The sequence below is a fragment of the Mercenaria mercenaria genome, chromosome 16 (assembly GCF_021730395.1).
Source record: "Mercenaria mercenaria strain notata chromosome 16, MADL_Memer_1, whole genome shotgun sequence".
Taxonomy (NCBI): Eukaryota; Metazoa; Mollusca; class Bivalvia; order Venerida; family Veneridae; genus Mercenaria; species Mercenaria mercenaria.
The window spans coordinates 67,179,219-67,323,397 of NC_069376.1; positions in this window are offsets into that span (position 1 = coordinate 67,179,219).

Genomic DNA, 144,179 nt, shown 5'->3' on the forward strand with positions numbered 1-144,179 from the left:
TTTATTTTCTAACCTATCTATTGCAGGGAAAGATATATTGCTGAATTTAGGACAAGGGAACCTTTTACACCAATAATTTGACATAAGATAATAGGCACATTTATGATATTCGTTCATACTTTATAGCTAACTTGAGAAAAGGAAAGCGATTTAGACATCTACGTCAAATCGAAAAGATTATTTTTGAATTAGATATTTTTTCGTTTGAATATCTGGATAAATATTTGGATAAACTGTAAATATGTTATCTACTGCGGTACTGACCTATTTAACAATAATGTCACAGTGGAGTTTGTAATAGAATTTGAAATAAAATCATTTTCTTGCATACCGGGCTGGGGTTTCTGGTAGTTTTACCGGTGCTGGATAACTTCATCTTACACCCAAGGGAATTAGAAGACTCTCATGTTTAGAATGACGTACAAAGAACTACATCTATATAGAAAATTAATGCAATAATTTATGTTTTACTACATATCTACCTTTTCTATGTATTTCTAAAAGCCCATTCTCATTTCAGGAAACCTTTTCGAAGTGATTCATCCAATAAAAAGGATGTTCCTGGCGGTATTTTAACCATAAAAAACAATACAAGGACAAAATGCATCAGGAAAAGCTGCAGGCAACGAGCGCGTCTACCCATACAATGCTTGTCAATGTTTAAACAAGCATATCGACTGATCACATATATAACTCGGTACCACATCGGAAAGACCAGTGGCAAAACCATCACTGGGGACTTTACCGGTGCCAAACCCGTGTTTCTATATAATTACAATAAAATCTGTTATGATCTTTTTGTAGCAAAGAACGCAGTAAAGCAACATAATAGCAGACTCGGTTTGATTGAGACTGAGCATGAGAGGTAATGAAATTTGCAACACAAATCGCGACCCTAGCACCTGTTTAAACAGAATTCTATTTTTCTTTTTGCAAAAATGAATGTATTCCAAGATCCCAAAGGACCAGAAAATATAACAACACAGAGTCCAAGTACCGAGAGACATTGTATATACAATAACTCCGTACCGGGCGAATCCGGTAAACCTGTAACAATAATCAAAAGAACACAGCGTAAACACAAATATGTGCAAGTATTGATATAAAAATTTTGTACTTAAAAAACGTCTTGAGACCGCTGACAATCGCGGTCATAAAGTACAAACCAAAATAGTACTGGATTGTGCTAATGGTATGCGTTTCTACATTTCTGTCATTATTTTTGAAATACATAAAAGTCTAGACAATATCTGCTCAGTCTTTACTGCCTTAGCAAAATGTAAAGATGTGATGTAAAATGTACTTATTATCATACCTATAAATAGAATCTGTGAAAAGATCCTCTGCAAGCACAGAACGCAAACAAGCAACTAGCAGACTCGGTGTGACAGGGGCTGTTTATGAATGGTATAAAATGTACAAAATCACCTCAAGCCCAATTGCACAATTTTATTTCATTTTTGTAAAAATGAGAATACTCTATGATCTAACAGGAAAAAAATACAACGCTGAGTCCAAGTATGGGGAGACTATTAATAACTATTTATGAATCTGTATTGTCGTTTCTGCCTTTTCGAACATGTTAAATATTGTTAAGTGGAAGCTTCTATTGATTCCTAACTTGAAACAGATGTTTGTCATCCATATCTATATTTCAGATTTTATAAAGTGATGTTAGGCTAGTCCATCTGTGAATACCTTTATTGCGTTTTTGTAAACAATTGGCTTGCGACACAATATAAAATAGATAATTAAACTGAATAATTATATAAATAAGATTCTAAAGAAATTATGGACTAGTGATCTAACTTTTGGTACTATGAAACCTTGGCAATGACAATATTTACAACTTGCAGAATAAATTTGTATTTTTTATATTTTATATAGTATTTAAAGACGATCTTCTGCAGATTCACTTTTATGTAAACGTTTTGAAATTTCGCACATGTTCACCATGAACCATTAATGCTTAATTTCGGAATAATACCGCTTTTTTAACTCGGGTAGTTTAAGTTTATAAGTGGTCACTAGCAGTAAGCATGGTCACGAAAACCAAATAGCTGTAATGCACAAATGTTAATTATTCACAAGTGTAGCTATACTGAAAAAGTAGACTGGAAATAAATACTATATGAAACCGTATGTACTCTTTGTTTTCTTTGGCCTGAACACTACAACGTGTGGCTGTCAATCGCATTATCTTGACTTTTATAACATTTTCCTGGGTTCAAATGGAGAACAAATATTTAAACTTGAAGAAACTCTTATATAAACGTCCAATGCAATAAAAAAATCATACATTATCATACATAAACCATGACCGAGGTATAAATCTTGCGGTCAAATACCTTAACCAGGTATAATGTCAGATTTTTGCAAGCTAAAAGCGCAAGAGGTCTACATGAAAGAAAATTATTCACATCCCAAGCATGGCTTCCGTTCTTCTTTATCATTTCTAGAGGTAAATTTTAGATATACAAGTAAGTATGTATTAAATTGTTTGATATTCATTAAAATAAAGTTAAACGTAAAATTTCTTTTACATACATGAATATGTTAGAAACTAGCTTTATTTCAGATAACCTCTTACATACCAATTTACAAAACATTTCGATATACTGTGATACATGTAGAAACGATATGTATATTGTTAGATTCAAGCAAATAATTGTATAAAAAAAATAGCTTTGTGCGGCACTTAAACTTAATTTGAAATAAGATATCTAGAGTGTCAATTTGATAACAATTTGTTTGAATGTTTAAGACATTTTTTTATACCAACCTTGAAATTGTATGTGACAACTCCATCTCTCAGATCGATAATGAGACAATCTTCTGAGAATATTTTGAATATCTTGTTTAACAATCAATGCCACTGACGAGAATAATTTGTAAATTGGGCAGCTGGTTATTTTGTGTTACAAAAATGAATTCTAAAAGGCAAAATTTTACAAGTATTGCAATTGGCTGTCTAGCATGAGAAAAGGGGAAATGTTTTCTGAAAACTTATTTTCTTAGCAATTATATAATGCTACTATAATATCCGTTCTTGCTGCTGAACAGAAGTAGCATTAACATACACGAAACAGTGAAAAATAATTAACACAGTGAATGAGTGTGATGCTAAAAGCTAAAACGTTTTGAAGCAAATCAAACATTAAATCAACGTCTTTCTTATTAAACCTATAAATACACAAATTTATATTTTAGTTCAGCTTTCAACGATTTCAAAAATAAGAAAAAATCCTACACACAGTCCCGAAATACATGTAATCATTGCAATAGAATGATACTCATTTGCATGTATTTCACCTTATTTTTTCATTTTTCTAACAGTACTGTAGTTTCATTTCCAAATGGTTTATTGTAATTTCTCTTTTTTTGATGTGAAAAGATTAAACAGGAACGAATATAATGACAAAAATACCCTGAGAAATATGTCATCATTTTCTGTCTATATTTTCTTTATAAAGGCTTGTCAAATGAAATGTAATTCCCGATTTTACGTTCAACGGAAATGTGTGTTTCATTTCCTGGCCGTTTTGTTTAAATAAAAATGAGTATTTGTTATTTGTTTCCTATTCAGACGTAATGCCTAATATGCTCATGAAAGGAAATGCATATATAAAATGGTAAAGAGTAGACATTTTGGCAGAATGGCGCACAACATTCAAAGCCAGAGCCAAACATTTAGAGGTACCATCCACTAAAAGAAATTGTAGTGGAAATATACAACAGACGAGTATCTTTAAATATCTATCAGCAAGTATAATTTATTTATATGAATTATGATAAAAAAAAGGGGAAGAAGAAAAAAAGGGACAGTAAGTAAAAATGGGGAATATGCATAAAAATTGAAGAAGGGTTAAAACAGAGGAAGGGAGACGGAGAGTGCGCAAACTCTTTATAACAGGAAACGAAAACACTCCTCATACCCTCGTTCATCATTTTAATCATTTTTAAAAAAAATAGTCTAACATTGGACCACAAGTTTGGAAATGAAAAGGAATGGTAAACCAAAGGGTCTTCAGATATTTTTTTTTAAATATGAAAGAATTACTATGTAACATTAAAGAATTTGCTTTTAAAAAGAGGTGAATACCAAAGCAAATGTCATTTACACAGTTTGATTGCAGTGCATCTGGGAGTATGAAAAATTACCGCCGCGGTATTTGCTAATAGGGTCATCTATTTCAGTCCCAAGTTACGAAAAGAATCCATTGATAAAGTCATAATTAGGACAGGTACGTACAATTCTAACCTTTTCTATTTACGACTGATAATGAATGTTTATATGATAACTTCACTCAGCTTAAAGTTTATACAATTATTATAACATTTCAGGAACGACAAAGTCTTTGAAAAGAGTTGTAAGTTGTATCCTCATTGTTTTTTTTTTTTTTGTTGTGGTTATGGTCAATGTGATTTAAGGTTCTAAAGACAGTCACTTTAAGAATTTCTTTAGGACACTAAAAGATACACCGTCGTTAATGATCAGTAGATATACAATGAACCGTGGATACAATATGGCGCAAGTAAATTTACACCTGACGGAATATATAAAATATTTTGAAAAATATTAAAAACATTGTTTTATACTATATCAAATAACAAATATCAGAGATATACTTTTGCACTGTTGTTTGCCTAAATCCATGGCACACTTTCTCACAATCAGACTGACGTTTTTTCCCTCCACATTGTGCAGGTTAATAAGTTAAACGAATGCAATTCTGAAAAGATTTGATTGATGCCCACATTATAGGTGTGTTACGTTACAATAACAATTAATCATATCAAGTAATACGTCTGAACAGCTCCATTTATTGTTGATTCACATAACAGCCACCTCAGACTATTGCCCTGCTGTCGGCATAATAGAGTTGTCAATCAGTTAAACACTACATGTCAGTAAATATGCTTTATCGTAAAAATATATGTCACTTTAAATGTTCAAAAAGCTAAACCTAGTGATTATCCTTGACGATATACACTGTACATAAAAGTATGACGCAAAATGAAGTGTAACTGTTCCAAAATTTAGTTTACATAATATACCTTCTATATACCTAGCTAGAAAACCTTCGATGCTTAATGCTCTAACTTCACTAACACTTCAAAGGACTTCGGACACTATCATATGCTTCTAGCCTACATTTTAAATGCAAATTTCTCATTAAGCATTTGAACAATACCCAAATCGTTTTGAGTCAATGATAAACCAATGTATTAGTTAATTTATTACAGCAGAAACTGATTTGTATCTGTTCCTATCAAGATGTTTTTCTTATTTTATCTAGGCCAGGGTATATTTTCTTGAAAAAATAAAATGTTTAATTTCCGTAAAAATATAATGTCATCACTTTACGGAAGTTTTAAATATATGAATTCCAGTCGAAAAAAGTGATAAAATCTGTTTATTTAAGGTAAAAATAACATTTTAAGATTAAAATCCTATAAATAAATGAAAAGAGAACGATATTTTTGCAAACAACCTGTACTTGATTTATCTATACACTGTTCTAATGTAAAGTTATTGATGCATTACATGTGTGAATAGGTATACATGTATAAGTGACCGGTCATTTTTATTACAGTGGTTCAGGTAGTTATTTAAGTACATGTACATGTCTGTATAGCTCTGTTATAAGTGATGGCAGATATTTGTGTGCTGTATAACATTAATACTAAGAAAAGGCAGTAATCTTATCAAGGCCGTAGGGTGGGTTCTTGCTTGGGATAAGTACCAGTGGCACAGATAATATTTGAGCCGCGCCATGAGAAAACCAACATAGTGCAATTGCGACCAGCATGGATCCAGATCAGCCTGCGCATCTGCGCAGTCTAGTCAGGATCCATGCTGTTCACTAACAGTTTGCCTAATTTTTAATAGGCTTTGAAAACGAACAGCATGGATCCTCACCAGACTGCGCAGATGCTCAGGCTGGTCTGGATCCATGCTGGTCGCAAAGCCACTATGTTGTTTTTCTCATGGCACGGCTCATTTCGCTTAAACATGTAATAAAAATGTATCCGAAATGACAGTTCTTTCTGAGGCTTGCCTCAGGAAGCTGGATCGGAAAAAGTTAAATTGGGATAAGTCTGACAACAACCCATCTATAGATAATGTTGTCTATTCAGGGCTGAAGTTGTGGGCAAAACATATTCGAAATGTGTCATCTGTAGGACTAAAGTAGAAGCAGGTCTCTGCATAAAAATTCCACCTGAAACTCGGCTGGACCGTTTAGTTCGTTTTTTCGTCTAGCCGTATTTGTATATGCCATCTGCATGGAAAGCGACTTGACACATCACTTTCGTGGCATCACACTGTGTGTGAAACCGTCACCGATATGACCTGCCAAGAAGCTAATGTTCTTGACCTATGCATGACAGGCATATCAATGCCAAGCGTTATTTCTGTTGGATAGACTATAGTCAGGATCAGATTAACTGCTGTGCACATATTGCCTCTTTTTTTTTGTGTTTAGGCCTAGCCCGCCGCAAAGAACAATCTTCAATTCAGTTTTCACAGTAGGAAGAACATGAAGTAATGAATGCGTGTGACATTTAGTATGTGTAAAAGAAATAAATATAAATGCACAGAAGAAGATGAAGAAATAAAGAAATGAAAAATATAATAAAAATACAAAAAAAAAATAATAAAAGCAAAATGGAAAACAAATTACATCTTCATCGCTAGTGGCGTGCGTGTTGCGAGGAGGGCATGCAGAAGATTACCTGGTGTGTTGCTAGTATTTTACAGCACACATTTGCCGATCTACTGCAACAAACAACCAGGATAAGCCAATGAAAATTTAACCCAACGAATAATAATGAATTCACAGTATTTGCTTCTCTCACTACTATACATGTATAACATGCCTATATGTGCCCTTTCAAACATTTGTATAGTATTTGAGTTACAAACAGATGTAAAAATATGTGACTATCAAATTATTAAAAATGAATATAAAAAGTATTGGTTACTTTACATTTGGGAACACCCTGTAGTTATATTTTTTGTTTAAAAGTACTGCTCCACCCCTTGCATCAACACAATAGTCACAGATAATGTGTATAATTAATATCTACATATGCTGGCCAAATATGGTTTTGATGCACGGGGGGGGGGGGGGGGGGGGGAACAATGTTGTTTAAAGCAAAATAGCTTTTATATGTATATAACAGGGTACGTAATTCTATTTAGAGCAAAAATTACCATTTTATGAAACAAATATTGAAAAATTTGATTTTAAGAAATAATCTCAAATATGTATTTTGATGGTATATGTAATTAAATACTTATTTCTCAGTGGTTTATTTTTCACTCTTGGAGTAGGCAAATTCATATAGAAAGTGTCCGAAGTCCTTTATAATTATTATGATTCCTACTGTTATTAATGTCATAGTACCAATATCAGTGATATGAACACAAAGTATCAGACAACGTTATGAAAAGCATGTTGATTAGGGAAATTTTGAAGAAATAGCATTTAATGTTAAGTTTATAATATTTCTTTCGAAACGGCATAGTGGCATTTGAATGTATCCGCAAGACTCCGTGTTTTTATTATATACTTCTATAACAATAATTGCACAATCCGTTCAGCAGAGGTTAGTTTAAAGAAACGCCCTGAATGCGACTTTACCATAATATTGCAACGGCGAATTCATGTATATTCAGTTTCAAGACGAAATGCAGTTCGACTATTTGTTAACATATTTATATACTGCACAATTTACAATCAATAATTCAGAAAAATAGCTTTTAGAGACATACTGGAAATTTACATAGGATGGGAGATTTACTCTCAATTTTTGTTGCTTAATCTTTCTTTTTCGAACCTCCTGAAAACTAAATTTATTATTCATATATTCTCTATTACAATGACAGGTTTATTTTCGTTGTGCTAAAAACAAGACACGGATCATTGGGATTTCCGATTTAAAAACTGGCAAGAGATTTGTTGGATTAAACATGATCACTTCCCTTAATTTCACTGATTTGCTTCATCTGGTTAATGATGTTGTTGTTTTCTGAATGTCGTCTAGGGGAGTCTCCTCAAGTACATTGAAATAGTGTTGTTTGCTAGATGCATGTTCATATGCAGCCGGATATTGTTATCATTTGTCCTGCTATAGCGTTGTTATTTTATGGTATAAACGCATGAAATCTCATTAAAGCATTTGCAAATTGGTTTCAGTGATACGCATCCAATTCTTGCTGTAGTATAAATCACGCTGCTAGATTCCAGACTGATACATAAAAATGTTTGATAAATAGCATGTTACGACATGATGCGAATTTTTGAATAGTCACCACTGTAAACGATAAAAGGTAGGAAAGGGTAGCTTTTCCAGAAACATGGTTCCCCAAACACAGCCATAGAGCCATGCATCGCAAAGTAGGCCCACAACAAAAAGATTCTGTAACGGAGAAATATTGTACACTGGTTACTTCAAAAATCCAACAAGTACATTTTAATTATATGCAAAATACGGATAAAAAGAGGCGTGAAAGGGTAAGGGGAATATAAAAGGGACGGATGTTGAGGGAAAGTGGAGCAACGGGAAATATTCAAAAGGGAAAGTCACATTCCTTAACCGCAGTAACCCTACAACGTAAACCACAGCAGTACAGATATTTACGTACGAAAGACAAACACAAACACACAACTAACATACATACAAGTACGAAAAACCACCACTGTGGGGTACCGCCCAAGACACACACACACGCCTGCACGCACGCACGCACGAACAAATAATATCAGAAAAAAACAACAGTCGGGCAGTGCCTACGGACGGCCGGAGGCCAAAATTATGATGGACACGATAACTTACTTCTAGTAAAATATTAAACCCGATATGATGAAACTTAGCGTATATAATGATGTTATACTAATTCGTAATGTGAACAGTATAGTAAAATGTTTTGTTTCAAGATGTGTTTGACATATATGGTAGACCTCCTTAAATTCAATTTTGAAATCAATAGTGTGTGAACAGTAGACAATATGCATGTAGCAAGAAATCAACGTTTTCGATCTGCGATGAGTTAGTGGCGAAACATGAGATGATGAAATTCAGATATATACTTTGCAAATGTTGTCAATGTGCTGATCTGCTTAATGTATCAGAAGAAAATCATTAGTTTCAAAAATGTCCTGCCGTTCTGAAACTTGTATTCAGATTATTGATAACATATGACGAATATCCTCACTCAATTTGACGTTTCTTCATTATGCTCTTGTATACAACTAAAATTAATCTAATGTCCTAAATCCAGAAACAGAAATGCTTCCAACTGGAATTAGTCAGATATGTAAATGTACGTTTTGAAAACGGTCCAGTGTACAAAAGTTTGTAATGATGCTTTTATTTCAATGGTGTATTTTGTTATAATTTTTAAACATTCCCGGAAAAAGTAAGAAACTGAATTATAAAACATATTAAACACAACCGTGTATGTAGCGACACTTGCCATTAAAATTGTATCAAAGTAACGCCAAAACCAAAATTTTGCAAATTATTGCCTTCGACAAAATACGACAACACAATAAGTAAATACCCTGCATATCCAGCCTGTGGACAGAATATTACAGTGTCTGTTCCAGTCAAATGGCTTTGCCTTCCATAAACCGGTTAAAGCTTCGAAGTGGCGGTTGTTCCAAGGCGGTGTCCCTTTATTTGTTGGAGTTGTCCTCGTGTGTTTGCTCTATTTGTACGCGTGTATGTCTGTGTATGTTGGTCATGTTCTAATTCGCGTGTTGTAGGTTTCTCTTTGGGGAAGCTGCGTTGTAAGAACGTGGTTTTGTGCACATTTTATAATGACTTGTTAAACCTTGTATACACTAAACTAAATTCTAATTGTTAACTTCCAGATATTCATTTTAGATAATACAATTGTCAATTTGTATATAACATTGGTGCTGCGACTTTTTATTGAGCAATTTATCAAATGTGCCTGCTATTTTTCGTATGTTCTTCATTTTGTTTTAGTTGCATTAGACCAGTTAGCAAATTTGCGCAGTGAAATGATTTGTGTGGAACTATAAACAAAAGTATACTCGAGAAGAACAAACATGAATTAACACTTTATACGAAGAGTATATAATTATCATGATCATACAATTCTAAAAGATATAACAATACACAATTTGAAACATTATATACATATTATCTTTTTAAATCACGAAAGTTTACACAAATTATTAGCAAATTTTAACAGAAGGACAAAACACTGGCGAAAAATGAAATTTATTTGTCTGACGCAGTACATATTTAAAGAAAGAAACATGGTATTAACTTGTCCAAAGATATGTTATTCTAACTATTCAATGAAACATCGAAAGTAAAAGGTATTAAACTTGATCCTAAAATTATTGGCTTAACGTTTTATGTAATTTTATATCACAAGGGCTATACAGCAATGCATGCCACGTATTCTGTTCCCAGATATTAAAATATTATTAAGAGGTTTTAAATTGATAATCGTTGGATCATGAAAAGAAAATATATATTAGTGAGTGTGTGATGTGTTTGCTGAATTAACATCCAGTCGAAACCTTTAGATTTGATATAGTTACAGGTTTTAGCCATTAGAAAATATTACATCATTCTGGTTCCTGGCTCTTGAATTTGAACGCACGCTCTTGCTTTTTTCTTCGTAGTGTCTGTATGGCTTGTTAAACCTTACAGTGCGAACATACATATTAATGAACGTAAATAAGCTCTACGTCTTGGCACGGAATAACATCCGTATTTTGACACATTTTAAATTAGGTTACAGGCATTCTGGCAGAAAATAAGATATCCATCAAATACTCGTGCATGCCTGCTTTTAAAAGAAAATCATACTGCTTGGATGTTTACGAAATGTAATTCTGGAAAAAGGACGACTTCATGAATACTTTAAGGGTCTTTTCAGATGTTTTTTTCCAAATCTGTGGTTGTGCATTTATTTACAAAGATGATGCTAGTCTAAAGAATCCAATCATATTCCGCCTCCTTCATACGCAATGAATTACTCATCTCTTGTCATACTAGTTTTGGATTTACTCGAATAAAACGGATTTATTACACTCACGTATCACATTTGATTGAACCTATTGATTAATTGCTGTGAAGTACAATCCCAGTAAAATGTCATTTTTTATCAAATCTGTAGAAATTTCTACTATTTGAGCCGCGTCATGAGAAAACCAACATAGTGCGTTTGCGACCAGCATTGATCCAGACCAGCCTGCATCCGCGCAGTCTGATCAGGGTCCATGCTGTTCGCTAACGCTTTCTCTAATTGCAACAGGCTTTGAAAGCGAACAGCATGGATCCGCGCAGACTGGTCTGGATCCATGCTGGGCGCAAACGCACTATGTTGGGCTTCTCATGGCGCGGCTCATTTAATTATTATAAGTTTTTACTGTTATAAACTGCTTTTAGCTATGCTAAAGTTGCACAGTCCCAATAGTTTCGGCATTACTGTCTATGTAGTTTAAGGTTATCTTAGGTGCTAAACACTAATGTTAATAATACTGAATTATATTAAACCTATTTACTTATGAAGTACAGCAGTATAATAGCTATAAATCTAGTTTCTTGACATGGTTTTATTGCAACTGTAAATATCTTAACAAGGGTGATTAAAGTTTTTTTTTCCTTCTCTTTTGTAATTACTTAAATCTGTAATTGTATTGATGTTTAACTTATTAGACTTTTACGATATTTTAAGTATTGCCTCGTGTATAAAAATGAGATACTATTGAAATTTATGAGTCAAATTCAATGGCTTAGCTAGATGAATCTCGTTGAACAATACAAAAGCATCTTCAAGGCACTGAGCTCCAGATTTTGGCTTAAAATGATATTTTTAAAATTGAAGTTTGGTCATATTTTGAATATTGTAATTTGAGTTTGTATTACTAAACTGTCTTAAAATGCCAGGTCAAGACAAAAGATGCAAGAAGTCGTGAATCGAACCCGGGCCGCCACGGCAATAAAACTTTCTCGCGATCTTGACCAATACATTGCGGAGGAAGACATATTTAAACATTGTTAAATATACATATTTATTTTTAAGGCAATAAAACCAACTATTCATAACATATAGTCTGTCAGTAATTAGGTTTTAAAGCTTTCTTTATAGAAATGGCATTAATTTCCTGATACCTAAAAATGTTCTCTTTTCTTTGTTGCACGATCTGGAGCCCAGAGCCTTTAAGCTTTTCCTTGCCCGGCTCTGATACACGTGAGGAATTGCTAGTTATTTGCAGAGAAGAAGTCAGTGTCAGTATAAAAACAAAATAAAACAAGTTTTATGCATATAAAACAATTTTTATGCACCATGACTCAAGGTTTGTCGCGTCCTTTTAAGTAATAGTCATTTGTTTGTCAGTTTAAATTCATAACGATTAATATTTCTTATGTATATTTTTATGAAAACACAACACTATTTATGTCACTACGATATATTTTTTGATCCCGTGCTGGTGCAGAAAGAAAGAATCATAATTGTTTAATATAAAACTTTATATAAAATACATTTCAGAATTGAACTGATATAACAGAACGATGTCACACTTGTCCATGTTTAAAAAAAAAGAAAAAAAAGGAGAAAAACACCACGAATTGGTCACATCTTGTATACAATAATACACTGGGAAATACCCGGGTGAAAACATACCACGGGACAGGGGTATATCCTGTTATGTATACTAAAACATGATTCTACTATACTCCTATACTATTAAAAACATGAACACATAGTCAAAGTAACATTGTCTTTAGAATAATGTAACGATGGTAATTGCGGAATAATCCTTGCCTTCAATTTCTTCTTTCTTGAAATATGTCATTAAACAACGAAAAGTGAAACACGCTTTAGAAACTTTAGTGCATAATATAAGTGACTGGTGTATAAATTTCTCTTTTGTTTTTAAAGTATTGAAGTAGGAAGAGATTTACCCACAGTCTAACATACATTATCCATACTCATTTTCCAACCTCTATTTGTTCTATATGTCTTTTTTTCAAATGGAAATAATTTCCATAGTGTTGACAGAAGAACAAAATGGTGTTTGTTAAAGTGTTTTTATTTCTTAACTTCTCTGTCGTTTGGCTATGATCAAAATGAATGTAATACTATTTTTAAAAAGTAATGCACTTTATTTAGAAAATGTTTTCAAACCATCATTAAACATACATATGTACTGATACATCAATAAAAAACGGAATAGAATAATATGATTGTGTATGTCAATATATATTCTTCTATTGCTGTTTTTCGTATGTTCTTCATTTTGTTTAAGTTGTATTAGACCAATTAGCAAATCTTCGCAGTGAAATGATTTATGTGGAACAATAATCAAAAATGTACTCGAGAAGAACAAACATGAATTAACACTTTATACGAAGAGTATATAATTATCATTATTGTACTAGTTATTAAACTTAGTCCTAAAACTATTGGCTTTACGTTTTATGTAATTTTATATCACAAGAGTTATACAACAATGCATGCGGCGTATTCTGTTTCCAGATATTAAAATATTATCAAGAGGTTTTAAATTGATAGACGTAGGATCATGAAAAGAAAATATATATTAACAAGTGGGTGATTTGTATGCCGAATTAACATCCAGTCGAATACTTTAGATTTGATATAGTTACAGGTTTTAGCCATTCAAAAATATTACAACATTCTGGTTCCTGGTTCGGGAAATTGAACGGCCACTTGTTTTTTTTCTTCATAGTGTCTTTATGGCTTATTAAACCTTGCAGTGCGAACATACATATTAATGAACGTATATAAGCTCTACGTTTTGGCACGGAATAACATCCGTATTTTGACACATTTTGACATATTTTAGTTTAGGTTACAGGCATTCTGGCAGAAAATAAGGTATCCATCAAATACTCGGGCATGCCTGCATTTAAAAGAAAATTATACTGCTTGGATGTTTACGAAACGAATTCCGGAAAAAGGACGACTTCATGAATACTCTAAGGGTATTTTCAGACTTTTATTTCCAAATTGTGGTTGTGCATTTATTTACAAAGATGATGCTAGTCTAAAGAATCCAATCATATTCCGCCTCCTTCATACGCAATGAATTACTCATCTCGTGTCATGCTAGTTTTGACTTTACTCGAATAAAACGGATTTATTACACTTACGTATCACATTTGATTGAACCTGTTGATTAATTGCTGTGAAGTACAATCCCAGCAAAACGTCATTTTCTATCATATCAGTAGAAATTTCTGCTATTTATTTATTTTAAGTTTTACTTTTATAAAATGTTTTTAGTTATTATTCTGAAGTTGCACAGTCCAAATAGTTTCAGTTTTCTGTCTATGTAGTTTAAGGTTATCTTAGGTGCTAAACACTAATGTTAATTATAATGAATTATATTTAACCTATTTCGTAAGTAGTACAACAGTATAATAGCTATAAATCCAGTTTCTTGAAATTGTTTTATTGCAACTGTGCAAATTTGTACAAGTGTGATTAAGTTTTCTTTTCTACTCTTTTGTAATTACTTAAATCTGTAATTGTATTGATGTTTAACTTAATAGACTTTTACGATATTTTAATTATTGCCTTGTGTACATTAATGAGATACTGTTAAAATCTATGAGTCAAATCCAGTGCCTTAGCTTGTTGAACAATACAAATGCATCTCCAATGCACTGTGCTCCAGACTTTGGCTAAAAAATTATCTTTGTTTTAAAACTGAAGTTTGGTCATTAAATGTGAACATTGGAATACTTAGATTTTGTTACTAAACTGTCTTAAAAATGCCAAATCAAGAACAAGTTGCAAGAAGTGGTGAATCGAACCCGGGCCGCCGCGGCAATAAAAAAAATCTTGACCAATAGTACATCACGGAAAAATACATATTTAACGATTTTTAAATATAAATATTTCAAAGTTTGTCTCGTCCTTTTCTGTAATAGTCGTTTGTTCGTCAGTTTAAACCCATAACCATTTATATTTCTTATATGAATAAACCAAGTATAGTTTTATGACAACACAGCATTACTCGTGTCACTACGATATATTATTCAATGCCATACATATGCAGAAAGACAGAACCATCATTATTTGATATAAATCTTTATAAAAAATACATTTCAGAATCGAATTGATATAACAGAATGATGTCACACTTGTCCATGTTTAAAAGAAATGAATTGGTTTCATCCTGTATACAATAATACACTCGGACAACGCCCGAGTGAAATTATACCACAGGGGTATATCCTCTTCCTTGCATACTAAAACTTGATTCTGCTATATACTATTAAAAACATGAAAATATAGTCAAAACAACATTGTCTTTAGAACAATGTAACGATGGTAACTGCGGAATAATCCTTGCCATAAATTTCCTCTTTCTTGAAATATGTCATTAAACAAGGAAAAGTGAAACACGCTTTAGAAACTTTAGTGCATAATATAAGTGATATCATATGTATAAATTTGTGTGTATAAATTTCTCTTTTGTTTTCAAAGTAGAGACAGATTTACCCACAGTCTAACATACAATACTCATATAATAAAATAATTTCCATAGGGTTGCCGGAATAGCAAATGTTTTTTTTTTATTATTTAAAACGTTATTTTTCTTAACTTCTCATTCGTTTGGCTAAGCTCCAAATGATATTTTAAAACTGGTAAAACACTTTATTTAGAAAATGTTTTCAAACCATCATTAAACATACATATGTACTGATACATCAATAAAATACGGAATAGAATAATATGATTGCGTTAAATTAAAAAATATAAGACGGCAAAGTTTTATCTACTTGGCGCAGAAACAAATTATGCATTTTGACCGATTCACATTAATAAAAAAGAAATCATGTGCACATCAGCACCGGAAGTTATGGTTTAACCCCCATCATCGCGATACATTAATAAATTCGACACACAAGTGGGAGTTTCGACGAAGAGTTATAAAAGGCAAATTCAGTCGTTTGAACTTGTATGTATTTACACAATAGTCTGCACAATGTGTGAATTTCTCTGCCTTTCAGTCTTCCAGTACCAGGAAAATAGCGAGGAAACACTCACAAAATTCATAACGTTACAGCCTTTTCTAAACATCTAGATACATTTATGATTAATTTGAACATGTACTTGCATCTTCCTATAAAATTAAACAGGGCATTGAATTTTAAACCAATATAAATAATATGAAAATCAATAAGGCTTGCTGTTTTGTTCACTTCAGTAGGAAAGAAGTTTGGAAACATGAATCTGCAAATCTTAACATTTGCGCACGAGTTCTTTATGCAAATCAATGACATTCTATTTTCATTTGATATACCAATAATCTTTGCATGATCCTTTTGATATACGTTACAAAATCAATAACTTGTAGGAGGAATGCATGAATAGCAATGTTGATAACAATATGTACTGTTATTTCTTCACATGTCAATGTTGCTAGGGAGCATTGAACCCGTGTGTTTGCATTAAAGCTTGTCATTCACATATGCCAATACGATTTGCTATTAACATTTGTTTCTCTGTCGTGAATATTGTGCTTATAGGTGTACTCCTCCTATTTACAATTCTATGCCTACTATTCCACATTAGTAAAGAAACAAGATAATCTTGATATTATTTCAAGTAAGACATAAGTTCGGTAAGACACAAATAAACTTTAAATGCTTATAAACATGAGCACTTCAATTATCTGTGATAGCTCCTACCTCTTCTCATGTATATATGCTGTGTAATTTGAGGTATGTTGCTCTCTTAGGTTACAAAGATATCTTATTAGCAAACCTACTAGTAAACCTTCAGAATGAGACATTTTTCACAGGCGGGTTTCATATGTGCTCATGGAAGGAACTACTGCTACACAACTGAAACATAACTAATGTGTTTAAGAACTACTTCTTGTTTGTGTGTAATTTAAAGTTATTTTGAAGTATAGCGTTCGTTGTGTTAATTTGCTGACTATTTAACTGAAAACATACTTAACGCACTCCTTTTTGTTTCAACATTTGACAATCCTATCCATCAGATCGCTAAAGAGAGAATCTTCTCAGAATGTTTATAACATTTAGTTTCATTAATCAATAAAGTTGAGAACAATGTTGTGAAAACAGTAAGAGGGAAAGTTGAAAGATTAATACAAAAACTTTTAACAGAATAACCGATATTAGCTCTGTAGCATGATCAAGTTAGAGTTGTGTTGCAAAAGCGTTTGAACAGGAACATATCTTTTATACTTTTATAAAGAGAAGGTTCATGAACACGGAATACTAAATGTTTCAAGTCATATTTCTCAGTATTTTCGAGAATGTCATATAAATGCAGCGATTACCCATAAAGTGTTTATAGAACTGACACGCTGCAATATTCATCTACCACTTCCATCAGTACAGCTTCATATATCCAGAAGAAAGAAGTCAAGCCCGAATGCACATCGTGTGTCGGATTTGTGTCATTAGAAGGAAGGGAATAACATTAATAAGCTTAGTGAAATTACGTCATTAAAATGATGATACCTTTGGCGTACTATTTAAACTTAGGCTGTTTGTTTATCGTTTATCATATAACATAAAAAGAACAAATATCAAATATTTATCACATGTTTGACGTCGCGGGAGTGTAATAAAGCCATCAAATAAAAACGATAATACACTAGTGTAATAAAGCTTTGACGTCGACGTCAATTTTAGCATAGGAAACGTTGGTCAAATTGTCTTGTTTATATAGAAAAAGAAAGTAGATTTTTTGGTGTTTCAAGAGCAAAGGCTGACATATGATGAAAAGAATATTACATTTGTGACTTTCAACATTGAATTTATTAAACGAATTGAATAAAATTGATAAAATGCTCGGCAGAGCCTCGCATTTTATTATTTTATTCAACTCGTTTAATAAATTCAGTATAAAAAGACACTCATGTAATATCCTCTATATACATCATTTATCGATTGTTTATATACAAATTTATAATGTATGGGTGTGCAATATGTTGTGATTATCGTCTAGATCAATGTAATATTTTTGTCGTCCACATCGTATTATACCGTTTTTAAAACCGTCCATATTATAAAACAATTATTATTTTCATCGTTTAAGTCATTAAAACTCTAAATGATGATACACTGATATTTATATGATGATATTTGCATACAAACTTCATGATATTAGTACTATTTACAACCTACAACTTAGAATTCTCTAGACATACATAGAACTGTTAAAATATATGCGCCAATTATTTTGATATTGGAAACGGAATTGGTGCAGAAATATATGCTTCATTAATAAACGGCTGTTTTCAGAGTTCAAAACTTAGGGCCTATAAATAGTGATGGTCGTAGTTATAGCCAATTTCTTCACCTGGATTCAATTCATTTGTCACTAAAATGTCTATCTAATTAATCGTATTTGCTTGTTGGAATGAAATGCATGAAAAGTTTTCGTAATGAAGACCAGCCTGGTTTGCTGAATCTTAGGAATACCTTGCCATCAGGAAAGATTTGAATTTATTGAGTCGTAGTACTTCATAGTACTTTGCGTTTGCGAAATGATGAAAAGTCGTGTCTATTTGTTTCTGTCGATTCAAGTTAAATTTTTATCCTGGTTTAAAGTACATGGCCCTTTATATATCTTTTACTATATTTCGGTTTTTGTGTTATCCGTAAAAGGCTGCTCAGTTAAAACTTTATTATTGTAAGTATCATCTTTTCTATGTAAGTTAAAAAAAGTGTCAATGAGTACGCCTTTTTTCAAAGATTTTAGTAAGCGTGGCAACATTTATGTTTAAAATATCTCTCATTTCATGTTATAATTTCTTAAAATATTAATCAATAAAGTTATTCGTCTTTTTCATATAGCTTGAAAGAGTGAGTTGCATATTTATTTTGTTTTCATTTATTTAAACAAACATCAAAGACTTAATACTTACAACAGTACTTCTCGTCTAACTTTAGCACGAAAAAGTCGTATATGCTTGTATTTATCTGTCCCTGCACATTAAAAACAGAAAACAGTAACAAGCTGAAACTTTATGTCTCAAATAGGTCAGTGTAAAACCTATATCTTTTTTAATAAGATAATTTTATAAATCGCTTGGCGTGGTTAGTTTCAATTGTAATATTAATGTAGTTCAGGAAGGTACTACATTAAATGAGATATAGGTATAGATTTGTATAAAAATACTAAAATATCAATGGAATGAAACAACAACAGGATTTATGAATAAAACTTCCCACGTTGAAAATAGAGAAAATAGCCGTTAATACTTACATTGCACCCGCTATACTTTCTATAAAATCACAGAAGATTCATGAAAAACGTTAGCTCAAATAGAAAGGATTCACTTTTCCTTGACAATATAAGCTATTAATTTTGCAACGTAACTGACACGTAATGTAATTTTGTCTGTGATGTAATTTTAACGCAAAATAGTGTTTTGCAGCGTTCAAGCGATAATTCATTCATTAGAGATACAGAAGGTATAAATATGTTTAGTGTGTCATAGACAGCGGTAAATTCTCAAAAAATAATGTGGTAATAAATGACCATTTTACGTTTAACCATCAGAGTTGAATGGTGGTATAATCTGACGGTTTCATTGTGCCTCTTGTTACCATGGCAACGGATCAAAATGGTCAATGTTTTAAAAGAAACTGTTATTATTTATTTACGGTTTTCAATATTTCATCATGAATACTTACTTCGATAAAAAGAAAGATATATCAATGTGTACAGTTCTCGAACTCATAAGTATCGGTGTTCCTATAACTATACACAAACATTCATTTAATCATTGTATAACTTCAACTTCAATTTTGCAAACATTGCAAATGCGGTATTATTCACTCATAGGATTTTCTTTTAATGCTTTTTCTAGACAAAAAGACCACAACTAGAAACAACTGAATTGAGTTTTGGAGTTGTAAATAATAATGGCAATAATGACAACATGATAATAATGCATTTACTGGGAAAAATGTCTGAAATTTAAACACGATAATATTGCATTGTTATGTCTACTTTTGTACAGAGTATTTGGAATGTTTGATGATATGTGTATTGAAATATTTTGGGCTGTACCTCTTTAACATTACTTCTCAATACAAATAGTGGATAGCAATGTCTAAAAAGCCCTTTACGATTTTGCAAAAATTAAAAATAACAATGTCTAGAAAGCCCTTTATGATTTTGCAAGAATTAAAAATAACAATGTCTAGAAAGCCCTTTACAATTTTGCAAGAAATAAAAATATATCTAAACAAGTTATGTCTATAACGTCCATTCCGATCCCAAACGTCCGCTTGTATAGTCTATCCTCAATTTTTAACAGCCCAAGTTTATGAAAATCTGAACAAGCAAGATATGTCCAAAAAGGTACATTCAGTATGAATCTGACTGCTTTGTTCTGAGTAACCTGGAGCTTGGACATCAAAGTTTTGCCCAAACTATTATACCAGGCAGAAAAAGTGTAGTCAAACAAACACTGAACAAGAGAATTACAAAGTGTCTTCCGGGTATTAAAATCATGGACATTACTATACCTATACATAAATTTTAGCCTGGTATTTACCTTTTTAAATCTATGGCACATATACTACCTGAAAAAGTTGATGATATCAGAAACTCAGTGAATGCCAATTAACACCAATTAGCGCAAATTAAGTGGAATTTTTAATGCATAGATATTTGGTATGATTTCTTATGAAAAAAGGCTTCACAGAGTGTTGCATATTCCATTACTGCTCATGAACAGACTCAATAAAACCGAGTCTGCAATTTTCGCTGTTTGCTTTGTTCTCGGTGCTTCCGAGGGATCTACTTTCCAGATTTTATTCACAGGCTAGCAGTGAACTGACGACGAATCATTTCGTTTATACGTTTTTTCTAGGACTACCTTTTCCTAACTTTCTATCGATATTTGGTCGCCAGCATCTCGTTAAATCTGTTTAACATTCTGTGACATTCCTTCACTGATCGACTGCTTTCCTCCATCATCAAAGTTCTTTCTATGCGTCCATAACCTAATCAAATGAACACGCATGGTTCCACTCACAAAAATGAGAAATTCTACCGAGCATATAATTCTGTCAGAGGAAATAAGCCTAGAGGTTATCCAAAATAAAGAGCAAAACATTTATATGAAAACTGTTTTAAACTTCATCGTATTGTTTTAGAATGACAGGTACTTTTTGAAATGAGCATTTGCAGCAATTTAAGTATAATATATATGGGTGCGTTTTCTGAATATCAGAAAAACATTGATCAAAACTATGAAAAGAAAATAACCAGGCTTTGTCCATTGAAGGCTGGCGCTGACATCTCATTCAATACATATTATTTTAAGCGTAATAATTAGCTATTTAGCTATGGTTTCTAAGGACGAATAACGCAGATGTAAGAACAGATTTACACGTGGCATGTGACATTGACGTTATATTAGAAATGACACAGTTACTGTATTTAGTATCAAGTTTCCAGTTCAGGAAGTAGGGAAATATCCAGTCGTTAGCTTCTCAAATGGAAACTTTCCCTTACTTGTAACAGTAACACGAAATTCAAATCAAATCAGTTCTTCACAAAGTCTACTATACACAACTTTGGTGACAAACAGTCAAACCTAAATGTATTTATATACTGAAAATAATCTTTTCGATTAACACAGTGATAAATAATTTGTAAATGTTACACTGACAATGAACCTATGATCAAAACAGGTAAGGCTCTGGTTAAAAGCGCAAATAGTTCTTTCAAGATTGATTACAAAAGGCACATTCTAATCATACATAAATTGATCTTGAATTTTAACCTATACAATTCCAATATTGGCTTTTCTACATGCAAAAGTTAGGTCAAGTTTAATTTCAGTACATCAGTTCGAACTAAAGTTATTTGACGGAAAGTGTTGTTTTCTATTTTTAGTATTAGTGATCTTGACCTTGAATCCACTGATTCTAAATGCAATCTCAACTTTGGTTGCAATGAAATACTGCCATGTCATTTTTATGTTTCTTTTCATGTGCTAATTTGTATGGTTTTGTCTATACTAAATCTCCCGGATTGTGCAATGTTATTACAATGTTCTGTCTTTGTGCTAGATGTAATTTTTAGGTTAATTTGCAACAATAATAATTTTAATGTTCATATGTTTTTTAACCATGTCCTTCTTTTACAGCTTGTTTTACTTTTGTTCCTTATTAATTTGTTAACATATAGTCGGTTCAAAAGCACCTAGAGTGCTTATGTTGTATTGTTATTTGTCTTGCCGACTCAAAATAAATTTATCTTATCTTATCTTATCTTAACGAAACTAATATAGTCCTTAAAGCAACCTGTTCACATTTGGGCAGATGAATTTCAAATATTCTCTTTCACACTAATGACTTCCTGAAAGTGGAAAATACATGAAAAAATGCAATACTCTAACCTATAACAACGACCAACTGTAGTTTTGGACGACCCATTGATTCAGCCTGTAAGATTACCTTTCTCACCTTCAAATTGCTAACCTTCAACTATATTAAATTTGTGAGTTGTATAATATATAAAAACAAACAAACAAACTATATATCTGTAATCTACGGGTTAGTAATAAATAACTTCCTGTCATACAACAATTTGTATGATCACAGGTAATTATCTATTGCCTTTACTTATATTAAGCAAAATTGTTTAGTGTTTGCAAACGTACTCTAGGACACCTTAGCACAGAATATACACATGACTGTTAATGATATGTAGCTTGTTATGACGGATTAAATTAAGTTAATTAAGCTCTAAAGGCGAATCTTATTGTTTCTGTGCCAACCACATTACAAAAGTTCAGATAGGTTCTTTGACTTGACATTTAGGTATTGTTAACTTTCCTTAAAATAAAAAAGTGGAAAATCATCAGGTCACTCAACACGACGAAAACGAAAATGATGCAGGCTCGGTTTGATTGAGCCTGTACATGGGCGTTAGTGGAAATGGATGCTAACATTCACGCCCTCTAGCCCAAGGTTGAGCAGAACTCAACATTATCGATATCGTATGCTACAAGTACAAAAAATAAACATTTTAGAGACATTCACAGATGTGTTCATACAGCGATGCACATGGAATCGTTAATGATATACTGGCGTGTAATTACATGAAAATCGGCGTATGGACCCCAGTTAAAATAATGGGTTTGCTCTAAACAAGAAAACAAGGGGCAAAACTAAACAAACTGGAATTCAGAAAGGGGATAACGGCTTTCTTTAGGTTAGACAGTGTAAACGAATATAATTCTCAAAAGATAAAACTGATGACTATGTTTTATCAGAGTTATTTTCCCATTAAAACCGCTCTTGTAAAGTAAAACTGTACCTCCTGAACGGCATCTTGAATTGTTGTTTTACATACAAGCCACCTCAAGTGTATTGCTCTGCTGTCAATATGAGTTCATATTTGGATGGTTAGCTTGGCTTGTTTGATCATTGTTTTACATATATTATTAAGATAACTATTAATAAAGAAAAAGAGGAAAACCACACTACATTTACAAGCCAACCCGAGTGTCTTTTGTTTGAAATACATGCTGTACTAACAAAGTACGGCGTAAAATGATATCTAACAAATAATTTTCTGGTAAGGTTCATCAGTAATTTCCAGTTCTAATGTTTTTGTTTTCAATGTCGGCGCATATATAGTTATATAACATGTGTTATACTTATTAATGAATCCACGAAGAAGGGTTACCGTGCCAATATGGAAAAAATATGAACATGCTTATTGAATCATTAAATTCGAAAATGCACAGAAATCAGAGTTGGTTGAGTTTATCGTTATTTTCGTCAGACAGTCCATTGTTTTACATTATATTGTAACGTCTAAGGGTAACAATTGATTGTCACTTAAAATACTTTAGATAACAGAAAAACAAACCAGCAACTATTGATAATAACACAGTTTATTATGAAATCGAACCATTTAAATACATTAAAAATCATAAAGAGCAGCAAGATTCGATATAATATGCAAGAATAGTCCAGATCCCGTCCTGATCAAATTTAAATCCAATTGGTATAAATTCAAGTTGAAATTTGCACGCAGACAGCTTCCTATATAAAGAATCATTGAAGATTCCAGCCTTTTCATGTATCACCAAGAATAAAAAGACGAATCTGGAAAAGCCAAGAGTAACGAAGAAGAACACCCTGCTTTTCAGAGCTTGTGATGGTACCTTCTGGAAAAACATAGAATATAAATAACTTATTGGCATACATAACTCTGAAAACTAGGAAATACTTTACAGTAAACAATGAGTTATCAATTCAAAAATACAGAGAAGCATTCTCGGGAATACCATGTACCTAACACCTCCCCATCTGAAGGGGAAAAATATTTGTGTAAGAAAACTCTTTAAATGTCACTGCATAATATTAACGAAACACACATATTATATGACAAAGAGATTAAATGCTTCAATATTTTATATTTGAAATAATAATACATGTAATATGCAGTTTTATAAAGTGCTGAATATTTGGTTCAAATCCTGGATAGAGCATCCGGTATAACATCATTGCACTAGACATGTTGAATATCAAAGTTATACCCTTGCAATGAAAACACCTTTGCAATAATCTCTGATTTTTATACTTCAGTTTGTTAATGAAAGTGAGAGGATGATGGTCACAGAAGACAACAATAGGGAACATTGTGGTACTATAATAATTTATACTTCAAAGTTCTGAATTACCAAAATAAGAGCTGGAAACCCTTTTTCAACAGTAGAGCAACTTCTCTGTTGAGAAATAACAGATATGATGATTAATTCTAGAGTTATCTTCTTGTACCAATCCTCATCCAGCACCAATATCACTAGCATCTACTGCTAACTTAAATGGTTTTTCAAAATTTTGTGCTAAAAGTACTGGTTCAGGCTTAAGTATGATCTTCCATTTCTCAAACTTTTTTTGACATCTATCATTCCAGATGAAAAATGGAGTTTTAGTAAACTTGTTAAGGGTTCAGCAATTCGAAAAAGATTTTGACAACATTTTCTGTAATATCCAGTCATAACAGTAAAACGCATACAAATTTGTCTTGTACTGGTTAATACTTGATTAAACTCTGTAAAACGATACTTCGGGAGCAAAGAATACATCCAAGCAGAATAATAGCAAACTTGGTTTGAGTGAGTCTGTTCATGAGAGGAAATGGAAAGTTCAACACCCCTCACACACAGAAATTCCAGAATAGAATAAGCTTTAGCACAAAGTTTCACTGACACTGTCCCTCAACATGACCTATGGAACTAACTCAACTTTTTGATTATTGTCAACATTATCTCACTGACTCTTTTGAAGAAATCCTTTATCCTATATTTGTACATAGCCTACACAGTTTGTCATGTTTTGGGACAAGAAAACATGAAGAACTCCAGTTACTGTTGCTAGACTCAATTAAATTATTGCCCAACAAATATTTTATTTCCACTTTTAAATTAATTGTCTGCTTTGTTGTGTTTTGTATGGATGTTGTTTAACATGAGTAGAATCTGTAAGTTCAATGGCATGAACGATTTTACCAGTTGTAATAGGTACGTCTGGAAACAAATGTTCATATTCAAGTTATTTCAGCTCATCTCATTGTCGAGGTTCAAAATGAGGAAGTTTTTTTTTTTATCAAGGTGTTGTAGACTTTCTGAATTCTGAAGATTTATTTGACAATGGACCATGCTATCATGTTCAGTGTCACATTCACTTGAATTTTCCTTTTACTCAATACCAGGTAGAAAAGGTAGAAAACATTTACAGGTTTACGGAAAGAACAATGTCAATGTACTTTTAACATATTTATATGCCATAAATGTGAGTCATCGTCCACAAGCCCTGACCAGATTTTACCAGACTAGATAATTCTAGAGTTATCAAGAAAGCCAAGAAAGAGTATATAAAAGTGATGATTTAAAAAAATAAAACCGATTATCTAGATATTTATAACATATATAGAACTGTCAAATTTCAACAAGCTATTTAGTTCCTGTTAATATTTCATGAAACAGCCTGCAGTAAGCGTTTATGTTGAAGCATTTCGCACATGCGTAAAACATATACTATGTCCAGTGCCATTCACCACAATCAAGCTTTGGCATTTTAATTGTAGGTGGCGGAAATGTAAACTTTTGAGACTGAATTGGAAACGAAAAACACCAGAACTTACAAAATAAATTACATCTAGTACGCATGTTATCTGTGCACAGCTTCATTTCATAAACAAAGTAACAGAAAAAAAAAATGACTGAATCATGCTAAAGTTTAGATGCATAATCAAAGCCTGCATTTCTCACACACATGATAAAAATGCTTAATATATTGTAAAATGTTAGTTTGTTTTGGAATCGTTTGTAGTTTTGTAACACCACATCCCATGATACGTACAACAAAACAGTTTGCATCAGACAATTAATGCATATAACTACTATCAATGGGCCTTATTTACATAATGTGTCTGGCCAGTTGCGTTTATAGTTAGTTAGTGTGCTTTGTTATCGTATTGTTGAATACTCGGCAAGAAGACCATGTATAACGTTAAGAGTCAATAGTATAAAAGAACATGTAGTACTCGCGATTTAGGTCTGTATCATGTATTGCTTTCCGGATTGAAAATCTTTACTATAAATATTCAGTTATTTCTAGGATGAAATTTACTTTGAACATTTACCTCACTGCAACATTCAAAGCAAAGAAAAACTCACTCCAAGTTTGAATGTTTACTTGGGATTACTTACTTTCAGTTTGCAATATAACAAACGTCAGCATGTTAAACTCATTTGCAAATTTACACTAAATAATTCAATCATTAACATGTACTTGAAATGCGTACACAATGCATACAAATAAAAGCTATACTCGGTAAGGTAAGAGTAGGGAAAAGGTCAGGTCAGTGGGGTTATTGAATTGAAATTTGATTTTTTTTTCAGGCTGACATCCATTATAGTCACATCAATTAAATTCAAATAGCTTTGTTTCCTAAATTTCTTTCGACATTCAGTTTAATTTTTATCAAATATTTCCCCGTAAGCTATTGCGATTCGGTGACAGAGATGCAAGGGGTATTTTTTCAGACTGACTTTAGTGGTGTGCTTGAAGGGTTTGTTGTAGACTGAATCACGTTGCGTTAGATATTTTGCGATCTTTAGAAAATTCTACTACCAATGTTTAAGGGATGGTGAACACCGCTAGCAACGGAAAAGTGTTGTGATGCTATTACTGAAAGAAGACATTCGAAAGAATCAAGCTTACACGTACCACGGTGAATGATCAAACCTATACTCGCTGCTTTAACTCACATTTACAACTAAGCAACTGCTTATAGCTACATTTTGTTAATAAATAAATTTATTAAATCAGATGTAAAGCGACCTCATTTATCATGCATTCATTCATTTATTTAAGAAATAATTCATAGCAAAAGAGTGTTTTAACACTATTTATGCACGATTGGCGGTTATAAGTCGGGCGTAATAAATTCGAGTGTATAAATAGTGTTAAAACACGGTTGTGCAATAAATTATTTCGATTCTAATACGCCCTTAATCTAAAACAGTAAATAAAATATAGAAGCGCTATTTCTTGGTCGCAACAAAACTTTTGACGTCATCGCACGTTAACGTGACGTCATTCTAGCGTAAGAGTATTTTAACAGAGACATTATTATAGAATTATATTTTCAACTTAAATGATCTTTCCAACCATCCTAAAGATGTTTAAATGTAACAGGTGATTTATTTGCCTTAGTGTGTTATTCAAAGAAGCAATAAAGGCGTTTCTGTTTCATGTTATCTCCAAATATGATGACATGTGAGTTAAAATGTTCTGTATATACATAGTCCCGTTCATTTTGAATTTCTTCTGATGTATTTGTCTTCTGATGTATTTGTAACAGAATAACCAACGTCCCACGCCTAGACACATTGAAAAAAAAACAACAAAGAAACTGCTTGCAAAAATAACATCTTCTTCTAAGTGATAGGCCTACATACTAAAGATGAGTGATTGAGTCAGTATTTGTGTTTAATCAGGGTCTATTCAGCCCTCCGGCCAGAGTAAAGCATTCCGCTATGTAGAGTACGGACACATGGCATGTCACCAGACATAGCGTTAAAGAGCGTTTTAGAAGAATATTAACCTCTCTGCAATTTTCATAGAGTATAAGCCAAACCATTAAATAACATTGAATCTGAATGTGGGACACTGTTCACGGCTAATGCGACATAAACGGCAGTGCCCCGAGAGACATGGTTGCTGACAATACAAAAAAAAAGGCAAGCAAGGTCACCCTTACAAGGGCGGTTGGAGCCGCAACGTGCAGGCTGTTGCGGGTCGCATGTGGTCCATCATCGTTGTACAGGTTATGTGCCCCTCCACTCCCGCACCCCACATTGAACGTAGGGATTATAAGGCTCGGGGGCTTTTCTTTAGGCCATTTTAACTCCATGCCACCTGACCGTCACCGAGAAGATAACTTCTTTCAACAAATGGTCCCTTTTCAGAGACATTGAGAACAAGGACAGAAAAGGCCAATATAATTATGACCCAGTTCCGTCAATGCCCTGTGCCTTCTCAAGACGTGCACTCACCAGCGGGTCGGAGAGGACATACCAACAATGTATATAAATCATAACTATATATCAAATAATTCATGAAGAAGTTATGTAGTTTAGAAATGTCTAGAAAACTATAATTGGTGAATGCTTTCAATTGTTAATGTTTGTTTTATAAAGATTTAATGTGATTTTATTTTTAAATTGGCAAAACATAAAGATAATGAAATATTATATCATAATGAAGGGAAGTAATTATTACACAAATGAAATGCATTTCATTTTTATGGTATTTATGAAACTTGTTTTTTAAAATACACACCGGCAAAAAAGTTAATACCAGTGTTAGGCAAAGCACAGTACTACATATCAACCTATTGTATTGCAATCATAATGAGGCTGTATTTACCTACACATACCATAATGTTTTAACTTTTGTCTAGGTTTGCATTCTGGAAATCTACAATTGTTAATTGCTTTTTATATTTATTAATACCCTGAACATAGTGTCACAAATTGACATACGGGCCTTATTTTATCTGTAGTGTAAATGCAGGTATTGCATCATCTTTTTGTAAATTTTTGAGTTATTGAGGTAAATGTCAGATTTCACGCATAAAATACCTCTCATGTTTTTCTGTATTTCATAACTTAAATTTCCATGTAAATTTCAGTAAATTCGGTTCAGTAATAAGAAAGTTGATATTTTATAAACTTCAGTAATTTATGTTTTTATCCCCAAAACCACTATAATGGGCCTCAAATTGTCAATTTCAATCCGCGCCAAAGTAGTTAGATTCCCCGGCTATATCGTGAATCCCGTGAAAATAGAAATAGTAAGAGTTCACGCATAGGCCGTGAATCCCATGAAATTTAGTATTTGGCGGGACATTACCCTTCAAATAGACTGGACTAGATATGCCTTGCGCACACCACCTTCCGACATTATAGACGAATCTATGTCTGAATTATTTTCTTGCTAGAAATTTATGCTCGATCGAGGTAAGAAATTTATTTGTTAGATTTTTGGATGATTTTTGCATTACGATTTTTATTTGGTAAATTTTTGTTCATTCTACAGAATTCTGTAACATTTACTTTTCGGCATATGATTTTCGGCTAGTTTCGGTATGTCAGGATGATTTATTAAATTTTTCAGACTTTTGTAAATTATTTAGAAAGAGGAATCTAAAAATGTTTCGTTTATATAAGATGTTAGATTTATACTGAAATTTGTATCGTGATAATTGTAAAGCACTGTTTCAAAAACTTATGTCAAACATTTTGTTAATTATGGAACGCCATTACTGCATTGTATTGTTATGTATAAATCTATATGGCAAGTCTAGTACCATGTATGTAATATATTATTGTAATATGAAATTGTGTGCCAGTCTATTGCATATACACACAGTCCGTTTGTTGTATGACATTAGACAATATATTGATACAAATAATTGTATAACGTTTGATTTACATTGAATTTTTTTAATTTGTAGTTGTAAATAATAGCTGCAGTTTATCATGTCCGTATCTATAATGTTTCATCATATACTTTTCATATCTTTTTCATACTTTAACTTTAGTCTTTTAAGTATGTAATCTTTGTAATAATGGAAGTAATAAGTGACGTATTTTAATCATGTGACGTCTGAACTTAGTAGCACATATGTTTTGTATAAGTAGCACGTATTATTTATGGGAGCCTACGGAGGTATAGTGTACCCAAAGGAGCAGTTTTATGCCCTGACTTATTTGTTTCGCTATGGTGCTTACCATATGTTATATATTTTAGCTTCTTCCGCCAGACGATTTTCCTGGTGATGTCATAACCCGGAAGTACAATGCCCGAGGTTCACTTGTCTTCAATCGCCTGGATGTGATATTCCCAACGCAGAGCTTACGTCCCCTTGTTGTGCCGTAAACCGCAAAGACGCTCATTTTTGTTATCCTCTGAAGTCAGCTCAGGGATGCAATCACCTACCACCATAGGGAGCCAACACGGAATCAACGTATTCACGGTTTAAAGGGACTGGATGAGAAGATATGTTGTCATCTATTGTTTGTGGTACTTAAAGTTCGCAATTAAATTAAAGAACTGTACCACGTCACATTAGAATGGAACTATACGAACTTTGTATCTGGTGATACTGAACTTTTATTTTTTTTTCTTATAATCAGTTTTTTTCTTCATATCATCTATTCATTGTAAATAATCATCTTATGTAAATAAATTTGTAAATATTGTAAAGGGTGTTGATTTGTTCTGATGGTTACTGTCGCCGGTACGGCCTTTCCTGTCACACATAGTTTATTATATTCAAAGTAGTGGGGAAACTGATGTTAAAACACATCTATTGTACTTTACCATCTACACGGCCAGTCATTTCATGTACAAACAAAAACAAAAGAAAAATTACTCGGGAGCCTGTAACCGTGACCTTTGCATATAATATGATTTCTTGTAATGGTGAAAAATTTTGCTAAGTTATTTAAATATGCTCCCATGCATCAGAAAGTTACAGTTCTGAAAAAAAATACCAACAATGTTTTTCATCTCAAAAGTTCACCTTGACCCTGGGTTTGAGGTCCGACTTTCACCTGCAACAAATAAATTTGTTATGGTGACTGCATGTGTTAAGTAACCTGACTATCCATCCACGCAAAGTAAAGTTATTGACCAGAGCAAATATACCTATTGTCATTGAATAATATGTGTGACCTTGACCTATGACACATCGTCTTATTATGGGAAACATTTGTGCCAAGTGATTTTGAAATCTCTTGATGAGTGATGGACCGGACACGAAACAGACCCTGTTAACCTTTGACCTTTAAATGTAACCTTGACCTTGGAGATAGGGTATGGGTCTTACGCAAGACACGTTAACTTATTACGTAAAAGGCATAAATATGTATCAACTACGGGAGGGTATCTACAGGGGTGGTATTTCTGCAGTATTTATAATAGAGAGTCATTTTATACAGGTATTTATTTAGATATTGTATGTTTATTTTACCTACCGTAGCTTGCCTTAATGTCGGAAAACAGCGTTTTATGTTGAGTTCGCTATTCATTATATCTTGTAACAAAGTAGAGTTAGCATTTCCCCAGGAAGTTCAGTTTGTTCCATGCTAGTAACAGTAAATTCAACTTAGTGTCTGGAGTGAGTTTTATGCCTTTTTTCTTGTTGTTCCATAAATACACTGTTTTCATTTAAAACATTTATGTACTTATCCAAAAGAGATTGCTTGGACATTGCAAGTTAAATCCGATTGATATTGATTTGATCAGGTTGGTATAAAAATTACAATGCAATATGTTTCATCGTTTATTTTTACTTTTTAACTCATTTCAAATCATAATAGTTTGTTCAGAAACTTTAAATCAGTAACGAACACATCTTAATTGATGATCTCCCGTAAAGGCTCCTCGGAGGAAAGTCCGTGAATAGTTCGCTGAAAAGAGAACAGTCCACGTCTTGAAAAGTCTTTAGATTAAAATCTTAAATCTTATTTAGACAGTAATTTGTTATTGTAGTTTCAGAAGTTATCAAATATCACTAATGTCTGGACCTGAGAAATCTTACTCCAACTTTATGTAAATATACAAGTAATAATAATGATAATAATATTATAATAATAAGTCTTGCAGATAGAAGTGTTGCATCTTAAAGTGCTGACAACACTTTTTTAGCAGTCATAGCTTTTCAAAAAGGAGACAAATTCTCAAGATAACATTCATTAATACCTTTCATATATTATCAAAAACGATTTTCAACAATGCAATGTAAGATGTTGATCCTGAAAAGGAACGGATAAAAGACAGCCAATAACATGTATGGCTTTAAAAAGGGATCTATCACAACAGCAATCTTTAAGTACCTTGTTGCGGCCGTTAAAAGTATCCACGTACTTGGATTCAGTGCTGTTATATTTTCTGGACCTTGGGGATCATGGAGTCCATTCAATATCTTTGTAATAGAATTCCGCTTAAGCCGGTTCTAGGAGGCGTGAGTGGTGGTGCACTTATCATTGAATTTACCTGGCATGAATATGTCGTAGGGTCAGATATTTACCATCCATTGTATTAATAAAACAATTATAAAACATGATATTTATTCAGCCTGTTGTTTTCTTTTGTATTCATCCCTTTTCCCTAAACCTTACTATTAAGGGGAAATAACTTAAATATTACTACATGTCCAGCGTATTACTAAGTACAATCAAACTCCTGGCCCTATCTCCTATATTTTGATCGCTTATGTCCTATACATTATCCCGTTATACGTTCACTAACATAATACTAACCCGTCACCCGTAACATTACAACAATGTTTTATAAAATAAAGCGATGGATCATTGCACTCGCCATCGCTACAACAAGTAGTAAACATTTATACATTGTTGTTCTGACAATTAAATGTATATAAAAATTATCTACGATATATCTATTGTCTTTGCAGGTTAGTTTAATATTTTAGTTATTGTTTGTACTCTAAACGTATAATATGCTTTAATTGTCTACATTGTAATTTAAATCATAACTGTTGTAAAAGGAAACGTTCTCATTTCATTATGAATGTGTATTGTACTGTTTTATATGATATGCTCTTTCCGTTTATATGTGATGTAATACTTTGATCATTGCACTCGCCATCGCTACAACAAGTAGTAAACATTTATACATTGTTGTTCTGACAATTAAATATATATATCTACGATATATCTATTGTCTTTGCAGTCCTCTTGCCAGTAGAGTCTGGAAGGTAGAACCCTCTACCCATACAACAAATAAGTTGCCACGTATAGACAAAGGTCGGCACAAATAGCAGCATATATAGCTCTACCGAAGCAACCCGTGACAAACAGACTCAAACAAACTTAGTCTGCTATTTTATTTGCTTGGTTGTATGCTGTGCTTCCAAAGGATCTTTTAAATATTCTATAAATTAACGAGTCTAACTTACTATTAACACTAGTCGTTAGGCATTAGGTCTTCTGTAAAAAAACAAAGACAAATATCAAACAGGGAATGCCACGTACCAAAACCGCAGCCTCCCCAAAACGAAACCTACAGCACGCAGACGTGCATACCACAAACACACACACACATACACGCGCACACACACAAAGCCAACACACGAGGACAAAAAAGAAAAAAAAAAGGAACACACACATACACGCGCACACACACAAAGCCTACACAAGAGGACAAAACGAACAAACAAAGGAACACAGTGGGGCACACCCTTGGAACGGTCAGTGGCAAAAACACCACTTGGGAGCTTAAACCGGTTTATGGTGCGCACCCAACCTCACTCTTACCCCCACCATGTTCCAAAGACACGGGACAGTGTAAATAAAAGTAATCCCCTCCAGGTGAATCTCTAACATACGTAATGGAAACAAAAAGGCATGGCATGTAAAACACAAAAATGCTCGTGTATAAAAATATAAAAAGCAAACCTTTAGAACCTAAAACGTATGTACTCAGTGCCTTTTCAGAAGACAGAGCAACAAGAGAAACACCCTTAAGGGCCCGACGAAACAGGCCAGAAGACAGATATCAAAACAGTTCAGTCCTGGTAGGATTTAAAAACTGCTTATCATGGAGTCCTCCCCCTCTTCCGTCAGACACAATCAAAGAAGGAAGCGTAGTGTCCAACTGTAAACGGGTTGAACACTAAACATGCGGTATGTCTCAAAACAGTTGGGTCGTAACCTCTTTAAATAAAACGTTTTATGATTTTACCAAATTCATTTGGAAAATTACCATGACCCAAGATCTTACGAAGTTTGTAAACCACATCCCCATAAAAAACGGGTTTAGAAATACCTTCTCGCAGAGGTGTCTTTAAATTACTATTGAATTTTAAAACTAAATCTAACTAATAACGATAGTAAAATTTAGCAAAATATTTACGCAATTTGTAATAACGGTAGCCTTGCTAAAGAAGTTTACTTGTAATATATAGATTACGTTCAAATATATACCCCATAAGATGTAGCCTGAGGTACATCCCCCATCCAAATTGGGAAAATTTACAATACTAAAGTTAAAATCATCCCTCTTGTCATAAATTTTGGTATGTATAATATTGTCATAAATAGAGAGATGTAAATCTAAAAACGAAGCATCAATATCCGAATTGTTTGTTTTAATTAACTGAAGCTCCCTAGGATAAATAGTACCCACCAATTGACCAAAAAACGGATTATCCATATTAAGAATATCATCCAGATAAACCTCGCAACTGAATATGTACAGTTGTCAAGCTGACAGTCTCTGTTGTCAATTACGGAACTTTAGATTCTATATATGCAAACAGTTTGAGTATCCGAATAAAAAAGTATAATGCGTTTCAAAAAGAAAAGACATATATGACAAACTCAGAAAAAATCTGTCTGAGGTAATGTTGCTTTTAAATTGATAAAATACTACAAAAGAATATCATCGAAGATTAATCTAAACATCACAGCCGTTTTAGGTAAAGTAGTGAAATAATTCCGCATATTTATGCAGCCAAAGAGACATTAAATACGAAAATAGCATTTTTCATTTTTTATCTTTTTTCTTAGTAGACAACCAGTCATGAGCTTCTGTTCTGAGACATATCGGAAGCCGTTACCAATTAATTAAAAACTACTGAAACATGACATTGTTCAATTTAAAAATAGTTTAAGGTTCTGGGTCTAGTCTTACCTTAACTCGAAGTGCGATAACTTTTATTCGCTGTGTCAATATGCTAACGGTATGACTGTAAGTTTAAGACTTTCTTTCGTATGAATCTTTAAATTAAATGTGACAACACCATACATCAGAACGCTAAAGAAAGAATCTTCTGGGATGCTTTGAATATTGTGGTTTACAATCGATAAAGACGGAGAGAATACTTTATGAAATCAGCAACAGATTGCAGGAAAGTGTGTTACTACAGGAACATCAAAACAAATAATAATACCGTTAATTACAAAAGAAAGAACGCATTGCACTCTCTGTGAGGTATAGTCAGAAATCTATTGTACAAAACTCCCTTACAAAGGCTGCATTAGTAGAAAAAGCACAATGCATGCACTGCACCGTTAAAATGATAAAGCTAAGTCAACCAGGTAGTGACATACCTATCTTTATATCGTATTAAAACAAACCCTTGCCTCTACTAACCACACCTGACGGCACATCCACAGCATCTCCAGCATCCACTATTAACTACTCAGGTAATCGAGGTACTTCCGTTTTCCAGACTTGAATGAAGTGATACCTTTTTGAAGTATGTCTGAGCAGCCAATTTTCTTTTGTTTATGATTATTTATAACACATGGTATTTCATGATTTGAAAGTCATCCAGAGGATTGTGGATTTATAATTACGTCGCCGTTAGTACATGGCAAATTATCACGCAACTTTTTATATATTTTATTCAGTGTCATGTACCCATTCCGGACAGCATTTTTTGTGCAATATGACTTGAATTCGTATGAGGTACCATGCATAATTTGAAAACACTCTTTTTTTTCAAGGGAGGTGGGTTGGGCGGGGCTCCTTGACCGAGTTGTTAAGGTCGCTGACTTCAAATCACTTGCCCCTCACCGATGAAGGCTCGAGCCTTACTCGGGAAATAAAATTCTCCATGTGAGGAAGCCATCACGCTGGCTTACGGAAGGTCGGTTGTTCTACTCAGGTGACCGCCCGTGATGGAATAGTGCACGAAGGGGCACCTGAGCGTTTCCCTCCAGCATAAAAGCTGGAAAGTCGCCATATGACCTATAATTGTGTCGGTGCCAAAACAATCAAACAAAAATTTTTCCAAGAAATCTGTCTCTCAATCCATTAGCTTGTTCTGTTATGAACGACCAGAATAACTCATGCTGACAAATCTAGCACATCAGTACACCCATGGTACGAGTCGTATGTACACGCGTATACCTTAATTGTTGTATTTCTACAGAATTTATGCAGAACAGACAAAATAAATTATCTCTTCACAAGATAAATATCTTATTTTCTGGACACTGACATGTCTTTTTTTTACTTTTCTTATATTCTTTTACTTTGTAATAGCTTTTTGGCTGTGAACCACTAATGATAACTGAACATTAAATCTTACAGGATTGAAAAAACAGCGTGATTTCATATCATCAGTATACGCAGTATCATCTGTATAGTTAAGTACTTGCGCTTTAACATATGATATGATATTAAACGGTATTCATTTATATTGCCGGGCCTGTCTTAATGTACAGATATTGCGCAGTTCCTTAAAATAGCTGATGGGAAACACTGTCGTAAAGAAAATATTTGACACTTATACATTTTTTTTGCAGTAAATGTCGCGCGGTGCCGAACTCAAGCTTTCAAAATTGTTACTAAATAAAACAGCGAAGACAAACATCAATCCATAATATTTTTCGCAATGACAAACCATTCGGTATGCTCTATTGATTTTGTCGTACTCATTTTTTCATCCTTTCAAAATTACTATAAACATTCAATGAATCTAAAATAGGAAAACAAATATGTAAAATATTATGTTATAATACGTTATGGAAGAGCAAAGAAATTATCAGTTCTGATTGAAATAATTAACACATGATAGGGATGGTTTGTTTTGTGAGCAACCATTGAACACGTTTTTCTTCGTGGATCTTGAACGGGAGTGCCTGTTGCTGAAATACTTTATAACTAATAAGCAAAATCTTATACATTGTAAAGAAGGAGGAGCAAACTGATCCATGTCTGGTGAAATAAACCTGGCTGGCACAAGTCAGTTAGTAACCTATGAGATTTGTGAATATAAAGAATAAGTGTTTTTTTTTTCTGCTGACTTAATTCTGTTACACATACTTCAAATCTGTGTGTGGTAACCACATCTTGAAATTCAATGCTGTTTATCTTTGATGGTTTGTTTAACACTATCTTGTGTACATACATATTGATGAAAACTTTCTGGCTTTACGTGCTTCTGTATTGTGACACATATTGGATTTTGTCATAGGAATGCGGATTGAAAAAGACGTATAAATGTAGAGATGAAAGGCATATACGTCTTTGTTACATTGAAAATTATAAACTTTGTTTATTTACAAAATGCAAATCAGAAATACGTCCAAATGGATGACGCCATTACATTTTCAAGTATTTTTACACACATTATTTGTGCTTAACAAATATAATAAATGAGCTAAGAGAATCCAATCAGGTTAACTATCCCATTTCAGACTCGTAAATACAAATTTTATTGCTCGTCTCGTGTCAAGACAATTTCTGGTTTTTCTCTGATAAAGCGGTTTATTACACTTCAGGGATTTCTTTTCATATCACATTTGTTTGAACTTGAAATGATTTCATTATACGAGATCCTCAGTCAGATGATACTACTCTTAACAGAAAAAACAAAACAGCTTTTCCAACAAATTAGCTGTGGTAGACTCGTATATGTTTATAAAGATATTGCAAAGTCGGCACTCTCGCGACATGATTTTCAAAGCTGGCCAAAAGACAAAAGAGGAGTAAATATGACTTGTGGAAGGCATTATTTAAAAATTGTAAATTATTTTCACAGTTCATAATCACTGTCGTTTTGCTGAACAGGTGTATGCTCATATTACTTTCTTTGAAATCTTGAACATGGCTATCCGCATTTGCTAGTCTTATTCATTGGGAAATATATAAACATTTTAATATAAATGAATTACGATACTAAGTATATATACCCATCTAGAAAGTGTCCGCCCGCTTAGCTCAGTAGGGAGAGCGCCGATCTACAGATCGCGGGGTCGCGAGTTCGATCCCTGGGTGGGCCGTACGTTCTCCGTGATAATTTGATAATAGACATGGTGTCTGAAATCATTCGTCGTCCACCTCTGAATCATGTGCGAAGGTTACTTGCGGAAGACAGGTTTGTACTGGACACTGGTTAGATTAACTGTTGAAAATCGGTGTTAAACCCAAAATAAACAAACCATCTATTACACATTTAAATCAATTCTGTTTCCTTAAATTTGTGTACGCGTATTTATCATAAATTTAAAAAAAAATAATGGTGTGTGTATCGCAAGTTGTGTTTGACTACGATATTATATCGATTACCAAGACAATTATTCTAATAACGTGAAACATTGCTAGAACATCTGCAAAATCTTAATAAACCTGCAATAATTGAAGTATTCCTGTTTGCCCGTTTTTTTCTTTATTATTCTCTTTTTTCCAGACATGTACAGCGAATTAATACTGTAACAGATACATAAATTGATTACCTACACAGTTAAAGTACATTCAAAGATTATTTGCCACCATTACCTCTGGAGTAAATAAATCAAGACGATCTGACTTACCAAGTAGAGTCCCTTAACGTCTGTTAGTAATTGATTCCAGACAGATTCTTTGAAACTGCGGTCTTCACGTATAAAAAGAACATTTTGGGGACGGCTTAATGATATCCGAACAATAATGAAAATATTTTTGTTTTGATAAAAGAATTCTAGTTCGGTTTTATGTCCCAAGACCCAATATCTACTCTCTTTGAATAACTAGGAAAGTCAGATAGCGATAGAGCATACGACCAACAAACGACGTACACGCAGCAAAAAGACAAACCAAATCATACAGAAAACGAAGCCAATAAATATAGGGACTATGGAACAGCCATTGGCAAAAACACCAATGTGGGCTTTAATAATTTAAGGGTGCGCACCGACCATCAGTTACGGCTGTAAAAGTTTTATTGATATTTTATTGTAAAAGGGATTTGACTGGGTGTGGGTAAAATATGAACACTGTCTTGTTCGAAAATGTTGGGAGATTTGGAGTAAGGTTTGGTTTCAACAAGCAGGTTTAACTCAGGAGCGCTGTTATTTTTCCGACCGTTTCATGATTGTGCTCTGCTGTGTTCCTTCAGTCTTCATGCATGTGTGTATTTTACCTAAATGTTACACTTCCTGTAACTTGAAATAATACGTGGATAGAGTGAGGATGTTTGCGCAAGTGAAAGGTTTAAGCTTTCCAATGGGGGTTTGGCCACTGGGTCTCTTTGTTTTGTTTTACTTTGTCTGTGTTTCTATTCGTATAGGTCCGTCGTTTATGCATCGTTACACAAGCCGCTGTGAGATTGTATTGTGGGACGTTGTGTTCTGAAAACTAAACTATCTCAAACGGATTCCCGCCCTATGTGTTTTACTTGTCCTTTTATGAATCGATTCGCCGTTAAACCCAACTCATTCATTCATTCATTCATTTTTATGAATACTTCTGAGTGCATATTCTGAAGATGAAATAACGTATTCGGTAGTAACATAAATTATAAATTTGAACTGTAACTCGAGTTTTATTTGTGTTGTTTAGTAAACTGTTTTGTGTTTTATTAATCACATGATAAAAGAATATTTCTGAACAGTTCGAAACTTTATCTGAAAATGAATACTGGAAACATGACGTAAAGTTTAGATATTTTTTGTTTGTTTTAGGTTTAACGTCACAAGGACACAGTTATTTGAAGATTTGTACATCTGCAATTTTCTTATTTAAATGATGTGATCTATTTTAAGGCAAAATTTTATGTAACACGATACACACTGTTCGTTTCGTTTCAATGAATAAATGAAATGCAGTTAATTGTTTTTAAACAACGATCATTAATGACCAGATAAAAACATATTTGCACGCTGTTTATGAAGCAGTTGCATGCGTTTGTGCAAACGTGTAGTATTTAGATATTTTCGTGTGAGCATTTTTGTTCCTTTCGGTTCTGTTGCAAGACGTTGTATCTTAGATGTATGTACAAAAACAAAGAAAAATATCAAACAGGGAGTGCCACGCACCAAAAGCGCAGCCTCCTCAAAAAAACGAACCCCCCCCCCCCCCCAGCAATGCAAGTAATGCTTTGGGTTTTAGAAAAGTTTACTTATTGACACCTTCGTAAGTGCAAACAGAAATCTTAGTACAATTGCTTGGACGGTCCATATAATTTGCACCCCCCAGCAATACAAGTAATGCTTTGGGTTTTAGAAAAGTTTACTTATTGACACCTTCGTAAGTGCAAACAGAAATCTTAGTACAACTGCTTGGACGGTCCATATAATTTGATCGAATGGTTGTATCTATTTTTTGACATGCCAGCCATCTCGTATTCATACTTTTGCTGTCGGCATATTACAGCTGAAGACCCGAGATTATATTAGATTCATGGATCCAGATACAGTCCATGCCAAATAGTTCAAATAAATCTTGTAATCTAACAATTTGTTATGCTATTGTACCTTAACATAAGAAACCATGATGCATCGTATCGTCGAGAAATATTGATTAAATGTGTGTTTTGCAAAGAATACTTACAACTGATATTTCAAACGAAATATTTTTTAAAATATTTTCTGAACAAAGCATCGGAGTATAGAGGGAAATCAAATATGACAAGTAATTATCCGGCAACATTGATGGGAGTACTTACTTTCAGTTCGCACAATAAACACCAATAGGAATCTTAATAACATCTGTAAGTTTTCAGTCCGCTTGTCAAAGTGTATTATTCAGTCATCAAAAGAAGCTAAATTTCAAACAAGATGCAGCTCGTTGCTCTCAGTAAGTACAATGTTTTACGCGTAATTGTAGAAATAAAACCTAGATCAATGAACTATTCCATTTGACAGGAGATATAATGGCTACCACATCATTACATTACTTGATGAGAAGTTTCTTTCTTGCTGAGTTGTTCCTCCTCTGGTCAATGACGTTACTGTATTAGTGTCATCAAGGGGAGTCTCCACAAGAATAATAAAACCTTGTTTACCATGTTTGGATTTTCAGTCGGCTAGTGTTAATATATGTTCTGTATTTTGTTTCTGTGGCATAGATGCAAGACTTGATTTCTATCATTTTCGAATTTCTGTCAGTAATATATGCGCTTTTCTCAAAATTCATAGGCCTTTAATGGGCAAATCGTATCAGCACGTAACCTTTGAAATTACAAAAATGAAACGCGATTTAAACATAAAAAGACGTTCAATCATATGATTACCTTCATGCTGAACATCAGCTGTAACTTTATCACGTGCCGAAAACTGTGATTAGTTGTCGTATATCTCCGAAGTTGAACAGTTTGATTTCAAAGTGTGCTTAATCAGGTACTCTATTACATAAAACAAATTTAATATTTATCCCATCTAATCAGGTTTGTAACACCTGGTGTTGAAGTACACGAATTGATGGTCTTATCAAAAAAAAATTTAAAGTTGATTACTAAGAACTGCCAAAAACGCTTTACATAAGTCAACGGTTAACTCTGAAAACTTATATATAAATTAACTGTTCTTTGTAACATGAAAGCAAACAATTCGAGTTAACGGAATGTGCTGTGACTTCTTACAAAATGTTCAAGTACGTAGTGTTAGGAGTACTGTCTACAATTATCAGTTCACAAATTTTAGAATAATAATAGTCTATCAGAAAATCCTTTGAAAGCATAGACTCTAACCAAGCAAAATAATAACACACTCAGTTTGACTTAGTCTGTTTTTGAGAGATGATGAAATGTGCAACATCCCTCGCGTCCTTCGACTCCGGATCAAGCGTTTGCATTCACATCGTGGCTCATTTTTGTTTATTTCTCTTAGCTTACCATGCGTTTGCGTCCTTATTGTGTTTTATATCTTTATACTTAAGCTAATACAGTTTATGTTATGATTTGTTAATATGAAACGTTTTTATCTTTTAAAGGTTTGAATGAAAATACATGCATTATTGTTTTTTTTTAAATTTCTTAGTAATCTCAGCTAAACGTGGTAGTGCGGTATACCAGAGATCACTATCATGCTGTTTCAAAGTTCTTATTCGCTCGATAGTAGGATAATGGGTTACTGATATCCAGCCGAACATGCATATGTACACATTACAGCTGCACATAAAACTATTACTGTTTAATTCGGATTTAAAATTATTGTTCAGAAACGCTTTAAACTATAATTTCGTGATTTTCTATTATATGCCTTTAAACCTTTAACTTCTATAATAAATTAGGGAACATTCTGAAGCATTGCTGATAATTTATCTTTTATGATGAAACCAAATGATCACTGAATGCTGAATCTGTTCAAAACACAAAAACGTATATCATAATTATGTATACATGCTATCTCATTCCTCAATTAAATACTGATGAAACTAGGTGTTCCAGGAATAACATATGATTTGCAGTGTAATGCAATGTCCATCACAAATCGGTCACATGTGATGGAGGAGTACAGAACTGACAAGTGAAAACACAAGTCTGAAGTCTGTTCCAATTCATTTCTTTTTATTCTAATAAATTTGGCTATAAAGTATTAACAACCGTCATTTGTGTAGAGAAACACTAAGTTACCGTAGTCTTATTCCACGAAAAATATTGGGATTAGGAGTTGCAGTCCTGGTCATATTTCCACAATACAACCCATATATACACAGCATCACTTACTATTACGTTTTGAAAAACGCCGACTCACTGGATATTTTATTTTCGTCTAATTATTAAAATGCACAGAACATTGGCATATTTGCAAATTAGACCAGTTGCTTAGGACAGCGTAATACAGTATAGTACTCTGTTGACTGCTGTCACCGGAACCTCCTCAACGTTGATAATCCCAGAAATAAAACTAGCCTGCTACCGATTTCCTTCCGTTGTAAAATTTCATGTGCCATTAAAAAACAAAAGATCAGTTGACAGTTTTATTTATTTTAGTGTCGTGGATTATGTCCAGTGTCTTTCAATTTACGAAAAAGGTGATAACCGCGCGAGTTTCCGTCAACCCCGGTGACCCCATTTTTTGCGTTTGTCTCATCTTAGCAAACGCGAAGGTTTTTTTTATTATTGATTTCTCAACATGTGAACGGATTACATCAAATTTCAAACTTTGTCAGGCTTTCGTTGAAGAAGTTTAAGATATATATCTGCGTTAAAAAGAAATAAGGAACAATTGATGGTATGATGGTTACTTGTACATATTGAAATTTTTGTGTGTGTGTCCGCTGTTACATTACAAACACACGTATTTTAATACGATTACAAATGTTAATTATAATAGATATCAATATTTCAATATATCGCCTTGCAAAAGTTCCTAGATGTTTCCTATAGGCTTCTAAAGTGTAACACTAGCCCATGGTTTTATCATCCACTCTCATACTAGTGTTGTCCTTTTCCTTGTATTTTGATTGAATACTTCAGCGCCTACTGGAAGTTTTGTGACATCAGGACAAAGTCGTAGACGAGGGCACCTGCAGACTCTTGTTCATTTTTATAAATTAATTCTGCATTTGTAGAAAACATATCGAAACATATTTCTTTCCTACATCAAAACACGTTGTACGTAAATGTTATGCATGTCACAAAATAAGTACGATTATTTCATGATTTTTTCCATCAGTTTTCATAAATATGTATGCTCTAGAAGGCTTGCACGGATGCTGTTTGAAATCGGGTCTTTGATATCAACAAATTGATTTCATACATAAAATAACCTATTAGAAATACATTACGCATGCGCGGTCCAATGTATTAATACTAGTACCCAAGTGTTTAGACAATATATTAGTCCCGTCTTCAACAGTGCTTTAACTACGGGCAGTCATTTAACTCAGTTAGCCTCTTATGCAGACAACTAATGGGGGTATACGACGAAGTATGATATATATGACCAATATAGCCGGCTTATATGACTGTGGCATCACCTTCCTTCAGTTTTAATAAGTTTATTTAACTCTTTATATGGATACTGTGGAAGAACAGCTGTAATTGCCAAATACTCATGGAAATACATGAGTGAAAATGTATATGTTTATTTAACAGGGAACATATATCATTTACATACTGCTGAGTTCTTTACTTAGCAAATATCCCTTTAAATATAATGAGTTTAAGATATAGAACATAGTAATTTCTTTCGATAATAGCTGAAATCATAAAGAAATTTATTTAATACTGTTTAAATAAGTATCTATAAAATTAATAAATCCGCCATTTTGTTTATTTTGCAATGGAAACAAAATTGCTGCCATTTTTATTAAATATTGAAATGTTCATAACTTTCTGATTTATGAGCCGATTTTGAAGTTTCTTTCATTTCCTTAAATGATTGATTTAAAAGAAGTCCTTGCTAAAAGAATTAACATTAGAACAGTGTTGCCTTTCTCTTTCGTGACACAAAGTTGTGCATAAAATGAGAAATAATTGCATATCAAATGATACAGGTAACATCTTTAAAACGTCCAACATTATACGAACATTACATTTGTATCGAAAGCAGAAATCTTTTCAATTTTATGTTAGTTGAATTGAAATAGAAATTACTGAAGCTTGCTGTTTTGTATACTTCAATATATCTTTATAAAAAAAAAACACTGTTAATCTAAAATTATACAAATGTATGTTATAAATAATTATGAAAATTAAATGATAATACTAAACGTCCAAATACTATGCATTTCAAAATATAGGATTGGTAGCGTGACTTTTCTACACGTCCGAAAGTGGATGTTAGTGCACAATTTATTCAACATATCAGTGAAGTTTGTTGCAGACTATTTTCGTTTGTTTGTATCAAACTTACAACTTGAAATGTGCCAGCAAAATTTGTAACTTGCCATCTGTTATGGAATATGCATCTAATTTTCAATATAGCATTGTGCATCGTTTTTTTTTTTTCATTTCAAAATTTACTTACTATTTTTTCTTTGGCTTTCCAGCAACTCCAACTTTAATGCCTTTTGTTCAGATTTGAAAGAAACAACCTAGAAGGCAATCTGGTCGATGTTTCAGGTATAAAAGATGTAAGACTTTGGTGAGGGGTAAAAGAATCAAGTAAGGAGCAGAGTATGTGAGTCACGTTTAAAAACGTGATCGTTTCCAAAATTTAGTTTCAGTTCTTTTTTTATCCTAGGTTGGCTTTAACACCTCTCCTCAAAGAAGAATACTTGTTGTTAAGTTTTAGATTTGTTGCTTTTTTCTTTCTTCGGACCATAAGTTTTTGATCAGTGTATAATATCTTTTTGAGTTTAATGTTTTAACATTATTTGAGAAATAACAAAGTGTGTATGAAATGTTTCTTTGACATTGAAGATGTGGATAACACATATTGCTTCGATCTGACACTCAGAATTCATATTCAGTTTGTCAGTCAACTAACAATTTGTCTGATAGTCTACGACACTCTTTTGTATGAATCTTGAAAGGAAATGTGACAACTCCATCCATCAGATCTCTTAAGAGTGAATCTACTGAGAATGTTCTGAATTATCTAGTTTTACAATCAATAACGCTGGAGAGACAATTTTGAGAAATCAGCAACAAATTATAGGAAACGTGTTGCGAAATGGAAATTAGAAAGATTAATGCCTTTAATAACAATAGAAAGAACACATTAATCTCTCTTGCAGAGTAAAGTCAGAAGTATTTTGTGTAAAGATCCTACGGAAGCATAAAAACGCAACCGAACAAAATAATACATTCTCAATTTGATTGAATCTGCTCATGGAAGGTGAGCACTTACGTTTCTAGAACCGGCTTAATATATCAGTAGTATTCTGCTAAACATATAAAGTGAAAGCACTCAGTAAATCTAAAGGGTTAGAAAATACAGTAACACTGAACTGCAATTACAGAATTTTGACCATTTTGTTGTCCAAATATCAGGGCAAAATTTCACAAGCTGCAAACCTCACACACGAAGTACACGGCACGGAGCTAAGAACCAGTTTCAGAATAAGACATTGGCATTTTGTACGTTCCAAATTTCAACCGTTTTTATTTTCTTATCAGTAATTCTATGGTGCATTTTAAAAAAAAACTGTTGGTAACAAGTTGCGTAGTAGCACTCAAGAGCACAAAAATAACCGCCCCCACCCCCGCAAAAAAGAATAAAACGTGATGATAGTAAAGTGTAAACGTGTTGTCGCAAATCTGTTTTGGATCTGGTTTTTATGGCAGACCAACGTAGTAAAGGATATATGGCGCCAGTCAGGACTGAAAATTTGGTTTCACGTCTGATTTACATCGGATAATATAAGGTATGAAAGGAAAACATTTTGTTCCACCTGCTGAAATCACAGAGGTGCAGCAAAACTAAGTGTTCAGACCCTATTAGAATGAGAAGACGTTTGAGGAACACGTTTGTTTTGGATTCTCACAGCTACAGTGACCACAGTGATGGCAGAGTGAAAGGAGACAATGAGGTTATTATAAAGCTCTAGAAGTAATGAAGGCAGAATATATATACTAGTTAACTAGTGTATCCTGTTTTCGAGGCTAAATAAATCTGGACAAAATTCCCACTAATGAAGGCGGACAAAATACCCACATTGATTTTGAGTTATATCAAAATTGGCATTTATTTCTCTTAACATTTTGATAACTATCGTTCTAAAAATTGTATTTTTCAATTACAGTTAATCTTGTGTTAATGAAAGAGTTTTTCTAAAATATAATCAAAAGGAAATTTTGGCTGCATTGTCCCCCATTACCACAATGTTGAATGTAGGTTCATGACTGGAAGTCTGATGTCCAAGATAGTGAGGTCTTAAACTCAAATAAAACAAACGCTCTCTTTAAGTACAACTGCGTTTTACGAACGTCATAATTAAGCAAGGTCGGACTACTTTATTGTGTTTACTTTTATCGCGTGTTCAACATGTTTGTTAAAGCTCATTGAAAATATTAGAACGCTATTCAGTTCTGCACATTCAGTGCCACCCAAACAATAACATTATGAAAGTCGAGTCCTGTTCACCAAGAGGTATTATGGTACAATAATTTCATAAGAGGGCTTGTGTAAATTTTATATATAAGCAGCTTCCTATGATGAAGTTGTGGTTCAAAAAGAATCTCGACAAGGATGTCCCTTCTAGTTTTGCCTGCATGCATAAAGTGGTTTAAGGAATACTTTAGACTATGGTTAGCTCTAGCTTAGGTTGTTCTATGAAAATGCACTATGTTACACCTTCTTACATTTTACAAATATATAATATATCCATGTGCACTATATACGTTACATTAATTGCAGATATCAAAAGCTATACTATTAGCAAAATGGTGTACCGTACTACTTGCTTATAAGCCAATTAACACATTTAACCTTCTCTTCAGCATATTTACTATGTACTCTGTTTATGGATGATAAACTATGTTTAAATCCAACATGATAGCAAACTTTCTCTTCTGTTCTGTTCTGTTCTGTTTATTATTTAATAGGTATAGATCGACATTATAGTTTATTCATGTTAGTTTATGTGTCTGTCAAATAAGATTATTATTTCATTATAATTGTATAAATAGTATAAATACAATAGTATTTAGAAAGTTTCACAATATTGTAAAAGCGTAATATGAAATAAGGCAGTGTCTCAATTGGGAATCGTTACAGTCCATCAGCTTTCCCAGCAATATGCATTTGTATCCATTTAAAGGTAGATTTTGAAATAAAAAACAATACTGCCCATATCTGATGTGCCAGACGTTGCGGTTAGGACAGGTTATCTGGACGCTTATTACGCACAAGGAAAACGCGTATTCTCGAAGTCGGACGTTCTGTGCACGTTCCGGAAGACCACATTTTTTAATTCGATACTATATCTCATTCGGTTTATATCGCATGTTACCGTAGAGGGATCGATCCCGATTTTCGTCGCTTCGCGACGAAAAATCGGTAGGATCGATTCCCTATAATTCATTAGTTTCAATGCTTTTAGAACGTGGAGGTGTTATGTAGTTTTCAGCCTGGTTATTTATGATATATGTAGCAATTTAATTTACTTTCAACTATTTTAAAATTATTGTCAAGAGTAGCGTCATAAAATAATATCATTCGAAGATTATTCATTTTTTTTTGCAGCTTGACAATTTCACATTCACACATTCAAAAACATATAGGGAGTCAGTGGTGCAGTGGCAAGCTGTTGGTCTTCAACGCTAGCGATCTAGGTTTGATTTCCTACCACGGCTTATTCATGCATACCGACTGGTGTTAAGTGCTGGGTAATTGACTTAAATTGGTACTGTTTCCTGTAGTACTGGTGTAGACAAAATACTAGGGAGGTAAATATGTGACCTGCCTGTCCAATCGTGAAACATTGGGTATTTCCGTATTCTCCGTATTATACAAATGTGTAGCATAACGACCGAGGTGATCAGATTGCTGCCTGCCGTGAGACGGCCGGAAATAAGTTGTTTCCTCTATGTCAGGGAGGTACTATCAACGTTAACAAGAAACTTTACCTTATTATACTTTAAACTTTATCTATTTTAACTCTAGCCGTGCAACCTTGGTAAATATATTATGTGAATAAGTATCGAGAACAGCAAGTTCTTAAAGTTTTTAAGAGAAAGATTAAATGTATAATTTTATTTTGTTTTATATAAGATGATTGCTGTATACAGATTCAAACTTAGATTTTCTGGAAGTCTTTAAAAGGATAATTTCTGTGAAATGATCACCAAAGCCATACTTATTACCGCCGGTTTCCTCCGTTTTATTAATGAATGAACTTGAATTGAACCTTGACTTATCCGTATTGATGTTCTGTCTGTTTAATAATGTTTTTCCAACACGTCATCCCCAAGGAACAACAATTGTGTCTTTAGTTGAAACCCTAAGATCGATTTTTAATATACGGAATTTATAACTAAACGATGTATCTGAGTGGCGAAACCAGGACGTCATGTACTACTATGAACGCAGCGACCTCAAACATAACCCTACAGTAGTGTATGTAGGTATGTATATGATTAACATATATACACATGTGGATGACTCTTAATTGTGTTTGGTACTTTTATGCAAATGTTGAGTGTTGTTCAGGCCGGTGTCAGAGAGCGTGGACGTTAGCATGAATTTCACTAACGTCCACGAATAAGTTCAATCAAAGAAGACCTGTTGTAATGGGCGACATGTGAATGTTCTTCCTTTTTCTATTTTGTAACTTGCAATGACGGCCTTTTCGACACAACACATCACTTTAGTATTGTATATACTAGTGCAAGAGCAAATTATGAAAAATATATCAGAGGATTGGTTTTTAATAGGTCAACACCATACAATATCTACTCACAACAAAATAGTAAAACATTTAAATCATCCCCTGTTTTACACATTTTAATACTGTAACTACAGATGGTCAAATATTCAGCAAAAGGTTTTTTCATGAATTACGGCTGTATTTGAAATGATCTAGACATCTTTGCGCATCTTTGCAAAGGTCAGCGATGGTGGTAGTAGGAGGTTTTTGAAATTCTTAAGATAACGTTTGTTATGTCAATTTTATTGCAAAATATATGTTTACCCAATATTTAAAATTCCGGCAAAATCACTTTTTTTGAAAATATTATATTTGGAAAATTTATCAAATCCTCGCATGGAAGTTTTACCTTTGGTGCTTCCTAACAGCGGTATAAATAGCAGATGTGCCAATCTGTATACACTGTTACTTTAAGTTAGGTACCTGCTTGAATTGAAGTTATCAAGTCAATAGGATAAATAGTGCCCCTTGATAAGTTATGGATGTAAATTATATCTGAACATGTTCACTGTTTGCATAATCTACATGTAATAACTACGACTGTCATATGCATGATATATCAAAGTGCTTTCTAGTAATTTTAAACCCTTGACTGTTAAAGCAGTAGAATTCGGACTAACCAAGTCAAATTAATCGAAATGTAAAACTAAACAGTACCACTAATGTAATATAAAGTCCGTTTTGGACGATTTTAAAGGATAGAAACACAAAAGCACCGTGTAATGTTCGAGGAGCTTTTACTTGTATTAGCCGCCACACAACACGAACAGCGCTCATGTAATAAAATAGGAAAGGTAGAAACTCAACAGTTTGATAAATACCAGAAAAATGCAAGTGATGCAGGCTCGATTTGATTAAGCCTTTTCATAGACGGTAACAGAAATGCATGCTACCAACTTCACATGTTACAAATGTAGCAGCATATTAGCATAGAACTAATTCTCCTGACTTACACCATTTTGGCAAAGATAAATATTGCTAGTATGATTAAGAATCAAATTACCGGTAGAAAATTTAGTGCAAAATGGTGAGTTTCCGATGGATTAATGCAACAGTTCCTGTTATATATTATCTGTCTGAAAAAATGTCCAGTGAAAATACAATTCACTGAGAAATTCATCATTTGCCATTTATGTAATCAGACTATTAGCAAGTCAAATGAATTGTAATGTTAAAAATACAAAACAACGATATCGTGTTTTACAGTTCAGAGACAAGGTATCTCCAAGTGTATCTGTTTTTCCTCCTGGTAATAAAGATAAGATCAATAGGGGTAACTTAATTGTTTTTTTTTTACATATAATTTCTGAGAGTACATTTTCATCATTCAAAATTATACACTCATTCTTAAATCATAGCGTGGTTACTATAATAATTACAATTTCGTTTTCACTACTTGTTAGCAGGCATGCTATTTATCACACCTGTTCCTTCCATACATGAGCGAATTTATAATTAAATTTAAATACTTAATTTCTATTTACATGGAACGTTTGAACAGCTCTCACACAAAATGTTACAAAGTCAGTAATTCTTTAAACGAGTGAGACAACAGAAAGATAGCAGCCTTGGTATTTAAATTCCCATGTGTTCGCAGTGTAACATGATATATCCAATGCCATGTGACCTGAGAGGTGTTTTTCTACAATTACCTAAGTCGTTTTAAGTCTCCGAATTATAAAGAACGAAAAAAATATCAATAATGGAATTAGCACCGAGGAACGGACAACCTTATAAAAATATCTTAAAACAGGATATTTTAAATAATATTAATAATTAACACATGTCTAGTTAATAACTCAGTTATTCACAAAAGGTCATGTTTAACGACTATTACGTTGCACTGGCAAGCGTAAAAGTCAATATCTTCAACAGGATTCATTTAATTTGCAACATTATCATTAATCGTACACACCTGTTAGAACAAAATCACTTGAACGTCCGATTATTCAAAACCAGATTCGTTGGAATGGGACTCTTTGCGACGTAAACGCTGTTTTGAAATAATAAACTTGGTTTGGTAATGAAGTCGGTATTGCCGATATGGAATGAATGATCAATGTAAAGATCAATTTCTACACAGGCAAACCTTTAACAGCCATTTGAATCAAATATAGCTATAATCAATAATAATGGGTTGATAAAAAGCTACATAACCCGGTTAAAGCATGTAGATTGAATGTACTGTATGACTTTTAAGTGAACATTCTTGCTTATTTTGCGCAATTCATCGCTATGTCTAGACATTGACGACGATCTATTTTGTTTATATCAAGACTTCCAATACTATATATTTTTTTATCGTTTCTTGTCTCGAAAAATGTTTAATATTCTGTGACATTCTCTCTCTGATCGATTGTTTGTCTCCAGCGTCAGAGTTCCTGCTATGCGTCCATAATTTAATCAAATTAACTCCCAGGATTTCTCTTACAAAAAGAAGAAATTCTACAGAACATATTGTTCTTTAAGAAAGTCTAAATATTAGCCAAAATTGAAAGAAGTGTATTAAAACTGTATTAAAGCTTTGTCATTTTTCACATAACAGTAGAAACAATTTTGCTATTATATTATGATATGACATTACTGCAGTCCGTTTAATATTGTATACCTATTAAATTTACATTTACAGAAGCCTAAATCACTTACAAGTGTTAAGGTATTCAATGATCCATAGCAGTACTCCAGCTTTACATTTACTTTCATGTGTAATCATAATTCGTTAAGAGTGAAGGCGTTTGAGATTGTACACAGTAACATATGACATTCTGTGACAATTCAAGAACAAAAAAGTATCAATTTACTAAATTGATTTGGCCCGAATTCGAACTTGTAAGGGATCTCGTCGGTACAAACACATTTTTAATATATGATTTGGTAGAAAATTAAAGTGCTCAAGTGTAATCATAAAATACGATATCTTAAATGATTGTTTTTCTATCTACTCTAGACATTACATAACACATTATTTTAAACATATACATATATTTTGTAGCTATGAGTAGGTTTGTTGAAGATATGATGCTGATACATTGTAAACATAAAGAAATGCAGCTTCCTCTTCCAAAGGTAGGTGATTCTATTAAATATCAGCAACCAAATATGCGATACTAGGCTTGGCATTAAACAATCCTACAAAGTTTCATTCAAATGCAGTTATTAGTAAAAAAGTAGTCCAGGACAACCTTATGAAAGTTTCATTAATGGGCAATAACTCCGTCGGAAACCGCCAATGATATGCCTGGGTAGGGAACCTTTCTACAAAGTTTAGTTGAAATGTAACGTATAGTTTTAGGAAAATAAAGGCAGACAGACAGACGCACGCACATCCGCGCGCACACATACAGGCGGACAGAGGGCACAAAGTCTATATTTTTCCCCGACAAGTGGGAAGGTACAGGTATATCATCAAATCAAAATAATACAACAGTAGGGATCGGTACAATTTCTTCATGAAAAAAAAAAAAAACAACAATCATCTTGCACATTTCCGGAGAAAAGAAGACTACCTTTAACACAGCTGGATATGTAGTAACACCTTTAACAATAACATATGAATAATGTAACACAAAAATGCGTTTAAAGAAATGTTCATTTGTTAACTGCACACAACTGCTTCAGGCAAAAAAAGATAGTTTCGTGTCTAATGTCTTCCTACAATAAATAAAAAAGACAAATACAAGCGTACAGTTTCAGCTAGAAATAATAGAATAAATTTGTTCACTAGTTCCTTGGAGACAGATATTCAAATTAAGTCATCATGGTATGTCGTTATTAGCTTCGCGTTTGTTTATTGCAATCGGTGGTGTAAGATTCACATCAGCGTAAATATAACGCAATAAAAAGTATAACAACGAATAATTCAGAAGTCAATTCGGCGTTTATTTCAGGCGGTACATCGTGACATACCATAACACCACCCGCCAAACTTTACAGACGACATTAAGAAATCCATGCGTTACATGTATTAAATCTAACATCACAAACATCAAAATGGTTTTGGCTCGTAGAAAATGTCTTTTCTGATATATTGTACATCAGGTCAAACCATTTCAATAAATTAAAATATCTCACATATATGCAACCTGACAGCCCTCGTCCTGATACTTTATAAAGTCAGTGTCTGAATATGTTATAGAGTAATACATTAATTGTTCATAGCGTCAATATAATTCATTCATGATATATCACCTGTGTCTTGACATGACTTGCTTCCTTAGGATCTATTCACAAATTTTATAATCTTTCACTAAAGCAGTATTTTAGTGCCGCGTGGCGGTAGGACGTAGTTTTTTTTTTTTTTTTTTTTTTTTTGTGGTAATTTAAGATCATAGAATACATTCATTTTTACTGTTATAGTAGAATTCCACTTAAGCCTGCGCTATTGTACGTAAGAGGTGTTGCACATTTCATTACTTCGGTCAAACCGAGTCTGCTGATTATATTGCCTGGTTGCATACTGTGCTTTCAAAAAATCTTTTCACAGGTTTTATCGATTATATAAAACTTGCTGACAATTTACTAGTTCGTGAATGTAGCTACTTCTTTACGTAGTTCTTACTACATTTATCATTTAATCATAAGATTTTGATTAGAATTTAAGTTTAAGTTGACATTTGAACAAAATTTCATAGAAAAACATTCTTCATGACGAAAATAATTTGCTATTATGAGATAAAGACAATAATTTCTTGTTAAACACGAACGAATAAACATTTTGTTAATAATAACAAAATATTTGAGGAATCATGGTCCTTACTCATAATGTTTTTATAAATATGCCCTTTAGAAGAGTTATGTAAGAAACTAAGAAAATACTTTCCTCTTTTGTCTTTGGCTATTATGTTTATGATATCGAATCAAAACCCTGTTGCAACAAGGTCTTATATCAATACTTGCTTTTTATGGGAACGTCAGATTTTGGTCAACGAAAGTTCGTGTATTTTTGTAATTACTAAACTTTTAATCATTTAATATTGCAATATTTGACACAATGTTAGATAAATTCTGTATTTCTTACGAACTAGTTTGACTGAGCTTTTTTGAGAAAATCAGGGACAATATGAATAGGTAGAGCTAATACAAGAAAATATGGCCCATACAGGATCTAATAGTGGGGACGCATACAAATAAAATTGTGATTAATCAAATAATTTCATACTGACCTTATCTCTCGCAATCGTATTAATCGTCGACCGTCTGCAAAAAGAACGGTATGCATTTGAAAACCGAAAATTGTCAGCGGAATTGTTTCAGAAAATATGATGAACAATTCGTTTAAATTATTCATGACATCAATCAAGAAAGCGCAACACAGATTTTGCACCAAGCTCATGATTCGATTCATAAATTTCGTATGAGCAGCTTTGGAAAATTATGGAAGTTAAAAGAATGGCTTTGTGCACAAATAACCAATTTACATTCCCGGTTGATGTTTAGATCTTAGCGTTCAAAAGGCGCCATACCATTTTGTTTTTTTGTCAGCAAGTTCAAGATGTCTATATAATGATAACTGTTTATCTATCAAAATGTACACACCAGTAATTACACTGACTGCATTCTTAGAACTATGGTTTTCCTTTGAAATCTTTGTCCGTGTATCTATGTCATCTACTTGTCCTTTCTTATATAAGGGCATATACACAAATGACTTGGGAGCATGCCTTCTATTCAGATTTTTGTGAGGAAAGCAACATCGAAATCCATCTAGTCGAAAAAAAAAAAACAGAATGAAATTGGATAGCGTTGTAACAGGATGGACGTACCGGGGACAATAACTATCAGAACAAATCAACACCCTTTACAATATTTACAAATGTATTTACATAAAATGATTATTTATAATTAATGAATGAAAAGTAAAAAAAAATCTTATTATCAGAAAGAAAAAAAACTGAGCTCAGTAACATATTAGAAACAAGTATAAAGTTCTAGCACTGACTGTTCGTTGACATAGATGTTTCCGTTAACTCTGAACTTTAAGTAGCACGAAAATACAACATATCTTCAAGTAAAGTCCCTTTAAACCGTGAATACGTTGACTCCGTTTTGGCTCCCTATGATGGTAGGTGATTGGATCCCTGAGCTGACTTCAGTGAATCACAAAACTCATCGTCTTTGCGGTTTACGGCACAACCATGGGACGAAAGCTCTGCGCTGGGAAAATCACATCCAGGCGAGTGAAGACAAGTGAACCGCGGGTATTGTATTTCCGGGTCGTGACATCATCACCAGGTAAAAGTCGTCTGGCGGAAGAAGCTAAAATATATAACATATGGTAAGCACCATACCAAAACAAAAGTCAGGGCATAAAACTACTCACGTGATTAAAATACGTCACTTATCACTTTAATTATTTCTAAAATTAATTACTTAAAAGTCTAAAGTTAAAGTAGGGAAAAGATATGAAAAGTTTATGATGAAAAATTATAGATACAGAAATGATAAATTGCAGCTATTATTTACAACTACAAATTAACAAAATTCAATGCAATTCAAACGTTATACAATAGCTGGTATCAATATAATATCAAATGCCGTACAACAAAACGGACATTGTATGTATATAGACTAGCACACAATAACTTCAAATTACAATGACATATTACATACATGGTACTAGACTTGCCACATAGATTTAACATTACAAGACGTTCCATAATTAACAACGAATTGTTAAGTACAAAGAGTACTTTACAATATTATCATGTTACACAAATTTCAGTACAAATCTTACAACTTCTGTAAACGAAACATTTTAGATTCCTCTTTCGAAATAATTTACAAAAGTCTAAAAATTTAATAAATAATCCTGACATACCGACACTAGCCAAAATCACATGCCAAAAAGTAAATGTTACAAAATTCTGTAGAATGACATAAAATTATACAAAAATCTAACAAATAAACTTCTTACCTCGATCGAGCATATATTTCTACCATGAAAAATCAGTTTGACGTAGATTCGTCTAATGTCGAAATGTGGTGTGCGCTAGGCATATCTGGACCAGTCTATCAGGTTAATGTCCCGCCAAATACTAAATTTCATGGAACTCACGGCTTATGCGTGTACTCTGACTATTTGTATTTCCACGGGAATCACGATATAGCCGGGAAATCTGACTACTTTGGCGCGGATTGAAATTGACAATTTGAGGCTCGTTATAGTGGTTTTGGGGATAAAAGCATGAATTACTGAAGTTTATAAAATATCAGCTTTCTTATTACTGAACCGGATTTAATAAAATTTACATGGAAATTTAAGTTATGAAATACAGAAAGCACGAGAGGTATTTTATGCGTAAAATCAGACATTTACCTCAATAGCTCAAAAATTTACGAAAAGATGATGCAATACCTGCATTTAAACTACAGATACAATGAGGCCCTTATGTCATTTTGTGACAAGCGTACAAGTTGAAACAATTCAATCTCAACTAACTTAATTGCGTCCTTATCAGGTTTAGGTTAATCGTCAAAATTACGCAGTACTTACAATTTCGAGTTAGGCAAATGTGTAAGTTGAGCAGATATATACACTTTTATTATTTATAATTGGTACCAAAGAACTATCTTAATAATGATCTGTCAGTAAATAACATAGCTTCTTATAAAGTAAATGGTTCACTGTTATTTGGTAGTAAACTAGTTTATATTGAACTGCGTAATATTATAAAAAAAATTGATAAGTAGTTTTAGTAAAGAAAACATCGACAAACAGATAGCTTAATAGCCAATCATGTTATTACTTCAGACCTTTTCTGGTGTAAAAGATTAAACCCTTGGTTAAATTGTTGTCATATTAAATAGAACAATAATCTGTTTAGACAATATTAATTATGGAAAAGACAGTTTTAGGTTACTAATGTTAACATAACTCAATCTTTTAACAACATCATATCCATGGCTGCATTTAACAATGAGCTATGTACATTCTATGACAAAGCCGAAAGACTACCTTTAATTAATAGGTACGTCAATGTGAACCAACTCTATGACCTAGCGATCACTAAATATAGGTTGTTTAATTCCGTGATGGTGTACCATTAGATGAATGGGAGTGTCAAAATGCAGACATTACAAAGCATTTATATCTTGATATAGCATATAAACCTCAATTTAATTCAATTACTAAAATATCTTGCAGTTATCATGAAGTAAGCGATTACTGAAGGAGGCAAAAAATAATCACTGACATCGATTTTTAAAGTGTTAATCAACTCTGTATTTGGTCTTAATATGGTATGTTGTTTCTTTTTTCCCTACTTCATGGTAACCTCAATCCGTAGAGAGCACTTAGATTCCGTTTATTTGATGTCAATGACGTTCCTTAGTTTCCACTTAGTGTATGCTGTGTCTATGAAATTTTTTTAACTAAAAAAGAAACAAGCAATATGCTTTATTAGTATGAAAAGGTACATGTATTGTTTCCTGGGCATTGTGTTAAGTTAAATAAACATTTCCGTCAATATTTGATTTGATTGTCAGATTATATACAACCTGGTTTACCTTTTAGTGGAGTTCAATAGAATTGCTTGAGATCAAAAATATATACAGTATACATAATGACTTTGATTTTACATGGACTCTCGGCGTATTGGTTCTCGAATTTTAAATGTTATTAAAAGCAATGGATTTTTTGTACAAAGATTTACTTAGGAAAGAACACAAATAGTAGAAACACCGAGGTAACATCATGATTGAAGTATTACCACAACATGGCATGGGTAATTGTTAAGAATGTTTTTAGAAGTTTTGGTATAATTAAAATTTAACTAAAGACAATCGTGCCCAGAGTGCCAGTTTACTTATGATGTGCGATCACGTCAAAGGTTTTCTTTTGTAGTAAACCCTAAATAAATGTGACGACTTCATCCATCAGGTCAATTAAGAAACACGTTACTGAGAATATCTTGATTATCAAAGCTTACAATCAATGCAGCTGAAGAGCAAATTCTGTGAAACATGCAACCGATTTATAGGAACGTGTGTCGCGTAAGGGAATTAGAAATGAATGACGTTAATACCAAATGAAATGAGTTAAGCTTTAATTTATGTTAACCTCTGAAAAGATATGTATAATATGAAAGCAATATACAGTAGAGTAGATTTAGTAGAAATAGCCATGTTTAAATGAACCCACATCAGTGTATATACAGTGTATAAGGAACTGAGGCATGTACAAGTCAATACATATATTAAACACTGTAAAATAAACAAATAATTCATAAATATGTTGATGCACAAATACTACATCGGGAATTCAATATCATATGCTAATTTTTGAAACGTTTATGGGACACGAAGATGTTTATAAAAGCACATCAAAAGTGCAATGCAACAGAACTTAAATATACTTTAATTTGAAACATTCGAAATTCTTTTTTTAAAAATAATGTTGATATTGAAACATGGCAGATGAAATAAAAACAATATAACGCTCTCTGCAGTAAATATCTAGAAAGAGTTCCTTTAGTAAATTAGAAAACAATAAATTATATTTAGAAAGTTAATTTTCAATTTTGAGAGCCGTTATGGAAATCAGTAATCATCATTCATTGATCTACTCCGTTAATCAACTATTTTCTACAACTCACTACAAAATAAATTCTGGTACACATTGAAGCAAATCGGGGAAGGAACCAATTTTTTTCGTTTGTCCTTGTACAACAAATCACCCGCTTTGTGTTATACCTGGCCGACACACACACGCGCATGGACGCACACAATATTCTGCTTGTTCTTTTATATCTTATATCTTAGCGAAACTATTCTGTTTACCAGAGTATAACGCTTTCTTTTCTTAAGGGTCTTTTTTACATTACAGCTGGCGTATGAACATTGATGGTAGTGAATCAACACTACGTATTGTCAAGGAATAACTTTCATATTGTGAAACATTTTGATTATATTTCAGGCATTCGGACAAAAAAGACATTTAAGTTTATAAGGGAAGTAGCTCTTCCCCTTGTAAATGATTATACAACTTGCAGATTTACGAAATGTAATTCCGGAATACGTCCAGATGGATGATGTCATTATCACTTCACGTAATTTTATCAGATGAGTTTTTCGCTCCACTTGTTTATGCTCAGCATCATGATAAGTGAGCTCAGAGAATCCAATCTGGCTAATAATCTTATTTCAGACGCCCAGAACAAAATGTATTGCTCGTCTTGTGTCAAGCTGTTTCTCCCATTAGTCTGACAACCCGATTTATTTCACTTCAGAGAACTATTTTCATATCACGTTTGTTTGAACTGAAAACTTTTCCAGTTATGTACGATTCTCTTTCAAATAGATTGTACAGTTCTAAGTAAGAAAATGCGTGCTGAGTTTTACAATAAAAGTCACATCCGACTCACTTCTAAAAATGGACTGGACAAGGTGATACAACGCAAAGTTAGGTAAGTTTGATAAGTTGAACTTAAATTTGGGCACAAAGTGGTTGCTACCTCACGAAGGTATAAATGAAAATGATGTATCACGTACATGTGCATAATGTAAGAAAAGTTTAGTCAAATCTTCTGGCGATATAAACTATGTTAACTATCTATCACTAAAAGCCATGCTCAGGTATAATTAGAACGTCGTCTTCGATAGTCTACAATAACTATTTCATGAGATTTATTTACTTGTTGTGTACAGCCAGCAAAGAACATTGAATAATTATTGTGATATAAAAACTTAACGATATTACCATTGTTAAAACATTATAACTCATTAAATATTTTACTAGGCAGATAAAGTCATCTTTTCGTCAGCTCCTGGTGATTATGCCTCTACAATGGACAGAAAATTGTTTTTGGAACGAAATAACATTTACCTGACGAGACACAGAGGCGAAAGTAAATGCATATACCCAGTGTTGCATGTAACCATAGCAGTACTTTTTACTTGCTTACATGACTTTTAGCTTTCTTGCAAAATACCATTTGCGAATGGTAATGTGTCAGAATATTTAATTCAGCCTCCGAGACGTATTTCAAAGTGATTTAAATCTTATAACTTTTTTTTTTTTACCTGAGAGCGATGTTCAAAGCAGAATTACTTTTGCTAAATGTCTACGGATCCCAAGATAAATGTCCCTACGAGTATCATCTTTATTCGTCTTTATATACATTGTATCGGTATGTTCAATAAATTAAAATACAGGTAGGTCTGGTTGAGAATAGTATATATGCGAAGTTTTGCCAAACATCTCTGTCAATTTCCCAGTCTGTTGGCTAGGTATCTTTTCCTTGTTTTATGAAGATAGCCAACATATGGCGTGCAGATGGAGCTTTCGAAACTATGCATAAGGCTTAAAAAGAAGCAAAGCTATACTGTTGCTAAACAATTGTTTTTATATTAGTTGTTGAAAACTGCGTTATGTCAAAAAAGTTTTATAATACGGTTAAGATATAAATGTAGTAAGCAATTTTGAAAAATAATATTTTCATTGATATGTATAAAGTTCATTAGTAATAAAGACATGCTTCCTGACTGGTATGGAAAATGGTAACGGCTGACAAAATTAAACATAAAGGCAGACAAATGGACAGAGAGAAGACCCAAATAACTAGAAAGCAAAAGACAAAGATATATAAAATGCCGTACAATAAAAGTAATTCAAGAAACGTGATCAAAACTGAGACAGCTGAAGTTAAATTCCTGTGTTTCTGTGTGTATTCAACATGTTTTTATACTGAATTCAAGGCTTGTATCGGACTTGATTATCATAATTAATTGGCGAAAGTCAATGTATCAGTTAACGGTGAATTAATACAAGCATGTATGACTTACCTACAGACTTTGATGACTGGAATACAGTGAAAACTGCTTCGCTACATATATGACGTTTGCAAAGATCCATCTCTACACAAAGAAATTGAAAACATATTTGCTTACAGATGTTTATTGAAACTTTATACTTCATTTTATTACCCTAATCATTTGCTGAACTTTAACATAAGGAAATATTTTAACTGTAGCACTGTACAAAAGTCTATGTCGTTTAAATAAACTTATGTAATACACGTGGCTTTTGTTGCACCATAAATGTCTAAGATACCCGGTATTGCCGTGTACAATTTAACAAAATGTTACTAAGGTTAATCCCAGGAAAAGTCTGAAGTAAACGGTCAAAATATAGCACATGCGGTACATACCAGGGCACATAAAATATCAAGACACAGGAAAACTCCAAACGGTACACTTTGCTTTCTTGGGTCGGCACTTATCAACAAAAGGGCAGAAATGCTAAATTTGGTACAATACACATTATGTAGTTGGCACATATCCAGATCATGGCAAAAACTAGTATACATAACATCTGAAGTAACATCTGCAGGCTCCCATAAAGTCATGTGCTAAACAAAACTTTAATTCTGTCAACCCTTTCCAACAAGTAGTCCGGACAAACATTAATGACAGACAGACGGTCCGACGGACAGACAGACTGACAAACAACATAAATATAATCACCCTCATATATAGAAATGTATAACAACGGTCACTAGTCAGACATCTTAGTGCTGTATTTGTTATGAAAAAGGTACTCTTTTAGCTAAACTCAACACACAAAATTGATATTCTATCTTTTGTACTGACAAACAACCAGTTTATAATTTCTGTCCTTATCCGAATTTATGTTTTTCTAAATATCAGTTAGTTCAAAAATGAAATTTGTTTTGAAAATTGTCATAAATATAAAAATAGCAATTATAACTTAAATAAAACCATTAGTTTAAGCCAGCATAAGAGCATTAAGCAAAATAATCATACACCGTATGTAATAAAACTTTACTGTAAGTGAAAATGTTCATAATGAGTAATAAAAGATGTAAAAAGATCCTTTGGAAGCATAGAATGCAACAAAGCAAAACAATAGCAGACCCGGTCTGACTGAGTCTTGTTAATAGAGGTAATGGAAAGTGCAACACCCTTCACGCCCCCTAGCACCGGCTTAAGCAAATCTCTGTAACATATGTATTGAATGGACTCCATGATCCCAAAGGACCGGAAAATATAACAACACTAAATCAAAGTTCGGAGAGACATTTACAGCATCCACACGGCACTGAAAGATTGCTGTTGTGATTGTAAATATAACCTGTAAGAAGATCTTTTGGAAGAATAGAATGCAGCGAAGCAAAGTACAGCAGACCCGGTTTGATTGAGTCTGTTCATGACAGGTAATAGAAAGCCCTTACGCCCCTAGCATCGGCTTAAGCAGAACTCTAATACACATATTTGATTGAACTCTATAATCCAAAGGACCAGAAAATGTAACAATACTGAACCGAAGTAAGGGGAGACTATTTACAGCCGCCACACGGCACTGAAAGATTAAGATAAGGGACACACACTCAGTTTAAACATAAACCGATATTTTATTCTCATTTTAAACTGTTAATCCACTTTCGATCTACACATTTATCAGTACTGCATAATGCAATTCGATGTCCTAAATTAATTAAATAGCTTTGCTTGTAAAGGAAAATAACGCACTGAGATTTCCTATTCGAAAATTGGCAGGAGATTTGAAAATTGCAAGATCATTACTTACCTTATTTCAGAGGCTTCTTTCTGTCTGATTGCTTCGTATCGTTAATGCCGTAGCTTTTTCAGTGCGTCATCCAGGGGAGTCTCATCAAATAATTATATCGCTATAATTCTGTTGCCAGGATACAAAGCTAATCAGTACCACATTTGCAATTTGTTTAGGTCAGACATTTGCCATATTAATTAGTGGAGTAGTACATACCATAAAACACGCAGCCGGCTTCCAGACATGTTAATTAATTTCGGACCTTATTTACATGTACATCCTGAGGTGATCCGAGAAGTTTATCCATAAATGTTAAGGTGATGTGACAAAAACAATAAGATTCTGTTACTGATTCAAGAAAAATAAACGAAAACGAAGATAAAGTATTATTGACAAAGTAAAACATAGATCTCAAAGACGTACATATATGTAGATATGGGATTAAGTACAACTTGTAGTAGACAAAGGTAAATTATCGATCTTGTTATGATAATCTCTACAGAACTACCCTAATTATATATTTTTGTCCGTTAATTCTTTTAATAAATGCCAAAAGATAAATATATATTTTATATCAAACGTTGTAATATACACTACCCTTAGTTCTGTGAAAATGGAAGAAATTTTGCAGCTTGTAAATATGTAAAAATATTATGGAACAGATGCAGTAAAAGTCTTTAACCACTTTCTATATATGAAGGATAAAGAATGTAAAACAACCTGATTAACTTTTGCATTACGTCTGCTACTGTAACACCCAGCACTTCATCAACTATTCCAAGCGAAAAAAGGGTTACTCTAAACATACTTCAAAAAAAAAACGACGGAAACATTGCCGGCGCTGTTAGAAGCACAGAATTTGATTGTGCAATTGTGGAAAGGTACTTATCGCCCTCCATAGAATACTCTAGAATATGCAGTGGTCCTATCATTTGTGAAGTAATTTTGTACAAAAATACATTATGTAGAACAAACAGCTCATATTCAAAATACTGATACATGAACTGTAATAACTGACGTACATAACCAAATGTTCATCACTCAGGTATGTAAGTAATTTTATCAGTTTCACTATATAATCCAGACAGATAAAAGGAGTGACCTCACAGGGGAATGATTTGTTTTTATTTTAAAAACACACGAGAAATGTGCTTACAAAGTATACGTAGATGTTTAAACATGTCCGGGAAATGGCTGCTGTAGATGTAATATAGAGAATATATGCACTTTTATTGATAGGATAAAATTCAGTTCATTGGCCGTAATGCGTTTTTAGTTGGTATACATTTTGTATTTAACAAACAATACCTTTATTATCCACTTTTTGAATTTCGCAGCAAATGTCTGGCACTTTTGAATCATGCAATACATTCAAATTTGCAATGATAGAATTCTTGTTAAGCAGGAGCTTGGTGTCATGAGGGTTGTTGCACATTTACCTTTCATGAACAGACTCATTTAAACCGAGTCTGCAATTGATCTGCTTGCTTGTGTTCTATGCGTCCAAAAGATGTTCCGTACCAGGACTCAGTGTTATTATATCACATTGTTATCTAAGAATGTTCTATTATATCTAACCCGTGTAGAAAATATATTTTTTGTCTTTCGTCCAAACTCACTATAGTTTATAGTTACGATATAGACTTTCTTATGAGACGACTACACCAGATTTTATAATTTCAGAAAAAAGACTTTACTTGCAGAAAGAAACAATACTAGATGAATGTTATGATCTTGTTTCCAAAACAATGTTTCTACGAATTAAAACAGTTTTTTTTTCTTTATAAATAAATGTTATATCTTTCAGAAAAATGTCTTAGTTTGCTTTTTAAGAAGAAAATACACACAATTACACAGAAGCCACTTTTATTACGACATAATACTATAACAATGCATCTAAACGTACTACATACAGACTGCAAAACAGGCTTTTAAGAACAAAGATAGCAGTAACTTCTCAACCCGCATGTCTTCCTGCTTCAATTAAGTTATTCCGAAAGGGCAATTACAAATGTAATTTTATTACATTTGTATTTCTAAATGAACTTGTAAAAAAATTATTATCGCTTTAATGATTCTTTTGAGAAATTATTCAAATGGAATCGTCTAATTCTTAACATAAATTGAAATGATTTTATTAAGGTGTAGAAAGTTAACGAATCAGTTGTTACAATTGCTTTCTTTGTCCCCAATAGAAGACACACGTATGTCTTCATTACTCCAAAAGTAAATATCTAGATGAGTTTTCTGTTGTTGTTTTTTGTACAAAAGAAACAACAATTTCCAAACTTTACTCTTGGTGAAAAAAAGACGTATACCTTATTCGAAAATAGTGTCTCCCACACCACTTTGCGGTGGGAAACATTTTGATTTACTCCTACCACGAATGATCAGGACAGCAAAAGAAAAATATCAGGGATTAAGCAATTGGTGGTAAAACTCTAAGCGTCAAGACGTTTTGAAGCAATGTAATCAGTTGAAACCTATCGACAGTGAAGATGAGTTATTAACGGTTTTTGCGTTTCTTTACACTTTTTGTTACACGAAATTACTTAAGAAATAATATATCCGAAACAGTGACTTGTCGTTAAATAAAATCATTGTTTGGAGTTTAGATGCGAAGGAACGAGTGATATAATGATACGCATCTAAACGACAAACAATGATTTTATTCAAGAGCAAAACACCAGTTGAGATATATTATTTCGTTTCTAACATGTTATCAAGGATTTTTATGTACATTTTTGACGGCATTCATTTTTGCCTGTTTTCTGTTGGTGTCTTTTCCAGCGCGCCGCTATGCCGTTTGACGGTATGATGTAATAAATGTGACGCCAGAAAAATGAATTGTTGTATGATAATACACAATTTTCTGCCTCTTTTGATTAATAGGAAAACAAACTTAGTCGTGTTAGAATACTCAAGTGAACACCGAAACGTGAAAAAATATTTAGTATATCAATTCTAATCATCAAACGTATTATTTTGAGGACATTTTTCAAGAACACTGAATTCCTTGTTTCTTGGCGTAAACCATTTTATCTTTAGGTTTCTTTTGTTTGCTTCTGTTACTGTTAAGATGCACACCACTGAGAAACCGAATTAAATACACATTTAGAGAAAGTGGAAGATATTTTTTTATTTGTCTGTCGCCGGAAAACACATTTTGTTCTGTGTTATAGATGATCAACACTACTTTTATTAAAACTTTTTTACTACGCCGTGTATTGATATCTAAAGTAAACTATTCTTCCGACTTACTTCTGTTTACACTGACTTCATATCTAAATGCAAAATCACATCAATCTGGTTACCGTTTCTCTTAGCGTATTTATGGTTTGTTAAACATTATCGCGCGAATATACATATTGATGGAAGCAAATCAGCCCTACGCAGTGGCACGGAATAGTTTTCTTGTTAAGACACATTTTAGATTATACTACAAGTAGAACATGGTATTTCAATATAGAAATCAAATGGCAGAGCCTTCATGACCTACATATAATTATACAGTTTGGATACTTAATTTTAATCTATACAACAATTCTTTTTCAGCTTTCGTTCGAAAATGAAATTAGTTCTCAGGAAGTTATAGCGTGCTTTCTGTCAAACTAGTGGAGAAGATATAATTTACCGTTACTATGGATACAGAGATCGCAAGCACATATACATAGTACATTAATCATTCATCATCAACCTCTGTTCTTAAATTTGTCAATTATTTATTAAGTGGTTCAAATACAATGGTAAAATAAAACATGTTTCTACTTCAAAATGTAAGTGATAACAACGTCATTCAGTCGCGTCGCAAAGTACCAAGCTTGTTTTAAAATGCAGGGTCCAGTAAACTGCTTACGTATGTTTATAAGTCATCTATTCGTTAGGCTTCGTTCCTAATGATTAATACCTATCCAGCCTTATAAAACATGCTTCAAACATATTCCATGGACATAATTTATATTAAAGGTACGGTAAGTAAAGATAAAAGCATATACTTAAGCTAATTGACGCAATGTTATTGTATTTCTGATCCTCTGAGACCATGGAGGTCATTCAATTCTATTACGGTATAATTCCGCTTAGGCCTGTGCCAGGGGTATAAGATATATTTGAAATATCATTGCCTCTCATGAACAGGCTCAATAAAACCAAGTCCGCTTTATCCTTTGCTTCCAGGGGACCGTCATATAGACTGTTTAAAATATGTATTCGGAACAATATAATGATACTTACACCTTTAGCCTCCGTGTCCGAGTAGTTAAGGTCGCTGACTACAAATCACTTGCCCCTAATCGATATGGGTTCGAGCCTCACTCGGGGCGTTGATTTCTTCATGTGAGGAAGCCATCCAGCTGGCTTACGGAAGGTCTGTGGTTCAACGCTCGTGATGAGATAATACACGGAGGGGCACCTGGGGTCTTCCTCCACTATCAAAGCTGGAAAGTCACCATATGACCTGTAACTGTGTCGATGCGACGTTACCTCCAACAGATAAAATATATAATTTTAATTTTTCACTACAAGCGCTTTAAATTGTTCATATCTTCAGGCAGTTACATTTTGAAATAAAAATACGGGAAACGTCGTAAAAAGACGTTGCGTCAAGCTTCAAGAAAATAATATATAATGCATCTCAAGAATACCCTGTGCACACGCACAAAACTTTAAAGCATACTGTACCATTCGAAAAGGGCAGATAATAAGTGTTTTTAAAACACATTTATGCTCGATATATATGTTAAGGAATAACATCTGGATAATAGAGTCACATGTAATTATAGTTTAAAAATCAATTTTGGATACTGTAAAAAGAAAGAATTACTCAAATAACCCACTAGTACCTTATGACAAAAGTGATATTTAAGCAAATATAAAAATATCATCAAAATTGAAAGCGCTTGACGTGAAAAATTAAAATAATTAAAAAAAAAAAAAAACAACTCAGAAGTCTACTGCTGTTATTCCTTGGAAATTGAACTTTTATATATTTTATACCTGCACAAGGATTTTACTGACTATATATATATACACACACACCTTTGCTGAAAATATTTCATTAGCCTATAATCACATTATAAATATGAAAACCCGCGTAAGAAAATAAAGTTTAACATCTATGTCTTGTTTGTGCATAATATTTCGTAGATGAAGCAGGAGAAACTAACAAATGTATACTAGTAGATAGATAAGGTACAGTAACATTCCCACTATTCCTTATGTAATAGAACGACCTTATTTTGATCAAAATTATACGTGCTTGTAAGTTAACTTGCTAAGTTTTTCAAATTGAAAAACACTTGTTTGTACCCTTTACGACATCTTGTTTCTATATAATTGACAAACTCTACAAAAGTGCAAATTTAAACAGCAATTCATTAACCAGAACATAAAATCAGTCATAAAAATACAAAAATAGAGAAGAAATAATGATATAACCGTCAGTATAACAGTCAATTTAGGAAATGGAAATCAAGCTGATCTGCGACCTAACTTTACAATTACAAGTAAAGCTATCAATTTGATAGTATGCAGCAATTATCTTTGTAAATGAATAAGTTGGATTTTACGGTGAATCGACAAAAACGGTTTAGGTATATATCGAAATTCTTATACATTATTTTAACATCAGTGAGTAATTAAAAAGATTGTCTTGTTGCGTAAAAGTGAATATAAAAAAGTTCCAAGACATCATCACATACATACAAATGTAATACCTGCAGAAAGACAATATTACGCTTGACAGAAAACCATTACAGAATGAAGTTACATCCAATATTCCGTTTACTTTAAAACAGTAAGTATAAGTTAGATAATACATAAAAGTGTGTTACCGGCTGGTATCATCATGCATGGGGGAATCTCAGGGAACGTAATTTGGGTAGCAAACGAGCCTCGTAGAGGCGAGTTTGCTGTCAAATTACGTTCCCTGAGAATCTACTAAGCATGATGATACTCACCGGTAACACACGCGTATGTATTGTCTAACTGATTTATTGCATGACTGAAAACAGTAAACTGAACACATTTTTTAAATATTTTAATTTAAAATATTTAAAAATATTTCCCCTCTTGAGCCTCCCTTAGAAACATTTCAATGACATGATAAACCCCCAACTGCCATATAAAAGCAAGAAGGTGGCGACGGGCAGGTTTTTATATAAATCATGCATGCTTCACATCAGAGATCCCTTTTTCAAAATTTTAAATAAACTACTGAAAAAACTGTTATAAAAAGTGCATAAATACACATAGAAACATTCCTTATTAATCAGTGTTATTATTTTTTAAAACAAAAAGTTGGGAAGTAGAGTTTCAAAAATAATCAAAACTAAGTGCTAAAATTTTGAATTTGCCGGGAGGCCCTAATGAGGTCATGAACCCTGGAGAAATAGAGAAGGTAAACACTTCCCATGTGGCTAATTTTATCAACAAAGGTTATGTATTAATGGAATTAACACATAGAGCATATTGTAAACCTTTGCCAGAAACAAAATTTGAATTTTTAAACAGAATAGAATATCATAATCATTTTTGCCGTTATATTTTTACATTACTTAAAAAATCAAGTTTTAAATCAAGATGCAGAGAACTTAACTACAGAAATACAGTAATAAATTATTTCAAATAGCTTATCATTTTCAATAACTTATCACAGCAACACTTGCTAATTTGTGTGTATTGCTCTACATCCCAGAAAGAGAAAACTGTGAGCGATACCTGTGTGCATCGGAATTTAGAGCACGGCTAACCGTGGCGATACCAGAATTTAGAAAACACAAAACTTCAAAGGAAAATGCTGCAGTCATGCAATAATGTTCCATATCTGCATAGCTTAACAAAGAACGACTGCATCTTTAAAGACATTTTGCAAACTAGCAATATAATTGATGAGACTTCCTATGACCACACCATTAGCTACCAGTATCGTTGTCCGCAAGAGATGATCGTGCTGAAAGAGTTCTTCAATATGCTAAGTAATTGTAAACATTGATGGTAATGCAAATTTTAAAATCGAAAATCCCGCTGATCAATTTCTTATTTTTTTTCTATTATAAGTAAATACATTGATCACCGGAATGATTGTAAATGCTGATTGAATTATAATTGATAGATATTAGTTTTCTTAGTTTCGCATGTAGACTGAAAAAGTACAAAAGGACGCAATCTGAAACGTAATAAAATCTAAAAGAAATTTCTTCTGAAGCATTGAACCAAGAAAAATGTTTATAAGAGGTACTAAAACGTTCATTAACCCTTACGCGCCAGCATCGGCTACAGAGAATTTCAGTTCTTCAGAAATATCTATCCTGTGTAAAGTGATTAATAAGATGTTTATTGCACAATAGCATAGATGTTGATTTATAATCTATGCACTTTTAAGTTAAGAATATGAAAATATTTCATTTTACAACAAAAAGCCCAGTCGAAATATTTTGTCATTTTCTACTTTGAATTGTAGATTTAATCCCCGAATGGTTGGTACTTAAAATATTTGCAAAAACAGGTACATGTTTAGTTTAGTGATTTTTTCATTCAATTAGTATGTTCTTAGACGCTATGCTTATATTTTAAAACATAACTAACCTTAACCGTTAGCCACTTTTGACACAATGTTTGCAATTTGTAAAATATGCAGAAGAAATTCCAAGAGTGTCTTTTCACACTAGACAAATGAAACATGATACAATACGAGGCTCTGTCGAGTATGTCGAGTATGTTTGAAAAGAAACAAATGTAATATTCTCTTGATCACATGTAAGCTTTTCTAGCTGAAACATCAACATTTCTTCTTACCATACTAATCAAAGACCATGTCAATACGTCTCCTATACTTTAAAACGACGTCAAAGTCAAAGCTTATATTACAATTGTATGATACCAAATTTGTCTGATGACTTTATTCCGCTCCAATGTTGTCAAACGTGATATAACTGCCTCAGTAGCCTAGTGGTAGAGCGCCCCTGCTTCGGGTGCGAAAAATCGTGGGTTCGCTCCCAAGCCGCGCCAATAAACAAAAACCGTTAAAGATGGTACTAGTAGCTTCTTTACTTGGCGCTCATCGTTAAAAGGGCAGTACCAGAAAAGCATATGATAGTGCCAATTTATCATGACTTTTAATCTGTCGTAGATGGGATTACAGAAATGCTTACTAAACTGGCCGAAGCCGTGACATTTCGTGAATGTCAAAGTTGTGCAAAATTATTGATAAACCACAACAGTTTGAGAACTTGTTAAATATTTGTTAGTTACTGTAACACTTTATTTCTGTAATTATTCTAGAGCTAAACTAACTGGAGCCAATTTCATCCAAACGTATGCTATTAGCTGCTATGATTCTTTTTAGTGTTTAAATGGCGAGAAGCATTTTGTCAATACTCTGTTATCTTATTTATACAATTTTGCATTATAGAAATAGACTATAGGAGAGCTTAACTAGTAAATAATTTTACATTTAATGACCAGGTTGAATGATGCTATTTAGCTGTTTTGATCAACAGAGAGACCTAAATTCATGATTGTCTGAAGAGTACATTCAGGATGAAGGCCTGAAATGAAGATAGACAATTTAGGTTCGATTGTGTATCCTCTGTTTATATACTTTAGCAATACAATTAAACAGTTACTGGTATTAAGTTAGAGATGGTTTCTCAACGCATTATTTCGGTAAACGTACAGAAAAATGGTTAACAGTAATGATCTTTATTCTATAGTTGTCATTAGCAAAACTGTAGTTTAAAGTGTAAATCGAAATAATATCTTCGTAATTACAATTTTGCAAGAATATGACTTACGATATGTTAAGAAAATATTTAATCGCAACAAAACACCGATGTGCTTTTATACACTGATGAGCCAATGGACGAAACTAGTTTTTATTTTTTGTAATCAAATACTTTTGGAAGGGCATGTGAAGTCGTTTTATTTGCTTAAAAATAATTATTCCACCTTGTGCAAAGACTTTTTCATTGTCAAGTAAATATATATATTATTTTAGCAGCGGTAGCTATATTATTGACCTATTCCTCTCGGAAAATATGCTTGGAAGGAGTTCGCTTGTTAGTGCGTGGAAACCTGAGCTTTTATTTGATTACATTATGGACGCATAGACGAAACTTCGGCGGTAGTGAAAAACAATCAATCAGGGAAGGAATGTCACAGAATAACGAACAGATTTAGCTAGACATTAGAGATAAAGGATAAATTCATAAGATACACCAGCTTTCAATTTAACTATGTATCTATCTGTAAAATGGGTATTTATAAGATTGATCCATAACCTCTGATCCCCTTTCTAAATTCCAGTTTTTTTAGTTCTGCCCATTGTTTTCTCGTTCAGGGCAAACCCATTATTTTAAATGGGGATCATATGCCGCTTTTCATGGAATTACATGCAAGTATATCATTGAAGGTTCCATGTGCACCGCCGTATAAACACATTTGTAATTGTAGCATGTGTAAATGTGTTGAGTTCTGCTCAACCCGGGACGGTAGCATGCAGTTCCACTACCGTTCGTGAACAGGCTCAATCAAATCGAGCCTGCAACATTTTCATTTTTGCCGTGTTGCGCGACCTGTTTGTTTAGTTTCCTCAATTTCAATTTTGATATAACTGATATTCAATTAAACTATTAAACGATGTATTGCAAGAGGGTTCGCCAGTTTTTCAAATCAGTTCCCTGTTTTAAGCAGGGTTTGTGTTGTGGTTAAAAGTGTCTTAGATTCAATAAAATCAAACTTGCAACGTTTCATTTTTATCATGTTGGGCGACCTGTGGAGTTATTTGTAAAGGAAATATACTTAACTGTGGACAACATCATTGGTAAGTAAATACTTCTTAGATGTAAGAGGCATCAATACCTAAACAATTTTCATAATACATTTTTGTCATATTTACGTTCTTTTTCATAAGGCTTGTACTAAACACTATCCCTTTCAAGTCTTATTGAAAATCTATAGATAATGGTACGGGTTTGTTGGTGTACCAGGCATTGCATTAGCTTTGTTAACTGCACAGTAAATAAAATTTGTTTTATAAACCTTATATAGAAACACTTAATCAAGAAAGACATAATAACGAACAACATAATCGTACAATGAACCGCTGTATTATCAAACAATGTTTTCCAGACAGTTGGTCTGTAACACAGTCGAAATATTGTTCAACTAATTTTCAGCCTTCTGACATCAGAACCAAAGGTTTCTTTTCTTTGATGTATGGTTATGTTTGAGGAGGACAAAGACCTTCATGCTTACAGAAAACATATACCGAAACGGAAATAACCCTTTGCATTTTGACAGCGTACTTTATAAAACTTAACCAGTAGCATTAGACATAGTTTATCTCTGCTTGTGACATCTGGAGTGTTCCGCCTGTGGAGTCAATATCTTTTATAATACAAACACGGTTTGTAATTTTCTCTAAAGGAACACATTTGAGCTGTCATGTTATTCATTCGATTGGGTATATGTATTTGTTTCTATATGTTCCATTCAGGAAACTTAAGCTTATTCAAGCGAGTGTCATTGCATTTCTAAAAGAAATTATTTTCTGTAAGAACTCAGCAAAATCCAGGATTTATTGTTTAAAATACCAAAATACAAGGATTGGGTTCCCTCTGGAATAACCTCCTCCACTCTCCGACACCCTGGTATACATACACACATATATAATACTTTGTTACACTATCTGAGTCTGAGTAGCCAGCAGAAAATGCTTTTAAAATGCACTGAGATCTGAATTCCAGGGAGGGTGATCACGTGACTTTTGTTTATGATCACATTGTGTCCACTTTAATGGCTGCCCCCATGTACGAGAAGGTATTTTGTATTTTTCTTCAATTTGTCATCATATTTGAACATATTTAACCGGTCATGTTCCAGCCAACAACTTTCCGGTTCCAACGATGTATTATTTTGCTATGTTAGTGTTGCCGTTTTTCCATTTACCCTGAAGATTGGAATTAATTGCTATATACACAATTTACTAAATTTATTGGACAACATGTGACCATTACGTAATGTAACCATTCAGACATGAATCCCTGGAACGTTGTAGAAAACACACATAAACATTCAGAAGTCGCATGCGAAGCAAAATACATGGCTGAGGTGCATTTTCAGTCGATTTCCACCAATAAAGAACCTGTTAAGATGCATAAAATGTGTTTTAAGGAATTTGGGACTCAATGTGACCCCACTATTTCAAGAGAAAAGTCACCGCTTCGAAAATCTGTGCAGGGTAAATGGAAAAACGGCAACACTCACATAGCAAAATAAGACATCGTTGGAACCGGGAAGTAGTTGACTGGAACATGATAGGTAAAATCAAATCAAATATGATGTAAAATTGAAGAAAAATATAAAAAAAAAACTTTCAAGTACATGGGGGCAACCATTACGGTGGACACAATGTGATCATAAACAAAAGTCACGTGATCACCTGCCCTGAATTCTAAGCTTTTAAAAATGTATACTTGCAATTGTTTAGAACCAATCCGTTGTCTGCACCCCTGACATGAAACACATATAACTATTGATCCCTAATTTGACCTGGATCTTGAAGCGAGCCATCCAGAACATGCGCTCTGCACTTCGTCTCGATGTGGTGAACATTTATGTCAAGTTTCTTTGAAATCCTTCAAGGGGGTCAAGATCGGACACGAAATTGCTAACGGACGGACGGGCGGACACCGGGGTTATATATAACATAATATGTCCCTTCGGGCGTATAAAAAATGTTATGTTACGAAATGTATACTAACCTTATTATAAATAATTTAAAAAGCAATTTCAATGCAATACATATTGCTTTCAGAGTAATGGAAATAATTTTTAAATATGACTTAGAGCCAAAATTTGTTTGTTTTTTTTTTCAGTAATATGGGAGTCAATCATTTTTTCAACATGTTGGAGCCAGAATTTTTTTAAGCAAAACCAAAGTCTCAAGATTTTGTTTTTCTTTAAAAAAAATCACAGCCCTAACTCCCCTTAAGAATATCAAATGGTCGGCCCCTAAACATCAAACAGTCAAAACCTGATTGCATGTTGAGAAAGTATACATTATATAATCTCACTGCTTCTTAGACGGTCAATGTGATAAATGTTAGCTTCTAGACAATTTCTGCTTGAGTTGACACCTATTCAGATAATAAAAGAATTTATTAAATCTGTTAAAGTGAATATTCGGATGTGCTAATAGCAGATTGGTGTAGCTAAAATTCAAATACAAGGCAATTGCACTAAGAAAACGAATACCACTGTCAAAAGCGTTACGTTATTTAAACAAACAAAAAAGTACATTTTTCTAATGTAACCTCGAAATTGATGTCTGTACCCGATCACTAAATTTCCATGCCTTTCAATAAATATGTTTCTTTCTTTAACAATGTCCGGAAACTTGTCAGCCTCAGCTGTGTTGTTTCTTTGTCGTCTGCAGTAACCTGAAAGCATTAGTGTCTGCTGACAAAGGCGGCAGATTAGAGGATGCCCATTGAGACTGACTAAAATTTCAAAATCGACCACTCCAGATACCTTAGCAATGTTGCATGATAGTTTCATGCATTAGTATACTAAATATGCATGTATTTCTTTAATCTCATAAAAACAGATTTTTTTTGGATATTTGAATGTGACCAACAGCAAATCTGACGTCAGTTATACAATTGAATTAAATTGCCCGTTTTGATTTTGGGATTTCACCAATTACAGTCCAGAGCGTAAATATTTGTCCACTCCTGAATGCACTCAAAGCAGGTGATATTTGTTATAATTAACTAAATATAATCCTATTATGTCGCAAGAGGAGATTATTTAAAGTTATGTAAAAAGGTATGAAAGTTCTAATTAATATGTAGTAATGCAATCACATAACAGCAACATTTTAACAATTTTCCGTTTATGTATGATCCTGTTTCATGTAAGTTTTAATTCCCTCTTTGATTGTGTCTGACGGAAGACGGTGAGGACTCTATGATAAGCAGTTTTGAAATCCCACCAGGACTGAACTGTTTTGATATCTGTCTACGGGTCCTTAAGGGTGTTTCTCTTGTTGCTTTGCCTTCTGAAAAGGCATTGAGAACATGCGATTTTGGTTCTGAAGGTTTGCTTTTTATATAATTATATAGGAACATTTTTGTGTTTTACATGCCATTAATGTTTGTTTCGATTACTTGTGTTAGAGATTCACCTGGCGGGGATTACTTTTATTTACACCGTCTTAAGTCTTTGGAACATGGTCGAGGTAAGTGTGAGGTTGGGAAACGCACCATATACCAGTTTAAACTCCCCAGTGGTGGTTTTGCAACTGACCGTTCCAAGGCGTTTCCACACTGCGTTCCCTTATTTGTTTGTTTTGTTCTAGTGTATATGCTTTGTGTGAGAGTGTTTGTTGGTGTGTTTGCTTTGTGTGAGTGTGTGTGTGTGTTTTGGTCGTGTATTCGTCCGCGTGCTGGGTTAACGTTTAGGGAGGCTGCGCTTTTAGAACGTGGCATTCCCTGTTCGATATTTATCCTTGTTTTTTTTTTTTTAAGAAACATATTGCCCATTATGTAGAGTCGGATCTCTATCTATTAAGATATTTTATATACATTTTAATTGACTCCCTTAATCATGTGAAAATGCAGTGTATTGAAAGAGAAACCTAGTTATTTATCTAAAAATCCGTACTGTCTGATTTTCTTATTTACTTTATCTGGCTTCAATTCATTAGCAAAAATGAAACGTCCGTTTAATTGGAATGAGAGTTTGTTCTATGAACGCGTGTAAATGATGATCCTTCATATTCCGACGAACGTATCTATTTACGAAATGATCGATTTGGTGCTAACTATGTGTACTGTCGTTAGCGATCGTTCGTATTTTAGTTCATAGTTGGTAAACGGTTCATTCCATTATAAAGATGTGTTATTGCTACGCTTCGCCTTTATTGCAGCAAGTTATTCAATGGTTATTTTTCTCTGAATGTATTGCGTCTATTAAATAATAGTATTGATGATTTTGTAACCCGAAAATAAACATATACCACTTGCACATATGTACGTTTGATAATAATTTCAATGGTTTAAAAACACATGTTTAAAATATTCAACACGTTTATGATTTTTGAACTTTAAAAATAATTGGTTGCAATATGAAGTATAATTGTACGGCAGCTTTGAGGCTTATTTCTATTTGATCTATTGGCCTTCTGAAAGGCAGCTGGATGGCTTCCTCATATGAAGAATTCTACGCCTGAAGCGAGGCTCGAACCCACTTCGGCGATGAGCAAGTGATTTGAAGTCAGCGACCTTAATCACTCGGCTACGGAGCCCCCTCCCCCTCTCCCCCCGCCCATTTAGAATGTAGGCCGAAAACTAAGTGTTGCATTATAAAATTCGTTAAAGGGAAATATATATTCTCTTTTAAACTATTGTCTTCTCACTTTAAATTTTTGTCAATTACTTTTTAATAAAGCAACTGTCTGACATTTAATGAGTCGATAAAGCATCTTGTTGCCAGAATTACGTAGTAAATTGTATTATTTCGACAGCAGTGCAATAAATCCAAGGTTTTTGGCATGTGAAATAACAATATAGTCTACATATTAGACTATTTGTTTCAACGCAGTAGTTGATTATCATCAGTCATTCGCATTTAATGTTAGAAGCAAATGGTGTTAAAAATTTTACCAGAAAAATATACAAAACAAAAAAACACAAAGACAAATATCAAACAGGGAATGCCACGCACCAAAAACGCAGCCTCCTCAAAACGAAACCCACAGCACACACACACACACACACATACACGTGCACACACACAAAGCCAACACACGAGGACAAAACGAACAAACAAAGGAACACACACACATACACGCGCACACACACAAAGCCTACACAAGAGGACAAAACGAACAAACAAGGGAACACAGTGGGGCACCGCTTGGAACGGTCAGTGGCAAAAACACCACTGGGGAGCTTAAACCGGTTTATGGTGCGCACCCAACCTCGCTCTTACCCCCACCATGTTCCAAAGACACGGTACAGTGTAAATAAAAGTAATCCCCTCCAGGTGAATCTCTTACACACATAATGGAAACAAAAAGGCATGGCATGTAAAACACAAAAATGCTCGTGTATAAATATATAAAAAACCTTAAGAACCAAAAACGTATGTACTCAATGCCTTTTCAGAAGACAGAGCAACAAGAGAAACACCCTTAAGGGCCCGACGAAACAGGCCAGAAGACAAATATCAAAACAGTTCAGTCCTGGTAGAATTTATAAACTGCTTATCATAGAATCCTCCCCCTCTTCCGTCAGACACAATCAAAGAGGCTATTTAAAATCGTTTTACGTTCGACATGCAAAACAATATGAAGCTTCCCGAGAGTTGGAACTTTGTATTGCAATAAACGTAGAGGGTAATTATCTTTTTTATCCAACCCATTTTCAAATAGTAAATAGCTATCTTATAGAACAGCGACCTCCGCTGTATGAGTACCCGAAAAAAATCTTCTAGTCACTGTTATCCACCTCACTAACAATCTGATATCTTTTGTATGTCTGCAACCAATCCGTCTTGGAATGACTACAGCGGCATTTCCGTCCACAAAGGAACTAGTTTGTATGATATAGAGTTCTATTCCTATAAACAGAAAGAACATTGTCAATATGTTTCATTTTCCAGTGTATTTCACTAAACACCATTGGAACGGCATGCAATGTTTAGACTTGTTTACTTTTCCAGCATCCTTACCCTTTAACGTTTTAATAACATTGGAATGACATGAAATGTCTAGACAAACGGAAATTAGCTGAAGGCATGTAATGGTATGGGAGTACTTTGCATCAAGGAATCAATTGTACAATCCAAATAAATGGAATCCGCGTTTAATGCACATATTACCAATTAATGAGATCATTCAATTCAAAAAGACGAAACATTATCTCCTTTATATGCTGCAGTAACGCAAACACATTTTGCTGATCAGCAAAATATCTTAAGAGAATACAATAACTGAAAGCAGTATATAAAATCTGAGAAAAGATCATTTGAAAGCAAAGAACACAACCAAGAAACATGATCAAAAAGGTCTTGTAAATATAACAAAACTGAGTTCAAGCACGGAGATAATGTTTTAAGCCATGATTGAAATACATTGTAACATCGTTCCTTTTATCTTTTTATACACACCTGAACATTCTAGTCAATAAGAGTGAACAAGGCTAACAAAAAACTTTAACGATGATTAAAAGTAAAACAACAAGATGCTGTCACAAATAAGTGTGAAATACCCTTTGTACTGTAAAGACAGCATATATGTCTTTTTAACATTTGCTTGTTATATATTTTTCACGAGCATTTTGTAGTTTATGTATCATGTCTTTAGTACCATTACGTATGTTAGGAATTCACCTATCATTTACACTGTCCTGACATGTTTAAATTACAATACCAGGGTTCACAAGTGAGGGAGCATTAAATATGTAAACTCCACAGCAGTGCATGCCCCAGGTACCGTTCAAAGGTGGTGCCCAACAGTGTTTCTTTATTTGCAGGGGATAGGGATTAACTCTCACTTAACACACTAGACTGGTGCTCATCAATCCATCGGCATCAGCATTTTAAGTTCTACACGAATAGCGAAAATAAAATAAGAAATATTAATACCAAGGGAAAGGTACATTCATGTGCCTATCAGAATGCATGAGACGAGATAATATACAGATCAATGTATTTTACGAAGATAAAAAGCAGTATTTGCCAGAAACAATATAAGTTTTTATATAATTGGCAGAGGTACTTTCAGACAGATATGAAACATTTGTATTGTACTTCAACATTTTTTAAACTTAGAGACCATTCAAATGATTAATAAATTGTTTGTACATAAGCTGTCTTAAGCTGGACGTTTAGCAGATATATGAATGTTATCAATGGAAGTTTTGATTTAATCTAAATAATTAAACGGTAAACTTCTTCAATAGGGCTTTTCATAATCGCATAGGTAATCAAGAACGTATGCATTATGCTAGGTTATAAAATGTATTTAAGGTGATCTGAAGACGCAGTTTTGATTGAAAAAGTTTACTCCATAATCTTATTAATTAGCATTATCAATGCAGTACCAAAAGTATTCCTAGAAATGATATAGCTACGCATTAGTTTCAATCAATGACTAAAACTGAACATTAATGGCTTATTTCATTAGTTGAGAATATATTCTGGACTTACTTTCTTCTTTGTCCTCTAAACTATTTAATATTCTGATTCTTGTCTTTGATAGATTGATTTTCACCATTTCCAGAGATTCTTTGTTCTCGATCTTTCGAACTCTCAGGATTTGCATTCGAACAAAAGGCAAATTATCCGATGTGTCATGTCCTCTGGGATTAGCTCTTGTACCTATAATGTGCGAGTTCTTAGACTAGAGCCAAATAATTATTTGATTGCAGAATGGTGGAAAAAAAGTTAAAGACTTTCACATGTATATCAAACAGCTGCAATAATCCGTGGTAATGCAATTGTTATGAATATCTTTATTACATTCTGTTTTCGAAAATTTGAATACTAAGATAAAATTCCAGATCTGATTATACAACTTAAATGTCTGAATTAAAGCAATTTCTATATGAAGCCAATTATGTTTGTATCAATAGTTGTTTTCACATCATATAGTAACATTTCATATCATATCCCTGTTACACGATTGCCGCTCTTTAAATTTTCTAATTAAATTTCTACTGCAGCGTCTTGCAAATAAACATAACTCATGCTCTAAGCTGTGTATGCAGATCTTTTTTCCTTGCATCAACAATAACGACCATACAATGAATAAAGCGCATTTTACAACGAAAGCCTTATAAACTAGAGTCTGATTGTTTAAAATATTTTAACGCTTGCCACATTGAAGTAGGAAAAGGGATGATTCTTAAGCACTATAAAATTAGGTTTGAACACACAAACTTGCTTAAAATTATTTTTTAAAAAAGGCAAATAAACGCATTACATACTAAAACAACACTCCTTGCTCTCTGGACAATATATGTTATATTAAGTTTTGTTGGTACTTGCTTCAATTAAATGTGGTAAATATGAATATATATTTGGTACTGTAATAAATTTTCATTCCTCAGTTGATAATGGAACTTTACGTACGGGATATATGAAAAAGAGACGATTTTAATTTTAATACTATCAAGTTTGCTCACCTTAATTTGTTGTAACTGAGATGTACCTCTTGCAAAATCTTATTGGATATTGATTCACAGATGACAAGATTTGGCACAGTGTTGAAAGTCAAGTTGAGGACATCAACCTTCTTACAGTTATCCTAACCAAAACGCTTCACTTTCACTTTCAAATCGTGTGTGTGATGCCGAGACAAATGCTGGACTCCGTGACAAATAGCTCTTAAATCGCCTAAGAGACGGACTTGTTGATATTCGTCCATGTCCTGTTTCGTCGTACGCTTGTTTTTAAACCAAGAGTGGTGGGGGTTATAGGAATTGTCTTCGTCCGTCCGTTCGTCCTTCTGTCCGTTAGTAACAATTGTGACCACTCCATATCATATAACCGTATAACTTAAATCCCTTGAAGGATTTTCATGAAACTTTGTTTCCGCCCAGTATCTCCTGAACCCCTTTAATGACTTTCATGAAACTTTGGTCAAATGATCAGCTTATCAAGACTATGTGCAGAACTTATGTGTCAGCCATGTCGGCTCAAGGTTAAGATCACAACTCAAGGTCAAAGTTTTGAGCCTTCCATTGCGTGTCCGCTCTGTATCTCCTAAGCCCTTTGAAGATTTTCATGAAACTCAAATTCATTGATGTCGTCATACATGGACTATAAAATATACTTAACAACGCCAATGCTCAACCAGTGCCATTAATCCTTTCACTATCCATAATAGTGGCGGGGGATATAGCTGTCTTTCAGACTACCGTGTTGTTTTTGTCTTTGTGCCCTGTCTTCTATCACGTCACTGAGCATATTCGCTTTAATGAACATACTTGTTTTCGGTGCTAATCTATGAAATGAATTCGTTTGGCGGGGAGTAACTGATTTTTCATTATCATTTAATCTAAGAACATGCTTGGGATTAAAGAGTAAAATAAATAGGGATTTCGTTTATATGTTTTTGCCTGCTATTTTTGTGTTTATTATATAATCACTGTGTATAATTATTATGTAATATTTGCATTCATGCTGCATAGATAGAAAAAAAATTCTGTCTATACAAGATGCAGCATGTATACAAATATTACATAAAGTTATTGTCTGCTATTTATGTGTATATATCATTATCACCTTTTATAATCTGAAATATGTACACCCACTTTGTATCTTGCATAGAACGAAAATAATGTTCTTGTTCAGATAAGAACATTCGTGCAATACTATTATGGGAAACTGCACGTGACATCTGACGTCGTTCACAGAAAATCATAAACAGAAAGACTTCGTTCGAAAAGAATCTTTAAAAATCGGCAATCAAAGTTTTATAAAGAACATTATATAATGGTTAAAACTCGTTTTCGCACGGACAAAAGCTGATTCGACAAGACAACGAAGCTTTTCACTTGATTTAGAGATATTTCAAGTTAAAATCAGGAACTGTATATGTATCGTAGGGTCAATTAACATTTAACGTTAATGGTCCTTTTCTTGCTGTTCCATGTATTTATTGGCAGGCTCGGTAGTCGAAGATTTATTATGATATTCTTATATTTTTTATAAAGAAACGACATTTTTCCTTTTGTATTAAGCGACGGTAATAGATGAAAATAGACGGAAGGAATGTCATTTTCTATGCATTTATACGAGTATAAACCACAATGGGACTTCTGGCAAATCATCCAAGAATCACTAGTGTCATTCATGTATTTTCCAAAAATCCCAACGTGGTTTATATCCGTATAAACGCATAAAATAAAATGCAGGCCTTATCGATACGAGTACAATAACTATGACATAACATGCTTGCTCCTCCAGTTTCATTACCAGAGTATGTAGAAAAAATAAAATGTATGTAAGTTTTTAAATCAGTACGTTTGCTAAGCCACCTGATTTATTATTGTAATAAGCACTCGAGGGAGGTTGTCCGCACTATTTTAGAACTTTCAAGATGCTTTACACAGAAGTAGTTGATAGAATCTCCAGCAGTAAAAGATAATGGAGAATGTCAAAATGTCTAGATATAAAATAAAAACTCTAACCATATATATGTAATTAAAATATAGTCAAGAAACAATACATGTAAAGTTTTGTCTATTCTTTGCATATGTGTTCTCTTCAACACGCATCATTACAAACTTGTTGCATAGTAATTGAGTCAAGTTCTGCCTTATGTTTTACGTTACTGTAATTCATTTATTATTATATTCATATTCATTGTGGTGTCAGTAAGAGTATCATAACGCACTTGCAACAATTTTGTAACAACGAAGGTAAGTGCATTTTGTCATGTCTAATTATTGCTAAAAGGCAAGGAATAGTGTGAACCGCCCTAAGCCGAAATCTTGATATCAAATATCGAAATGTCGTCGTTTCTAAGCCGTTAAACCTTCATATGTACAGCAGCAAGTATTTGGAGATGATAGTACCTTTTGTATTGTTTACCGTTAAAAACGTTACATAAATAATGTGTAATTATCTGTTATGGCATTGTCAGTATCCCATGTTATTCAAGTACTCAGATTCACTTTCAATTGGTAACAAAAAATAGGTAATTATTCCAAATATCTGTTCTACACTTTGAGAGACATGTCATATTTACAGCCCATTCCGTTAGTTACACCAATCCTAAAGGTTCGCACACAAACACTAGGATGTTATGTTTGAAATGCAAATGAGTTCATGTGGAAGGTATACATATAACTGAATGTCGTCCTGAAGTAAAAATGATAAACGCATTCGTATTTGAATTGACAAAATGTTTCAACACAACTTATTACTATACTCGTGGCACTATTTTAGACTCCATCACTGATTTACGATGTTGGAGGTTGAACATACATGTATTATCGTGTTTAAAACGCCAGTCGATTCATAGTACTAAATTAAACATGGGTTGGCTTTATTGTAACGCTGCTCCTATGATTTTGTCCCTGACATATTCCCTGGCATGAAACATGTGTATAAAATTCTCGCGGGTGAACTTTGTTAGGCAAGACACTCTTACCTTACAGCAATAAGAATCCAAGATTGGAGACGAAAGGAACTGACCCCCTTGAAAATAGTACCTTGATTTCCGCTTCTGTCCCTTTATATACGAAAAGTACGTGAGATATGAAATTTTAATAGTAATGATAATACATTGATTTCATGTTTACGATCGTGTGAAGTATAGGAGAGATGTGCTCTATTAATGTCCGTGTGCCTGCAAACGATTACCATCGCAAAAGTGTTACATACATTAAATTTGTATTTTAAATGTATTGTTCTTATAACAGTGAATCATATACTTCTACAAATTAAAGCAACTCGCTCACAGTTCAACATGACCACTGCAACATTTATTCATTTTATTTTGTTGGGTTTAACGTCGCACCGACAAAATTATAGATCATATGGCGACTTTCCAGCTTTGATGGTGGAGGAAGACCCCAGGTGCCCCTCCGTGCATTATTTCATCACGAGCGGGCACCTGGGTAGAACTACCGGCCTTCCGTTAGCCAGCTGGATGGCTTCCACACATGAAGAATTTAACGACTCGAGTGAGGCTCGAACCCACATCGATGAGGGGCAAGTGATTTGAAGTCAGCGACCTTAACCACTGCAACAGGTTTTGGCATAGAATGTATATATGTATTCGATATTAATAAAAGGCAAGAAGAACTTTGAATTATTCCGTCATTTCAAAAGCGTTGCAACGGTTGACACCCTTGTGTAAAATGTTTATGTTATTCTTTAGGAAATTATCTTGCACGAATCGTGTGAATAAACCTGTACAACTGGTCAATTTTTAGTACCAATATTTTATTGATTTTTTAGAGATAAACCGCCTACAATTTCTGTACGAGTCACTTTGAAAATGGCATTATTTAATGTGCGGAGCTGTAATTGTTAAAAACATCTAAAGCGCATCATTTCAAATTCACTTTTAAGATAACAGCAAACAGCATACATAAATACACATAATAGCACAATCAAGAATAGGTTTCAAACATTTTTGCAAAGTTTTGATTTACATGTATAACAAAATTTGTGATTTCCTGCAATCATTTTTCAATGATTAATCACCATAAGAAAGGTTATATTAAATCTCTACAGAATGACGTAAAGGGATGTCAAACTTACTTAAAACTGGAGGACGACTGTCAATGGCGTTAAAAGGTAATGTATCATGAAGTCCTTTGTGGTTCACTCAATAAAAATAACTTTAGCACATATTCAATGGTAGAAATGAGAAGTTAATTAACGATCACCGGGTCGAAATACAGTTTTTTTACGGCCGTCGTCATTAATCAACGGTCCCGAACATCTGTAAAAACTGTATGTAGAAAGCATAAACCACGGCGTTGTATTTCGTTATCATATAGTTGCATATTTAAACATGATTTTAGAAGATTATGACAAATTCCACGATCCATTTTCTTCTAATTACTACGTTATATAACAATATCGAAATTATCATGCAATAAGTTATAATTTTGTTTTGGACAAAAATGTGCGAATATTATTTTGTTTTTAGTTAAAAGAATAGCGTGAACTACTGATTCATTTAGATATATTTACAACCATTTGGCTACATAACGTTTGACTTGCAGTTAGATTTAGTTATGATAAAGGCGAGGATTTTAGATGTCTACGGTCAATTTACATAATTTAAGGGAATAATTTTCAGTCTATGGCGACACACAGGTTACAGGACATGGGTTTGTAAAAAGTTCAACCGAATTCATAAACATATTCAACACACGGCGACAGCAATGACGATGTTAATGCACAATCTGTAAACATGAATGTCTTTGTTTCTTGATACCAACAATGTTTAGGCAGCGTCCATCTATTACATAATCTGTAACTTTTACTAATGTTTTTCAAAATAAATTAATGTATTTTATTCATAATTGACCAGTTATGAATGATATAAGACTGATAATCACTGAAACAAGGTAAATGACTAAATTCGTTTGAATGTGATTATCAGCGACGTCAGTTGTATTCAAATAAAGTTAGATGAAGAATTGTAAAAAAACATTTGAAAATGTAAATTGCAATTATGGTTTTAAGTGGTATTTCGGATATGTTATAGGAAGTGATTTGATATATTAAATACAAGATATTTAACCCTATGTTCTGTTCTGAAAACTTGAAATATTTTGAATTCAGTTGAATGTTTAATTGCATTCATGGCAGATACATGTAAAGCACTTTCCCTTTGGGTTATCATGTGATCTAACATCAAAATGAATACATCTTGTCCGAACTAAAGTTTAACCTTCACATTGCAGTATTGGTATAATTACCTGAAATGTGATGGACACAAAAACGCGGGGAGCACACGTTATTGGATTAAGATATTCCGTCTCATTTAAATGCACTACACAAGAGGGCCACCATGTTTAAGATTGTAGTCGTCATCTATTTATGAAATGCGAAAGAAGAAAGTATTATTCTCATATCTTTCATTTACCATTTTTGAAAGTACTACCTTGTTACGGGTTGTACACTCATTTAATTTCTTTCCATGTTCTGCTACAGATACATTTTTGTATCCATTTCAGTCACATGTAATTGCGGTTAATTATAAGCTAAATAAATGTTCTCGTCATTTAAATGTCTGAAAAAATGTGAAAATGAAAGTTATAAGTGAGGAATCGATATATAGTGAATAATAACAGATATTTAGACTCAGTGAAAATGAAAAAAAAAATAGAAAATGATAAATGGTAAGTTTTGAACAGATACATCAAGTAACGGAAGCAAATTCGAATACCCAGTTTTAATCGAATGAAACATAATTCAAATGAAATGGAATTCTGTGTTTATACAGAGGCGGATGCCTAATTAATAATGTAATTATCCGGCGTTTGGTTCATACTCGAGGCTGGTAATCATTATAAAAGTATATTACTTCTGGTGCATTTAATTGATCAGCCATACTGAGATGTTTGTTTAAATGGTTATACATACCATCACGAAAACATGTTTTGCTGTGAACGCATGTGAACGATATATAGTGAATAATAACAGATATTTAGACTCAGTGAAAATGAAAAAAAAAAAAAAATAGAAAATGATAAATGGTAAGTTTTGAACAGATACATCAAGTAACGGAAGCAAATTCGAATACCCAGTTTTAATCGAATGAAACATAATTCAAATGAAATGGAATTCTGTGTTTATACAGAGGCGGATGCCTAATTAATAATGTAATTATCCGGCGTTTGGTTCATACTCGAGGCTGGTAATCATTATAAAAGTATATTACTTCTGGTGCATTTAATTGATCAGCCATACTGAGATGTTTGTTTAAATGGTTATACATACCATCACGAAAACATGTTTTGCTGTGAACGCATGCAAGAAAATGTCTAACTACGTATGAATATGTAGTTTGGTGCTAATGAGCTGCTGATGTAGGCAATTATGCAATGACCGGTCACTGGTATTTTAGAAAATTTGATTAATAGCTAGTATTGTACGATTTTTTTTCAATTGTTGCAAATGTAAAAGTATACTGTCATTGCACACTATATATGAAGATTCAACTGAACGAATGAATGGATACATACTGGATATTGACCGTGTAATAATGTGCACATGTGGCAGTTAAACAGAAGCACAATTAATTGCTCATACCATATATAAACTGACTCAACGAAACCTTACACCTTGTCTTCTTCCAAACTAGACAAGGATTTCCATGGAAAACTATTTACCAGTGTAAGTTTACGGTATATTTTAACATGACAGCATCATGAATTTATACATTTACATATAATGCATACTTTAACAGAAACAGCGATCTCGGATCAAAATGAAAAAGAGTACTTTCTTCATGCATTGCTATTGGCGGAAAATGATATATGATCATTAAAATTTCTAACATGGTATTAAGTAGAAATATTTTATAACAAATTAATTCAGGCAGCAAAAATAGCAAACGTTTAATTGATGACTAACCATTTCCTTTGAAGAGAACATATGTTGAAAATATGTCTGGAAATATGTCTATGGAAACTGCATGATGGTCTTACTTACACTGTCATAATGAAAAACACTCGGGCCAAAAATGACAGAACAAACGGAGCGACAGAAGCCAGCACAATACTACGCGTATTCTTTATTTTAAAGTCATCGGCACATAAATGAATTCAAGAAGTAAAGGTATAAAGAGGACTACATGTTTTTTGCAAAGGCTGAGGATGAGCTATCATGAGTATGCGTCGTACACAATTTTACATAAAATTGAATTAAGGGCTATCAGAGTTAAATATTGAAAAGACTTTAACAACATCTTCCCATGAGCCGCTTGATAGATCATCACCACACTTGATATGTAGAATCTTGTACGGACTTCTCTCAACTATGTTGAAATGTTTGCGCTTGATTGACTTTAGGGGATCAAAGAGCTGAAAGTAGAAAAGCCGGTAACTACTTCTTTTGAAGAATTATTTCATGGATCATGAACAAACTTGGTCTGTAGCATCCTTATAAAGTCCCATTTCAAATTTGTTCAAATGGCTCCTCTTGAATGATGTTAGTTGCCGCCAGTGGTAAAATTGATTAAAAAACCTTTAAACAATGTTTCCTCATGAATCGCTTGATTGATTTTCAATAAACTTTGTCTGTAGAAACCATGCAAGGTAATAAGCTGTCAAGTTGATGCAAATAGTTCTGCATGATTGATATACTGAAAATATCAAAATATTTAAATGTCTTCTCGTAAACGGCTTGATGGATCATCAACAAACTTGGTCTGTAGCATCTTTGTTAAGGTTCCCGCTCAAGTTCATGTGGTTTCGCTTGACTGGTTTAGGGGCCGTCAGTGTTAAAAATAGAAAAGCCTTTTATCGATTTTTCTTATGAACTGCTGTTGGCAGCTTTTAAGGGCTGTCGCAATAAAAAAATAGAGAATCCTTCAAATAACATATAATGGACTGCTTAATGGATGTTCATCAATCTTGACTAGGAGCAAGGTCTAAAGGTCGCAGTCCACTTCTTGTGAGCGACGGGTGTTGCGTTTACTATTTTTCTAATTTGAAAGAAAATAGTTAATATCATCACCTATGTTTCATTAAAAGTAACAACTATGTATTGTTTAAAAGGTAAATATTTTTTTAAGCAATGTAATCTTAATATTGTGAACGATATAGTATCAAATGTTGTGCATAATTATTTTTTTCAGTCGAATGATTCTAGATACGCTTTGACAAGACACCAAACATAAGTAAAACTACAACAAACACAGAACTTTAGAAATCTCTTTTACGTACTATACAGAATAACACATTCACGCATCGAACAGTCCTAAATTTGTTTCCCTTGATTTTATCATATTTCTAAATATTTCCCAATACTTTGACACACATATGCATAATTAGCGGGGATTTTTCTCATTTCCAGCAGTACCTTTCTCGGTATAATCTACCTCCTGAAAATCTGTGGGTTTTTATTTTTAAAAATAAATCGTTTGTTTGTTGACAAGTATCACCAAAGAATGTCACACTAATTCGCTAGTATAGTTTCATTTAAAATTACGCATGTTGCTGTACAGGGATTAGATAGATAGAATTTATTGTGGTAAAATAAACAGTATATCATAAAACAAATACAAATTCAATGTCAACATACAATAAATGTGAATATTAAAGTGCTATTGTAGATGACATAATTATAATCAATACCAAAAATAACACAAAAAGAGAGCATAAAGTAAATAATTTCCTAATACGGTAAATGAACTAAGTAAAATTACCGTGAAGATTGTCCTGTAAGGATACTTGTAAAGTTACAATGGTACATTCAATGCGAAGACACTAGTAACATTATGGACACATTCTTCAGATAAGGTTAATATCCTTGTACTTTTTGCCGGTAGACCCTTCATGCCATAATTGGTTTCGTTTTATACTTTTTTTACATATGTTTCATTTTTTGTAGACAGTCCCTACAACGTATTTTAAGATTTGACGAATATTTTGAAAGATTGGTTTGTAAATATGAGCGAAGAGTATGACACATTTACAGGTTATTGCTCGTTTCAGGGTGTATCAAGCCGTTATATTAAACAGCTTCAGGATAATTTCTATCAGTAGAATATGAGCTTTTTGAAAGTATGCTTGCATTAATCAATTAATCAGATATTCCACGTTTGACTAAACAGTATGCTGTCTTTATAAGATTAGAGCGGCAAGAAGAATATTCAGACTTGCTTATCCAATTGAATACATACATGTACATAATAAAATGTTATAAAAACGGTAATGGTAAAGAAATAATATAAACTATGAAAAATATGTTTAACCTACTTATAATTAATACGTTGAATTTTAGTACTGGGACATTAATGCAAATGCATCAAAACGAAAATATGTAACAGTTCTTTGACAATGGTGCGTTTTTAAACCTCAGTATTTCTACAATCGTTTTGTAGAGTAACATGCATGTTTTATATACTGTTCTCTTTTTGTGTAAAACAACTCTTTTCATTTGGGATTGTTTGACATTTTTTTTCGAAACGTGAAAATCTAACCGTTAAAAAGGCGTTTCATCAAAAACAAGTTTCTGTCATTTGCGGACATATGTGTAGAAATCAAAGCAAGCTAAGAAATTTGACCACTTAAATACCTTACACATGGACACAAGTATCATTTGCCGAGATACATTTTGACAGGTTGTTATTGTTCTTATACATGTTCGGGTTGTTCTGTGCTTCCATGAAATCTATCCTAACGTGTTGATTTTTATAGCTGCTCACGAAACATAGTCTCCTCTTGTATAATGCCGTATTTGATAAAACTGCACCAGAATCGTAAATGCACATATCCACTATGCTTTATTCGCAGTATTAAATAAGCCCGAATCCATAAAGTGTACATGTATATCATGTCGTTTATGATTTTGTAGTTTTTAATTTTTACAACTAGATTTATTGCAGATGTGAAAACAATAGTGTTGAACAAGTCTGTTTACTAATCAGGTGGGAAACTTCTTAACTAGAAGTTTAAAATGTTGAATCACGTAAATCTCTGGTGTTCTTGTTAATCTTGATAATTTTTTGTTGAGATTGGCATAGATCTACTGCCTTTATACAGGATGTAAAATTTGGTTTAATGTATTGACATAGTAACGTCACATTGTGAATGCATACGCATCACGAATGCTAAACTTAAACTAAAATGACTGCAATATGAAATATGTGTGGTATCAGATTTCAAACACAAGAAAAAGGAATTTGCATGACCGAATGCGAGAGCATAAAATGGAATTATATTTTATGTCAAACTGGAAACAATAATCATTGAAATATCTGCCTCGATATATTTCTTAAACCTGATCGACACTTTAATACTAATCTTTATCACATCAGAATAACAGAAGAAATTGGTACGAAAACGAAGAATGCAACTTCAGAGTTGACTTATTGGAACCTACGTCGCACGGTCCATTTCCAGAACATAAAGACAAGATCGAATAAACAGATAAATTGGGCATCGACCTCGCATATAATATAGCTGTAATTAATTAATTATACAGTCATTAATCTACATAAGTTCATTCCAATTGTATAAATGAAGACGAAATCAGAAATGCATTAAACAAGACTTTAGTCTTATTTGACATCGGGCGAATTATTTTGGCGCCGCTTTGCATTGTAATTAATAAATTCTCTATGCCTCTTATCAGTCCAAGATATATCCGTTCGAAAACTTGCAAAAAATTGGAATTACAATTCTGAAAGCCCGTTCGCTTATCACAGTTTTTACGGATCGCGGAATCGTGCATTACTACGATTTGATGAAATACACTGTGTTTGAAGTAATTTCGGCCTCCGCCTTAGATTCATGTAGAGAAGTTGACAATTAATCTCATGGAAAACAGATAAGTACTGGTACAAACTCCAAGAACACTGGTTAGGTTATCTGCCTGCCGGTTCTTAACTGAAAAACGTTAGAAAACTGCACTAAACTAAAGAAAAAACAAAAACAAACAAAGAAAAACATTTGAAGTACTACATGCACCCTATGGTATGCACTAAACCCATTAGTTTCTTTAATTATGATCAATTATTCTTACCATAGTCTACAAAAATGCCAACAAAAGGTACGTTGCGAATTATTATACATTCATAAAGCATTTTCTTTTTTTGCGTTCTGTGAGTTGGTTTTCAATCGTTTGTCTGTATTGTTTGACATGGATATTTTTCATTTAATGTTGTTGCTAATCTTTCTAATCTTAAGTAAACGTACTCATTTACAAAACAAAAAAAAATATTTTACCAAAATTAATTGGTTTTATGAACTCTTCTGTTCCAAAGCGTCTAAAGCAAATCTAAAACATACGTTTCAGTTTGCTAATCACATGCATGTTTTAATAACAGAAAGATAATTATAAACACTTAGCTCATTTGTTCCGGGACATTTTTGCGTTGATTCGATTACAGTTCAGCTTCAGGTTGATGCATCAAGATAAAATAGCACGTTTGTTCCTCTGGATACATTATCATTAAAGCAAGAAAGATCAAGTTTTGGAATAACATAATTTTATCCGAGCCTTCTAAAATTGCCTGTATTTGTTATCAGAACATGATATAGTCTGCACACGCCTTGTATTTAGAGCATTCTAGACAATACTGGCTACTCCTGTTATTGGCTTAATCAAACATTAAGGTATTGATAATTTGGTTAAAATGGTTCTAACAGACCAATTTAACCAGCAGTGGTCAACTTATCTAAATGGATCCTCAAAAGGCACAGGTTATATATTATTTAAAGATAACCTTCTGGTGGAAAGCTATTTGTTATCGTTGCCTTGCTCGCTTCGACTAAGTCTCTTGCATTTCAGAACAGGAAACCATCGATTTCCAGTTGAAACCGGGCGCTGGCGATAATTTTATGTTGCAAATCAGGAGACCACGGTGCCCACTAAACGACATTGGGGATGAAATTCGTTACCTGTTAATTTATCATTTCCTTAAAGTTCTAAGGAATAAATATTTCCCTCGTCGATTTCCCATAGACCAAATATCCTGAAATATAAAGAGTTGATGACGTGTAAAAGATGGAACAGTTATTCATAATTTATGCTTATTTGTTAAAAAGATAATGCGAGAATTTAAGTAATTTTATATTTGTATAGATACATTTCTTACCCTGTGTCCATTATTTGTTAATTCTGGTAAAAACAACTAAATGTACAAAATTAATTTAATAAGATATAACTAATCCGTGTATGTCCATGCATTCCGAAATTTTGATCATTTTTATATCAATGAAGGAAAGAGAAGAAAGTACCTTCGTTAAAGTACATGCATTCCTAAATTTTGATCCATTTTTATATCAGTAAAGGAAAATGTACTTTTGAACTTATTTTGTTATTACAATGTATGATAAACACATCCGTTCATAAATTGTACACGTAGATTCCGTGATCTTCGCGCGTCCTGCAAACTCATCCAATCAAAACCGAGTATATAAAAACTTAGATACGTCTATTGTACACAACAAAAATAATGCGCCACATAATTTTTGAAACTATGTTTTTCAACTTCTACTTCTATTTTGCTTTTATTTTCACTACTGAAATCTGACATTATTGTATTGATATTCTTAATCTTCTAATATTAATTTTTCTATTCTTGTTCTTGTTCTGATCACTTCCTCTTCAGAACAGTAAACATGAATATTACCACTCCCGTATGGGCTTTATCATTTATGTGTATGTACCTGTTCACATGTATGTACACAACTGTGACTCCGAATAAAAGTACTGACTTGACCTGACTTAAAATAGATACGGAAAGTTGTCTTTTGAAAAGTCCCTTTGATTCTAAAGTCACAGTGTGTTTCTATGTATGGGTACTAACTATGATGTGTCGTTTCTTAATAGAACAGTTTTCAAACTGATAGATTGTCACTAAATCCTGGAAAATGGATAAAAACACAGCAAGATGCATGTTGTCTTTGTTTCTTGTCTGTTTCGTGTCAAATGAGGAATCAGACAAGGCTGCAGTTTATCACCTAGTATGTATTTTTGTGCTATTGAACTGCTATTCACAGCTATTAGAGAAAATGTTAAAAGCTTTAAGACTTTCGACAAAGAAGTTAATACAGCATGTTTGCAAAGGTAAAGGTAAAGTGTCTTGTTTAACGTGGGTAGTCGACGAAAGTCCACACCTGAAATGGATGGAACAACTTATTTCCAGCCGAGCCAACGGCAGGTGTCATATTTACCTCCCTAGCATCCAGTCTAGGGCGATACTGCTGGAAACAGTACCAATTTAAGTACTAGTAAATCATCCAGCACTAAATACTAATCGGGATATAAGCCGCGACCGAGAATCGAACCCGGACCGCTGGAGTTGTAGTCCAAGCTGCTAACCACCCACTGCGCCATGGACTCCATGCAGACAATGTCAATATATTATAAGACAGTGTCAATAATTGTGTGATTGTTTCATGCATTACGCTACACTATCATAAATATACAGCTCTAAATGGGCTCACTTCGAAACCAACATGGCCTAGTATTACTTTAGAAACAAATCTAAAAACATTTAATACACTTCATTTATGTTAGATGTAAGGTATTACTTTTTACCCAATGATTGATGAGACATTAATAGAATATCTGACTTTTATCTATATAGGTAATATGTCCTACTGAAATCACTCTAAATCAGCCAATTTCTTTGCAGTTATCACAATTATCACTCCGGATGCAATTATGAATTGTTATGAATGTGTATTGACAAGAAAGATTAAGCTAAAAGGAATATACCGGATTGACCTACAAATGTGTTACACACTTATAAAATCATACTAGATTTAAAAAATAATAAACAAATACAAAAGTACAATAAAATACAATACAAAGGTGCAACATTTAGGAAGAATACCAATGTGTGAAAACGTATTCATCATTCGAAGATTAGCATGCAATAAAAAGAGCTTGGAGCAAATTGGTAAGTAAAACACGTCAAATTACTTTCTAAGATGGAAAAGTAAATCCATGAATCTAATGATACAGACACAAAACAGATTTTTTAAACTTTCAATCAGTTACGAATATAGGACCTAGTGTCAAAATAGATAAAAAAAACAAAACAACTTGTCCCCTGAAATACCCTAGGAAATAAACATGCAATGAATTTAGAAAAAAACTATGTTATGCATTTTAGATACAATCAAAGCAAATACAACACACAGTACCAGTGAATATTCTAAATATAAACCGAAATTCCAACTTAAACAGAAAAACAAATATTTCCCCAATAGAAATTAATCGGACGAGTTTCGTTTTATACTTTCCTCTGTTAATATAACATTTCTAAACTCGGGGCTGTTGCGTGACAGTTAATGAGTATAGCCACCAACTGTATTTTGTAAATAATTGTTACAACACTTTCAAAGGTCAGTGACCTAGATATCCCATATGATTTTATCATACATAAATACAAACTGTACTTTCGTGACGCGTCTCTTTGTTGAATAAAATCTGAAAAGTAGATAAAACCTGAAAAGTAGATCCCTCGGAAGCACCGAAAACAAAGCAAAGCAAACAGTGAGGTTGAATAAACAACAGACAACTGTGCGTATGTTTAGCCCATGTCTTTCTAACCGAACCTGAAATTCATTATATCTGCCTTGATTACTTGCGTGACATCATTTATAGAATTCCTATACCACAAATGATAAACATCATTGTCTTTGCATATATTTCGCCGAACCTCGTCCTACTTTTCCAAACTTTTGACGACGGAGAAAGACCTCAGGTGTAACTTAGTCATTTATTTTTTCTTCAGGCATAGGCGAGTACACTGAATTGAGCCAACGTTCTCCAGTAAACTTGGTGGCATCTACAACCCGAGCGATGTCGTTAGGGGCAAGTGATTTGAACAACTCGGCACCTTTAGTATAGGGTTAACCTGAACGAGAACATTAAAAGATTATGGTATGAAATGTTTTTTTAATATATAACTCATTAAAGAACAAACGTCTTGGCTAAATATGTATATGCTCCTTTCAAACTTATGTGTTAAACGTTATATCGCAGAACATGGATATAATACTATTATTATTAATAATATTATTATACCAGATTTATACAGCGCCCTTTCCAAGATAAACACGTTCAAAGGCACTTTACATACAGCAAACGCAGCCACACAGGGCGCGAAATTCATCCTCTACTAGTACAGACACAGAGCAATCTGATCGAGGGACAGAGTGAGATAAAGCGCCCAGAACAGACAGAGAGAACGTTTTTAGATACAGACGTGTCCGACTAACTTAGCTTAGCTCTTTGCGAATAGACAGTCTGGTCCTTTAACGTGTCCGGTGTAAAGCACCGATACACGTGAAGCCATCTTTCCTGGGAAGAACCAGTACAGGCCACTAGTTAGGTGGGAGACACTCAACAGCATCTCAGAAATTTCCAGTGCTTGGACCGGGATTCGAACCCCGGACCTCTGGATTGATTCAAGCGTGTTACCAATAGACCACCGGCCTACTTACTAAATGGCAGTAGAACAAACCATATTCTTAAGATGAAAACAGATACACTTCTTATAAAAGTCAATTGTACATGAAATTTTATTACATGTCGCAATGCAAATTTTGTTACAATCACGATCGTGTATTTCTACCACTGCAATGAAACGGGCAGAATGTATATTTATCGTTACGTAGACCAAATCATTAATTCAGTGAAAATGCTACTTTACCAAACGTCAGTCAATTATTTACCCCAATACAATTTGGTCGAAAGGAGTCTCGTGTGGGTCATCCAATTACTTTAGCATACGTGAATTACTTTGTTATTGTAATAGAACGTATTGTCAGTCTAAAACATATGCAGACAAAACGCAGTAAAGATCCTTATATCCGTCTATATTTTATATTCTGTCTATACAGATGATTCATAAACAGTTTTCGTAGAAGATTCCTCATTTATCTGAAAGTGTAAATTATCTTCATTGGCTAAAACCTAACTCTAGTGAACGTTGTAAACATGCGAAATGCATTGGTCCTACTCTAATCAGCAGAGAAAAAGAAAAATATAGCCTGCTAGTTGTCCTTCAGACGGTTTGTCATCATTGGCGTTTTCGTAAAGATAACTTATATTTAATACAGTTTCTAACAAATCAAGTATAAATAAATACTGTATTTGCCAAATCTACGTAATCTGAAATATGACCGCATTTGTTGCGCTGACAATTTTCGCAAGCCTGTGCAAGAGAATCTTATTTTTTAGTATTTTAATGTTTTGAATCAGACAATACACCGTACATAAATCTGGTGTTTGTTCACTTTTGATCTAAAAAACGCAAAATACAACCGTAATTGGTATTGTCCTTGTGAAATATAACTTCAAGTTTCGAAATTCCTCTTTCTCCCAGAGAAGTTAATAACTCAGTTATCATAGCAAATGAAAACAGCGTCAACATATGCAAACTCGATCTGGCTTTCGTATGAAGTCTTGTTGACCCTGGAACACACAAGACAAATATAAATAACAATACGTGTTGGTCGACAATATTGTTTGAATTACTAAATCATCACTTTTGAAAATGCAAATATAATAATAAACTTCTATTGTAAAAAGCATGCCAACACGTTAGCAAAAAATACTTACGCATTGACGTTTTTTTCGGCGTTTAAGCTGTATAACATGGATTTTGACCTAGATTCTGTAGTAATCGGGACACGGAAGAGTTGAGCGGTGAAAAGATAAACAATTTATTAAGGCTTAAATGACATTGAATACCAGAAAGCAAATATTAAATGGAGGATATTTAGTAGCTTTGTTACCCAAGATTAAAGGTAAAATGTTTTATTCTAATTTTAAAGTTTTTAGTGTTTTATCATCGCAAAATATATAAAAAAATAAACGTATTCCCCCGTTGTGTACTTCGCTTACAGATGAATGAGTGGTGACTGGTTTAACTGTAGAGTCAGTGTACCCGGTTTCGGACTGTACGCGGTTTTGCAAACAACAACAATGTGAAATTAAATTTAAAAATCACTATTCCATCATATATTATGTAAGTTTTTACGTAATACTTTACCCAGATAAAAAAGATTTCAACATTTATTGAAGGCCTCCCATCTGCAAATGTTTGATCTTTTGCTTTTTTTTTTAAAACTCGGGTCACTAGTGATTTAAAAGCTAGGGTTTTATTTTGATTAAACAGGTATTAAACTGCTTTAGCCTTTTCTAGTCCAACTTGTTATATGCTGGTCGACATATTGTGCTAGTGGGTTACTTATGGGAGGGGGATTCTGACCCAACACGAAATTATTTAAGAATCAGCCCATGACATCAAACCATCTTGACCTTCTATCACTGAGAGGATACATAATTGTCATTAAATTTGCTACTTAGTTTAAATATTTGCAAATGAGTCATATGTCCATATATCTTATCAAAATCATTTCTGTATGTACATCCTGTTTAGTTTTGAATTTTCATCCGCCACAAATTATTACCTCTACGCCGTTTGTCTTTTTAAAGACATTTACTGTTATATATAATACCTATACACATTTTGAAAACAAACTCACAAATTAGTAACAGATCAAGATCTCAGTCCTATTTGTTTAAAACTGCATCTTGAACGTGAACTTAATTACGTGTGCTTCTTTTCACATCAAACCCTTATAAGTGGATTTGCACAATAGTAACCGAAAAAGTATGCAAGTGACCTAAATGAGAGAGCGAGTACACATAAGTAGTCAATTACGTTTAAGCAATATTTTTATGACATTTTCTAGTTTTCGAGTATTCTGTCTCAGATAAACTGAATGAATAAACACTTCATGTAATGATTTCTTATGTTGTTTATCCATTACTTGACTAAATTCTGATAACATGCCTTTAAGAAATCAATGGTGTTACGTGAGGGCTGGGCTATATTTTATAACCTCTCATAAACATACTCAGTCAAAATCAAGTCTGTTATAACTTTGTTTGGTTGTGTTCAGTGCTTCCAAGGTATCTTTTTATATAGTTGTACTAGTATGTATAGTAGAGACTCACCTCTTTCATGTCGTTGAATGTGTTCCTCTTGTTGCTCCGCCTTCCACCAGAACATTGGATACATGTGTTCATAGTCCTTTAGGGTTTATATAGTTGTTTTACAACAGTATTTTTGTTTTTCACGTATCACACCTTCCGTTTTCATTGCGGGTGTAATGAATTGTTCTGAAAGAATCAACCTCTGTCCAGTTAAAACATGTCGGGGCTTCAGAGTAATGTTTGCAGCGTACCACGAACCGATTTATCACCAAAGTACTATTTCCCTAGGCATTTACTGTTCCAACATGTTGTTCCACTGCATTATTTTATGTATATGTTTGTCCCAGATTGGTTACTGTTACGTTTTATCTATGTGGTGTTATGTAAATGCTACCAATGCAATTTGCCATACACATACTTACACTTGTGATTCATTTGAGGAAATCTATGGCTTCTAATACTGGATCATCCCGTGCCTTGTTTTTATTATTTTATTGTTTCTAATTTTGTTTGTTCATTTTTGGTTTTATGTGCCATAGACATAGTGTAATTGCATGATATAAATTTAAAATCATCCTACCAAGACATGTTTTAAGGCGTCTTAACCAACTGTACATTTGTTTTTGTGTCAACGATCAATATTTTAGGCTTCGAGACAAACACTACATGAATGAATGCTAACAGAAATGTGATTTGTAGGTGAATTACCGCTTTAACTTGAAGGCTCTTATCGCCATCAAAGTTGTGAATAAGCTCGTTTATTTGGTTGCATCATAAATAGCATAAAGTCTTTATATACACGTCACACCATTTAGTGATCACGGCTTCGTTTTACACAAGGTCAGTAAGAGGATGTTTGGTAGTTGTGTTTAGTTAGTTGAACGCAAACATACATAATATATATGTAAGTGTTTCAAATAACATGTGCTCGTGCTAGTTGGTCGGATAAATGGAATGTACCTATTTATATTTGTTGTTAGTGCCAAAACTATCCTCACTGTAATGGATGATGGTTGGTACCTGGTAATTCGATTTTAATTGATTGGTAGGAAACCGTCCTAAGGCGGTACTGTCGCGTATATTGTCTCATTTCTATGTTTTGAGTTCTAAAAACATTTGTGCTGCATGTTTGCTTCGACGGTTTGGTAGTTTACTTAGGCTATTAGAATTTATTGCATGTTCCGAGAATCCGTTTTTATTTGTAAGCGTTGCAGTCTAGGCAGTGTATAAATCATTTTACTTCCGTTCATATACAACAGTATTCACTGAACGCTTTATTTTTCTTTTAAATGTCATATAAAGGACGTTAACTATATTCATTTAGGTAAGCTGTAAAGGTTGCTCGTTAAATGCTTTAAAATGATAGAGATACGTTGTTCTAATAGATATAGGTTCGCACTCATAACACTCGTATCGTAAGTCTATAAGTTATAACATAAAATGTTCACTATTCACGAAAAACCATGTGTGATAACCCTGGCTGTCAGTTATGATTATATATCAAAGCTTTCTGGTACATTATGTTGTCAAATTATATTATGTTTTGAAAATGCTCATAAGTGAAAATGTAATGTTGAACGAGAAAATACGGTCGTGGATAATAGCTCTAATTATTCTAAGTAAAGGATGTAGTTCAAGGTGATATATTTGCCAGTATAGTAACCCAGCTGTGCACCTGTTATGGAACCTTATCTATTACACCGTGTTTGCGAGAAATATATGTAATAGTTATAGTATGTGTGAGAGTGTGTTACCAGGATATATCAGAGCTAGGGGTACATCGAGGGTATTTTTCTCTGCACATATCGTCGAGGCCGGTAGGCCGAGACAGATATGTGAAGAGAAAAATAACGAGATGTATCCCTAGCTCTGATATATCCTGGTAACACACGAGCACTACATATTATAACTGTTTTATCGCATAGTTTATCATTAAAATTTATATATCATTTTCATTTAAATTTGTTTATTATTATTTTTACTATTTTGATTCCCTTTCTGCGCCTCGCTGACTGAAACACTAAAACTTCTGTTTTAGAAAATGTGTTCCCCAGATAAAAGTACCCAACAAATTTCTGCATTGGTTTTAAATCTTTGCATTTCATTGGCCAGATATATTGTAAAACTTGTTGTTTTGTTTGTAAAAAAAAAAATCAAAGAAAAAGAAACATTTGAGAAATCTCAGAATTTCATATATTTCATGTATTTCTGAATTTGGCAATAACTATCAAGTTTTTGAAATAGTCTAGTTTATTTATTCTTTTACTTTATAAATGTAGGTGTTTGTGACAATTCTTTCTCTGTGAACTGTAAATTGGAGCTAAAATCATCTTTTCTTTGAAAGGAAAAAATTATACTCCCTTGATAGGGCCTCAATAGAGAAAAAGTGTTCCGATATATATCGGAACAGTTTTACTGTGCTGATATATATCGGAACACTTTTTTTCTTATGAAACTCCATAGAGATTTCGGTGTTGATATATATCGCAACAGTTTTGTAAGATATCAGCACAGTTTTGTAGTAATAATGTGTGTTACTATGTATAACATGCTGCAAAGATCAAAGGAAAATTGCCGCACTATGCGATAAATACATATAACAGATTCCTACGCATCAAAAAACACATCTTTAAGAAGACCAAATAGTGCATATTGCATATTCGTAGTAACATACATGTATATTGTGAATAACAAAAGAAATCTCAATGCAACAAAATGTTTAAATAAAATTTTATCCCTTTTTCACATCTCTGATAGACTGTTAGTGATTTAAAAGAACATAGAGATCATTTACACTGAATGAGATTCCTATTAGAAATATGGGCAAGAAAAAAATATAAATTTCCATTTTTTTATGATTTTCTATTGCGGCCTGTTCAAAATAAGTAAGCAAAATATTTCTCGCCGATTTATCAATAAACGAACGCTTCGGCGTACGCCGGCCATGTGAGCTGCAAATAAAATATATAAATTTCTATTTTATGATTTTCTATTGCGACCTGTTCCCAATAAATGAGCAAAATATTTCTTGCGGTATGTTTCTACCTTTACTGGTATTAACCCCAAATTTCCAAATGTTTACCCCATTTTATATCGCGAATATATATATAATTCGTCGCTTTGCCTATCTCGCAAGACTGACGCACATTAATGTTCGCTGGATAGACCCGGGCTGTGCCGGGAAGCCAAACGAACACCTAGCCTGTTGCACGCAGCGAAACGGCGTACGCCGCAAAAGTAAAACGAATTGGCCCTATAGCTTTCTTTTTTTGTGCTTTCTCCTCCTCCGCTTTAATACTACAGTGTTTAAAAAATTGATCATTCTTTCGATTTCAATGTAATTTCTATTCTACATTTGCCTTTTATACATAGTGCGGTATTTCAACAGTATGAATTAAGATAAAAGTTTTTAAACTGTAGGTCGCTTCAGAATTCATATATTTTTAGTGTATTATGTTGTGCTACAAAAACGACCGACGAAGGGAAGCAAGGTGTAAAGATAGATATTTTACAAACTTGCATTTTTGCTGGATTGTGGCTAAATATGTAATAAATGCAAATAAAATGCGATAGTTGTACTATTACATTACTTTTGCTAATCACAAAAATTTATGGTTAATGTGCTAAAACAAATCTATTTTAGTTCTACTTGTACAAACAGGATTTTAAAACTACCTCCAGTGAAAATCTAACATCTAAAATTAAAAAAGCATTTAGTTAGAATGTTCAAATGTTAAAGATTTGAACATTTCTAACATTATTGACCAAAATCTGATTAACCATCTTTAACTCGGATAGAAGAGATATTACGAAAAACATGGCGATATAGAAGTAAATGTGTTTAAAGAGCACCTCACATTGTACCCTTATACCAGTGCATACAATTTTATAAATTTATTCGTTATGATGTCAAGGAGGGGTATGACAATATCAAATGACAGGAAAAAAATATCATGTTAATACTACTCTCGAAATTTAAGTTACAGTTCTTGGACTAAAAGCGTACATCATTGTATGGAGTATTACATGCTCCCTGCTGTATATCAAATTTTCCTTCCTCCTAACGTAAAATCTAAAACTGATTTGGTGATAAACAAATATCCGTTTATATCAAATATCGTTGTAGAGCCGTATAAGTGTAAATTAATGGGGTTGTCATTTAACTTTCTTGGAAAACTGTAACAGGAAATTTCAAAAGAGGAATCAATATAAGCGTTTGTAAAAACATCAAAATTGTAGCCAGTTGCGTAAATTGCTTGCTGCATTTATGTGTGTTTACAAATAAATCTGGAGAAACTGTTATAAATGAATACTTTACTGTTATGAAAGCTATAATATTTTTCAACAATTAAATTTCAATGCGAATTATAGTTACTTTAACAAAGCTTCATATTTGCGGGCTTGGTGGTGGACAATGATATACGTCATATATACGTCATTGACTAGAATAAGGCGGTATATAAATCTTTTGATGAATAGAATGTACGCCGGAAATAGTTACGACATGTAAGGGAGAGCATAAACTACACAAATACACGAACTTAACTTCTGTGAAGACACCAAATGACGTGTTATTAACATAAAAAGGTCAGTCTAAAAGCCAAGGACATTCTGTCTTTTCGTTTTACATGTAAGAAAGTGCATATACTCCACAAATACACGAACAGAACCTACGATCTCTGATTAGAAAGAAAACACACAATGGCGTGTTATTAACACTAAAAGGTCTAACTAAAAGCCAAGTACATAATACTCATATGCCCATGACATGTATAATCATGCATCTAGAAATAGTCACAAACGTATGTCATATCTCAGGGATTTAGATGTACAATTATGTAAAATGACAATTCATGTGTGAGTAGGGTAGAGATTAAACCGGCGGCCAGTATGTCTTGTGTTGGTGTAATATTTCTTTCCTTAGCTTAAATCCCAGATCTTCATTAGCACAGTTTGGGCTAATGACTTCCACAGCATGCTTCTAATAAACAAGTGTCATCGTTTATTGAAAAGCAGTCCACTTTTGAATTAAAAAAAAGTTTCATGTTCAAACACAATGATACAAAACTAGAATATAGTAGATTGATTTACAACTTTCAAAATGTTTCTAAAGTTCTGGCGGGCTCATGTTTACAACGTTAAACTTATGAAAAAATATTTGTTTGAAACATGGGCGAATTGAAATTGTTTCAAAAATTGTGACATTCTCACATATAAGTTTGTATTTTCATGCTTTCTGGATATTATAAAGAACGTTGCCATAAAGAAAGATTTAATGCGTGCACTTATGACAAAACTGTCGTAAGTTTGTCAGTAACAAGCATATATATTAACCTATTCACGCAAGTATAGAATATCGGTGCAACATGCTCCGCCTTCGTGAAAATATTGAATTTTCTCCCTTATCGGTGAAGATATATTTCGATACCATACTAAAAACAAATAAATATCCTCTATGTTTCCAAATAATTACGATATATTTAATGCAAATTATAGACTCTTAGTACGTATAAACAAAAATATACCAAAAGAAATCCAAATTTTTATACAATCTCGCGAGGCATACGTATGTCTTTGACAATACAGAAAATGACGTCAGTCGACCGGAAGTATACAGGCTAAATTTGAAAACGATAGTCGCATCTGCATTGGTCTATAGTCTGGGGTCACGCGCAAGCGTCACCCCGTCTAAATGTATGCGCATGGACTTCGTTTCTTTGCTAATGGGCACTTTCTAACGTTTTGAAAATACCTGGGCTTTAGCACGACATGTCAGCTATTCATCTACGAAATAATATTTGAACTTGGGAAAAAGACAATTCCCACAATGGTCCGTAACGGAGCAAGGGTATATGGAGATGTTTGGAACTTCGTAAAATCGTTCAACAGGTCCTTTGTTATGTTGTCTAAAAGTGTCAGAATATGCCTCAGATGTTAGATATTTCCGTATTTGAGAGCCGCCGACCTAGACATTTCAGAAGTAGTTTCAAAATGAATTTCAAGTAATAAATATTGATTCTACGGAAGAGTTAAAGGGCCATCAGACGTTAATACGTTTTGTTACGTTACAGGTGCGAAAAAGATATCAAATATCATAAATGAATTTGCTGCAGGTTGATAGCACTGTACTACAAAATACAGCTAATCAGATACAAATTTTTCTTAACTAACGGGTAACATGCCTGTAATTTACAAGTATGGATTGACTTAAATAGTGAATAGCGTATGAACCTCATCGCGTTGTATTGTTTGCATTTTATATACAGCAAATACGAACTAAACGTATATGCATTTTGTTTAACAATATCCAAAAAGTTAATTTGAATTCCAAAACAATGATTAAAAAAGTTTTAATTATCAAACCTTTTCAGTTGACTAAAATGTTGTTTTTATCGATAGCTCATGACAATAGCTGTTGATAGTAAATAAAACACGTACCTGCTTGAGAACTCTCGCAGAAATAACGGTGACATTCAGAACACAGTTGTATTGCAAGGTTCATGGCTATTTCGTATTCCAATTTGCGTCAAATTCAGAAAACTTCTCGCCATCAACATTTTTTAAGAATGTGTATATGTTTATAAAAAGTAGTGGATTGTGTAAGAAGTAGTCATGGATTTCTCATTTCATTAAAATATTCTAAAACTACTATTTCAGTAAATGAAAAATGTAAAAAGGATAGACATGTCTGTCGCTACCCGAATAGTCACAATACTAAATATGTATACTACGTGGAACCCTTCTGGGAATCAGATTTCTTCGAGAGCATAGATAATATTAAAAACCGAAACATATATAATTATAATTTTTAAATGGTGAAAATACTTCAGTTTTAAATAGATATATTGCATTGTCATTTCGCTGACAGAGTGTCCTGGATATTGCGACGGGTGGGTACTTAATAATCTAATTACCCTACGGTATTTATTTGAGACGGACAATCATTATTATACAAATATTGCATTCCTAAAAGACGGTAATATGAAAACTGTTCATCCCGGGATATACAAATATCGACCGTACTCGTAAGGGCTAATGTTTAAATGTATATTTTGAGAGATGTGCATTTTTCCACACCCTCTTAGGAATGCATTGTTTATCTTATTGTAGTGAAAACATAGTCTAGTTCCACATGAGTTGATAATAATCTATTGAAATAATCATTAAAAGTACAATATTAACACCAATAAAACAAAGACCTACATAAAGTACAATATCACCCATGGGGAGATATGAAAAAAAAAAATAATATCACAAGCAAAAAAACAAAGATTGAAATTTTGCTTATGAGATGTTAAAACACCTGAAATATAATATAGTATTCAATTTAAACCAATGGAGAATTAGCGTTGAGGATTTAGGTGAGAAATAACACCTATAAATATATCACAGTAAGGCATAGTTTAAGGCATAATGATCTCACTATGTACCTCTGATCTGCGACCCTGACTCAGTGCCAACATGGCTGCTGTAAAGCCAACACAACTTTGTTTTCTACATAATTTCGATGTATAAAGGTATGTTTCGGTTGTTACAGCTGTCTCCATTGATCATGTGTATATGTAATTCAAAATGTATTATATTAAATATATTAACCCTTGTGTTTTGGGATGGAATACCGATATGGTGAAATGTAGACAAAAAGAGCTAAACAATCATTCAAGAAGACAGATGTAATTTTCTACTATAACATTTCAATTTGTTCTCAATAAAAGACCTGCCAGCTATCTCAAAGAATATACGTTACATTTCTCCAACCGAATTGGCTAAATATCAAACTGACATTCATTCATAAGGAAAACAAATCCTCGTGTGTATTTTTCTTATATTGAAAAATGATCTTATCTCGAATTCTATATATTTACAGTTACAGAAAATACATTTGAGATAATCGAAATCTCCTATATCATTATTGAATGACATATACAATAAACTCGCATTACAATGACAAGAAGATCTGGGTTTACCGATAATTCTTTACACAGGGGGAAATCAGGTTAAATGAAATACAAACTTGAGTTTCGTACAACTACTTTGAAAAGAAAAAGGAAAGTGCGTCTGTTTGTTGGTAGTGTGTATATCTGCGTGCTGCGAGTTTTGGTTTGGGGAGGTTGCGTTTTTGGAACATGGCATTCCCTGTATAATATTTATCTTTGTTTTTTTATGCCCTGTAATCGATTTATTCAGTGCGTAGTCATTTACAATACTAGCCTGAAATGCAAAAGTGGCAATATTTGATAATAAGCTAAAATCAGTCATCTCATGTAGCTCTTTTTCTCTCTGACGTTTGAATTATTCTTTTGTTTTTATAATAGAGTGCCTCATTGAAAAATTGAAGACAGAGTTGAATATGTATTTACATGCATGTCAAAAACCTTAATAAGTTTTCTCTTAATATAAACAACGTATCATTATCGTTATAATTATGATTATCTTATTGAAAACATAATGGTCAAAGCGTGGTAACATGCTGTAGACACTTCCATTCTGTTAATAATAATCAAATTGATCGGATTTGACGGATCAAACGGGAGCAATGAGCATACTGGACCGCAGTTTAGCATTCTGAATGTAAATGAAATATAACAAAATTGAAAATATCCAATTGCTATGTCTTTTTTATGTTTCTACTATCAAGGAACAGTTACATTTCCTTGATCACACAATTTTCTTTGATATGAAAATAGTAAATACTCATCACTATGTATTTTTTGTTATTTATATTTGATAACAGTATTGATAGCTGCATGTATTTCAAAGCTTTTTAACGTCATACATATGTTTTGGATAAATAGAAGCTGCCTTTATGTCATAGGAAAACAAATGTCGACATAAATAACTGACATACTTAGTATAATTACATGACAGAAAACCATTCTGCCCCGGCCACCAACTTGGTCAGTTGAGCTTAAAGATAGTCACTCACATTTGAGCAATATTTTATGACATATTTCATTTTAGTGTATTGTTTAGAGATTGGTTTAATGATCATAAAGACCCATTACATGGAGTTAGATCCCTATTAGAAATGTATGTTTTATTATTTCATCATGAAATTTTAATATTACTCCACGTAATATGATAGTATTCAAAAAGTGGACTGTTTCATGATTGTGACTTCAATACAATTTCTAGTTTCACATTTGCATTTGAAATTTCAATAATCTTATCTTAAAGATAAGTTTTAAAATAGTGTGTAGCTTCCTAATTCATTGATTTCCAATTTATCCTGGTTTCGCAACCAAGCTAAGAAAAGCGAGATAATATTATGTTTACTAGCTTACATTTCCAACGAATCTCGGCTAATATATATTTGTTAAAGTTAATCTTTGAACATTGTAATACAATAGTTCTTATATTCATATCATTCCTCAGGAAGAATATTGTTATTAGATTTACACATACGTAGGAATAACTCTATTTTTTGTTAGGAAAACAGGATAATGAAATAAAATTTCAAAAATACTTCCAGCGAAAATCAAACATGTATTAAACATTCAGTGAACACAAATAGGCGTAAATGATAATTTGTTAAACTTTCGATCAAAACCATTCCTTGATCAAAATCTGATATTAACTATCTATAATCGGAACGGATCCGTTCCGATACAATGTCATTATTATAACAGTTGCTTGATCTTGGATGTAGCATTCTGCTCGGGCCTGATCACACGAGACACTTACGTGCCTTCTGTGATCCAGCCCGGCAAAATCAACGAGAGCTAAATACAATGTACAAACTCAAGCTAATGTTTTAATGATCCCTTTTTATATACCTCTGGCTTTTGTGTATTGTTCTTTAACAACAAATACAAATACTCCCTTGAAAAAGGGTGTGTTATATGTGCTTATTACAGAACTTTGTCAAGTCACGAATCTCAGCCTATGGAAGTAGCACGGACACACGCTGTTTACATAATTTTTAGTACAATGTCTGTTCATATTTTCGTATGAAATACGAGCCATATTTTAAGTAGATGTATAATAACAATTAATGACATATCCTCACCCTGACCTCTTCTGATGTGTGCGAACTATACAATATACTGTCCCTTCTTGCAGACTGATATTGTTTCGTTTCGCATTTTTATTGTATTACTAAAGATAAAGAGACCTAAAGAACTTGTGACATTTAATTCATCTTAAAAACAACAAATTATCTGTAGTAGTATTATTTCGACAGAACAGATGTAAACCGTAAGCTACAGAATTGCGATATAACCATTACGTTTACATCTCCAACACATTAAATATTCAACCTTTTGTTTCAACACACTAGCTGGTATCAATAGGTTCGAACGCTGTTAGAATTAAGTGTCAAAAAACTTAAAGAAAGCTTTCAAAAATTAATATAACATTATCAATATGTTATTAACGGTTGGTGGTACTTTGGAAACATAATTTAAAGCGGAACACTGTACCGCAGTAGGACAACTCCGCCTTATGCATTATACTTTAACAAACAAAAAAGAGCAATCAAAACTGATTTTAGCAAACATGTTTTCATAATATCATGCATATCTGTAGGACAGCGACCTTCGCTGTCACTGTCCGCTATGTGAAAATCTCATTGACTCCACTATCGACCTCACCTGCAACCTGATGTTCATTACAATGCATGTAAATTCTTCAATTAATTGGCATAGGAATGTCCGAACAATGTTCCATATCGTGTAATGTGGGACGATAGAGAGACCTTTGAATAGAGAGAACAGCGTGTTACATTTCTCCCCACCATTTCACTTCAAATATCAATCGCAAACTAAGAACTACTTTTGAATGGAACGGAAATAAACTGAAACCGCGCGTCGTCGAGAGAATCAAATATAAAATATTAAAACAAAGATTGTGTTCCGTATGCATTAACAACGGCAATTTCTTTTACAACTTCAACATCCATCTCTAACTTGAGTCGTATTACACGTATACACATTTAAACATCACTTCTTAATGAGTGTTTCATTAGTCACTGAATTTTCATATAATATGATGAGATTAAATGAATTATCCTGAGCATGACTTTGGCGTAATATTTTCTATTACAGACAAATAGCATTCGGTAATTAAGTTAAATTACATACAACATGGATATTGCAACAGGTAATCAAAACACTCGACAGGCAAATGAGTGCGCTTAATAAAATATATAAGAAGAACTTATGGATTCATAAGATGTGGATTCGGTTTGACTGTTTGAGTTCATGGTAGGTAGTGAAATATGCAAGTCCTCTCATGCAATCTAGTACCGACTTAAGCAAAAACTATTACAGAGACATATTGAATGGACTCATGATACATAAATAAAAGATCGAAGTCTATTTTAGAATTGAGATAAGGATATAATACAAGGCATAATTATCTCCATCCATTCCAGTATACTTCAATTCGATTATAATTGAGAAACATCTCATTGAATATTGACATCTGTCAATTCATTGTGTGAGCGTGTATGCGGACATGATTGCTTGCTTGCGTGCGTGATGAGCGTGTGTATGCGTGTACATGTGAATATCCACATATCGTGTGTGTATGTGGGGGGGGGGGGGGGTGTAAAGCGGTGCGGGGGCATCTAGTATCTTTTCAACAATTTTAGTCATATAAACAACGGTGGCTACTTGAAGCAGTAAGCGCAATACCTAACTTTATAGTATTGCCTCATTGGAATACACGTGACATGGTGCCGACCCAATCACATCATACTAACACCGGGCTGACTAGTTCTAGGACTATCCTCTTCATGCTGAGCGCCAATGATTATTGTATGACATCGGAAAATGTTTTAAGTCTAATTAAAGAAATTCAGATACACAATTTAAACTGAAATTTAGATATAGAGGATATTACATGAGTGTCTTTTCATACTGAATTTATTAAACGAGATGAATAAAATAATAAAATGTGAGACTCTTCCGAGCATTTTGTAAATTGTATTCAACGAATTTAATAAATCAACATGGAAAGACACAATGTCAAATGTAATATTCTTTTTTTTCCCTATTGAATCAGCAAACTTTATTCTTTCTTTACCTATTATAGACCAAGTAATTTCGACCGTCTACTATTAATAAACGACGTCAACGTCAAAGCTTTATTACACTAGTGTATCACCTAATCAATGTAATGACATTATTTTACTCCCACGACGTCAGACATATGATAAATAATGTAATTTCTACCATATCACACATCCTATATAAGAAAACAAGAAAAAACTCTTCAGCATTTACCATGAAATCTGAAATTACAATGAATGGAATTACCTATTAACTGGTACCATACAGGTGTACATGCTAATGCAGGGAAATATTATTATTGGTGTCATTGATTCATCTCTAGTACAATGTCTCATATTTGTTTCATTTACAAGGCTGCTGTGTGGAAGCCGTAAAAAGTCGCCCCGACTTCATCTCAGTGTTGTTATATTTTCTTGTCCTTCGGGATCATTGATTTCAACTCATTTAGATTCGAAGATTGAATTCTGCTTAAGCCGGTGCAGGGGGAGTGGGCTGTCTTGCAGTTTCCATTACTGCTCATGAACAGACTCAATCAAACCGAGTCTGCAATTTTCACTGTTTGTCTTGTTCTCGGTGCTTCCGCAGGATCTACTTTCCAGATTTTATTCTATGTTTGCAATATTTAACGGTAAGACGGTACGAAAAATAACGGCCCGTTTCCAGACAGTAAACATCAATTAGACTGTTTAAGACCGACCTCACACATAAGCTGACAGTACTGGCAGCTTGTCTAATGCAAGACTGACCAATCGATTGTATAATAGATGACATCGTCCTGAAAACTGTAAGCATCTGTTATTTGACACAAAACAAATTACTCTGGCGCCACATGAACTTTACGTCTACACTTTTATTGCAATATATATGATTTCAACGTTAGTCAATAAAAATCAGAATTACGTTTTGAAAGTACAAATGCAGATTGTAAATTGCGTTACGTCTACTGTTTGTTTTTGTTAAAGGAAAACAATATTCTTTCTACAGTTTTCATGATTTGTACCAAGACATTTACTTTAGAACCCGTCAGTACTGCTTCGTATAATTGATTCATCAACACTGTATGTATGTGTCCATTTGTTCTCACCAACATGTGTCATGACATAGATCTGTTACGTTAATATTTTGTAAGTTGTTGGTTAATATTTTGCCTTCATCATGCACTCATTGTTTTCATATTCATCGTAGTTTACTGGGATGTAAATGCATAATAAAGCATTAACAGTAATGTTATTATAGCAACTACATTATTCTTACCATGATTTATATGTTTTGTCATGTCTATTGAAGAATAATGTGAACCTCCTCACGGTAAAATATACCTTTAATCTTATCAAGATACTGACATGTCAGTACTATTACTTTGTCAGCAAAAATGTGTTAATGTGCAAAACATGCCGAGAAAAATGTATCAGTTACACTCACTTTTGTTCTTTTTTCTTCATAATGGCATAACATATTTCAATTGGAGCTGTCTTTTTGTTTTCAATACCCAATATATACATAACCTAATACACTCCCTTCTGTAGGTCATTGTGACACATCCGTTCTGAAAAGGACTTGCATTCATGACAAGCACAGCATATCACGTAACCTTACAAAAATTATTTATGTTAAAACTTTATTAATGCAATGTTCCTACGGTTCTGAATCTCTCACGTGCTTCTCTTTGTAAATATCCTAATCTAAAACAAACATCAACGGAAATTGATTTAAACCTACATATCGGTTGTTTAAATAAGAATTGATCATAAATTTATTTATAAGTCATACATCACACATATAATATCAGACCTTTCGTGAGTCGTATAATTATAAGCACCCGGTTAATGTTATTATTGAGATGTATACTTTGTCTTCTATGTTAATTATACTAAGTCACTTATTTAAAACACCGCCTTTAAATTACGAATATTAAGGCATTAGAGGTTTCAATGTACAAAGATGCCATTCAGTGCATGGTAATTATATTTTTTTTTTTGTAGGAACTTAACTTAGTTACCTTTCCAGTTTTTTAGTTTACATACATAATGCTAAATAATATCACACATTGTTTGCAGAAACTTTACCTCACAGATAATGTAATATAGATATCATTTTCGTTGATTCTGGATGAAATAAGAAGAATTGTGAGTATCTTACTTATTGCCTACCCTCTTTTTCTGCATGATTTGGTAATTAGTGATTTCCTATGGTTGTCTCTTAAATCATTACAAGACTTTAACTTTAAATAAACAGGGATGGTCTCGTGACATATCAAAGCAAACATACTTATCACTTTATCCGAAATTTAAGATAAAAACCTTTGAATCTTTCTCGTTGATTTTTAAGAGGTTTCAGCAGCATTAATTCTCAACAGAATGACGTAAAGGAATGTCAAACTAAGTTTAATCTGGAGGACGAGTGCCAACGATGTTAAGAGGTAATGTATCATGACGTCCTCTGTGATTCGCCTAATAAATATTATTTTAGCACATACTCAACATTAATAAATGTCTTTTGTATACTGATCATATTTATCACTTTTTATATTTAAGTTGTTCCCATATATCTTTGTACTGCATTGCTTATACCACATGTGTGTTGCTTTCTGATTTAATGTCTCTTCCATCAAATAGTCATGAAACGAATTATTACCTTCAGCATTTTTTAAAGCTCAAACGTAATTTAGAACACGATTAAATATACATCAAATCCAGTAAAACAGTAGGTATTAAATCAGCTTGGTGTAAATCAATATTGAAAATAACTTAATGAACCATACACGAATGCACTTATATGCATTTGCATTATAACATAAGGATAAAAAAACAAAGTGGAAACTCCACAGGTCGCTCAAAACGGCAAAAATAAAAATGTTGCAGGCTCAGTTTGATGGCGGTAATGGAAATGCATGCTTTCGTCCACGCCATCTAGCCTCGGAATGAGCAGAACTGAAAATTTACACTTGTTGCAATTACCAAAAACAATTTAAAAACAACCGCAGATGTGTTCATACTGCGGTGCGCATGGAACCTTAAATGATACACTAGTGTGTAATATGGTCACCAATTAATGTAATGGAATTGCCATAAACGAGAAAACAATGGGCAGACCTAAACAAAATGTAATTAGAAAGGGGATCTGAGGTTACGGAGCCTGCATATCACAGAAACTGCCAAAAGACAAAATTAAAAAGCAGACGCCATATCCAAGGGGTAATTATACAATACCCAAAGCTATGAACGTAGAAGTATTGGAACCTACTGGGCCGAAATATCCGAGCTGAAAAACTAAAAAGTACTAGTATCACTACATAAATGTCGTGCTGAACGATCAGAAAATATCAAATATAACAGCTCTGATTGAATGTAAGGGCACTCGAAACAAACCAGACGATAGAATGTAAAAGCAGCTCCGAGTCAGTTCCGGTGCGCTTTGTACCAAATGTGAAATTGTCGGTCTGTTCCGTTTAACAGAAACAAAAGAAAGCGTAGCGTTCAAGTACAAAAGAATGGAAATCTAATCATGTGGTAAAAAACGTTGGCTCATTTACCTTTATAAAAAGCTATATAAATACCAAGACAAAATATCTTTTGACTTTGTTCCTTGAAATTAGGTTTATACACATTATGCTACACATGTGTCTTTGGTTTACTACTACATTTTAAGATACTACAATCTATAAGAAGATCCTTAGAAAGCATGAATGCATGTGCAGACTATTATAACCCTCTTCATGGCAAACTATACCGTATGGTTATTTTGATGTCAAAACAACGCAATGACATCACTTTCTTAAGTAAACGATGCCAACTGTGTTTTTATACATGAAAGAAAAAATCCAAGATAATAGCTTCAGTTTTACTTATTCTATTTGTATTCTTAATGGCGTAACATTGGAAATAGTTTTTATTGTTTCCCTTGTGTATATTCCCTGTTGTGTTGCACGTTCAAGTATTCATTTCCGTTTTCCCAGCTTTGAAAAATAGGTCACCATTCAATGTATATTTCTTTATTTTTACAGTGTGTTGGGAATGTCCCAATGATCAGTAAAACAACTTTCCTTTGTAAAAAATATAAACATGTTAATGAGCATAACCTCCTCCCAAAAAACCAATCCGCTTATAGACAGTTCCACTCATGTGAGTCTGCTCTACTCAGGCTTGTGAACGACGGAACTGCACTTATAGCTATAGACCTTAGTGCTGCATTCGACACGGTCGACCATGGCATTCTCACTGACTTGCTGAATATCCAATATGGCATTCGTGGTTCAGCATTGGAGTGGGTCGATTCGTACCTGCGACCGCGTAGCTGTTGTGTGAGGGTGAATCAAACATTGTCATCTCAACATGAGTTGAAATGTAGTGTTCCGCAAGGAAGTTGTTTGGGCCCCTGGCTCTATCTGACCTATGCGGGAACTCTTTTCGTCATTGTGCCACCATCTACATTGTATCTCTGTCTTATCACACGGCCAATACGCGTTTCAGACCAACGGCAATCGCAGAAGAGGCTGCAATTCACGAATTCCAAAATAGTGCTATTGTTATCGGAGATTGGATAAACAAAATAAATTGAAAAATAATTAGTCTAAAACAGAATTTAACATGTTTGACTGCCAAACACAACTGAATAAGTGTAGCACCAAAGATTTTTTTTCAGTTATGTAACGGCGGGCAGTTAACCTAACAAGTGTTCCTGGATTCTGTACTAGTACAAACCTGTTCTCCGCAAGTAACTGCCAACATCCCCACTTGAATCAGAGGTGGAGGACGAATGATATCAGATACAATGTGTTGCTTTATTATCATTTAACTGTTTATTACTGTACAACGCCACTGAATATGTTTTTATATGTAGAAGTAGGCGTTTAAGCAAATGAACACGTTTCAAAACGAGCATCACGGACGTACGATAGTCCAGTATTACGAAGGCGAGGAACACGTAAATAAAGTGCAATAGTGCACTATTAGAAAATCTTATATGTTGCATACATACGTAGTAGATAATAGAATATTTAAAAGGAAAAGAAAAAAAACCTTTAAAATTTCATGTTAAAATTAATAGTTCAATGTTATGACAATATAATTTCCTCAACTTTGCATAAAAGTCTCTACCTTCAATATGTTTGCTGTGTTCACTGAATGAGAAATGATTTTTTTTTGTCCATTTAGACGGTTGTTTATGGATTTCGCAAATACCTCAAGACGCATGTAAATGTCGTTTTGGTTCAATATGTTTGACGGGTAATGCTTTTCAATCACGAGAAAGACGAGTATTTCATTAACGCGAAAGATATTGAATGACCGACAAGGGGATCCAAGTGACCAAGACATTATACGGTATATAATTGACTGATGACTGATAGTAGCGTTTGGATAAAATTCGTTTCTGTTTTCCAGATCTGATGAAAGCACGTTGACTGTGATTTTATTCCATAGAAGTCTTTGTATGAACATAGGTATTCCAGTGACTAGCCTTAATCCCTTTAAGGATGCAAAAGCAAGTATAATATTTTATGCAGTGTTAATGATTTTAGATTGACAATAGGTATTTGAATAACACTAATTTATTCCAAATATATGTAAAACACATGCATTCACAACTATATAGCATGCAAATCCTACGACAAAATGACAAGAAGCACGTATCATGCAAGCCAGTATTTTACTTGACAAAACCTCTGCTATTGGCACACCGTCTTTAAGTACATACAATCACTAATGTCGTGATATATCAGGGATCCTTTGAACGTATGGAATGAATGCAGCCAAGCAAAATAACAGCGGTCTTGGTTTGATAGAGTCTGAATATGACAGGTAATGAAATATACTATCTCCCTCAAGGCCCAAAGCACCGGCATAAACTGATTTTTTGTATAAAAAGAACTGAATGTACTCCATGCTCCCAAACCACCAGAATATATAACAACACTGAGTGAAAGTACTGGGGCATGTTTAACAGCCACAAAAGACACAGGAAAGAGGTTTGTGTCCGCTTGACCTTCAACAAGTCATGTTTTCAATAGTGATTATCTCAATTTGATCTGTCTTTTTATCAATTGTACAGAAACAGGAAACAAAGGTTGCGTTGTATAACTACCGAATACGTCGATTTGTATATAAACTGCGTAATACATTTACATACCTGTATAGAAAGGTTTTACTGAATATCTATGTAGATAGTCATATGTTTATGGAGTTAGCACACGCATTTCATTTTACACTTTCATTATGTTAGTATAACATTTCTAAACACGTGGTTGTTGTGTGACAGTAAATGAGTTTAGCCAGCAATTACTTTTGTAAAACAATTGATACAACACGTTCAAAGATATATGACCTGGATATCCCATATAATTTTATAATTAAAGAATACATTTCGTGACTTGTCTTTTTACTGAAGCTGAATCAACAACAAACGACTGTATGGATGTTTAGCAAATGTTTTTTTTTCTAACTGAAGCTGATGCGTGACATCATTTATAGAATTCATATACCACAAATGTAAAGTCTTGTGCATGTATTTCGCCTAAAAGCCGAAACTCGTCCTACTTTTCTTAGCTTTTGATGAAGGGGAAAGGCCCCAAATGTCCCTCCGTAATTGTTTTAGGCACGAGTGAGTATGCTGGGTAAAGCTTACGATCTCTCTAGTAAGCCAACATGGCTTCTTTACATGATAAATTCTATATTTCAAGCAAGGTTTCGAACCCACATTATTTAAGGGCAAGTGATTGTAACAAAGCCGGCATGAAAGTCCCTTTAGTATGGATTTAACGTGAACGGCAACATTAAAAGATTATGATATAAAAGGGTATTTCTTTTGAATATTATAACGCATTAAGGTACACACGTCCTGGCTGAAAACAACATGCACACTTCAGAAGTCTCGAAATGACTAACATTATTTTTGCCGTCATGATATTACGTTACATTGAATGAAAGAAGAAATAGGTACTTTTCACACGCACACACGCGTACGCACACTCACATATGCGCAGACATACACACATGTGTTTCCTTCTTTCGAAGCTTATATTTCAAACGTTATATCACACACTTTGCAGTGAAACTACTACAAAAATAGCCGTAAAACAAAGCATATTTCCTAAGATAAAAAAAACAGATATTTTTCTTATAAAAATAGATTGTACCTTACATTTCATTATATGTTACAATCAAATTTTGTTACAGTCCTGATCGTATATTTCTACCACTGTAATAAAACAGACAGAATGTATATGTGTCGTTACGTAGACTAAATCATTAATCCAGTTGTTGATCATCCAATTACTTTAGCATACGTGAATTACTTAATTATTGTAAAAGAACGTATGGTCAGTTTATTATATTATTAGTATTATTATACCAGATTTATATAGCGCCCTTTTCATGATAAACACGTTCAAAGGCGCTTTACATATCCTTTCCGCAGCCTTAACGTACTAAAACGTATTAGCGTCTGATGGCCCTTTCACGCTTCCGTAGAAACATTTATTACACGAAACTTATTTTGAAAATATTTCTGAAATGTCTAGATCTGCAGCTCTCAAATACGGTCATATCTTACATCTGAGGCATATACTGACACTCTCAGACAAATCAAAAATGACATTTTGAGCGATTTGATGAAGTTCCAAAATTATCAATGTACCCTTGATCCGTTACGGACCCCTGTGGGATTTGTGTTTATCCAGAGCTCAAATATTTTTTCATAGATTAAAAGCTGACATGCTGTACTAAAGCCCAGGTAATTTCAATTCGTAATAAAGTGCTGAAAATTGGCTCCCCAGTAGCAAAAAAAAAAAAAAGGTCCACGCGCATACATTTAGACGGGTGACCCCTGCGCGTGACCTCTGACTATCTACGAATCAAAATGCGGCTTTCGTTTCAAGTTAAGCATTTCTACTTTCATTTTATTTACTTCCGGAAATAGCTGAAGGTCGAGTGACGTCATTTTCTGTGTTGTCAAAAACATACATATGCCTGGCGAGATTGCATAAATATGTGCTGGCCGTCCTAAGGATATAGCAAGCGCAGCCACACAGGGCGCGAAATTCATCCTCTACTGATACAGACACAGAGCGATCTGACCAGAGGAACAGAGTGAGACAAAGCCCCCAGAACAAATGGAGAGAAATCCGTTTTAGATACAGCCTGTCCGGCTAACTTAGCCTAGCTCTTTGCGAATAGACAGTCTGGTTCTTTAACGTGCCCGGTGTATAGCACCGATACACGCGAAGCCGTCTTTCCTGGGAAGAACCAGTACTGGCCTCTAGTTAGGGGTGGGAGACACTCAAGAGCATCTCAGAAATTTCCAGTGCCTGGACCGGGATTCGAACCCCGGACCTCTGGATTGATAGTCAAGCGTGTTACCACTACACCACCGGCCCACAGATTAGGTGATTAATACATCTAGACAAAATGACAGCAACATTTATCTATATAGATTGTTTATAAATAACAGTTTTCCTAGACGATTTCTCATTTATCAAAGAGTGTACATTGTACATTGTATCGTCCTTGGCTATAACCTAGCTCTAGTAAACGTTTTCAACATTGTTCATCTTTTAATCAGTAGATAATAAGAAAAAATACCGTCTGCTAGTTGTCCTTCAGATAGTTTATCGTCATTGTTTATTTGTGAAATAGCTAATTTCATGATGTTTCAGACAAGTCAAAATACGCGTATTACGCAAAATACATTCGTAATGGGTATTATTCCTGTGTAATTGAACTTTACCGTTTGGAATATCTCTTTAGGCTCTCAGAGATGTTAAAATCTTAGCTGTCATTGCAAATGGAAACAGCGCCAAGAAATGCAAACTCGATCTGACTTTCGCGTGTACTCTAATGACTCAGGAATACACAAAACAAATACTTTTAGGGTGTTGCATGTCCAGTTTTGAATTACTTGCTAATATTGTATATTTACAATATACAGCAAAACATTATTATATATTAACGTGCTTTTATATAATTTATAATACCTACACACATTTTGAAAACAAACTCACAAATTAGGAATAAATCAATATATTGCATTTTGCTAAATAACTTATTGACACTTTATGGTAGATATCAACACCATTTGTTTGAAACTGCATTTTGGAATTGAACGAACTTGATTACAAGTGCTTCTTTTTACTTCTAACCGTTATACGAGGATTTGCATAATAGTAACCTAAGGTGTATGCGAGTGTAGCCTAAATGAGAGAGCGAGGATACAAAAGTAGTCAACTGCAATATTTTTATGACATTTTCTATGTCTTCGAATATTCTATCTCAGATTAACTATTTAATCATGTCTTATGCTGTTTATCCATTACTTGACCGAAATCTGATGGCATGCCTTTAACCTAATAATGGGGAGGGCTAGGATATATTTCATTATCTCTCATACCCAAGCAAACCAAGTCATCCATATCTTTGTTTGGTAACGTTCAATGTTTCCAAAGGATATTTTTATATAGTTATGTTATGTTTTAATATGAAAACATTTATGTGTTCTTTGGGACTTATTTGAAAATGCTTTTAGATCGTAAAACGGGTGAAAAATACGCCTTAAATATTTTATATAAGGCATTTTATTTACATACACTAAACACTGACCTATATGTATGCCGAGTTTCTGGAGTGCTTCGTTCAAATATGCAAAAATCTAAGTGATGCGTTGGTGGATTTATAATGTCAATTTCTAATTAATCCCAATGCATAAACGAAGTAGAGACTTGCCTCTTTCAGGCCCTTGAAGGTGTTCCGTTTGTTGCTCCGCCTTCTGCCAGAACATTGGATACATGCGTATTAGTTCTTTAGTGTTACACCAGTATTTTTGTTTTTCACATATTGCACCTTTCGTTGTGTTTGCATGTGCTAGGGATTGTTCTGACACAGACAATTTCTGTCCAGTTAAAATATGGCGTGGTTTCAGAGTGATGTTTGGAGCGCACAACGAATTGTTTGATTTAACAACCAAGTACTATTTTCATAGCCACCGACTGTTCCAACATAGTGTTCCACTGCATTATGTATATGTTTGTCGCTGATTTGTTACTGTTATTTTTTATTCATGTAATATTACATAAAAGCAACCAATGTATTCATCCATACACATGTCAACACTTGTGTTGTTTATTTGGAAAACTGCATTTATGGCACTCGGCTTTTAATACTAGTTCTTTCTCGTGTTTTTTGTTGTTGTTGTTGTGTTGTATTTTGTTTTGTTTTTCTTCTTTAATTTTTCAGCGGAACAAAGTGTAATTTCTTGATATAATGTCAACCTTCCACAATATGTCTAAAGGCATCTTAGCCAACTGTTCATCTGTTATTGTATAGAAGGTCAATATTTGTAGCTTCTGGACACATGCTTCGTGAATGCACGCCGACAGATATGTGAAGAGAGAATTACCCCTCTTATTTGAAGGCTCTTATCACCACTTAGTTGCTAATCATTAGGTTTATTTCCTTGCAACGTAAACATCTTAAATTCTTCAAATAAACGTCACACCGCTTTGTGATCATGGTGGCGTTTCGTTACAAGATCTGAGAAAGTCTGTCTGAGCAGTTGCGTTTAGTTACTTGAAGTAGAAATATGGTTTCTCTGGTTTTCATTTTTCCATCACGCATATGTACATATACACGTATGAATTTGTCTGACAACTTGTTTCGTGCTAGTTGGCCGGACTAAATGTATGTACTTATTTATATGTGTTGCTAGTGTTGGAAATATACTCAATGTAACGGATGATGTTCGATACCCACACTATGTACCCGGATAATCCTAACTCTGTTCAGCGACCCTACCTCAGTGCCAACATGGCTGACAGAAAGACGATGTATGTAGTTAATTTCCTTGTCATTTTTCATGTTTTTATAAACTTTTGATAGCCATAATATCCTATATTGATAACATGTTTTGTGTACTAAATATTTCAATCGAAAAATCACATTATATGGCTGGAATTCATTAAAATGGACTCAAAGAAGTCTTCAAAATGAACATGTTTTATGTTTCTAACTGTTTTAAAGTACCAGAAACTGCAGTAAGACCTTACTTATTAACAGTATTAGTTCAATAAACATCTCTTTGACAATGTTTAACAGTATCAAAGTTTGAAATTTATTTTTATAGCTTAAAAATTGTATTGACTATGAGGTGGGTTTAAATTTGCGGATAATTCCTAACTGGTATAGGAAACAGTGCTGGATAAATACGAACTTAGAATGGATAAACACCTAACCAAACGAAAACATAGCTATTCGTCTATGCTTTATTTATGGACTATAGATGCTCGAAGTTCTTTGACCTACCAACCCCTACAGGGATGTGGTATTCCTATGTCAAATTTGTCCAACTCGTGATTTTTTGCCGGCGGACAAGTGCATTTTTCGTTCTGTGTGTCCGCGGACAAGCAGACTTTTTCAGGTAAAAAATGAGAAAACAAAAAATATCATTTAGATTGTGTGTTGCTTCAAGTGTATGGAGGTGGATAATTTAATGTATGAAATCCGTGAAGTACTTGCTGAAAGCCTCTTGATTGCTGCAGTTTTAGAAAAAAAACAAAAACATTCATCTCTGTCTTTAAGCATCACTATCCATGATGTGATTGTTTGGCTAGGTCTCGCGCACACTGTAACTCGGTGACTATGATAAAATACCAGAAACGTAAACAACTTAAAAAAGTATTATGACAAGTTTGTAAGTAGAATTCCAACTGCTGAGACAATAAGTTACTGTCAAAGGAAATATGGGAGCCAGTAGTCAGCCATATTAAAATCAAAAGCACACAGAGATCGCAAGTATGACTAAAAACACGTCGGAACGTTTCAGGAGTCTTTCTCTGAATTCATCTGGCTTTACACCATTGCGTGGGCAGTGTTTCGGGCGTGACATCAAAGGATCCCGAACCCTGCTTACGCGATTTCAGACTTTTATAAACGTTAAAAGACAAATATTTTAACCACACAGTTACTATGATATGCTTTTCTTTTCATTGTCCTAAATAAAGAATTCTCCAGTCTTTTTGCAATTTCGTTACAAATCAGAGCAAGTGAAATTTGACTATGGGCAAGTGGATTTTTAAGTGTCCGTGGACAAGTGAAAAATATAAGAATACCCACACCCCTGCCCTGTCAGTCCATGCATCACCTCCCCCCCCCCCCCCACTCCCCCACCACCACCACCACACAATCACTTTTCTTCCCTACTTACCGTCTGAAAAATATCATATTTAGTCATTAATCATAAATCTAATCCCATTTAAACAATATCAAAAATATTCCATTACCACCTCTATAAAATCTCTTACACTATACGATATATAAGATTTGAAACAAACACAATTCTTCTGAAACAGCGACTGTGTGTGTGTGTGTGTGTTTGTGTGTGTGTGTGTGTGTGTGTGTGTGTGTGTGTGTGTGTGTGTGCGTGTGTGTGTGTGTGTGTGTGTGCGCGTGTGTGTTTGCGCGTGTGTGTGTGTGTGTGAGAGAGAGAGAGGGTTGGGGGTTACAGAACTTCGGACATCGGTGGTATTAAATAATGTTTTATATAATTATATAAGAATTTTGACTTTTATACTGAATTACTTTCGAGGGTTTATCCAGATGTTTGCAAACATTGCTATTTGCATAATATTAAAATTATGAAAAAGTATTTGACTGTAGTGGGCATACATATAACATCTTGTAAAATTAATGACAAAGTTGGAAGACAATACTGCTTATAAAGTAATGTTAACACTAATCAGACCATGTACATGTCAACTCATTCAATTCTATAGAATAATAGTCAGTTAGGTGTTTATCCTTCCTGCAATTTCGTGTAAGTAAGGTTTTTATCCATTCCTCATGTAAACTGAGTTCGGTTTTTATCAACTCGAAGTTAGGTTTTTATCCCTTTTCTCGCTGTCAGTACATTTGAACATGTATTGTGTCAACTTGTAGTGGGTTAACAATATAGTGTAAACGGGCCTATAAAGCAGTATATTTTTGCTTTCAAACAACAAAACAGTAGAGTCATCAAAAGCATATAACTATTTTTAAAGATTTTTTGTAAAATTTTTCATTGAAAAAATTGCCTTGTTCGTTGTTTTTTCCACCTGAAAACACAAGGGTTGATATATTTAACATAATACATTTTGAAATAAATATACACTTGATCAATGAAGATAGATATAACAACCGAAGCATTCCTTTATACATCGTAATTACACAGAAAACAAAGTTGTATCGGCTTTACATCCGCCATGTTGGCACTGAGTTAGGGTCGCTGAACAGAGTTAAGATTATCCGGGTACATAGTGTGATACACGCTATATTGATTTTAACCGAATTGTAGCAAACCGTTCCAAGGTATATTGTCACGTTTCTATGTTTTGCATTCTAAAAATCTGCTTGCTGCTTGTTTGCTCCGAGAGACTGGTAGTCTGCTTAAGCTGTTAGAATTGATTACATTCCCGTTTTTCATTCTGGGCATTGTAGATCTATTAATCATTTGACTTTCGTTCTAATACAAAATTTTGTTCCAGATTTAACAAAATTAAACAATTGTAACTTTCAGTCGTCTTTAGTGAAAGCTTTATTTATCTTTAAAATGTCAAATAAACGGCGTTAAGTATATGCATTGTAGGTAAGCTGTAACGGTGTTTCGGTAAATGCTTTACAGTGATAGAATGATGTTTCTATTACAGATATAGGTTTGCACTTATAACACTTCTGTTGTAAGTCTATAGGTTATAACATAAAATGTTCACTATTCATGCAAAACCATGTGTGATAAGCATGGCTGTCAGTTATAATTATGTATCAAAGCTTTTCGGTACATTATGTTGTCAAATTATATTATGTTTGAAATGCTCGTAAGTGAAACTGAATTGTTGAACGAGAAGGTAAGGTCGTGGATAATAATGCTCTAATTATTCTTAGTAAAGAACATTATTCAGTGTGATATAATGCCAGTATACAGTCGAGTCCACTTAATACGAACTCGCTTGATACGAATTTTCGGATTAAACGAACAAAGTCCGAATTCCCCTGCCGAGTCCTTCTATTTTCTTTGTAAAATTATTTCGGTAATAGCGAACTCGCTTGATACGAATAATCGGTAGATACGAACACATTTTGGAAGTCCCAGTAAGCTTAAATATTATACTTTTCCATCTTTTGATACGAATTAATTTTAGAAGTCGGGGCCGTTATAAAATGTGTTGAAAATAATATGGTCAAACTTGTGCCTCTTGGTAATTGGACAATGGAGTAGTTTACACCTATTCACAAACAAACACTCGGTCATTTGTGTATCATGTCAATATAAAATAATTTAATCAATTAACAGGTCAAGATTTGTAAGAGGTGTAAATAATTTTATACACATTATTGACGTTCTAGTGTAGATACAGGTAGGCTGTGTCTTCTAAAATATACAAACTTTTATACCTCTTAGAATGCTTGTTATAATGTACAAGCTTTAATGTTGGCGGTGGATATAATTTGGCGCTCTTCACCTCGACCGCACATTAAAGTTTAAATTAATACAGTTTTACCTGTTTAAGTATGACTTTTCTTGAGTAATTTCAATGTTATCTGAATGAATTAACTTAATCCGTTTAAAACTATTAACTACTTTCATGTATCATAATATTGGAATCTATTCACCGATGATACCGGTGATACTGCCCAAATTGCTCGGACAAATTATCTGGTCATACATTCGTTAATACGAATTTCGTTTGATACGAACATATTTCTTAGGTCCGGATGAGTTCGTATAAAGCGAGTTTGACTGTACTTACATTCACGAGTTCACTTGCCATGGAATCTTATCTCTTACACAGTGTTTGCGAGCGAGAAATCTTAGAAATATACATATTGTTGATGATAATCAATGGAATAATACTTTATGACATTTTTCACTTTTCTGGTAGTGTTAGTGATTTAAAAGAACATAAAAACCATTTACACAGAATAAGATCCCTAAAAGAAATTTATGTTGTATTCCTTTTATAAATTGTTTTGATTACTCTTCCCCTTTAATATTAAAGTATTTAAATATTTAAAAAGTGGACCAGTCTTTTGCTTTTAATGTAATTTCTGTTTTACATTTGCCTTTTATACATAGTAGGATATTTTAACAATATAAATAACAATGATCTTTTTTAACTGTATATACAATATATTTTGTTTATACGACCAAAATAGGCTTAGGGAAGCAAGGTGTAAAAAGTTCGACTAAATATGTAATAGTTAATTACTTTTGCTAATTATTATTATTATTATACCAGATTTATATAGCGCCCTTTTCATGATAACCACGTTCAAAGGCGCTTTACATATAACAAACGCAGCCACACAGGGCGCGAAATTCATCCTCTACTCGTACAGACACAAAGCGATCTGACCGGAGGGACAGAGGGAGATAAAACCCCCAGAACAGTTAGAGAGAAATCCTTTTTAGACACAGACTTGTCCGGCTAATGTAGCCTAGCTCCTTGCGAAAAGACAGTCTGGTTCTATAACGTACCCGGTGTATAGCGAAGCCGTCTTTCCTTGGAAGAACCAGTACAGGCCTCAAAGTTAGGAGGGAGACACTCAAGATCATCTCAGAAATTTCCAGTGCCTGGACCGGAATTCGAAACCCGGACCTCTGGATTGACAGTCAAGCGTGTCACCACTCTACCACCGGCCCACGCATAAACAACATCAAGTTATTATTTATGCTAATACAAATCTATATTAGATCTACTTATGCAAACAGGATTTTAAAAATAACACCAGTGAAAATCTAACATATGTAAAGCATTCAGTGAACACAATTAATTGTAAAGTTTTGAATAATTCTAATACAAAAATCTGATTAACCGGCTTTAACGCGATTAGAAGAGATATAACAAAAAGAAAGCGGAATAGAAGCAAAAAAGCAAAAAATGTTTAAAGAGCGCCTCACACTGTACCCCTATACCAGTGTATATAGATCTATACATTTATTCGTCGTGATGTTAGGGAGGGGTATGACCATGTTAAATGACAGGGAAAAACAGTATGCAAGTACTACTCTCGAAAATAGTTACAATTTTTTGGACCAAGAGGGTACATTAAAGATTATAGTCATCCAATTTCCAATTCTCCTAACGTAAAACAATAAACTGGTTTTGGCGATAAACAAATATCAATGCCTAATCCATCTGTATCAAATATAATTGCACAGCCGTATAAGTGTAAATTAATGAGGTTGTCATTTAACTTTCTGAGAATACGGTAAAAGGAAATTACAAAAAGAGGAATCGATAAAAGCCGTTCTAAAGCATCTAAATTGTAGCTAGTTGCCTAGACCTCTTGACTGTTCTATTTACGCGTTTTACATATATATCTGGGGAAATTGTTATTAATAAATACGTTACCAAAAGCTATCATATTTTTCAACAATTGCATTTCAATGCAAATAACTTTAAAAATGAGCTTCGTAGTTGCGTGCTTAGACGGACAGTGATATACCTTATTGACGAAGTGTAAATAAACGCAATATTGTAATATGATGTATTGCAAAATAAAGCAATATACATGTACATTTTTATGCCCCCGAAGGGAGGCATATAGTTTTTGAACCGTCTGTCGGTCTGTCAGCAATTTTCGTGTCCGGTCCATATCTTTGTCATCCATGGATGGATTTTCAAATAACTTGGCATGAATGTGTACCACAGTAAGACGACGTGTCGCAAGACCCAGGTCCGTAGCTCAAAGGTCAAGGTCACACTTAGACGTTAAAGGTCATTTTTCATGATAGTACATTGATGGGCGTGTCCGGTCCATATCTTTGTCATCCATGGAGGATTTTCAAGTAACTACGCATAAATGTGTGGCACAATGAGACGAGGTGTCGCGCGCAAGACCCAGGTCTATAGCTCAAAGGTCAAGGTCACACTTAGACGTTAAAGGTCATATTTCATGATAGTGCATTGATGGGCGTGTCCGGTCCATATCTTTGTCATTCATGCAGGGATTTTAAAATTACTGGGCATGAATGTGAACCACAGTAGGACGACGTGTCGCGCGCATGACCCAGGTCCGTAGCTCAAAAGTCAAGGTCACACTCAGACGTTAAAGGTCATATTTCATGATAGTGCAATGATGGGCATGTCCGGTCCATATCTTTGTTATTCATGCATGGATTTTAAAATAACTACGCATGAATATGTGGCTGAGTAAGACGACGTGTCGCGTGCAAGACCCGGGTCCGTAGGTCAAAGGTCCTAAACTCTAACATCGTCTATAACTATTCATTCAAAGTGCCATCGGGGGCATGTGTCATCCTATGGAGACAGCTCTTGTTGTATACATGTTCCGATAGATGAAATGTACGCTGGAAATAGTTACGTTTAGTATTCTGTCTTGAGAATTTTAAACCAGTACACATCTGCTTACAGCTACAGAAGCGTTTACGTAATTCTGCAAGTAAACATATCAGAAGATCATTTGGAAACATAGAATGAAACCAATGAAAATAACAGCAGAGTTTGCTCATGTGAGCTAATGAAATCTGCAACATCTTTTACGCACCCCTAACAGCAACGACGAAAGCAAAGTTGGGGGCCTTCGTGGCCGAGTGGTTAAGGTCGCTGACTTACAAATCACTTGCCCCTCATCGATGTGGGTTCGAGCCTCACTCGGGGCGTTGAATTCTTCATGTGAGGAAGCCATCCAGCTGGCTTACTGAAGGTCGGTGGTTGTACCCAGGTACCCGCTCGTGATGAAATAAGGCACGGAAGGGCACCTTGCGTCTTCCTCCACCATCAAAGCTGAAAGTCCCCATATGACCTATAATTGTGTCGATGCGACGTCAAACCCAACAAAATGAATAAATAAAGCAAAGACTTACTTGACAATACCACGTCACTAATTGCTTATTTATCTTTAACATAAGCCTTTATCTGTTCGTTTGGGGTTAGTCTCGTGTGGTTGCTTTGTCTTTACATTCCTATTACCGAGTATGGTTGTATTTAATAGAATAGCGTATGAACCTCAACGTGTCATATTGTTATAAATATTGCATTTAAAATACAGCAATTAAGAACAAATTGCAAATACATTTTAACAATATTGAAAAGTTGATTTGAATTCCTAATAATGATTTTAAAAGAATTTGCTTATCAAACATGTTCAATAGTGTTTTTTTTTTAGAAAGCTAAAGACTAATGAACATAGCTGTTGATAGTAAATAAAACACGTACCTGTTTACGAAATATCAAAGGCTCTTGCAGTAATGACGGAGTCATGAAGAACACACTTGTATCGCTAGGTCGCTATTGGGTCAAATTCAAATTTCTCGGGATCAGCATTTTATAAAATATGTATATTTTTGTGGGATGCAGTGGATTGTTTAACAAGCTTTAGTTAACATGCATTTCCCGTTCCATTATTATATATTTAAAAATGAAAAACTAAAATGGATGGAATTTTATTACGCTACATGAATAGTCATGATACTAGATATGGAAACGTGGAGCCCTTCTGGGAATGAGAATTCTTTGAGAGTATAGAAATGTATTAAGAACAGACATATATATAATTATAATACAGAAATACATATAATTATAATATCTTCATAGTCAAAAGCAGCTTGTCATTTCGCTAACAGAGCCATATTACAGAGGGCTCTTGTGTAGATTAGATTTTGGCAAATGTTAACATGGGAAACATATGGGACTTACTTGGTACATTTGCCCATCAAAGTCCATATTGGCTACATATAAGCTTACGTGCTGGCACTAGATCTTAACCCGATTGACCACTTTCAAGCGAAATACAGACATTAGTTTTCGGTATCCTAGATGTTGCGATTTAAATTCGTAATGCGTAATTAGTAATCTAATTGCCCTTCGGCTTTTATTTGTTGCGGACCATCATTATTATACAAATACTGCATTCCTGAGAAGGTGATATGAAAATTGTTTACCCCGAGATATATAAATACCGACCGAGGCATAGGCCGATGTCTATATTTTTATTTCGAGTGGTGAACATTTTTATAACCCTCTCAGGGATGCAATTTTTTTTTCATTATACCAAAAACATTTAAAGGATTTAATTAAACATGGGTTAAGATAACTTTATTAAAATCATGAAAAAGTACCATAGTAAAAATATTCACACCAATAACATAAAAGACATACGATTTTTGTCCAATAAAGACTTGAGACAATACTCCGAAATTGTGGTAAATTTGCTGTAAGACCTTTATAAATCTTTTTTACTTTGTGAGGATATTGTCCGTTTTCTCAGTTAATATAAGTAAGCACTTTCTATTCCGTTTTAACCGTTGCAGTCCTTAACGCATTTATCCCCAAAACAAAAACATCTCTTGCACAGAAAACCAAAACAGCGATGTGTTACTAAATTACTGCTGTTAACGCATGTAAATTAATTTCAAACCTTTCAAAATTACATAAATATATACAAAAGATTATACAATTGCTGCAAATGAATACAGGCCATTCTGTAATAAACTGTCAGTGGTATTTTGGAAATTTGATTTATAGTTGGTAAATCTTTTCATAACTTCATTCTCTCGCAACGAAATTTATTCCACAGTAGTATGTGAGCAATTAGCACTGCCTTCTCATCTTTTGCAATAGTTGTTTAATGTTGTTTAGTTTTGGCGTCCCCTCCCCCTTTACTATGAGTTGGTTTTCGTGCTCTCTTTTATTTTGGCTGCCGGGGTCCTGGGGCGGTGCACGATTGTTTTTTCCCTTTTTTTCTGCTTGTAGGTGTGTGTTTTTGTGCTTTTGTGTCTGAAACGGTGCCCTGCAGTGTTCTTGTATCTCACTTGTCTGTTTTTCTATGTTAGTTAATTGGGTGTGGTTGTGTGTTTATCTTTGGTACATGAATGTCTGCTCTATTGTGGTTTACATTTACGTGTAACTGTGATTAAGGAACGTGACATTCTCTTTATATATTCATCCTTGTTCTACTTTCCCATTCAACCTCCTCCCCCAACCCCCTTTCTATACCTTACCACTTCCTCCCCCTCTATCTATATTTGGCATAAAGTTATATGTACTTGTTAGATTTTTGAAGCAACCCGTCTGTAATATTTTTCCTTTACAGTCCCTTTTAGTTGTGGGCCTACTTTGCAAATGCGTGGCTCTGAGGCTGTGTTTTAGTGCTCCTTGCTTCTGAGAAATCTACCCTTACCTATTATCTTCTATTAACATTGTGTTTGGGATTAAAATGGTAGCCTGGTAACATAGAAACATAACGATTTCTATGTTTAGTTTAGCCACACAGATGAGTATACTTGAATGTAAACTTCATTGTTAAACACGCTTCCGAACTCTGTTCTATATAGTTTTGACACATGCACTTAAGATCACATTACTTTCAATGGGGCATCAACTAAGCTTACCCTGTGCAAATGTATGACTCCGAGTAGCTTAAAGAAGATATGGTAAACGATGTGTTATTACTTTAAATAAAATCTTGAATGCATTTAAGAGCTTATTTAACAATTCAGAGGATGATAATATTTCACATTTGAAAGCATACCATCGTGATCTTCAGAATCAGTTTTGATTTGTCTAACTGCTGCTGTGGCAGAAGAATACATAAAATCTTTATGTAAGGCAAACTGATATGTTGATAAATAGAACTAAACAGTTTTAAATCTGCATCATACAAGCACAAAAAGCAATACCGTGATGTGACTTTGTACTTTCAACACTTCAGTTTGTTCTCAATAAAAGACATTTCAGCTGTATCAAAGAAAAGTCAATACAATTCTTCAACTGGACTGACTTAATATCCAGCTGACATCATTTCATAAGGAAAACAAATTCTCGTGTGTATTGTCTTTATATTGAAACATGGCAGTATCACGAATTCTATATATTTTCATTTACAGATGATACATTGGAGATAAACGAATTTTCTTACATCAATATTGAATGACATAATATTATACAATATACACGCGATAGAATGACAATGAGATCTGAGTTTATAGATAATTCCTGACACAGGGGGAAGTCAGTTTAACGTGAAGTTCTTGTAAATGTTTTGAATAGCGCAAGGAAGGGGCTTCTTGTGACCTATAATTGATTCATATAATGCATAGTCATTTACACTACTGGCCTGAAAAGGGGAACATTTGATAAAAAGCTATAACAAGCCATCAAACGTAGCTCTTTTCGTATCTGACGATTGAACAATTCCTTAAAGTTTGTATTTGTGGGAGTGCTTCATTTAAGAAAGAGTTGTATATTTATTCACTTGTATGTTTAGACCTAATGTGATTTACCGTCTTAACATAATGGGAGCCATTTTGAAGATACAATATGGTTGTTATAACAGTAGCTCAATAATGGGATGTTGTAAACTGCTGAAGTGGATCCAGCCGTGCCAGATCAAATATGACACTTACGAGCCTCGTGTGATCCGGTCATGCATAACCAACGAGAGCCGAATACAATATACAAACTCAATCTGCTGTTATAATGAACCTTTTATCATATATCGCTGACTTTTTGTATATTTTTTAAACAAAAAATGCAAAAATACTTCCATGGAAAAAAAGGTGTTTTGTATGTGCTATATTAAGAACATTGTCAGGTCATGAATATAAGTTAAAGAAAATAGTACGGTCACAGGCTCTATACACGAGTTTCAATACATTGTAGGGGTAATACACGTTTTTTTTTTGTGTATAACGTAAATACACAAAACAAACGTGTATTGTCGCTATTCTTGCATAAAAAAACATTACACGACAACTTAATGCATTGTTTTCATATGTGATGACTTTACCAAGCCGGTACATTTTTTAATTACCATTCTGTTGTTCTTGGAAACGGTAAACATGTTTTAAATATCAATAACCAGGGCCCAGAAAACAACAACACTTCCAAAAGCATGTAATGAAGGTTTTTAACCGATTATTTTATCTGTCATTATTACAAACATAAAATTACCCATATTTTTGGTTATCACTTAAAAATTTGGTAAACAGGAACACTATTTCAACCGTAATAATTTTACAATCGAATTATTGCGCAGAAATACATGTACATCCATGACAAAGCATTTCAAAAATAAAAATCATGTATTAACAGCACGTGAATTGCCTTGTTTGCACACGATTTTTATCCCGTTAATACATGGGCGAATCCAGTAAAAAAAAGTAGTTTTTATGCAAGAATGCCTGATTGTATTTACGTATGAAATACAAGCCATAATTTACATAGGTATATGATAATATATGATAGAAATTAATGGCAATTCCTTACTCTGACTTCTTCTGATGTGTATGAACTTTGTTATATACTGAAATAGAAAAAAGTGGAAACGTCACAGGTCGCTCAACACGACAAACACGAAAATGTTGCAGGCTCGGTTTGATTGAGCCTGTTCATGGACGGTGAAACTTCTTGCATTCTGGTTATAAAAGTTGTTGTGTTTTTTTTGTTTTTTTTTCATTTACGAAGCCTCAATATGATTGCAATATTTTATAGTAAGACGGTACGAATAAGACGAAAACCGCTGTATAGTTGAACGTCAAAGTCTCCAAACGGTCGGTTTCCAGAATATAAACATAAATTAGATCACACATAAGCTACCAATACTGTCAGTTTGTCTTATGCATAAATGAACAACCGACTGTATAAAAGACGACATTGTCCTGAATATCGTAAACATTTCTTATTTGACACAATGCAAATGACTTTGGCGCCGCATGACCTTAAGTTCTCCTTTTTTTGCGTTCCGGATCAGTCCATACAAATCGGAATTACATTTTGGAAATACAAAATGCATTTAATATATTACGTTTAGTCTACTGTTTGTTTGTTTTTCTTAAAGGAAAAACATATTATTTCCACAATATTCACGATATGTACCAAGACATTTGCTTCATAACCATCCAGTACTACTTCGTATTTAAATCATAGTTTATTAATTCATCAACACTGTATGACTATGTGTTCGTTTGTTCTCACCACCATATGTCATGTCATACCTGTTACCTTAATATTTTGTAAGTTGTTGTTAATATTGTGCCTTTATCATGCACTCGTTATTTTCATAATCGTCGTAATATTAGTGGTATGTAAGTGCATTATAAAGCATTAACAGCAATATTATAGCAACCACATTATTTTTTCGTGATAAATATGTTTTTTTCTATCTAATGAAGACTAATTTGAACCCCCTCGTGGTACAATATACATATAATGTTATCAAGATAACAACATGGCAGTATTATTAATTTGTCAGCAAAAGGATGCAAATTGTTTTGTAGTAATGAGCAAAAAAATGCCGAGAAACAGTATGTTACACTCTTTTTGTTCTTTTTCGTCATAAAGGCGTACCATATTTCAATTATAGTTGTATATTGTTTGTTTTCAGTAACCATTGTGTACGTTACTTATTGCACTTTATTCTATAGGTCATTGTGACACATATCCGTCCTAAGAGGGACTTGAATTCATGACAAGCAAAGCATATCACGTAACCTTACAAAACAATCAATGTTAAAACTGTTCTAAATCTCTCATTTTGTAAATATTCTTATCTAAAACAAATAGCAACGTAATTCGATTTAAAACATATATATCAGGTGTTTAAAAAAGAAAAACACTTTTATCATTATTTCATTTACATCCAGGCGTTTTATGAATATATAATTATAAGCACTCGGTTAATGTTATTATTGAGACGTAAAACATGTCTTCTATGTTTATTATATGAAGTCACTTATTTAAAACACTACGTTTTAATTTATAAATATTAAGGCATTCAAAGTTTTTATATACAAGGATGCCGTTCAGTGTATGGTATTCATATTTAATTTTTGTACTAGGAACTTGACTTAGTTACCTTTCTGGTTTTTTAATTTGCATACAAAATGCACAGATTTTCCCTTAAGATTACTTAATACATTGCGTTCACTGATAATATTACGTAAATTTCCTTAATCTATAATATATATCAGTTTCATTGATTCTGGGTAATATATGAAGAAATGAGAAATTATTTTACTGAATACCCCTCGTACAGTAAATGTGATGTGTTTATTTCTGAAAAACAAACGGAATGCGTATTTATATGCACTAGTTTATACTAATTTATTTAAGGTTGATTGTGAAGCACGTTCTACAGCTTATTTTAATCACTTTCGACACCGTATTCCTGATGGAATCCATCGCCACGAGGGTATGAGAGAAGAGAAGCCAGTTTCCCTTTTAATGCTGAGCGCCAAGCAAGGGAGCTACTGATACCATTTTTCACGTCTTTGCTTTGACGCGGCCAGGGATTGAACCCAAGACCTCCCGCACCCGATATGCGCTAAAATGTTATCATTAAAAGCAATAATGGACGCAAATACAAACAGTCTGCATGAGTAGACAAAATATTTCAATTACGAGGAAAAATCAGGATTCAAACACTGGAACCGATTATTCTTTTCAATTTAATGAATATCTGCTTAATTAGTGAGTTTCTAGTGTTGTATCTTTAATCATTAAAAGACTTAAGTCTGCTACATAACCAGGGATGGTCTCGAGAGATAGCAAGCAAACATGCTTACCATTTAATTCGAAATTTAAGAGGAAACCCTAGTAATATTTCTCATTTATTCAATGTTGATTTTTTAAAGAGATTCTAGCATTAATTCTCCACAGAATGACGTAAAGGAATGTCAAACTAAGTTAAATCTGGAGGATGAGTGTCAACGATGTTAAAAGGTAATATATCATGATGTCCTCTGTGATTCACACAATGAATCTTACTTTAGCACATAGTCAACATTAATAAATGTCTTTTGCATACTGATCATATATCTTTTTTTTTCGGCGAACGCCGTCTAAATTCGTTTTCGTTACCTATGTCACGTGACTTCAGTTTGCAAATCAAACTACTTGATAAGGCATTATAGATAATTTATCAAAATGGAAGATTTATGCAACACTCTCCCTGATTGGACGAGAGTGTCAATTCCTTTCACTCTGTTGATTGTGCTACGCTGAGTGAAATGTAGACAAAGCGTTTATCCTAAACGACGCTGTTCACAGTTTTAAAGCTAACTTTGGCTCAGTATATTTAGCAAGAATATTGATATATTTCAAAATGGTAAGTTAGTTTAATAAATATGATAAAAACCTGTTCAAATACCAACATATATCAAATTAAAGAAAGAGCTGAATACGGTCTGCGTATCACATGAATAAGGGTGTGATAAGAGTCTTTTATGTAGAGAAGTTCTTTTTAAAAGATTTTCCTTGTTACAATTGTCGTCTGTATATGAAAAGGTTTCTTGCTTTTGTGACTTATTCAGATTGCATATTTAAATGAGTACTTGTTTGCTTTGATATATTTGTTATAAATTATTTAACTGATTTATTATATATGAATATTTTTCTTTAGTATGGTATGCAAATATTGAACTCAGTTGAAATCTGTTTTATTATATATATGCTATTTAATGACTGAATCTCAATACGGTACGCTGCATACAGTTTATCTATGTGATATGACTACGGTCAAACTTTGCTTATGAAACAGAAATATTGAAATAATTACAATTGTATGTTTTGCTTGACCTTCACTTTTTTTTATAGGTGTGACGTCATTGTCCAAAGATTCATGAATAGCGAATTTGCAATTTTTAAAGCGGGATCAGTTGGCCTATTTTAAAAATAAATAAAAATAATAAATAAAAAAATCTTTTAATTGATTTTTTCTCATGTATTCTAATCAAACTTGATTAGTAGCATCTTTATTAGACCCGCAGCCAACTTTGTTCAGCTGGGACATTTGACCCCTTTTAGGGGCTGCTAGAGCTAAAACTAGAAATGCCTTTATACAGCGTCTCATGAACAGCTTGGTGGATCTTTGTCATACTTGATCTGGAGCATCATTATAAGGTCCTCTTCCAAATTTATTTATATAGGAACTTGGGCATTATTAGGGACCACTATAGCTAAAAGTAGATATGCCTTTCTCCGCATTATCCACTAAAATGTAATGGATTTTTATTAAACTCGATGTGTAACAATATCGTAAGGTCTCCTGTTATTTTGTTACAAATGGGGATAGGGACCAATTTAGCTAAAAATATAAACACGTTTAATGACCTCTTCTCATGAACCGCTTCATGAATCTTCATTAAACTACTGCTGTAATTATTCGTCTAAGGATAAACGAAACAAAATTGCAATCCTACGAAACCTTTGCGAAAAATTAAAAGAGAACCATTTAAATTGTTAAAGTGCGGTGTTTAGTTTTGCAATTTGAAAAATGTTAGATGAAAGATGAATGTTAGATGAAATTCATAAACTTCTTTCCTTATTACAATTCGCCGACCATCATTTTTAAAGATATTTCTTGTGTATTTATGTTATTCCAAAAAATCGTTGTACTGCATTATTTTATCATGGGAACTCATCCGATATCTTATAATGCCTTGTGTGTTGCTTTCAGATTTAATGTATTTTCCCAAATATATTTTATCCAAACGCTACTATCAGTCATCAGTCAATTATATTCCACATAATATCCTGGTCACTACGATCCCCTTGCCGGTCATTCAATTTCTTTCGAGTTAATGAAATACTCGCCTTTCTCGTGATTGAAAAGCATTACCCGTCAAACATATTGAACCACAAACGACATTTACATGCGTCTGAGGTCTTTGGGAAATCCATAAACAACGGTCTAAATAGACAATATTTCATTACTCATTCAGTGTAAACAGCATTAAATTTTAACAATGTAGAACATATTGAAGTAGAGGTTGAGGAAACAATATTATCAAAATGTTGCAACATTGATTTTGACATTTATCTGAAAAAGTATCTTTTTCTTTTCAAATTCAGTTACCTAGTACATTTTGTATGCAACAAGTTACCATCAATTACTAAGTATTTTCTACCTAACGAAAAATAATACTACAAACCCAAAAAGCATTAAATCAGAGCCGCACATTGTTAATTGAGACATATACGAATTAATACCGTAATGACTACAACAGACGCAGTGCTAAGTATACACATTTCATGTGCAATGTTATGTACAAGGAAAGTTGTGTGTCATTGCACCTTACATGCGCTGTTAGGTAAAAATGAGTGCCAAATCTTTGGTGAATTTAGTCTATCATAATCGTTTTCTTGAAATGTTATGATGGTCTGATTGAAATAGTGTGCAAGATACGTCAATAGCCTTTAAAATGATGTCATATTTAAAAATATAGATAGCTCCATTTTGTATAATGTCATAACTTACAGAAGTACAAGGATGCCTAATGCACTGCCCTTTTTGCCACTCTAAAGTATATAATATATGGCTTTATAACAGCCAGGTTTTAGTTTCCTTTGAAAAAGTTACAAGCAGTTCGGTTATATTCTACTTTTTATAATGCTGTAGAATCTTCAAATGTTAACTTGTTTATATTAAGTTTTATGATGTTATCGTAAAATATTCAAACTACAGTACCGGTTTTTATAAAGCCATATACAATGTGCTTTGAGAGGGCAAAAAGGCCTGGGTATGTGGCAATACCACCCTTGTACTGTTAATACATTATTAATACAGCATGAAGCTATAAATATTTCTAAATATGATATCGTTTTAAAAGTTAAAAACAGACGTTTCTATTGATGTATCTTGCACACTATTTCAATATTTCATCTAATGTAACAAAAATATGAGGATACCATCATAACATTTAGAAGACCACTCGTTACGTTTTATCAATATAAAATATAAATATTTTACAATAAAATACTGCTTAAGTCAAAAAAATATATATGTACCTTTTCTCTGGAACTCGTGTCACTGGCTACTATATGCATTGTCTTCAATATTTCATTTTTTTTTTCAAAATATCTCCTTCAAATATCAGCTAAGTCATAAAGCTGTCTTTTCCATTATATAATCAGTAAAGGAGTCGGATTGATGAGTTAACTTTTTATTATCTATTACTCTCGTTTCAAATTAACACTACATTAGATTTTAATGTCATGTCGAGCTTAAGGTAGTTCGAATCTAATGATGTTACGTAATTTATCCAGATAACGTAGAATAAAGCTTGAACTCGGTATACGGAAATAAATTGTTTTATGAATAACAGTTGCATAGCTATCTTACCAAAGGTAAAATATGATTTTGAAACGTTTGATGCGTTGAATAATTCTAATTAATGTCTCAAAATCAGAGTGTAATACATTTATTTTTACCAAATTATATAGATCACATGTCTATTTACAACTGTGAGAAGTTTTATTAAATTCTTCGTAGTAGAAAGATTTCTAAATACGAAACTTTTACAAAAATTATAACTTTCCCAAAGACGCCAATAATGAAAACTTGTGTATGGTCCCAATTTTTCAGATCAGTCTAGCAAAAAGTCAAATATAAGACCCTATCTTTTTTATTTGCCGAACTTTTTAAGTATATTTTGAGGTTTAGAAAAATCGAGTTAAAACAATTTTGGTCCGAACGTGCGGAACTACCTTAAATTACTTTGTATGTAAGCTGTAAAAGTGACACGGTAAAAAAGCAATAATGACAGCGTGGTTTTGCTAAAAAAAAAACGGTTCCGGTTTGAACTCATAACATATCTATCAGAAGTCAGATACTTATACCGCTAAATATTTACTAGTCACATAAAACTCTGTGTGATAACCGCGGCTGTCAGTTACAATGATAATACGAATCTTTGTCTGGAGCATTATGCTGTCAAGTGATATTACTCTTCAAATACGCATAGATGAAACTGAAATATAGAACGAATACATAAACTTTCCAATAATATTATATGTATATAATTCGAAGTGATGTATGTTCCAGTGTGGTAGTATCCAACCGTGCACCTGGCATTGTTTCGTATATTATCCTTGATTGTGTAATAATTTCATGATGAACCATTTAGTATAATGGTAGGATGGTTACACCTTTATCTTCCAGCTACTTTAAACATTTCTTTTGAGAAATATATATTATTTTGTTTCATATTCCAGAAGTAGTAAGCTAAAGATAAAGGATTGTACAGGTCCTCTGTGGCCGTGTGAATTATGTCGCTTGAATCACGCGCCTATTACCACTGAAAGGTTTGAAACCACACTTTGGGTGTAGAATTTGGAAAGGCATCCAGCTGGTTTTCGTCACTCCAACAATTAGACAACATCAGAATATTTAGTCAGTACAACATGTAGCTAATACAATTAATCTTGATCAGGTTTTTTTTTTCAGAGAATAGTGTCCACCTGCGCTCTGTTAATGAGGCTAAATATTGGCATATTACCAATAATATAAATAAATGGTATGCTCCAGTGACTAGATACCGCTGTATATTTCTACTAATGAGAAACTAATATATGTATAAAAAGAAAAAAGCAAGTTAAAAACAATGTTAAAGTGACAAAATTGGCAACGAACTAATGGAAAACTTAGAACGAAAATCATAAGGCATGCATTTCAAAACAGAGAATTTGGCAATGATACCAGCATGATAACAGCATGATACTTATTGCAGTAAATAATTCTAATCTTTGACATCAGGCTTCATTTCCATTATTTCACTTTAACCATACGAATAAAAAGTAAACCTATGTGTAAAAATGAACATAATTATGATTTCTTTCACGTTTTAGTGTGAAAGATGGAGATATTGAATTTGATAAAATGAATGATTCTGAAACAGGTGGGAATAAAGTTCAGAAAAATAAATTCCGTGTGGGCTGTAAAGAATGTTACAGCGACATAAGTTCAGATGAAAATGATTCTGAAAATCTGGTGGATTTAAACAACAACAACCGACAGTATATCCTGGAGGCGATAAATGTGACGAAGGAACAATTACAATATCTACTATGAAAAAAAAGTAAAAGTGTATGAGTTAACATTTACCAAAGAAACAAAGAGATGTGAGAAGGAAGTTGTTTCAAATATCAGTATTGAAAAGGATTATTTTGCTTACTACAAGTAAACAGTTTTTGTAATAAAAGTAGATAATTTTAACAAAAAGTAAAAATGGATTATTTGTAACCTTTGTATCGAGGTAATCTTGCGAATCTGGCAAAGACTTTAATTTTACTATGTATTTGTTTATCTGAATAATATTTGCATATTATTATTCTGTAGCTAAATTTAGATTTCGGAGCATTCTGCTCCTCCTTTGTTGTATATATATATATATATATATATATATATATATATATATATATATATATATATATATATATATATATATATATAATGTTGAATATATATATAAATAATATTCGTATAAATTCTCTCTACTATATATATATAATAGAAAATATTAAAAGTTACTCCTGGACACGTATATAATAAATAAAAAAGAAAAACATCCAATGGGTTTCCTCTATCTGTATTTCTGTCTAATAACAGCGCTTTTAGCGCTATCGCACGTGCGCTAATTCATGTCCGCGCATTAATTTGTCCAAGCATTTTCATGTACATTTTCATTTGATGATTTTTTTTTTTCGAACATTTGCAAATAAATACTCATGAGAGTTTGTATTAGTTACACTGCTTGCTAATATTTTAAGGTTCGTATGATATTCCTGTTTATTGTTTATATTATTATTTTAAATATACGACCAAGCAAAACAAAATATTTAAGCTTGTAGTTTGTGCTTTTTCTCATTTGATTAAGTTGTTATCGATTTCCGTATCACCTTCGGCCATGTCCGTTGTTGCAGTCGCTTGTTTACGGAAAGGTGTGAACGTTTGTGTTAACTTAAAGACACAATGCTTTAGGACAAAGGGGATTCAATGATTAAAATGTGCGACAATCCCGTTTTATTTCAGTAATTATAACTAGTATACAGAATATAAAACATGCAGATTATTATAATTAATACAAGAAGACAATACAGTTACGTAGGCAATATTATACTTTATATACTGTACGTAAACATAAAGCAACATCACCGTTGAAAGTATCATTGAAAAAATACAAGTATTATTACGGCACACTATCTTAAAGTCATACTTGGTACATGCTTTAAAGTTTCTAGCTAACGGATTTTTTCGATTGCGTCCATTAGACCTGTAAGGCGCCACCATGTCATGACTGATTCTTTTTCACATTTCTGTGTGCATCGAACAGCCAGGCAGCATGGATAGGTTTAAATCTACTCAATTTTAAGTTTACGTCAAGATTTTCATAATCAATATGACGTATAATTACAGCAGAAACAAATAACAGAAAAATTGCCGACGGTTAAGTTTATTTCCGAAAATCTTCGCGAATCTCCGTAAATCTCCGAAAGCCTCATCTCGGACAGCGCTAAAATTAGAAATTAGAGGCCTCGCGAGAGCGCTAATTCACGTCAACGCATTAATTAGATATTTTACCAAAAATTGCGTTTGCGCTAAATTTTTGCCGCGCTAAAAAATGTACGCCTACAGTACTCTCAGTCAAACAACAAAAAAACATTGTTCCCGTTTTTGTTCGTTTATTTATATTTTTATATAAATGCATATGCAAAAGGGTATTTGTTTGTTTCATTGTAACGTGAAAATATATTATTACAATTATATATCAACAGTGAACGCCACATGCATTATATTTTCACGAGGGGTTAATGCTTTGATCTTACATGCAAAACAAACATATTCCTAGTGTATAAAAGGTAAATGTCTTGTTTATTATAGTGCCACCTCTATTGAAAGGGCCAGCCCTTTTGGCTTATGAGACACCATTCTTGTGCTTTCCAATTTCCTCCCAACTCCTACCACTATGCCAAGTGCCATGCGGATAGAAGTCGGTACCCATTCATTCAGCTCGCGGCTCAAGAACCGGCCTTATCTGATCGAGTCCCATGACAAATACCCTCCATTTATATGTATATGAGTATGTATTCGTGGAATTATATGTTAAGTGTAAACAGTATGTATTCACAGTGCAAATCATCCATGCTAAATAATACGTACGATATGTTTGCTTTCTCACTGTCTAACATATCCGAAATGATCTTTTCGAATTTTCTCATAGAGTTCTAGTTTATCATTCACCTTAAATTAAAGCAAACGTGTTCACTTTAATTTTAAACTTAAACTTTGAAGTTTAGTAGGTTGTTGCATTCTCTAGGTCAAGGGTATTTTTATTACATTCTGTAGTAAGTTATTTATTTTAAAAATGCTTTTTTTAACCAACGTGGAAAATATCAGATACTTGAAAATGCAGCTTTCTAAAAGGTCAGTAAGAATTCTCGATGTCATTTGTCAGACATACCTTGTAAATAAATAATATTTTTACATAATTAATACTGCTATTTCTTTTGTTGCACTTTGCGGACTTATGATAAAGTTATATATATATATCTGTCTGAGCAGTACAATCCCTGCAAAGGCGCATTACGTAAGCGCTCGGGCCCTTCTCGCACACCATACCTATAGTTTGGACTTCTTTAATGGGTAAAGGCATGTTCACAATGACAGATTTTGCCAACACCTGTTAAATTGTAATGTAGTTTTTTTTTAAAAGTAATAAATGGAAATAGAAAAATAGCTCTCAGCTCATTTACAAGGATAGTTCAGCTTTATTATGTATGCTATAGTTTCTCGCAGTTATGCATGATGACATAGAATACTTGCACCAAAAATTGTGACACCAGAATACTGATAACTTTTCCCAAGTCTTTAACTAAAGTAAGAGTTCAGCACTTCATGGTTTTAACGTAGTGGCACATTGGAAAAAGTTTGTTTTTTCCTCAGAAAAAATATCAAGTACCCCACCAACCTAATTCATAATTTCAAAATAGCATAGTCCTTAAGCCAGCATGTAAAAGCAGTTATTTGTCATAAAGAAAACAATTCTTTTTCAGGAAATAGAAAAGTGGTAACATCTAT